Here is a 144,179-nt window from a genome sequence, read left to right as displayed (position 1 = left end):
AAAATGCATGATTCTGAAAGGTGAAGTGGTCCGAAGACCTTTAATGACTTCTAACTTCAGGGTCTGACTTAAGTGTGAGGATGGCTAGAAGAGCTCCAATACCTCTCTTAAAGACATCCAGCCGCCCCAGGGAAAACACAGCTGCTTATGGAACAGCCAGTGCTTTGCCACAGTTTAGAGGTCAGCACATGAAGGCAAGTCAGCACCAGTTTCTATTCAGTTTAAAGCTCTGTGCTGCCATGCAAAACCAGATGAGCTGCCACAGCAGCGGGATGGCATATGTGGATGGACAGCTGGAGCAGGAACTGCTCCAACCATCTCAGCGTAAATCAATGCTGTTTGCAGATTTGAGGCTTTAGGCATGTAGGAAAACTTTTCTCATCTGTTTTGGTTTGTATTAAAAAAACCCAACCAAACAAAACTTTTCTCCTTAACTGCTGTATTTCTCCCCAGTTCTGACAGGCTATGATTTGTCATATTCAGCTCTAAATATTCAAGGTAATAACAGATTTGATATCAAGCATTAACAAAGATACAAGAGCTATGAGTTTATTTCTGGTTTTCTTCTACTCTGTTAACATACTGCAGAAATGAATCAAAGCATCATGGCTACCTTAATGAAAAATGCCCTCTTCAAAACCATTTCTATGGAGAAGCCGGCCTTCCTGAAAAGTCTGTCAATGGGAAGTATACAGTCACTCATTCTTACACTGGGCAATGGCTTTGCTTTTAATCTTTGATGCTATTGTCCTCAGCTAATGAGAAGCAATATTATGTTTGGAAAGGGTGGCAAGGGTTTGTGTCATTCTACTATCTCGCAAAGCTCCATAAAGGTTTAAATCCTTATGAGGCTGAAGAGTGGTGACACGTGCTCAGAACAAGTTCTATGCCGTTTTCTGTTTTAGTGACTGGGGTTTCCATTTTCATTCTTGTACACAGCTTACTTTCAAAAGAATAAATTTGAGAGGTTTTTTTACACACAAAAAAATTTACTTTTAAGTAAATATATACATGCACAAGTGGACACATGCCAGTAGACCCAGTCATCACCATCATCTTAGGACTCATATTTTAAAACTGGCCAAGAACTCCCACTGGAAATTGGCCAGTGTGACGCCCATATATAAGAAGGGTCGGAAGGATGATCCGGGAAATTAGAGGACTGTCAGCTTGACTTTGGTGCCCGGGAAGCTGATGGAGCAGCTCAGCCTGAGCACCATCACACAACACATGAGGGACAACCAGATGCTCAGGCCTAGTCAGCATGGGTTTATGAAAGGCAGGTCCTGCCTGACAAACCTGATCTCCTTCTACGACCGGGCGACCTGCTGATTGGATGAGGGAAAGGCTGTGGATGTTGTCTACCTTGACTTTAGTAAGGTCTTTGACACCTTTTCCCACAGCATTCTCCTGGTGAAACTGGCTGCTCCTGGCTTAGATGGGCACAAGCTCTGCTGGGTAAAAAAACTGTCTGGATGGCTGGTCCCAGAGAGTTGTGGTGAATGGAGTTACATCCAGTTGGCGGCCGGTCATGAGTGGTGTCCCCTAGGGCTCAGTTTTGGGGCCACTAGCCACAGAGGCGAATATCAATGCTTTTGGTTGTAGACAACAATGTTTTGGAGCTGGAGCCAGGAAAGTTTCCTGAAGTAATATGCTTCAGAATTAACTGAGGAACTTTAAAACAATGTGCACTCTTTAGGATATTTAGATATATTGCAGCCATAATTTTCCAATGCTGTATTATTTGATATTTTATTTCAGTGCAACATCATCAGTGCGAAGTGGGATGTTAACAACAAGAAAATCCCATAAATTAAGGATTGATGGACAAATGACATGACAAATGGAAATGTTATTATTAATGTAATGTGTTATTAATGTACATAAGGTTAGTGAATAACCCTTCAATAAATGATTATACTGTAGTGAATGAAGAAAGTTTGTAAAGTTCACTGCAATTTAAGTTCTAGCTTACATAATAGCTATTCTTTTTTTTTCAGAGTTTTAAAATTCAAGTGAGATATCTAGTTGTGCCTAGAGAAGCAAAAAAAAAGAAAAAAAAAAAAGAATTAAAGTGTATAAAAGGAAATTTTGTTGGAAGAACAGGAGAAACTTTCTTAAAGAAGTCTTAGACAAAGAGTCCACTAAAGAGTGAATTAATCCATCAGCTGGTAATGATCAAATTGGTAAAAAAACCAAATAACTTTCATATGTATTGTGACTTAAGATAACCATAACACAAATAAGAATCTGTGTTCTTAAAGAGAACCTGAAATTTTTTCCTTATTAAATATTTTCCTTTAATAATGGTTTTCTTTAAAATGGTGGAAGACACACCCATTTCACCAGTTTACTAACAAGCCTCAGTAATTAAGTTCACACTTGGTATTTGCAGTTGAGCCAGGTCAAATGTTTACCCATTCTTCAGTAATTTTAATTAGAAAAGGAAAATGTGACAGAAAAAACCAGTGATGATTTCCTTAAGACAGGATAACACTTTCAGAAGACATATTGCCACGCTGACATGGGAATGACATTGAAACAAGTTTACAGAATTGCTCTCAATCCATTAGTGTCCATTCATTAGTATAAATGATGTCAAAATCTTGCTCGTTATTTTCAGTCACAAGCATATGTCTAGTTTTCACTTACAGCCATCGCTACACAGTTATATCCAGATACAAATGATAATTCACGTTCACTCATTTCATAATATAAGGTATTTCGTAACACAAAAATAAGACACACAGCTGGCCACATCTCTTTCCTCTCAGTGTCTTTATTATTACAATGGCCATTGGAGACACTGAAAATCTGCTGGTTTTGCATAAAAGAAGATAATTAGTACTGCTGGTGAGTATGGCAGGGATAAAAATTCCCTCTTTTTTTTTTTTTTTCTTTTAGTCATTCTAGTATTTCATTGACAACATATGGCTAAAGAGCAAACCAAAGACCAGAGAAACCATGCGATAAAAAAATATCTAGGGATGTGAATGTTAATATTAAATATCACTTGCACAAAGTGGATATAATAACCAGAAACAGAGCACAAAATGCTTCCCATCAATAACATACATTCAGTGGTGACTTTCCATTTGGATGTATGAATTCAACATCAGAACAAGGTACTAGGTTACTTCACCAACTTCTGCAGCACAGAAAATTATTTGGTGCTACATTGTCATCCCTTTGTTTGTGTAACAACTTCTGGTCATGGGCTGTGAACGGTGTATGAGTGTACGATGTCCTGCACAGGAGGCAGAGACCTCTACATTGGGAGGTTCAAACACAAACAAATGCCCAGCTGAAGGAAAAGCATGTGGCTGGCAGCTGATCGGGTTACCTATTGAGTGGAGGATCCTTACAGGCAGTACAGTTTATACATAAGCTTCAAAACGAGCTGCGTGAAGGGAGCTGGAAGCACTCACTGATGTCCTACATGGACATTCTTCTTCAGCACATGCCTGCAGAGCATCCCACAAAGTACATCTTGTCTTCTTTTGTGTTACCCTTCCCCACCACAGCCCCCTGCAGTCACTCCCTCCCACTCTCCACCTTTTTTTGTTGCTGAGCACAAGATTTATAAACCCTTTGAAACATGTTGTTTCCAGATGTAAGCTCCAAGTGTCCCACCAATAGCTTCCTGCCCCGCTCCAAGGGCCGAGCAGAGGGAGACACACACACTCCCCCCCCACAAACGCATGCTCCATTGCTCACTGAAACCCTCCAGAATCTGCTCTTTTCCTGGCAGAAACCCTTCTGCATCCCTTTGCTTAACACGGTGAATTACCAGCTCATTAGGTCCCTGTTTTTCCATTGATTAGGTGTCCAGGACCGGCATTTCCCCTGGTCTTTCTAACGAGCTGGTACTAGTGCTGTGTCTGCACTCCTCATCTGCACCAGCATGTAACATGAGAAAAATCTCACCAGTCCGCATGAAACATCGCATTACAATATTAATAAACTGTGTCTTGAGCACCAAAGGCTGACAAGGTAATGTTAATTATTTCTGTGGACTAGGACAACTTAAAAGCACAAATGACAGCGCCTTATGTCAAATACCTGTTAGGAGTCTTTGAAAGCATGCCCACCTCCTCACTAAGTCAGGCCAAAACAGATTAATAAAAGAAAACCAAACAATAGTTGCCTTCTGTGAGTTCAAAAGCAGAAAACTTTTTTTTTTTTTTTAAAGCCGCATTAACCTTTAGCTGGTAATTATGCCACACAAAAGGAAAAGCTTTAAAATGTGTTACTTATGTACAGAAAATGAAAACCATAAAATGTTAGTTCAACCTTTTACTCCCACTACTTCTTTTCTTTGGTGATGGAGGTAATTTAAAAATAAAAACTAAGTTAGAGGAGGGTTGGACGACGGACTAAGTTAAAGCAGGATTGGAAGTACTTTAGTGAAGAAGTTTCATCTTAGTAGGATTTCAGAACAGCTTTCTGACATCCACAGGCCAGTCACATCATGCTTATTCTGTGTATAGAGCTGAGCATCCTCATGCACACTGACCACCAACAAGGTGCACTGCGGGGTGCCTAGGGATCTTTCCAACATATAAGCTTGACAGCACAGTTGAACTGAACCTCAAATATGCATTAATTTACAGAGTTTTGCTGTCAGAGCAATGGCAGGCAGTGGGCAAAAGGGATCGGAGACCCCACACATTCCAAGCTACAGCTGACATGTGCCCTTGCGGGATTGCTCTCCCAGTCTCAAAAAGGCACTTTGCAGCTGGATTGGGAACTGGGGATCACCTTGTCCCTGCTCAGCTTCTCGCTGGCTGATGCATATGGAGGTTAGCTTCATTGCCACCTGAATCTGGACACTGGTGGGCTTTAACTCCAGGCTATCATCTGGGCTATCATCTGGGTTTCACCTCCCAGACTGGTGCCTTTTGGCACCTGGTGCTGGAGGATAGTGGGCTGGGAATATCCCTCATGATTTGCAGCCCTGCATCCAGGAAGCCACAGTTTTTGCAGGAGGACTTCATATCTCTCCTCCACCTTCCCACTGCCACTGCAGAAGCTGTTGGCCAGCACAGCAATATGGAATGCTCCATGGCACCGGAGGCAAAAACACTAACCATGCACGGTCTTTTGCTCAAACCATCTCTAACTTTTCTAACTGACTAGGGCAAACAGACTTTCTGCCTGTTCCCCACTCTGCTCTGTGGGGAAACTCTGCATGTAGGATGTGAAGGCATCATGCAGCAGTCAAAATCAAATATTAATAAAAGAACAACACCATGTGAATTAACAGTCACAAGCTGAAACCAAACAGCTTCCATCAGTACAGAGGCAAATGATTTTTCCAGTGAGCAAGGTTATTTGCTCACACAAATTGCTTCAGGAAAACAGCAAGTCACTTGTCGCTCAAAGTCTTCAGTCAAGGCTAAAGTCTTCTGTGGAAGGTGAGCAAGCTCAATCAAACCGTGCAATGATGACTGGATAAAACTCTCTCATGAATTACACAGCAAGTCTGACCAACAGATCTGAAGCACAGGGTGGAACTCCAGACCCAGTCGGGGCACCTATAACTCGTGTTCAGAAGGGTTTATATCCTCCCTGTATTCTGATGCCAGCCAGCACATTTCTGAATGAAGGAGACATCTCTAGCATATCTGCAACCACTAGCTTCTGCAGCATCCCTTAGAAAACATTGTGTGCCCATTGCAAATTTAAGAAAAAGTACATAGAGCTGTTGTAGAGTCTTTCTAATACTGGTTAATGAGGCAAAAAACTAATAGAAAGATGAAATAAAGGGTTCTTATGTAGGCAGACACAGAACTAAAATGCATGCAGATTTCCATTTTCAAAATGTTTTTTAAATGAAGGAGTAAGGACTCGACATTGCAGTTTCCCACTTCCAGACTTGCTGATCCAGAATGACTTCTTTTTATTTTCTACAAATTTATATATATATATATATATAATTTATTAATGCAATTAAAATATGTACATGAAGAGTTGAATACTCATATGTTCCAGCTGCCATGGCCACCCAGAATTTCTGTTGAACTAATCCATGTTTAGTCAATGTGGATTTCTGGGGGTGAGCCAAGGACTTTGTGGATGGCGTGAAAAAGACCCAAATAAGGTTTGGAAAACTCCAGGTAATGCACAATCAGAGCAGTAAGCAGGTATGGTGTGATGGCAGAAGCAGCCTAATCACAGAGAAAATATGGCAAAGCTATATCTGTTTTATGAAGTGGAGATTTAAGTAATCTATTTTATATGGAAAAAGGATAGTTTAGCAGAAGATTAAGGCCAGGGCTCCAGTTCAATGTTACTAAATAATGCTTACTCTCACTTTACCCTAAGACTAGCCAGAAATTTCTATGACATGTCTTTCTTAATTTAGAAATGCACCTGACCAGGGAGCAAAGCAACCAGGACAGCAGCAGCAGGTTCTGTCACACAACGTGTGCCAGAAGGCGAATGTGTTTTGTTCCCAGCTAGATGCACACATCCGCTTTCCTGTTATTAAGTAAAAAAGACTCTCATGTAATGAGATGCATAATTATGCACGCGTGTGTGTGTGTGTATATGCTTGTGGGCACAGGCAGGAGAGTGGCAGGTTTGGGAACTCAGCTCAGTTAAATTCAGTGGGACTCCATTGCAGACCCTTGCTAACTTTACATTAATATATTTTACAGGTCTGGGAATATCATCTGGATACGGGATTGTAAACCACATAGCAGTTCTGGGACAACTGCAAAAGTAAATTAAAGACAGACAGGTCAACCTACACAACCCACAGTAAAAATGACCCTGTTTGATGTCCATGCAGAGGTCTGTTTCATGGCCCTGCTATGCCACTAAGTAATGTTATAATTTTTAGAGGCTAACGGTGAACGTTTTGACAAGCTGGAGCCAAAAGAAGTGACCTTACAAAGAGGACTTTGTTCAAAAATGGATTTCTTTTCCTTGTTTTCAAGAGAAACAATAGCTATTAGCTATTATAGTAAATCACTGGTTGTTAACTTATGAAGGCTTTCAAACCCTTATGATTATCTGTGTGAGTGATGGGTCCCATTGTGCAAGCAGCAAAGCATCCTGAGCCCATTCCAGCAAATCTATTAAGCATGTGCTTCACATTAAGCATGCGAGGAAACACAGCAAGATCAATATATCTGAGTTAAGCATGTGTTTAAGTGCTTTACTGGACTAGGGTCAGAGTGCATAGCAACTTGCAGGATGGACTTCTACGGGAATTTAAGTGCTTGTGTCCAAAAGCAAGTCCATAATGGAGATCTATCTGAAACTTCAGTATATTCCCAGACATCTTAAGCTACCTTTCTATGTTCCATTTGGTGAAAAAGTTCATCTAAATTAGCAGAACTAGATCTACATACCTGCAGATGAAAACTGCTGAATGTCAGTCTCCTATTCAGCTACCCACTCTGCCTCTGAACTAGAGTACTGAATAAAGAAATTCAGTCCAACATACACCAGGATCTTCTTTTTCATTTTAGAAAGCCTTGGCATTATCCATGTATCAAACCTAGATTTAATCTGGCCTAATTGTTGTCCTGCCAGCCAGCAATCTAAATCCAGCTTCAGGAAGATGAGGAAAAAAGTGTACAATAAGAAAAGTGTTAAAAGAGTTACACTGTCACAGCCTGCTTACAATGCAAAGGAAGGGAATTGCAGCTGTTCACCCCTCCCTTCTCCCTTCCAGAAACCATGCTGACAGATTTGTCCCGTCTGGGTTTTTTGTTGTTGCTGTTGTTGCTGTTGTTTTTTTCCCTCTTTCTTTTTTAATCATTTTAACATGACATCAGCAAACATTTCTACAGGATTTTCATGACCTGTGGCAACTCACTCCCACTGATGTTGGTAGAATATGTGTCTGCAAGCTCAAGAACTGAATCAAGCTGTCTTCTCCATCAAAACTATAAACCCCTCTGAAGCCAATGAAGTTGTGCACATGCTAAGTAAGTGGAGAACTGAGCCCACAATACACATGCCAAAGAATGAATGACTGAAGGGGACAAGATAAAACTGCAGCTGGAAAAGAAAAGCAAACATATTGTAGGTGGAAAAACAGTGATGAGTGCAAGGTCCTAGCCAGCTGCCCCCTTCTTCCTGACTCAGGAAAGAAAATAGTGTTGAAGTCCTAAGGTCACAGACAGAGGAGAAGAGAGGGCAAGAGCCAGACCTGAAGCTGAAGCACTTCCACACTTCAAGGGGTGTTGTGGCAAAAAAATAACTGACAGATGATTGGGAGGGGAAATGAAGTGTCTTAAAGGGAAATTAATGAATCAAAGCAGGCAAATCTCCCCCTAATGGTATAATATTTCATAAGATTTCGTCCATACAACATGGAGTCCAAACTTTTATTTATTCTTTGTTCTAGACACCTGCAGCAACATTCCCTATTTAGTATAATACTTGCTGTGAAGCTCAAGTTCAGTTCATCTACACATTGAAATGCCTTTTTCATCATGAAGTCTTCTGCATCTGGACATCTGGCTGCAATCTTACATTCTACGAATGCAAGGAATATAATAAGATGGTATTACCTGATCATTCTTATAACTTGTGGGGCAAACCTCTTATAAGCATAAATCAGTGTAACTCCTCTGAAGTGAATGGAGCAAGGCAGAGTATCTGTCCACAAGGAATAATGAATCTCTTCTAAGGAGTATGTTCCACAGCAGAGGAATAAACAATATTTATTTTTCAGTAATGGGTAGAAGCCCTCACTAAACACTGCTTTCCCCTGTTTGCCTCTTACTTCACCAGCTGTCTCTAATGTGTGTGATGCTTTGAAAATGTTCCTGCTATTAGCCTTTGATTTCCCCCAGGCCCCTGACCCCTTGGTGAAAGAAGGCGTGGAAACTGAGATGAAGCTGTATCTCTTCAGTCCTATGCAACTTGAGGAGTTAAAGATAAAAGCTGTCACACAGCCACAAAAATGAGGAAATAAGTAGTACTGACTAGAAGGATGATCTTGTTCCTCTGATTGTCCCTCCTGGAAAAAGCAGAGAACCCCTTAAAGTTCCTCTGCTTCTGTGCAGACCAGAAAGCCTGCCTGCATCAAACGGGGTGGTCAGGGACCAAAAGATATAATCCAGGCAAACTGTTTGTTATGAATGCACAGCACCATAGCCAACTGAAACAGCAGGCTTGAACTTCTAGTTAGTTTTTGTTGACACAAGCAGAAGTGAAGCAGAAGTTACAGAACACCTTTGGGGGGGGGGGGGGGGAACATAGCAGTGTTGAGAGGAAGATGGGAGGAAACGCCACTGACATCCTACACATGAAGAAAAGAATTACCCAATGGGGAAAATACAAAGCACCAAAGTTTCATATACTGCAAAGAAATGTTAAGTGCTGCAGGACAGTCTGAGGTCTGCCGGCTGTGCCCTGCTGACAGTTGTCTCCCTGGATCATGAAATAAGGAGGCATGTCGGATGCCCCTGTTAGTTGTGCACAAAGTAACCCCTGCCTGTGTGCCTAGGAATAACGCTGCACTCTCACCTTCCTTATTCTCCTCTAAATACTGTGAGGTGTGATGCCAGATCACTCCCACAGACAGACAATGAGGGAAGATGATGAGATCAGCTCCTTGATTGTCAAACTGTCACTAGAAGAGTTCACTTTCCCATTTACTGGTCATACATATACATAACATTATGTATGCACAGACACACAGTAATAATCACTACCATGTTGTTATTCTAGAGCACATTCTATTTAGAAATGTCAGTTTTAAAATGCAATGAACGAAAACTATTCTTGCTAAGGGTTTCACTACATAGATGATGAAATGGCAGGGACCTTAACAAGTCACCTGATGTATGCAGCTGCCTCAAAGAAAGGCCAATGATTCCCATCATTCCTGATAGCCTAAGAAATTTTTAAATATTTCCAGTAGGTAGAGACAGTGTGATTTGCAGTAAGTCTCTAGTCCTTTCTCCATCCTTACCATGAGAATGCCCTTTCTCATACTGAATCTGAATCTTGCTTCCTCTTACTTCTTCTCAACATCTGTAGTAGAAGGGATCGCAGATAATTCCTCTCCTCTTTGCATCAGGCTTTCATACATTAGATTATTGCTCTATTCCCCCTTTACTATCCATCTTGCAGACTAAATAACTCCTGTTTGTGCAGCTCTCTCTCATCAGCTACATTTTCCAGTTTGTCCTCATTGGCCTGTTCCAAACTGTTTCCCAGTGACCAATATACTTTTCCAGACTCTTCCAACAACGTGACAAAGACAAGATGAAAATATGGGGTTTTGACCTTGGGGCAGGGGAGTCAGTATTATCTTTTACCTGAGAGAGTTAGGACATCAGATTTTCTCCTCTGAGCTTTCCTACTGATGTACTTTTTTCTTAAAGAAATTGCTTCTCCATTGGGCATCTACAGCTGACTGTATGTCTTATTTATGTAGACTTAACTTTCCTGGAGAGGAGCTTTGTGTCTGTACAGTGCCTTTCCGATCTTGGCTTAAGCATCTCAAAAATCATTTATAAAAAGCATTGGATGTGATACTGGCTGGCCTCTTTATTTTTCCAGCTTTCCCAGAAATGAATATCTAGGCCAGAATCTTCAACACTGTGTCTCTCATAGCAATGTAAATCATTCTTATTCATAAATAATGTTATTTTCAGGCTCTGGTAAAAATCTCTTAGATTTTGTTTTCTCAACTGAGATCTCTATCTTCAAATAAAGACAGAAAAAAATATGCAGGCACGCAGTCCCAAGTTGTTCCATTAGCCATTCAGTTTGTGATAGTAGTACTATACAGGCTGAATTTTTATGTTTTCCTTTAAGAATTTGAATTGCATTTGCATTTGTCTCCTAGACTCAAGTGCACAGATAGGCTACTGCACAAAAGTATTTTCTACAAATATGATGCGGCTCTGAGTGGGGATAAGCAACCGTGTCACTCTCACCACCTCTTTTCTTCTTCTTCCTTCAGCTGACTTCTTCAGGAAGCTCAGTGGCACAATTCTCCTTCCTGTATTGACAAACCCACTGCTCCTGTCTCCCTTGGAGCTCCCCATGGCTGTTACAGAACAGCTACTTTGATTTAGATCTGCTCTTCTCTATCCCTGAGAGCTGATATGGCCAGCACTGCATCCAGGCTCTGCTGGACTTCGAGCCTGACATGTCACCACTTAAGAGTCCAGGATGTGAAGGAGCTGACTGAAACAATCACACATACTTTCAAAAATAGTCTTGACACTGAATCCATGTGGTATATCTGTCTCATGGTTCAACATGTTCTCCACAAGTAAACTATTTTAATTATTTAACACTTAACATTTTAATTATTCTCTTCACTCTGTTGAATCCAGTAGATGAGATGTAAAGAATCAAATTGAAATGGCAAGATCTGTGATCAACTACTGGGAACTTCATCTGCTATCCCAAAAAGCAAAGGCCATGTTTCAAAATTAAATCAAGCTGTATTTCAAGACATGACTTCACTCTTGTCTCATTGAAGAGACACAAAACAGATAATCTCTTGTGTTTCATGCCATACCTACAACTGGGGTGCATTTTTGTCTACAGAGAGAACTGGAATGAGATCTATGCATCTGGTAAGACTTGACCAAATTCAGACATGGTAACATTTCTTAGATTCTGAAGTTGAATTCCATTCCCCTAAAAGAGTCAATAACATCACTAAAGAACAGGTTTTTTAAAGGGGACCCTGTCCTTTCCTCATTTTATTCTGGATTAATATTGTTCGGCATCATATGCAAACACCTAGTGGTCCTAACCCATAGCACAGGGGATTATCTATATATTAAGAGAAAGTAACTATTTGTGCATAAGACTTCTGTTTTCTTGAAAGGTTTCACACCCTTTCAACACATCTCTTCCTGGAAACGTGCATAGAATATCATACAAGGTGGGTTAATAGATGTGTAGTCCCCTTGAAAAACATACTACTTTTTACTCCTTTTCATCTTCTCTACGGAAATAAATCTGGACTGTGAGAAGGGCCAGAATGGGTCTTGGTTTGCCACAGCAACAAAGCAGGGATGAGCCTTCACATCTGATTAGTCCACACATGGAGTTGTTCTCTCACCCTCCCACTTTTCCATTTAGAAATCGCGATTTCCCCAGGAAAGAATACTGGAAAACTCTCTTCTCTTCTCTTTTCTTTTTCTTTTTCTTTTCTTTTTCTTTTCTTTTCTTTTCTTTTCTTTTCTTTTCTTTTCTTTTCTTTTCTTTTCTTTTCTTTTCTTTTCTTTTCTTTTCTTTTCTTTTCTTTTCTTTTCTTTTCTTTCCTTTCCTTTCCTTTCCTTTCCTTTCCTTTCCTTTCCTTTCCTTTCCTTTCCTTTCCTTTCCTTTCCTTTCCTTTCCTTTCCTTTCCTTTCCTTTCCTTTCCTTTCCTTTCCTTTCCTTTCCTTTCCTTTCCTTTCCTTTCCTTTCCTTTCCTTTCCTTTCCTTTCCTTTCCTTTCCTTTCCTTTCCTTTCCTTTCCTTTCCTTTCCTTTCCTTTCCTTTCCTTTCCTTTCCTTTCCTTTCCTTTCCTTTCCTTTCCTTTCCTTTCCTTTCCTTTCCTTTTTTCTCTCCTCTCCTCTCCTCTCCTCTCCTCTCCTCTCCTCTCCTCTCCTCTCCTCTCCTCTCCTCTCCTCTCCTCTCCTCTCCTCTCCTCTCCTCTCCTCTCCTCTCCTCTCCTCTCCTCTCCTCTCCTCTCCTCTCCTCTCCTCTCCTCTCCTCTCCTCTCCTCTCCTCTCCTCTCCTCTCCTCTCCTTTCCTTTCCTTCAGGATTGTACAGGGACAGTAAGGGGAAAGTTCTGGAGAAATAGCAACAGTGTGTGAGCCAATGGTCAGCTTTGCAAAAAGCATGTGTAATTCTTTCCCTCTACTATTCACATACAGTAATTCCCCAGCCACAGGGTCATATTCTCCCACATCATCATGAGGGGAATGACTGCAACAGATTTCAACAGTCTGGTAGCCAACGGAGCGACTGACAGTACTGGGGAAAATGTAAGCTGAGAAGACAGACTAGCCAAGTAATGAAAAAAAAAAAAAAAAAAAGCAAGCTGTGAGATATATTACTGGAATCCAGACAAGAAAAATGTCTGTTCTGGCACCACTACAACCAAACAACAATAACAGGTTATGACCCATGCTGTACTTGGGGAATTAGGCACACAGTCTTTGCATTCAGCCTTCTCACAGGGGTATGAGGTAAGGCCACATCGTCTTGGTTCACAACCTTCTGTAACTCGTCAAGTTATGAAATACAAATTGGCAGACGGAGAGAGAGAAAAAGGGAAAGGAACGGAAATTTTGGCAAAGGTGTTCCCATCCATCCCTCCTATGCCCTGACAAAGCTCTTCAGCCACACACTTGGACATTCCTCATCTATTTTATTTCTGTAGAGTGTACTGTATTGTTTACATGTCATGTTTCATTGAAGCTGGTGAGGGAGGGACTGGAACATCTGGAATTTTGGGCAACTGTTTTGTAATACTTGTTGTTTGAAGAGAGGGGAACACTGTTTTCAGCTATCTATGCATGGTCATGTCAGATCCCAGCCTTTTTAAAACACCTTTTCTTCTCTGTTGACTGAAAAGATGCACACTTTTCTTTCACTGTTAAACTGTACATTTATGGACACATATACAGAGAAAACATGTTGAGTTTTTAAGGTTTTAAGGAAAGCTTTACCTTCAACTGTTTTTGCAAAAGATTATATTAGAAAATTAATATAGCTGGCTTTTTTTTTTTTTTCCCCCTCACAGCAGGAAAATCAGTTGCTGGACCAGTTTTCATTAATCCAAAGCTACATCATTAATTTACTGTACAGGCACTTGATCACAGAGGCCTGTTTTTAAAGTGTGCTCCATTTTTGGGATGTAGTCTAAAACATAGTTCTGCACAGTCAGCATGAGACACAGAGAAGGTTTATATTCAGATCAAACCTGAAAACCAGGTAATGTTTAAGTAGAATACAGACATTATCCAAATCCTCGGCAAAGGATTTTTTAATTCACCTGCAAATGTGAATTTAACCTAGGAGGAATTCCAAGGTACTATATACTCTTAAACCATAATATGGACAAGATGACACAGACAAAAATATATGGTAGGAATTTCACTACAACGTGAAGATTTTTCAATATGTCTTCCTAATAAATCACAATCTGATTCTGGGTTCCCCTCTCTTCACACACACAATCATCTTTTTGAGAGTGTTAGTCATTTAGCATGGATGACTCATTTCTTTTTCTCTCTGTTTTAACTTTTTCCTAAAAATCGTAGTTTTTGGAAGCTCCTGTAATGCCACAGATTTACAAAGTCTACAGAAGGAGACTGACAGGAGGTGTAGTCTTTCATGAAACAGGCATCATGAGCAAAAAAAGAATGATGTCCCTTACAGCTCAGAAAATTATTTCCTTTATTTGGAAGCACTGGAGATGTTTGGTCCATACTGATATGATTTCTTCAGCTCCCCTAGCAGCATGAAGCCCAAGGAAGCAGAAATCTAACCACTTCTTAATGGAAACTTTCTTATTAATCCAAAAGACCAGCACCAAATACTTCCCATCTGAATGCCTGCAGGTAAGCCCTGCTAAGGTGAGTACACTGTCTATTGAAGTAGCTCTGCTGACTTTACTCCCATGCTGGGGAAATTATACCCTTGTCACAGTCCAGGCTTGAAACACAGGACAGACTGCAATACTTCCCTTCCCCTTGAACTGACCTGTATCTTCCTTTACACTTTATTTCAATGAAACTGTGAGAGCTCATCACAATAGATCAGTCCATTTTGAGGGATTAGTCACATAAATAGCTCCTTATCCACTTACATTCTCATGCACAGCAGATTGGCTTTTGACCCAACAAACCTGAAAAGTCTCAAATGCTTTAATTCATTCATCAGAATTTAACAGAATGCTGGATGAAAGGATATGTGTGTAAGGTTACAGAAATATTCACTCCAGTTTAAACTGTTCTTAATGTTTACCTATATTTCTCATTTATTGGTGCGTATTATACCAACATGGGCTCTCTCCACACTCAAATGAAAGAGCAGGTTAGCTGCAGTGCTCTCTGCTTTACTGTCGAAACGTTCTGGTACCTCAGTTATCTCATGACTGTGAAATCTTCAAATTGAAAAAACAAAAAAAAGTGAAACCCAAGCATGTGTTTTACTGATGAGTAACCACAAACATTATTTCTGAGGTATCCCAACTGATCTGATAACTTCATCTGGGTGGTCCCAAGGGCATGTGAGTGAGGAAGGTCTTTGTTTTCCTCTTTCTTCTCCATCTATCTTCTGTTGTGATTTGGTAGATGTCTCCTGCATAACTGACCTCAGGTTGCCAAAGGTCACTGGAGCATGTCTGGTAATTGGCCTAAAACTTCAACTGTGAATATGTATTATTTCTCTGAACAGTTCAATGCTTATTACTATGCTTATCTAATCAGTGGTAGGCTCAGAGTTTTTTTCTCTGCAAAGGCTAACTAGAAAGTGCCCTTAAGAAAACCGAAAATGTAGGTTGACAGAGTTGCCATCTATCTTCATGTTGGGAGTCCTCCCACTCCTCTGTGAAATAGGGCAGCTTATGTGGATTTTCTCATTTAGTGGTGTCTCTATTCAACGCATATAATAAAGATCAAGAAGGGCTTCAGCTTAGTTTAAAAGCTAACCTGCATTTTCAGTATGAGACATGATTTGAAGTCTATAAAAGATCAAGATTAATTTTTTTATGATTATGAAAAGATTCCTGTCAGTTTTGGGATCAATTTTTAAAACAGAAGATTACCTTAAAAAAGCCCAAACTAAGCCTTTTGGATCAGTAAAATGATACCAAGAAGAGCAGTAGGGATGAAGTTTAGCAACAGGTAAGTATATCATCTTTACCTGCAAAAAACACTGAAAAACATTCTCTACTCTCTTTTGAACTAATCAATTTGATTTTGAGATTACTTTCAAACCAGTAGGTATTATACACAATGTCCAGACATCACAACAATGGTGTCAAAGAAAAATAACTTGTAGTCTTTCCTCAAGAGGAAAAAAAGGAAGGGAGTAGGTTGTAATGGAAAATGAGTGACTTTTCATGAAGGAGTAGAATAGCTGTTCCAGTTTATATCAGTGGGCTCCGCATGACTTCGTCCTCCCTGATAAGGAGGGAAGATAGGGGCAGGACAGCATTATCTGAGGACTCTTGACTTGACTCTTTAGGAGGGAAAAGTAATAAAAGAAATCTTAAAGCTGAAGTAGAACTCCACTGGAGAACCCCACTAGTGAGGGAAGAATTAAAAACCTGGGACTAGTTATTTCATATAAATATATTGCCATTTTCTGCTTTAAGCCTCAGTCACTCTCCAAACCATGAGTATAACAGGACTTGGTTAAAATTCAAGTACAATGAGAGATTGTATTGCATCTCCTCCCATTTTTTTTTCCTTTTTTTCCCCTAAACTAACAGATAAATACTTGAGAAAAACAGTACTTCTGCTGTTAGTCATTGTGCAAATAGTTTTTGGTGTTTATTACTTCATCTTACATGGTTAACAAAAGATTAGAAACATAATAGTAAAATTTACACATGAAAGTAAATAAAGTGTTATATTCCCACCTGAAGTCACCCCAATTTAGGTTTTCAAATCTGTCTCAAAAGATGAACAAACTCTCTGCTATTCTTTCCTTTTATTTGCTTTTTTTGTTGGTTTGTGGTTTTTTGTTTGGCTTTGTTGTTTTGTTTTGTTTTGTTTTGTTTTTTTTCCAGCACATGTAACATTACTTTTCAACATCTTCCACTCAGATTTACTATTCTCCTGATTTTACTCTCATTTCACTGTCCTCTTTCCCCATGTTTTCTCAGTCACAACATGCCTATGTACTTGTAACCTTTTCCCAGTGCAGTGTTGAATGATTCATTTTTAATCATTAGAATAATGATAATAATTTTCATGTTGCTAATATCAGGCATGATAAGTAGCTGATATTTTAATGTGTGGAAGTGGAAGACAACAGAGGTGAAGTAACTTGCTGAAAGCCACATACAGAGAAGAAGACAGAGATGTAAGTCCAGAGGCCTCCCTTTTCTTGGCCCTGATTGTGCAAAGTGTTATTCAAGACACTTAATTTTGCAAAAGCCTCAAACTCAGTGGGACTACTTGTGTGTGATAACTGAAGTATGTATCTAAATAGGATCACTGCCATAGTCTGTCTTAAAAATGTGTTTTCTTTGGACATATATACTTGGCTTGATTGGAACAGATTTAGGAGTGACTAGAGTAAAGTGCAAATAAAGAATGATATAATGGCTTAAGAAAATATAGCATTCAAAAGAGATCAGTGTAAACTAACAAAAGCTGGGAAGGCTCAGAAGCCATCCAGGCATGGATTTCATCCCGATCTGAAAGACAGCCAAAGATTTCCTCTTCTTTGAATTTTTTTTTTTTTAACATTTGTTCTGTGGTGGACTAAAGTAAGAAAACTGTGGCTCGTAGGTTAAACAATGGAAGAGCAAACATATTTGAATCATTTTTGTTTAGCTTGGTTCTGCCTTGATTTTCAAAAGAAACAGTATGAGGGTATGGCATCCATGTAGGACGGGAGCAAACCTTATTCACTAATCAATTGTATTTAGTTCTTCTCAGAATAAAACCAAAACAAACAAACAAAGAAGGGGCAAGGTGTTCCACTGGCATCGGAAACCGAAGAATTCCTGATTTTCCAGTTTTTACATTCCTCTGAAGTCCCTTCACTCCTGGCACCCCACAGGGCATCCTTTGTAGCACTGGGACAACCGGCCTTTTGGCCGAGTTGAAGCACTTACACACTACATGACTGTCCTCTGCACATGTGCGAGGTGCCAACCCCAGCTACTGCCAAATGCTTTTTACCTGCCAGCTGATCCCCCTGGGGCATCTCTTCAGTCAGCTGTCAGTTTCTCTAAGGCTGCATGCCTCTATATCCTCTTGCAAGTTTGGCTGAAACCAGCCTCCAAATTCAAATGTTATTTGTCTGCCTTTCTCCTTTCATTCTCTTTCCAAAATAGACAGCAATGCAATTGCGTAAGTCTTATTTCCCTTGGAAGCAAAACTAAAAAAGAAGCTCTGTGCAGAGTGGCTTGTAGATACATAACCATAATGGGAAATAAGCAAGCCAGCATTTGGGACAAACCTATTATCATTTTACAGGGATGAATCTAGTGGAATTCTATATATATTAGTCACTTTCAAACCTTATCAGGTCATATTCTTATATGGTGTAAATTCAGACAGCTCAGTTAATTTTAATGTATCTGTGCTACTTACAATAACTGCTGGTCCAAATATTAGAATTTATCAACAACACTTTTCCCTTATTTTTAAAATTTGCTGTGTAAAAATACTGATCAAGGCAAGTTTCCTGATAAGTTTTTAAGGGTCTTAAAAAAGGGTTAAACTCTTCAGTCAAATTCTAAAGCTTTTCCATATGGAGGGCAAGCTGTTAAAGATCAAATAGTAAAACAGTGTCAACTTAGTTTTCAGAGGTTTCTCCTGTCTAAGCAAAAGTATAAAGCCAAGTCACAGCCCAATAGATTTTACTTTGTTTATATTGTATTTTTTTTCCTATGCCATATAACCTCGTCATTGAAATGTGCCTTAGGAAAAATGCTTTGTAATCACTTTTGTTAACTTCTTGTTGCAAAATTGCACTGTGATGTCAACAGAAATTTTAAAGCAAACCATCATTTCTGACAATGGATCTTACTTAACTCAGTGTGGTAGGAATAGCCAGTGGTGAAATTAGCTAAATCCTCCACATTATCTACAAACAAGACAGGGGTTGGACAACACTGCTTTTTTAAACTTCACCTGGCTTCTCCAGTTCTTCCAAACAACACTTTTCAGTGCACTGTGCTGGGCATGGAGGTTTTAGCAAGGGGTTAGGCTGACCAAGCTGGAAATAGGGTCTGTCTAGTGGAGCCGTTGTCTTGTTCCATCAGCTAATAGGCAGGTGATGTGGTCCACTGAAGGGTTGTTATCATGAACATCACTAATTGTCATGTTCAAATGCTAAGCAGTAACCTGGAGTGTCTTTCTCATAAATTGCATGTAGAGGTTCCACAGCAATATTCTTGCATTTATATATGCAAGTCCCTTATAAAACTAGGGCCAGTAAATGGCCACTCATGCAAAAAACAGAGCCCACTCTGTAGAAAACATTTAAACTACTTCTGATACCAATAATTAAAAGCCATCCGTTCTCAATTTTCCTATTTGTTATATTTATTCCTTAAACTCTACCATGTGTCTTTTATATACACAGTATTTTATTGGACAGGATTTAGTACTAGTTCAGGACAACTATATTTTCTTTCCGAAAACCAGGGGCTTGTTTTGTTACCATTTGAAAAATAATTAAATAAATTTTATAGAAGCATTATCAAATAACAAGTGTCTCAAACTTTTACTTTTGAAAAACACAATTTTTGAAATCTCAAACCTTTTTAGACATCTCACCTCAAAAAAAAAAAAAAAAAGTAAAAGAAAAGAAAGGGTCTCAAAATTAGACTAGATGGGCTTATTTGGCATTACTTGGAATGAGTAGTTATTTGGCTGGCATATAAATTTCTACTGTGTCCTTAGGACATGCTGTATCTTAATCAGATTTCACAGTTGAGAATTTAGGCAGGAAAAAGAAAGGGAAAACCTCGGGAAATAAAAGGAGGAGTAAATTTTTATGTAACTAATTTCTGAATCCGTTTTTTTTTTTTTTTTCAGCAAGAAAGCAACTGCAAACATATATTCCTATAAAAGTAAATGAACTGCTATTCAAGTGTACAGTGCCAGGCATAAACAAGAGCATCAGTGATAAATGATGCCAGGATGCTAATTATTGTCACAGGAGTACATGTGGGTGTAAAACTGAATCTTGGGCTTATTATGGAGGTTCAGTATATTTCCTCATTGCCTGAAACAGTGGACTAAAGCAATAATAAAAAATCTTCGGTATTCCCCTTTTATGCACGAAAGCAACATGTGTGCATATGGGCATCTCCTATCTCACAAGCACAAACTAGATAACAACCCATCTGCAGCCTGGTGGTTCAGAAAGCAAATAAGACCATTCAGGACATATTATTAATATTATTATTATTATAAGTTTTCTGATTTTAAGACAGTTTTAGATTTGTGCAGGGCATGAAACTTGATGGAGCTCGCCAAACTGCAAAGAAGGCAGTAGTGGAACTGAGGATAAACAAGGTTTACCAACTTCCAATTTAAGTAAAAAGGACTTGGTCCATGGCGTCCCTCCTAATTGAGATGCCCATCACATGAATTACCTTCATTAATTAAGTAGATATACCTCCCCACAATTTTTTGGGTTTAATTTGCCACTGAGATATAGTTTATTAAATTTCTAATGCTTCTAAAGTTCTCTCTTGATCTACCATGCACATGTATATAGCTTTTCAGTAGTGTAAAATTCATACACTTCCCAGCTCTTCTCCACATGATCTTTAATGAGAACAGGATCCACTATTCATTATGAAAAACAATGCAAACTTTTCCTTTTTTTTTTTTTTTTATTTGTCAGCACCAGTTAGCCTAACTATACACTAATATCAATTCCCACAACAAAATCCCTTTTAGCTCACAGACCGTGAAATTCACGCCATTCAGAAAAGCCAACTAAAGATCTAGGAATCATTTAACCCTCAGAGGGATGGTTGAAGCTACACTTGAGTAGTACCTAGCTAACCTCTGCCAACAGGTACTATTGTCCACTCTCCATGCCCATTGCACAGAGGTATGAGCTGGACAGAGAGAAACTTAGATACAACTGTGAGCAGCTCATGTCTGTCTTTCCAAAGATCTCCAGTCCCCAGAAGTCCATCAGCACCATCAGACTCAAGTCTGCTCTGGCAGCTCTGCACAGAAGTTTCTCCCTAAACACCCTGTGATATGTAGGACATTTCTTCAGCTTTCACTTTTCTCCTCCTATTTTTTCTCTGAAAACTCATTGTTATCTTCTTCCCCAGGTTTCAAAGGTCTCCACTACCTACTGAACATTTCCCTATCTCTACACTCTTGAAGATGCATTGTATGCTGGTGGGATGCGTTTTCTGCTTACCTCCCTCTACAACAACCAGCTTTTTGGAGTTCATGCAGCTCTCCATTTCCTCATAGGTGCTCTCAGCATGTGATTGAAATTATTAAGGAAGAGGACATTGGGTTGTGCTTTTGGGGTATCTACAGGATTAATTGTTAAAATGGCAGTTGTGGTGCTAGTGGGAACACTGAAGACAGAAGGCAATTTCCATCACACTTCATTTCAGTGCTGGAACATGCACGATTAAGTGGACTCTTTCGAGTGGTGGCACATGAGCCAAGTGAAAATGGTGTTTTACTGAACAGACAGGCTACATCTCCTGTCACCTGCTGGAAGATGCCCACAGCTGCCAACTTTTAAGAGAAATTTAAAAAAACCCAACCCTAAAGCAAACTAAAATCCTCTAATAACCTACTATCTGTAGGTGTCTTGCTGTCACATGCTGACTTTTTAATGAGACAAATCTCTCTGACAGTTACTTTCCCTCCCTGATCGCGGGCTGTGGTTTAGGGGGCCACAAGCACAATTAGAAAGTGATATCATTTTCTAGGGCCTGCCATTCTCCCCTGTACTCTGATATGAAACAAGCAAAGCCCTTCTGCTTTACATCTGACCTTGACAAGGGTGTTTCTCATTTCCTCTTCACTTTTCCCCTCCTAATCCTTCCTGAAAACATGTGCCTGCTGAATAAATTGGATCCAGTGTTTTTAATTGGCATCCTCCTGGTGTTTTTTGCCTGTGGTTAAATTTTACATGCCTAAGGTCCTTTTAAAGGGATGGGGGAGACGATTTCTCCTTTGACAACACACCAGCCCTGATCTTTCCTCCTGTTACCATTCCTCATCTCTATATTTGCCTTGACTGTAGCTGCTCTGCCTGCTGGGATGGTGTGGTTTGATGAATGCCATGCTTCACAAACATGTCAGCATATCAAGGTGCTTAAAAGCAGGGGCAAGAGCATCAGTCTGTTTACACAGGTATTTAACAAAGCCTCTTTTTTTTCCTCTCTAGGTGGGTCATCTTGGCTTGAAAGTGAGATAGGAATGATCATTTATTCATAGAAGTCTTATATCTCAGAATAGGCAAATGGCAAATGAAAATGGGCACAGCTACAAGGAGAACTCAGGTCATTTGAACAATCACACATATCAGTTTTAGGACTGGAATAATGTCCTTGCAGTCTCCAGTAGTGCTGTATTATTCCATGCTGAAAATATAAATATCTTCCAAGTCTAGCAGACTGAAAGTGACATAATTTTCTGACCACTTTCCCTCTCATTAATCAAACTAATTTTCCACAATGACTGAAAGCAGAGGATAAAATATTTGTCTTGCCAGACAAAACTAGTTCTAAATTTCAGAACTGCAGCCGTCCTCAATAAAAAATAAGGGCTTTTTGCTTCATTTTCCCTTTATCTATATGACTGACACAAATTAACTTGTACTGAGGTCTCTGCAGAAATGACTTACTGACAAAAACTATCACAATATGGAAGTGTACTCATTTTTTAAATTATAACTGTGTGTTCACTTCCTGATTCTTTTTAAACTGCTCTCTTTATGAGAACTCCACCAATAACATGTCACTTTTCAGTAATGTGCACTGTTAAATGTCACATTAGCATCCCTTGACCTTCTTCTGTTTTCAGGATGTGGCTGAGTGCCTGCTGTTACAGGCAGTCTGCAGTGGGACACACACAGGGCACAAGTAAAAGACCACTTAAGCAATGAAGACATTAAATGGTTCATAGAGGTTCACTTATGGTTTGAGAAGAAAAGGGAGACCAGGATGATTGTAATACAGATGGAGTAGACTGCTCACTTCCATAGAGGCACACTCTGGCACCAAGACCTCAGCTGCCACCCAAGAAAGTCAAGTCCTGCAAGATTAATACAGGGGAATAAAACATCATTTTGCCAAAAGATCAAGGAGACATTCACAGTCATTACTCTCACTTAAAATATTTCCTTAAAATGTTTTGATCACACTTGTTTTCCTTTGTAAAAGGTTTGTTCCAGAAAGTTTTCAATCATGGTGGGAGGGGGGAATAATCAGGCTCTTCTGTCAACAAAGTGAATTTTTCTGAGAAAGACTACAGGGAAAGTAAGCATCACAGATTTTCTTCACTTGAGCTGTAGACAAAACTGGGGAAAAAAAAAAAAAAAAAAAAAGCAAAACCAGGTCCATCCCTCTATCAGGAAATCCGATGACTTTATGAAAGGATAAAAAACCTGACAGAATTCAACAGGCTAATTTAATAAAAGGCTGTTAGAGGGAATTCTTTAGACTGGCTTAATAGTTGGTTTCCTAAGACTGTTGAAATTCCATTCTGTCACAGTAATTTCCATACATAGAAGAAACCTTTATTCATATGCAGTCTTATCAATTTCACTGTTTTTTCATTCTTTATTAAAAGAATGCTAAATGAAAACAACACAGCAAAACTGCTTGAGGAAAACATCAGTTTCTAATCATTCCTGCTCCTTGTACCTTGTCATATCACACAGAGAGGAAAGCAGCTTTCAGACAAATATTCCACATTAAAGACCAAACATGCGGTTTTAAGATACTCAGAGGCTAGGTTTTTAGGGATATGGGGTTGCTGGGGTGTGGGCTAAGGAGGGCAGAGAGAGGTTGTTTTCCAGTAAATGTCTCATAATCATATGAAAAAGGTGGGACTGGACAAAAAGTTCCAAGAATCCGAAATTTTCCTGCTGACTCCCCAGATCCTGCTAATGCACTGAAATTTGCATTGGCAGGGTCATATAAGTGAACAAAAGTTTTGGGATGCAATCTGTGTATATCAGTCCCTTAAATGTCAAATATTCATATTCAGTATAGGCTACTCAGGACAGGGGCTGACTGCCACAGAGCTCCCACCTCAGTTAGCACCTGAGGCATGTACTTCTATCTGCTGTTAACAACCAAGCTTCCAGAACAGCTGAACTTCTGTATGCCCACTTCATGCACTTGACGAAATTAGGCTTGTATTTCCGCATGGCTCCCAGGGGATCTGATTTCAGGACAATAGGGACTCTGAACAGTGCCAGCTGGCTCTCCAGCGCCACCACACAAGGACTCAAGGCTTTGCCCAGTGAACTGACAGAATCACCCCTAAGGTTGCATGTCTGGAAACACTTGGTCAGAGTCTTCCAGAAACTAAGGAAAAAAAGAAAATCCAAAAAATTAAGAACCTGAATTATATCTGGAAAAAGTGACTCAGTAATTGGGTCTTCATCATGCTCTTATGCTTTTTTCTTATTCTTACACCATTTTTATTCTACTGCTGTGAGCCAACAACAATAAATGTCAAGGATGTCATAACTAGATTTTAGGTATGTATCTGTCCATTGACAAGTTCATAGAGCAAAGCCAGAATGAAACAGCTGCAGCACTTCTCAGCCTAGAAAGCCTGTTTCTAGGAATGTATTCTCTTTTAGAAATACATTATCTCAGCTGCATCTTAGGAACAAATCTGCAGATTTTATTCTGTAAAGAACCAGTACTCAGCTTTCATGTTCCAGAAATTTGGGGCCAGAAGTGATTACCACGCATGTTGTGAAACACAGGCTGTAGACTCTTATTTTAACTTGGGGAAGAATGGTCTTTAAATGTCAATATTCAAAAAGCAACAGGGATAAGAATCATCCCTAGGAGGACAACTAGCATAAAATTAATCAATTTGCCACAGACAATTGACATCCATAATGCTAATCCCAACACTGACCCTAGATATCTTAACGCCTCTGAGTTTGGATTCTAATTCTGCTAAATTAGCTTGTTTGCTGGCTACCAAGAAAAAAAAAAAAAAAAAACAAAACCAAGCAAAAAAACCCCAAACAACAAAAACCCACAAACTCACATAACAGTACCTTGATGTATGACCAGAACCTTCAAATATGAGGAGGAAGTCACCAGTCTGTCCCTGATGAGAACAAGGGAGTTAACTGTGGTATCCTCTGGATGAATCTATGAAAAAATGGAACAGACTTCTCCACTTTGTACTGGGAAGTAGAAGGAAAAAGTAATTCCAAAAAGGCAAAGCAACAATCACAAACTTTCTTCTGCCTGCACAGTATCACACATAATTCAATAAAGCAAGAACTGGAGGGAGGAGTCAGCTATTACACCTGAACATCAGGCGTGAGATCTCATGTCCACCATGGAGCTGACTTTCTGCAGAGATATGGAGGAGTTATTGACTATTACATTGCATACAGTCTGGTTCTATTTTAACTGCACACATTTATTCTTCTTGATTTGAGTAACTTTCTTTGTTTCAAGAATTTACCTGACAGAGTAAGACTTTAATAATTAAAAAAAAAAGGCAGAAAATAAAGTTGGATTTTAGGGCCTTCAGGAACATAAGCTTCAGGCACCAAAGCCCTGCGAGCAGAGCCAGTGCAGCACACTGGCTGTTGTGCTCCAAATGAGATCACCACCTCTCATCCTGGAATGGAACACAAGTGGGTGAGGTGAGCCAGAGGGCGCACAGATGTGAGTCTGCAGGGGGGAGGGGAAAGAGGAGGGAAAGATGGAATAGGCAAATGTGAAACACGCACAGAAGACTGAAGCACCGAAAATTATGCTCTTCAGCACTTTTTCTTCACCCCTGACATCCCAGTACCTTCCGACAGGATGGGCCAAGACTCATTACAATGTTGGCAAATGCACCTTTATTTTTTAAATAAATTACTTTTTAAAAAAAGTAAAAAGCAAATCTAAAGCCTCTGGATTTCAACACAGGCTTGAATGTGATATTCACAAGGAATAAATGCCATGCTGTCACAACCAGTGAGTCAAACCTGCCATGGCTGACTTAACTGATGAATGCAGTCTGAGCTTCAGGACAGAATAAAGTCCTCCATTCAGGTGAGATCCTGTTTTTTGAAAGAAGAAATGTCGCTGTAGAAATTAGCTCTTGAGATTCCCAAGGAGCTCAGAAAGCATGGCTTACCACAGACTCAATCACTTGTCCAGCTCATATACACAGTATCAGGAGACTGTAAGATTGGGTAAGCAATAAAATCAGACCTTTTGGGCAATAACAAAGCCAGTGTAGGACTCTTGGAGTCCTACAAAGTATTCCTTTCATCTGGGACCTTTTACCGTCTCTACCAGACATTCCCAAGGGGCACAATTCTTGTAACACTGTGAGATGCCTTGTCCCCAGTGGCAGTTTTCTTAACCTATGCCACACCTAGGAATTTGCACTCCCAGGTATGAACACTGCCATCATGGAACTTTTATCATATTTTGCATGATGATGGACGGTTCCTTTCTTCATGTTAATATTAGACTCTTAAATCTGCAATGCTTGTATACACACTGATGCTTGTAGCAGTGACACTCAACTTTGAATACTGTTTCAAACTGAGTTTATATAATTTTCATGGTTTTTTCTACCCTTCAATTTAACTGACCCACCATTATGAGATTATTTAAATAGGACAACAGAATGACCTACTTTGCCATGTTCATTTTTTCTTCTTCAACGCCCACTTTTCTCTCCCTCTGACCTAAGAAGTTCATTCTTTTTCATCTTTTCATAAGGAACAGCTTGTTAACTTCAAAAATAACCACTGACTGTCAATACAAGATGTAGGGGCAGGGTAATAACATTCCGCAAGGATTAATGATATAATTACAATTACCTTCATCTCCATTTTCTGCCCTGTTCTCTATGTTCCTATCCCAAATATTTTAATAAGATGCATTGAGAAGATATTTTCATCATAGCTCTGTCTTTCTGACAACATGGAAAAAGTCATGATTGTATTTACTCAACTGCAGTATAAACACTGCATGGATTTGAGAGTAAAAATCGTGTCTTTAAACACCAGAATGTAGATAAAGCTACACTGTAGGACAGAACATTTTTGGTGGTGTGTTAGAGTGTTCATCTCTGCAAATCCTCTATTTCCGCCACACACTTAGAGCTGTCCCTCACAGAGATGAAAGCACAACAGACATCTTTCAGGACACCTCTCTGGCAACAGATTCCAACCTCTGGCATAACATCATACCAAGGCAACCAATTAACCTGCAGATCCAGAGGCTAGCACATCTGGATGACCTTGTAGGCCACCTAAGTTGAAAATATTTCCTAGAGGATATGGCTAAGGTGCTGCTGAACATGCTGGTAATGTCAAAGTCTTGACAACCCTTTTCATACAGTCACCCAGAGTCTTTTCTCATTTTCCACCTTTGCTCACTTAAAAGAATCTCTGCATACATATGTTGCTCAGAGGCAGTAGCAAAGGATTTCTCAGGATTTAGGGAAGTGGCCCCAGAGGAGCAGGGTCATGACAAAACCTCAAAGTGTCCCTGAAGATAGTTGCTTCTCCTGGAGCTGGTGGAGCAAACAGCCTTATGAGGCACAGTCAAGGCTGACCCACCAGTGGTGTGGTATTGACACCCTGCCTGACAGTGCTCTGTAAAACCCTAATGACCAATGACATGAGGGAAGAAAGACGTCCCAAGCACTGGATACCACAAACAAAGATGGGCACAGACTTTGTCACAGTCCAGTGTGATCCCAGTGGTACTGTGTGGGTTGCTTGAAATTTCATGTGCCTGCCTGTGGCTACAAATAATTTATTTTAATGCAAATGTCACAGTGGCTCCACTGACAACAAATGACCATCCTGGATTTGCAGTAAGGAGACCAAGGACAGAATTTGTGAATTTTCCAGGTTTTAGTTGAAAATCTGGTTACAGAACTAACTTACAAAATGTTCCTTGCTGAGCTGTAAAATACCATAGCAAAAAGTTGTCGTTTTCTCTTTTTGCATTATGCCATCACTTGTAATTTTATTTGTAGGTTTTTTGTTTTTTTTTTTTTTAAAAAAAAAACTTTTTGCCCTGCAAACACCTGATGTAACAAAGCCTGCAACACAGGGAACAAATATCTTCATTACTGCCATAGCTAGCTAAACACTGCTCACTTGCTCTCGTGCCATAAAGAAAACACAGTTATATTCATTCCCAGAGAATGACCGCATTCATGGCACTTGGTATGTTGGTATTTTTACTTCAACCCTATAGTTAGATTCTATATTTTCAACAGTAGAAAGAGGAGAAACTTTCTCAATGGAATCTGTTTCCTATTTGTTGGGACCACATAAAATTAAGGACACTGTCCAGCAATGGTTTGAGAGAAATAGAAAATCCCAGGTTTAGAAATACAGCTTGTATTTCACAAAAGGCTATTTGGTGCACTACAGATAGACTATTTAAGCCAGCTAATTCTTTTTTATTAACTTGTTTTCTACAAAATGGACAACTCCATGTACTAGATTAATGCATTCTCAGACATTAATTAATACCCACTGCATGAGTGATCCAGTATGACTGCTAACACTGGGATACTTACCTTTTGAAATTAGATGGACCATGATGTACCAGGGCTGCCCTAATTTCATCTTCAACAAAGACAGACCTGAGTTAGAAGTGCAAGCCTCATAAAGATAAAGGAAACAAATTACACAGTCCTATTTCACTATTTTTTTCTACAGTGGCTCCAGAAGGAATTAGGCTCATAACCTCAGGGTTCGGCTCACAACCTCAGGGTTCCCTTATGATTTCATTATGTTATTTAGTTGTTTTCTTATAACAAGCAGTTGCTGTGCAATGAATGAATGACAAAACATCAATAGCTCCAAAGTCACACTCAAATTATACTGATATAAATCTCTTTGTATAGCGTTTCTTATCCAAGATGACAAAATAGCAGGCCTTCACCCTTTGGATAGGACTGCATGAAAGCTGCGGTATGGTTCATGATGTTTTCAGTATGATAGCCACATTGGGCAACCACCTAACTCCAGTGGCACAAGTGTTTCCATAGAAGTACATAGGACTTCTAGAAAATACCTATTTATGTTTCAACATGAAGTACAGAAATGAAGGAATCACAGATCTTGGTCACCAAGTCATCTGTTATATCAGCTCTGAATAAAACAGAGCAACAAACCTTTGAAGAACTTGAAAGTGTTTTCAACCATTTGATGAGAACAAAACCAATTTTAAAAGAGTGTCATTTTCATATATATTACATAAAGTAGCATAGTTCAGTGATGTATTTCTTAAACACATTTTGATACTTCAAAGATAAACTGTTATTTAGAGAAACTAATTACAGATTTTAAAAGTAATCTTTCTGTAATTTGAAAAAAATCTATTAATATTTGTTCAAACACACAGGGTTTTGAATTGCATAATGTACACTTGCCCTGTGTTTTTTTTTTTCTAATAGCACTAGTTATTATAAATATGCTATATCTTTACATGCATGGTGGCAAATCAGCTAGAACCTGTTGTTGCCATGGTGTTACAAAGAGAATATTTATTTGATTTTGTAAGGTATCTGGAGAAAAGCAGCAGTAAGGGTGCAGGGTGGAAATTGAAAATCTTTAGAAAAGAAATGGCAATCCACTGGAACATGAAGAATATCTTGGGTACATACCATTTGTTATGGTGTATTATATTGTATGTATTATATGGTATATTGTCTATGGGTGTAGATCACTGCAGGCTGATGTGAGCTAGGTGGTCTAGGGCTAAGAGAAAAGGTTCTTGCAAATTTAGGAAGTATTCTCAGTCAAGCAATAAATGGTCTTTTAATAGTCACAAACCCAGAACTATTTCTTCGGTTTTACTCACCCCTAATAAATGAAAACTCTGATTCCACTGAAATTAGAGAGGAGCTAAGATTTCACCAACTATCCCTACCAAGTTCAAAGGACTAGGAAGTTTCGAATCCCCTGGGTTTTTTGTCTTTGAACACAGAAACATAAAAAAGTAAGCACTAGACTTGCTGCTTGCTTCCCAGACAGTTGATGACCCCAGCAGTCTTCTGGCAACCTCACCCACTCACCCTGACCCCAGCTGCTTTCATGTCTGCTGTATGGAGCAGAGGAGACTGTTCTCCTACCTGGAAGAACCTTGTATGGCAGTGCTGGTTTGTTCAGGCCTATCCAGTGAAAGAAGCTCCAAGGGATGAATTGAGAGGCATGAACCCACTTGCTGTGGCTGCATTGCATCCCTCCTCCCTCCCCCTTCCTCTCCAAGCAAGAGGTTCCAAAAGTTATGAAAATATTGAATCCTAGTGCTTTTTACTTTTAAACAAGGGGAAAGGAGATGTGGGGGGAAGGGGAGTTTTAGCAGTTGGCAAAGCACCACACCATGCTCTGACGGGAAGGACTCATCCAGCAAGCAAGGACAATAGCTCGCTTGTGCTGGGCCCTACCACATCACTGTCACACAGGAAGGGTATCCGAAGGTCATAAGGAGCAGGCTACTGCCCAACTAGATTTTCACAGGAGGAGATGTAAACCTGATGGATTGAAGGCACATTACACACTGGACCTTGCTGGGAGGCTGGTCATATACAATAACAAATTTGCAGTTAAAGAGCACAGGAGTTTAATGAGCTTCCCTTATTTCAAAGAAACCCCTTCCCCTAACCCAAATTTATTTTTTTCCTTTCTGTCTCAGTGATAGAATACTACAGCACCTCAGTTATAATCCTAATTGAGCTTCACAACTAGCATGACAAATAATTATTCTGTTGGACAATTATGAAATCCAATTAATTGGATTTCAGAGGGGGGGAAAATCACCCAAACACTCGCTGTTCCAGCCTACAGAATAATCTGAATTCATGTTCACTGAGTATTTTATAGGTCTCTGGAACAGAATTGACACCTTTGTGAGTTTTTTCTCCCCCCCCCCCCAAGATTCCAGTTGCAGGACATGCCATTTGCAATTACACAGCCTTGTGGATAGAACCACCTTCTCAAAATCTTTGTTTTCATCAAAGTGATCTGCAGAAGTAATAAGGAGATAAATAAATCATTCTTTAGGTTTCACATGCATTTCAGAATATATATTAGGCGGAGATTTCTATTGATACACACAGTCAGCAGTATAGACATATTGGCATGAAAGGACTTGCCTGCTTGGACAAGTTTAATTTCAGTGCAGCCAACAAGGAACTGTGTGATAGATGTTCCTTCTGGAAGGAGTCACAAGAGAAGTTCCCCATGCTTCCTTTGTACTAACAAGTGACAAATTACATTATCTCAAAATAGATGTAAGACAGTAATACAGAATCAATAGCCTCAAATATTATAGTGATATCATACGAGAACTGGAGCAAGACCAAAACCTTGGAACCCTGAAGGAACACCTAGGAAGTGATCTGAAGGCCACACTGAAGAGGAAGGCAATTATTCCTCCCCCCTTACCTCTGAAACAACTGTCATTGCTGTTTTGAACTTGGGGAATATTTTTTTCTGACTAAACCTGACAAATGGAGTAAGACCAAGAAGAAGCAGACCATTCAGATGCCTGACAAACTTAGTATTGGCAGCAGCAGTAGCAAATCTCAGAAGCACCAGTGTCCCATCAGGCATACACACATATTGTGACAGTACCTCTGTCAGACTTCTGATCCAGCATGTACAGTATGCAACTGCAGGACAAATCAGCCAAATGGTCTAAAGACAAAAACCAGCCCTCTCTTGACTAATTTATGTAGCTTCCTCCCAAAATGCAATACTGTGTGTCTTTCATAGTGGCTACCAAGCACTTCAAGAACTGGCAACTTCTGCCTTCAACCATTCACTTAACCAAGGAAACCACTTTAGCAGAACCTGTACTTTTCAGTCTTGAAAATGCAAAAGCTGACACAACTTAAGTGACAGGCTGTGGACAAATGTACACCTCTGCAACATGACTAATACGGTACATGAGCAAAATAGAATGGATGATAAACTCCCTAATAGTTTTTTGGGAATATACGTGTGAAAATTCATGGCAAACTCAGGAGAGAAAACAAACCCAGAATTTTGTCATATAGCTCTTGCTTGATATCTTCCAGTGAAACTCTAGGCAGCGGAGGTATCCTTTGTCTAGGACAGACCATTGCCAAGCTTCTGTTGTGCATGCAGAATGAAGCCTGGTTATGTCTGGCTGGTGACAGACATTATACCTTCCTTTGCTTCTCAATATGAGGTCATCTCTTCCAGTGATGAGCCCACGCTCAATGGCAATTTTGGAAGAAGGCTTCTTTCTCTTGTAGTTTGTCTGAATAATCTCAGACAGTGATCATTTTTGCCTTTCTCATCCTTCTAATTATTTTCACGTAATCCCAGAGAAGAGGGGAACAAAGCCCATCTTTTCATGACACATTGTTCTCCTCCTGGAATTTGACTAAAATCAAGAGGGGTCTCACAAGGCTTGGCCAAGGTACAGAGGGGGGCCTAGCACTTCTCTAGTCTCACTTTCTTGGGGTAGCTCAGTAATACACACAATATCATATTTACTTCACCCAGACCCCTACACTTGTTAAAGGGAGAGGTTATCTGATTGTTCCAGGTCCCCATGGGATTCTCTTTACCCTACAAAAGCCATCCCACAGCTCTCCTATTAGCTTTAGGGCCCTCTGCACCACCTGAATGGCAGCATCAATGGAAGAGAGACTCTGCCTCTGACCAGCAACAGGCTGGTAAACAGTGTGATTTTTATCATTAAATGAAACTATGAGCATGCCTACAGTTCTTCAGGCTGTTCCTTATGTCCCCTCCCACCTCCCTTTGTAGAGGAATGAATTTTGTTATAGGGGCATGTAGTTTGTGGTATTCTCACTTGTGAGCTAAATCTGATGCACAATATTTCAAGTGACTATCCTTTCAAGCTTCTAGATCTACATACAGGCATGTCAAAAAGTGACTTAATATTTTTAGGTGTTTCAGACATCTAGAACTCATTCTGGCTTACTTTCCATTCTTTTTTTTTCCCTCCCCACAGGTTTATAACTATAATGAGTACAGGAGATCTTTCGAAACAAACATTTAAATAAATAGAGAAATGCAGACAGTGTGGAAACAACCATCTGGCTTAGAACAGTCCCCTAAACATCTACAGAAAAATATCAACCTGTGCTTTTTTTGTGTTCCAGATTTCTTTGATAAACAGTCATTACTATCCAGTCATTACTATTCCTTCAGTGGAATGAGGCTTGGCCTCTAGCTTTGAATTTCTATGAAATGGCAGTAGTACACATGAGTTATTAAGAGTAAAGATCATTTTAACAAATAAATTATAATTATCTCAGCAAAAACTTCTATATCAAGGATTGGAGGAGGAAAGGATGGATCATAATACAAGAGGAAAAGTTTACGTTTAACTTTGAAAGAAAATGCTCAACTGCCATGCGAAATAATTTCACTATTAATAGCTGTCATCTTAAACTAGACCTGAGAAAGTTACAGAAAATCTGAAGGCCTCAAAAGCAACTCCTGACAGAACACTATAGTATTACTAAGACCCTACAACTACATTATTACTGTCTTCTCTTTTTTTTGACTCTATACTTGTGATACCATTTGTTTGAATATTTCAACCTATGGTACTTGGTTTATCGCTGTCAAAAAAATCTTCCTTTCCAGGTGTATTCAAATGAAAAGAAATCATAGAATCACAGAATGGTTTGGGTTGGAAGGGACCTTAAAGATCATCTAGCTCCATTCCCCCTGCCAATGGCAGGGACACCTTCCACTAGCCCAGGTTGCTCAAAGCCCCGTCCAGCCTGGCCTTGAAATTTCATAGGGTTTGCACAGGCCCACCCCTCTAGCCTGTCCAGGTCCCTCTGCACGGCACATCCCTTCCCTCCAGCATGTTGTCCACACCACACAGCTTAGTGTCATCATCAAACTTGCTGAGGGTGCATTTGGTCCCACTGTCCATGTCACCAACAAACATGTTAAACAGTGCTGGTCCCAACACCGACCCCTGAGGAACGTCACTCATCATTGCTCTCCGCTTCGACATGGAGCCGTTGACCACAACTATTTGAGTGCGACCATCCAGCCAATTTCTTATCCACTGAGTGGTCCATCCATCAAATCCACATCTCTCCAATTTAGAGACAAGGATGTCATGCAGAAGAGTGTCAAAAGCTTTGCACAAGTCCAGACAGATGATGATGTCAGTTGCTCTTCCCTTATCGACCAACACTGTAACTCCATCACAGAAGGCCATCAGATTTGTCAAGCACTATTTACCCTTCGTGAAGCCATATTGGCTGTGACCAATCGCCTACTTATTTTTCATGTGCCTTAGCATATTTTCCAGGAGGATCTGCTCCATGATCTTACCAGGCATAGAGGTGAGAATGACTGGCCTGTAGTTCCTCACATAGACAGACAACTGTATTTTATTTATTTAGTGAAGAAAGTAAACTGGGAAGCAAAAGCAAGCACCACTATCTTAGAAGAGCTCTAGAGTATGATTAACACCATGTAGTTTTACATAGGGTAGTACGCCACTGAACAAGAACCTCTTCAAAAGCCTTTCACACTTATTTTACTTAACTTGAAGAGAATAAAGAGAAGACCTATTTCTACTAAGTTCTCAAGGAATTATTTCTCCATCTATTTTTTGTGTAGAAATTCAGAGAGGTAGAAAATTTCAAGGAAACTTTTCCAGATAAAAACATGGCAGGTGAGGAAACACTAGTGCTGTTTCGACATAATGGACTTTCTGTGAGGTTTTAAGTTACAGAGGAGAAAACTGATCTTACTTGCTTAGCTTTTGGGGAACTTTAACAGCATATTTAAAAATTTGTAGATACAAATTAAAGAAAGCTTGAACAGCACAGAAATCAAGTCCTCAGTAAAAAAAATGCAAGATTTGGAAGAATGAAATTCTAGTATTTAAATTTATTAATTATTAATGTTTCTGTATCACTCTACAATCATAGCCTTCAACTATTCTGTATCTATATCTACAGTTTTCTTAAACTTCCCCTAAAGCATCTGCTGAGACAGGATGGCCCACTAGTCTGAACGATTTCTATGAACCAATGTCAATGTCTAATCCCAGCCAGCAACTAAGCACCACACGGCCACTTGCTCACTCCTCACCTGGTGTCATGGGGAAGAGAATTGAAGGGTAAAAGTAAGAAAACTCATGGGCTGAGATAAGATTAGTTTATTAATTGAAATAAACTAATATGGTAATGAAAAGGAAAATAACAAAAAGAGAAAGAAATAAAACCCAAGAAAAACAAGTGATGCCAATGAAAGACAATTGCTTACCACCAACTGACCAATGCCCAGCCTATTCTTGAGCAGTGGCTCCCCCAGCCAGATTTCACCCTAGTTTATATGCTGAGCATGATGTCATATGGTATATCCCTTTGGCCAGTTTAGGTCAGCTGTACTGGCTGTGTTCCCTCCCAGCTTCTTGTGTATCCCCAGATTATTCACTGGCAGAGCAGCATGAGAAGTTGGAAAGTCATAGTGCAAGCTCTGCTCAGCAACAATTATATCAAAAACCAGTTAAATGAAACAATTTTTTAAAAGTGTGCTGCCAACACTATTCTCATCCTAAATCCAAAACACAGCACTATACCAGCTATTAGGAAGAAAACTAACTCTATCCGAGCCAGAACCAGTACAGCCAGTTACACAAGAAATGCTAGCCATTATAATGATAAAGTTTTTAATTTACAATGAATTTTGTTATCCTCATGTAGCTTTGTGGACTTAACTGTGGAAGCAACAAACTGTTGTCAGGGACAAACACCCTCTGAAATAGGGTGCTTAGACTAAGAATAAAATTGGGCCATACTATTTAGAAGCTATAATTCACTTTTCAGCTGACTGGAATATTCCTTTGAAGTTTACTCTACCATTAAAGTTCTGAGGAGGAGATGATAAATAATCAGAATTGCATTGCAGTGAGATTACTGCATAATTTCCTTGGATGGCAACGTGAAGCGCAAGGCCAGCAAGAGTAAACTTCATCTAGGAAGTTTAGAAGTTGGCACATCTTCACAGTTAGGAAAACCAAAGAAAAGAGCAATAGCATAATGGTTTATCTACAGGGACATGGTATCAGCAAATGAATCACTAAGTATCCAGTGTTGCACTTTATGATAGTCTCCATATGCTCAGCTGAATTACACAGGCTTTGTAGGTATGCACTGCTTGAGACAGAAGGAAATGGGGTATTTTATTGCTTTGGGGTTAAACATTCTATAATCCCTGCAGGTCATGGTTAACATTTAAAGTCTAAATCAAACCACTGAAGAAAACAAAGCAATTCACTCTGAGGCTGACAGTTTGCTCATCAGACTGCAGAATTCCAGGTCAAATTACTTGAACATGCTTAACTTTGAACACTGAGACTTCATGCAAGAGTACTCTGTCTGAGCAAAAGGATGGACTCAGAATTTTTTTGATAGATTATTATCATAGAATGTTTAGGATTGGAAAGGAACTTAAAGGTCATCTAGTAACACCTCTGCACTGGCAGGGACACCTTTCACTTATTTCTTTAGATGACATATTATTGCCACAGGAGACAGAGTTTGGTGCAGGGGTATCTAGCTGTAAGCAATAGCAACTGCAGGCTAGCTGGAAATAACATGGTTCAGAAATACAGTACTGGTGAAGCATGACAACAGCATTTTTAAACCAAAATATTATTGCCTGGGGACATCTGTACTCCTCAAAAAAATAAAAAAGAGGTTTCCTCATACAACAGTGATGACTTCCATTTTACCAAAGCTATGATTTTGTATAAAGACACATTTTGAAAGAAAAGTTTCAAGCACTGTAATCAGTGATAATGAAGGACATACACAAGCACTGGGTTCAGAGACTAAATGAGACTTCCATTCAATTCTTTTATTATGTAATATTACACATCAATACTAATGGTATATATTAGTCTGATATGAATCAAAGTATGATTTGGTTTACTGAAGGATCTTCTGTCCAAAAAGAAAATCCATCACACACTGTTTATATTACTTAACTTTAAAGCCCAAGTATGAGGACTTCTGGTTTAATAATTATTGGAATTAGCTCAAAATGGAAAAAACCTTCACAAGAACTTGAGCATATTTTTTTCTCCTACTCAGGTTAATTGTCTATTTTTAGAAAGCATCCAGAAAGTGTTCAAAACACAGCTCAAAGTACAGGAGTGTACATTTTTAGAGGGAAGACCCAGAGTTGCTGCTGGTATCCCGAGGCCAACATGAAGCAGATGCCATGTAAAACTCTGTGAATCTGGGTGTTCAGGTTATACAGCTTTCTCAGGGTCAGTCTCCTGAGGGAGAAAGAGGCCTAAAACCAGAGCACCTCATCTGCCTGTCCCAACATTTCTTTATGAGAAAAAAAAAGTATAAAAGAAAGGAAATGTTAACTTGTGGGCCTGTAACTGTAAGAAGCAGTGTTCCATCCCTTAACTAGACTTGTGAAAACAAGTAATACAGGTATATTTTGCTGTCTCTTCCTAGAATAAGGCATTATTTGCATATCATAAAATTTGTGCTCTAACTACTTAGTGATAGACCTGATTTAAATTATAGCTTCTCAACTATATTTCATTACCTTTAGCATTGAATATGGGCACCTATGAGTAAGGCACCTTTTTTTCTGAGCAGGTGATTGGGGACAGAATGACATACGGGTTCCTGGGAAGCTGAGCTAGTGCAGGGTATGTATCTGTATAGGTCAACAGAAAACGAATTCTCAGAGCAGAGGAAGAATAGTGATGAAGTGGTCAGCCCTTCTTGGGATGGTGTTGCTCGCCCTGTTGTTCAAAGGCTTCAGATCTCCCCAGCTTTTGTGTAGTCTAACCCTTGATTAAAAAAAAAAAAAAAAAAAAAAGACAGGGAGGAAGATGTTAACCATATTGTGGAGGAGCGAGGATGCAACTCATTATACCTACAGTGAAAATTCCCACCCTCACCATGGTATGGGTAAACTGAGCAGGCAGCTCTTATCCTTTCTTCCTCCTCCATGCCTTCCAGGTTTCCTAAAACACCTCACCTGAAACACTGAGCAGTGCCAAGTTCATGGCCATGCAGCACTGCAAGTGTTAGTATAGGGTCACCAAGAGAGATGCAGGCAAACAGCAGGACATTGAGAGCTAGTTTCCAGCATTCCTGGAAAAATACACTGGCTGCATTGTGTGTTCCCTGGTAGAACACAGCCAGCCTTGCCCAAATTGCTCTGCTTTCCAAGAAATTGCATTTAGAATCTAATTTGTTTATACACCTTCTTTGACTCACTCTACTAAGTACATTGGCATGCAGAGGCTGAAACGTCTCTCCTGACTGTCGCCAAGGCAGAAGGACAGAACTTTACACTGTTATTTCACATGCTAAACCTACTTTGCTCTTTTGCTGGTTTCTCATTTACTTGTAAGGTTGTAGGTTCATACACAACATATCCAAGATCAGATTAATGGGCACGGTACCAAAGGATGGGAAATTGTATACTTGAAGTATCTTTGAATGCATTAGGGAAACATTTGGGTCAATGACAGAAAGCAGAACTCCATCAAAAGTGATGGTACAGAGACTTAGTGTCTTTGATACAGCAATGCTGCCAGTTTAAAGGGTGGATGGGACAGGGCCAGGACACAGACTGCATGTGTATCTCTACCTTTCACTTCAGCAATAGCTAATGAGTGCTACTCTTTTCCAGGACTTGAAGAGCTCTTGAAGGTAACTTTGATATAACCTTGCATTATGCTCTCAAAGTAAAGTTTATTAGTAAAGCAGCTTAAAATATAAATGGGAAGTTAAAAATGAGAGCACCTACCTCTGCTGTTCTTTCTATATTGTTTAGATTTTTCCAACCTGTAGCTGTCAACACTGCCACAGTACTTTTCTGTTTTAGACACTTTTTTCCCTCTTTTGGTTAGATCAATCTGTTGGGAACCTGAAGTGTGTATGAAGAGAGAGCTGGAGCAGACTGGGGACAGTAAATTCAGGTAGATTAAGAAGCAGATGGTGCTAGGGGTAGAAAGAACTGGCACAGATGGCTACCCAATTTGTTGCAGAACCAGCATTGGATTAAACTTTTTCCAGTCAAGTTCATGTTCAGCTGCTTACTTGGAATAGGTCTTAGTTTAAAAAAAAAAAAAATCCACAAAAGATACATGGCAAGAGGAAGACCCCTCAAAAACTGGACTGTTGAAAAAAAGGCCAATTATCAACATGCACACATGGATGTGGCCTGCAATCTGACAGCTTGTCCCTGCCTAAGAGACCACCATTGTATTTGCATGAACATTGTTTGTGGCCATTCTGCAGGGACATCCAGCAGACCCAACTTCATTTAGCAGACATCAGCATTGACCTGAATCAGTAGCTGAAGCTCTTGGAGGAAGAGGTTTCATGTGCAACTGTTTCAGTGTGTGCATCTGTGTGGCTTGGATAGGGTGCAAGTCAACTATTCTGCTCTGGAGCATACTTGCTTGTCTTTGTGTAGCAGCACTGGAAAGTCCTAGGAGGAGCTGTCTCTTGCAATCTGAAGCCGTGCTCACGCAGTAATCTCCTCGTGGGTGGTCTAGTACATATGCAGAGAGTCTGCTGAATATTTTGTGGCTCCACTCACACAGCAGTCATTGCTGTATTCAGCCTTAGGCTGGAGAGCAGATCAGGTTGTCTGGTGTCAAAGGGTCTTAAAACTGGGAATAAATTTATTTTGGCTCTGTAATAAAGAATACTTCATATGCAATCAGAAATGGAGGCTAGGGGAAAGAAAAAATCATCTCATTGCAGATAGCTAGAGCTTCTTAGCATGAAAGGAAAATAACTGAGTTACTTCCAGAAAAACAAATGGTTTCTCATTATGTGATTTTGGGAATATCTACAACCCACAGTTCTGCTGAAGAGTAGCTCACCTCTTGCCTTTCAGAAATCAGGTTTTCCTCAGAAGGCCCCTGACACCAAGCCCCAGTGCTTAAAGGGAGGGTTTATGTGTGCACAGAAAGCTTTATGGTAATTTTATATATTAAAATTGTCACCTATGCAGCTATGAGCTAGAGTTTGCAATTATTTTTTTATGCCTTCTAAGCAGATAACATTTGCTCAAATTCACAAGACTGCCATGTGGTCACTAACAAGTTTAACAGCTTGGTTACATTACAGAAACAAATCACATCTAAAATATTGAAGGTAGTTTCCTCTGACAGGTTAATTAGAGAGGGAATTTCTATACCCAGCTACTAAAATGTTTTCTCAAATACTGGAATCTTATTTCCTGACCCCCAAAAGCAGATCATATAAAGCCTATAAATGGGAATTTTAAGTACAAATTTACTTATTTTTAGTTATAGAGGCTAAAGGTTTCATGCTTTGTTTGATGGCAAAAAATCAGGAGCAGCTGAACGGACTACCTGAAACAAAATGTAAGGGAGTAATGAGAACAGAGATAAGCAACATCAACAACAGCTTGCTCTTCAGCTCAGCCCCAGACTGATTTGCCTTCCAAGCACCTCCTGTAACCTCAAGGAAGGTTACAAGAGGGCAGTCTTGCCTGAAATTGTTTTATGTGCTAAATAGCAGTGGTCACTGTACTCCCACAAAGATGAAGGGAACCAGAAGGAAGAGAAAACCTCAGAAGGGAGAACTTTAATTTGTCACTGATAAAAACTACAATGGTAAAAGACTTGAAAGTTCACACAGATACAGTTGTTTGCTGATTGCTTCAGTTAGGCTTCATATGTAAAGCATTTGATTTCTATCAGCTGTCTAAAAGCCACCAATGGCTGTAAATTAAGGAAAGTGAGAGGCTAATTATTAAAAGCAAAAGGACTTTTAATAAATCACATAAACTGAAAGATGGAAGAGACCATCCCAGCAAGTCCAGAGCTCATCCTGACAGTACATTTCCAGAGCTGTGACCAGTCCAGTTTTAAATGATCAGACAATGGGATTGTCTCTGTTCTACAAGTCACACCAGAATACGCAGATGTAACACCAACAACCATATAGGTGCTGTGGCAGCACAACGCCAAGCATGCAGACAAGTGTCAGTATCAGAGAGAGAGTTGGGGCCCTTCTCAGGAGTCAGGTGAACTGGAAGAAAGAGCCATTTTTCCGGCCTCTGTGCAGTCTTCCACATTTGGGAAAATACATTCTCACCCAGTTCCTACCCCATTAATACAGATAGCACTTAGAAAGTGATTAGAAATCAAGACGACTCACACACAGTAGAGTATTTCACTCCCTGATTTTTCAACCCTTCAGAATTTTTTTGTTATCTGCACAGTGCACAGCTTTGCCAACCAGCAATATAAGAGCTGTGGCTGATCTTAGGACATAAAGCCCAAGCTGAAAAAGAATCAAAGGTGGAATTTGCTTGTCACCTTGTGTGGTGTGTAACAGTGCGGCGTGGGTCAAACTGCATTGCTATTCCTTCCCAGGAACAATATGGCTGTCATCTTACCAGTAAAAGGAAATTGTGGAAAGGCACTAGAGAAGTAAGAATTTAAATGCTTTTATCTACATCTAGATGGGCAAGTTGCCATTAGAGACAGCTTAGCTTTACCGTAAAACCCCAAGAAGTTGGCTAAGTCAGTCCAAAAGTAGCAACTAGACAAAAGGCAGCTTTCCATGTGGTTGGAAACAGTCTCAAGGAGAATATCTAGAGCCTGCACTTTCTTCGAAATGTAGACAAAGAGGATTGCTGCCTGCCTTTGTAGTTTCCTCCCAGGGCACCCACTGGGTGATGTATACTCCAGAACAACCCAATCTAAAGGGTTTATTCCAGCAGCTGAGGATCCCTTCATTTTACACTTACCAGCATTTACTTTTCTGATATTTCTAGTGCACTCTCCCCACTTTTACCTCTTTTTTCTTCTGCACTGAGGTTGATTGCTGCTTGACCTGTATCATAGCATCAGCTAAAGCTATAAGGTTCCTTTACCCAGGAGCTCTGGAGCATACTGTTTGGAAAGGGGTTTTGCCCTCATTTCATGCTAACTCTATTCATACTAATACTTTGAACTTGGGGGAGCTGGAGGGGAAGGGAAGAAAGGGGAGTGTTTTTGTCAATTCAATTAGGGGTGCACATTGTAACCAGGACACAGCACAGTGCTGCTCTGCATTACTGCCACATGGATTTAATTTGATATTAAACATAGAATCAGAGCTTCTCATGTCATTTCCAAATGAAAACCGGGTGTTTCCAACCCAGAAGTGCCATGGAAACAGTATGTCATATTTTGTCTGAAAAGGTTAAAAAACTACAAACAAGAAAATTGTCTTGCTGACCAGTCTTTGAAACAAAGAAAGTGAAGAAATAAGGACTCTCTTTTTTATTCTTTGTAAAGTAGCATCTGGGAGGAGTCTCTGCTTAAGAAACTGACCTACTCTCTCCTCAGTGTCATCCCTCTCTGTGAAGTTTGTCTCAAAGCTGATTTAAAGAAATAAATGGTTATAAAGCTCTGCAGAACTAGGAGTTTTGCAAGATGTTGCCTTGTACATGTAGATATGCTGAACACCTACGCAACTGAGAGTAGTGTAAGCAAATGCTCACGCAGAGTAGGAAGGACACCAGCACAGAGCAAAGAAAGTCTAGGCTGTTGTGCCTGTTTCTCGAAATAAGGGAGACGAAATGGACTTAAAACACTGTTGCTTCACTCTCTGAATAATATGGAAAAGTGATTTTATTTTACATCACTTGATATCAGGCCTTTTTAACCATGTCCACGGAAACAGTTAAATAGCCACAGTCCTTGCATGAGAATATGGGTATGGAACATGAAAACTGAGTTCTGGTTGAGAAATTGGGTTCTTAAGAGTACACAGTGTCTCCTAAACATTGCAGCATGAAAACACAACAAAATAGCTGTTTCCTCAATATTAAAGTGATATTGCTAGAGGCAACTATCTTGAAAGGCAGTAAACACTGATAAGAGCTTATTATTAAAGCAGTGTAAAGCAAAACAGAGTTTAATGTCTTTAATAGACATGCATTTATGATCAGTTACTTGGAGGACCAGACTTCTATGACATTCTACATAGTGCTGATGTTTCAGTGTCCTAGATGACATACTTTGTCTGACACACTAGAGAGTGTAAACTTGGATCCTTATAATTCATCTAAGAAACTTAACAGCAACAGAATACAGAAAATTCACCTAAAGCTGCATGTATGTAAGTCCTTGAACATGAAATGGAAGAACAGGAACAATTGCTGAATAAAAGTTTCACCTGAGTACTTTCAGTCCTTCAGGTTACTGGCTACACTGTCCTTCGAATATCAGTATTTTTGGGGTAGTGGTGTTCTTCTGGTTTTGTAGTTTGAAATCAGCATTAAGTTACAGTGTATCATCCTCCCCTGTTTTCTGGATTATAATTTCCTTTATAGAACTCTTGTATAGAATTAAACCATTTTAAAGGAAGTGAAAATTAAGCTGATTAGCAAGAGAACATGATCTTCAGCAGTGAAAAACTTATCCTCACTTTTCATCAATTTTGATTTATTCCCATTGCTATTTTCTACTGGAGGTTTGCAGATACAGTTATACAAGTACTGGACACTACTATTCACATCCCAATCAGCTTTATTTAAAGGTGCACGGGCAATTGGCTAGATGGCTGAGGGATATTTACTATCACAGCATTCCTCAAATAGCATTTCAAATGAAGACAAAAGGCACCCCTTCAAAGAGGTATTCAGAACAAAGCAGAAGGAGTGATTCAGTGTGCAGCAAGAACTGCTAATCAGTAAGTACACTCCTATGCAATGCCACCATAAATGTATTTATCTTTGAATCTTCAAAATAACTCTGATTCACTTAGGAAGCTGCCACATGACTTTCTAGAAATATTTTATTCTACAGAGACTTGGAAGTTAAGGCAACTAGCCTATTTTTCTGAGTAATCAGGACACACTTTCAGAAAAAAGTTAATATTCCTCCTAAAATAAAGTAATATTTTAATACCAAGGAACAAAGGCACTATACAAATGTTGGCCCATTCTAGCAAAAATGCCTGCCTTTGCCTACACTAAATCTGGTATTTTTAAGGTCAGATCAATATTTTCACACTGAAGAAAAGCAAGCACTTTTCATAATAAATAATGTTTGCTACCTCAGCACTATGAATGGTATTAAAACCATTTGCACTCATAAGTACTCCTAAAGGAGAAAAAAAATAACCGAAAAACTAAAGCATATGCATTTCTCTTATGAAAGATTGCTGTTGAATGCTATTCAGCATCCAGAAAGGGACCTAGCTGTACACCGTCACTATATAAACATTAAGAACTGCTCTAGAGTTTTCTAGCCTTCTTCTCAGTGGCATGATGAAAAATATGGAAGAAGACAGGAAAGCACAGAAGTGTTCGGATTGATCCTTCTCCCAAAGAGGTAAAGACACTCCATATTTGTCCCTATATTGTTCCCCTTCCTTCCCCCCATTTCAATTATTTCTTCTCTCTTTGAATAGTCCCAGGCTCCTCCGTCAGATAAGATTAGATCCAATACTTCCTAAAAATTCTGCTTTGCTTTACAAACAGCTAATTTATGAGCAAACACGTTGGACAATTCTCTATAGCCATGTATGAATCTTCTCTAGCCACATCCATGAAGAGAAGCACAATGAAGAATGCAATTTCTGCAAACCTCAAATTCATAACAAGTAATTTTTATAAGAGAGCTTAGGCTGGTTTCTGAATGAGTCAGCAGAAAACAGATTATGAGGTAAAGCAAAAGACTTTCAAATCTGCCTCAGTACTGGAAACAGATTGAAGAAATTAAGTACCTTGAGTAAAGGAATGCAGTATCACCCCCAAACTAGATTGCAAGTGCATTATCAATTAAGCTATGGAGCACTTTATGAGCCACACTTGAAAGATACTTACTTCAGTTACTGGAAGCACTGCTTAAACTATCTTGGCTGTTCGTTGTGTTGGGTGGTTCAGAAGCATTTCTAGAAGAGTACAGTCTGCTTCTTGTAACAACTGTGACTCATTTGGAAAATTCTGCTTGTTTCTGCTCATCTCCATGAAGGTCTGACCTACAACACCTAATGATATCAACAGGAAAACACCTCTGACTTTAACAGTAAGGATTGTAGTGTTTCCTTTTTGCAACCACAGTACTGCCTCCAGTCTATTTCTATTGTTGGCAAAAGTTATTTTTATTTGTTCATCAAGGGTCAAGCATTAGTCTATAACCATGTTACTGCAGGTATCAATAAACAATTATTCTTCATGCCACAGGATAAATGCCTAGCTTTTATGAGCACTCTCATGACTTGAAATTCTGCAGCAAAGCCAAACAATAGTTTTTATGCAGATTTTAACAGATCTAGCACTACCAGAGGAAATCCAGAGCTGTCATCTTTTAGGCAATCTTAAATTTCAAGGTTAACATTGTATGTCATGAAATAAATGTCCTGGGCTCAGCTAGGATGGGATTAATTTCACAAGAAGCTGGGAGAATGCACAGCCAGGACAGGTGAGGGGCTATTCCATACCATCCTGATGTCATGCCCAGTATCTAACTGGGAGAGCTGGCCAGGGGTGAGGGGGGGTAATGGCTTGGAAAGGGGCTGAGCATGAGGTCCTGGGTGGTGATACAGTTCAGTAATTGAACTGTGCATCATTCACTTTATATATTCGTTTTACTATCATTATTGTTGTTACTGTTTTCTTCTCTTCTTGTGTTGTTCTATTAAACTGTTCTTATCTCAACCCCTGAAGTTTTACTTTTTTTTTTTCCTTCCTATTCTCCTTCCCACTCCACCAGTAGGGAGGAGTTTTGTTTCTGACTGGGCCTAAACCTCAACAATGACATAATATATATTGGGCCCAAATCCATACACATGGAGCCAGATATTCACCTAGGGTAAACTATGGTAGCAGTACTGATTTCAAAAGAGTGTTTTACTTTCATCATCTACTGAGCTGGTCCAAACAATGGTAGTTTTAAACATAGGCATAGCAAGGTTCAGATTAAGACTGCTGGAAAATTCAGAGGCCATGGCTCTACTGTCTGATTTGCTGATATCAGAGACCTGAGCTAAGGCATTTTTGCTTACTGGCATTTGTCGCAGACCCTAAAACCTAAAAAAGTGGTAAGCTTTACCCTCCAGACATCTGCCCTGCTTTCTGTTTATGTCCTGACTTTTCTCACCCTTCTGGTTTATCCCTGAGGCAAAGTAGTCCTGTTGCTCATCTTTGGTTAGTGAAGCTTTGCTCCCAAGTCTGAAAAGTCTTCAGCTGGCTCTGTTTAAGAATGAATCCATCAGGGGAAGGCTTTCTCACTTGTACAATCCCTCAGAATAACCTTGCTGAGAAGAATATCCTGGTTATACTAAGCAATGAGAATTTTATTGTTTTTATTAGGACAAAGATTCAGTAATACGTGTCTGTTCTCCATGTTTAACCCTTAACTGAAAATTAATTTTCCGTAAGCAGCAAAATTGATGTTTCCTTCCACAGAAGGAAAAAAATCCATCCTATTTAAAATTGCATAAGATCTCATTGTTTGGATAATAAGAACAGCAGTGTTTGCTGGTATTTTCAAGCATTTGTGCTCAAAGAGTATCTACATCTGAGTGGTAGGGAAAAGTTCAGTACAAAAATCTCTGTATTCCAGTAGCCAGAGTAGACTCAGAAGACTCACTAATCAAGTTACACTTCCACAACAGCCAAAACCATGTTAATCTAGCAGCCATTGAGAACTACAGAAGGATCAGTTTGAAGCTTTGCAAGGCTAATTTTCAAAATGTATTAAAATATTTACACTAGGGAGAATAGTCAGAATTCTAATAGTAAATACATAAAAATTAAGTAAAATGTAGAGAACTTTGGAAATGCCAGATTTCTGTAAATAGGACAATTGCTAAATACAATGGTCAGGAAGAACTTACTGCGGAGGAAGTAATTCCATTTTAAAAAAATTCTTTCTGATATTCCTTTTCATATTGATCAGTTTTTAGAATTGTTTACTGCAGTGCATTAACCACAGTACAACTGTTATTGTTCTACAGTGAATCAGTAGGAAATTTGCCATCAGCCTCAAGGGATGAGAAACACTGAAGTTCATAGCCGTATCAAAAAGAGATATCAAAAAAAGCAATTACATTATTTTTAGCAAAATACTAGTATAAAATAGAACAGTTTCAGTTGCAAGGGACATACTGAAGTCATCTAGCTCAACTGCCTGACCACTTCAAGGCTGACCAAAAGTTGAACCATGCTACCAAGGGCATTGTCCAAATGTCTCTTAAGCACTGACAGGCCTGAGGCATTGATCACCTCTCTAGGAAGCCTGTTCCAGTGTCTGAGGACCCTCTCAGTAAAAAATCGCTTCCTAATATCAAGTCTAAACCTCCCCTGGCACAGCTCTGAACCACTTCCATGTGTCCTGTTGCTTGGTACCAAGGAGGAAGAGTTTAGCACCTCCCTCTCCACTTCCCCTCCTCAGGAATCTGTAGAGAGCAATGAGGTTGTCTCTCACCCTCCTTTTCTCCACACTAGACAAACCCAGAGTCCTTAGCTGCTCCTCATATGACATGTAATATTATCACAGAATCACAGAATCATCTAGGTTGGAAAAGACCTTGAAGATCACCTAGTCCAACCATCAACCCAACATTAACAGTTCCCACCTACACCATACCCAGCAGCCCATTCCAATGCCTAACAACTCATTCTGTAAAGAAATGCTTCCTAATATCCAGTCTAAACCTTCCCTGGTGCAACTTGAGGCCATTACATCTTGTCCTACCATTTATTACGTGGTTAAAGAGACTCATTAATTTGCATTTAGAGAAAAATAGCTTAAAATCAAATCCTTTTCCTAGAAAAGGAATAGATGTTTTACAGACTAAAGTTAATTCTAAATTCAGATTAGTCACTTGCTAAGAGTTCCTCACTGCTGTCCCTAAACCATAGAATAAACAGTTTCAGCTAAAAATGGTTTCCACTGAAGTCTTTAATGAAAAAAAATTTTTCAATGAATTTGACTTCAGCCTTTTGAGTTAGTCAGTCACCACTGTGTCATGTTTTCAAACTTCAGGAAGAGTATCTTGCCAAGGAATCAAATGACAGATTTGGGAGCTTTTAACTTTAGGATGACAGTGATACAAATTACTAAGACTTGTCTTTTCTGTAGACTTCGCTTCCTCAGGACTGCTAACCTGTCTCAAACATGCCAATACATACAGCATGGAAAACACAACACATCTTTAAGGATTTAATTTCTGATAGGTGAAGAATCCTCTCCCGGCCAGACAACATGCAAGCATTCAGATGCTCCAGCAGCCCTGCTCATTTGTACTCTGTCGACATCAACATCAACAGAGAGGTTTACAACCACACAGGAGCAAATTTGGAACATCGTGTCCTCCAAAATTCAACAGGAACTGCTCTAAACTCTCTTAGACTTGAAACAGCACTTCTGCTTCATCTTTTTCAAGAACACTAACACAAGAGAGATGACAAGGTTTTTTGCAGCCTAACATTACCCTACTGTGCAATGGCTGTGCCTGCTAAGAAATCAAGATCCTGCAGGTTAAACTTTGATCTCATTATCTCAGCAGCACAGGATCATTCCAACCACCATTATCTAAAGAAAAACCTTTAAGACTTTTTGGGTCACTTGTGATCGGAGGCTGCAACAGGGTGTATGTAAGCCATTAGTACAACTGGTAAAGAGTCTGAAGAGCCAGCAATTTCAGCCCTTCCCTGATAGCACCCACAGGATACAGCATGAAGCCTCCCTCTCCACTTTAAAGGCAGGATGGTGCTGATCCATCTGCCTTACATGCAGAGAAACAGCTCAGGCTCCACATACCCTCAGGAGGACATGGATGGACCAGGCCTGTACTACACTATTTCAGACAGTTGCTTAAAGTATGTCAGATTATTACAGTTTTTTCCACTGAGTAAGGGTATTAATTTATACATCCCTCCCCTGCTAATCTCCAGGGAACACTGAGTCCAGTTTTACCACCCATTCAACTCCTTCATGTTCCAAGCATGGAATAATGAGGGAAGGAAAGACAAGGCAGTTTTTCAGTCAGCCAAAAAATTGTACCTGTAGGAAAATAAGAAATACCACTTAGCTTTTCTAGTGGAACTTCCAGCCTATGGTGTCTTAAGAGAGAAAAATAATTTTAAGAATCAGAGAAACTCTTCAGAAATTTAAAATTAAGCTACATCTTAAACAGTTGGCTGAACCATGACCACATGGATTGGTGAACAGACTGAAAATTATTAGTTCAATGCAAGTTACTGTGAGCTCCTTGTTACCTCTGATCCTTTAACTCAAAATTGCATCACTGCTTATTGTCCATTTATAAGCCTGCCTGCTTTTTTCACATTTCTCACAAAGGGTTATTTCCTTCCAGCCTCACTGCACATTGGTGCAAGACAGAAAAACTAAGCAGACAATGGAACAATGGAAAAATGTCTTTGTCATCCTGTGCTCCATCACCCCCCAGCTGAGCTAGAAGAAAGCCTGCATTCTCACATGCATGCGAGTTAAATACATTTTGCCTCTCATGTTCAGAAAGCAGGAAGGCAAAAAGCAGGTGAGAAGATGACAAAGGTCAAGAAGTGACATTCAAAAATTACTTGTTATGGGGAGAAACACCTACAGGGGATTCCATCATATATTCAGTCGGACATAATAATACAGGATAAAAGAAAATCAGCTGATAAGCGCTGTGGCAGCAGAGTAAGTGTCCAGACAGTAAGTTTTAATAAAAACAAACAGGATAATTCTCTCAATCTCACCTGACAAGCCTTTGTTGTATTCTTTTGAACTCATCTTGCATGGTGTTCATGGGAAGTATTTCTCTCAGTAATCATCAGCACAAGTAACAAAACCCACTGCATCATATTTGCCTCCCATTCAACACAAAATTATGAAGCAGAATGATTTCTGGTTAATAAGTGTATATTTGAGCCTGTGGTTTCTCCAGCACATTGCTCTAGGCCATCAGCTCTAAGAAAATTCTTTACTTGTTCTCTAGTCTCTATTTTCCCTAAAAAGAGACCAGGTTTTCATATGATTGCCAAAGATATAAAGTGCTAGCAGTTCATTCAAAATAGGATGCATATGTCCCATACTCTAAGAGGTGGGAAGGTCTTCATGACTCCAGGATAAACTGATGACAGGTCTATTGGTTGCAAATGTAATGTACTGTTTCATCCATCCAAGCCTTCTTCCACACATTTATCAGTACTTTTCATGCCTTAAGGAAAATGGACCACAAAGAAGTAATGTCTTATCCAGTAAAAGTTATCCTGGTGGTGTCATCCATCCAAACCCAGATCATCACAAGGAACAAAGACATTTTCATGTGCAAAGGCATTTTCAGTGCAAGCCCTGTCTCTGGCTCTAGTATCTTCACTCCAAAATACAGAATATTAATTTTGCCTCTCTCGTATTTGTGATCTGAGTCTTTGTTCATTGTAAGCTACCTGACTTATGTTAGTTTAGAAGTTAATCCACTGGATAAAAGAACATTTTTGTCAGTAGAATTAACTAGCAGCATTTGAGTGAGTGATAGGTCTAATGATCACTGAGAGTTGTCTATGTCTCTGGTACCCCTTTATCCATAAATGATTTATGCACCTGATCCAGCATGATCTTCTAGGAACATTCAATGTTTTTTCCTGTGCATAATGCTGGGCATTTAGTCTGTTATGAAAGATTCTGTCTAATGCTGTCAACTAGTTGTTGGCTTACCTGATGAGCCATAACATTTGATAATCACATTTAAAATGTATGTTATGGAGCTAATTCACTTCAGTTTCATAAATATGTAGTGGTTTTCTGAACCTGCTGAACTGCTGGTCCACATGCTACTTTGTTGGAGGGAGTTACACAATCTTATTTTGCTTGATTTTTTTTTTTTTTTTTAAAGGTGTTACTATCATAATGAGATTTTAAATATTTTAAATATTATTTACCAACAATCCCTCTCACTCTGGGCATCTAGTCCTAAGCAGTCTCCATACACACAGATGTTCAGCTGCTACAGCCTTGGTATTCAAAGCATCTTCTCTTCCTGTCAACAACCTGGTCTCAGCAGCAAAATCAGGGGGAGCCAAGAGAAACTCCCTCAATGTATCTTCCACAGCTCCATTTACAGTTGCAGTTGTTAGTCTGTTGAGGACAGAAAAATTCCGTTTGTCTAAAGGAATAGTATTAGAGCCTGAACAAACCCACCATACTTTCAGTAAGAAGGCTTACCTTAGCACTAAGGCCTCCATTCTATAAAAATTAAATGCCAAGGAGACAACGTAGCATATGGATTTCTGATTTTTAACATAGATAGGACTTAGTATTTTCTCCTTTTGTCTGGTTCTCAAACTATTGCTATGCTATGGCTGGAGGCCTGCTGGAGCAAGTCCAGAGGCCATGAAGATGATCAGGGGGCTGGAGCACCTCCCTTATGAGGACAGGCTGAGAGAGTTGGGGTCGTTCAGCCTGGAGAGGAGAAGGCTCGAGGGGGACCTTATAGAGGCTTTCCAGTGCTTAAAGGGGGCTACAGGAAAGCCAGAAGGGACATTTTACAAGGGCATGTAGTGACAGAACAAAGGGTAACGGCTTTAAACTGAAAGAGGGTAGATTTAGATTAGATGTCAGGAAGATGTTCTTCACTCTGAGGGTAGTGAGACACTGGCACAGGTTGCCCAGAGAAGCTGTGGCTGCCCCCTCCCTGGCAGTGTTCAAGGCCAGGCTGGACGGGACTCTGAGCAACCTGGGCTGGTGGAAGGTGTCCCTGCCCATGGCAGGGGGGTTGGACTAGATGATCTTTAAGGTTCCTTCCAACCCAATGCATTTTATGACTCAATGATTCTAAAGGCACTTCCCTCTCGAAACGGGTTTAGCTCTTCTGTCTTCTCCAACATCCTGAACTGGGCTTCCTAACTCCACCTTGTTCCCTAAACAAAGTTTAAGCTTGGATTTTATCTCATAGCATTGCACCGATATACCAGTTAGAGCAGTCTTCCAAATCTGTGGTCTACCAAGGAAGAACACAGAGGAAACTTAATCAAAGCTCAAGTCACATAAATTGTGCCATGGGTATAACGATGGAACAATTTCCTTCCCAACATATTAGCCCAAATATGCTGTAAACTATGAATATTTTTCAGTGTCTCGATTCACTGCAAATGCAGGGATTACTGAGAAAGAGGTAACAAGGCAAGCCAAGAGTTTTTCCATACGGTTTCCCAATGAAGTCCTGTTGCTCTTTGGCCTTTAGGTGCCAGAAAGCAAATTAACTGCAAGTTTCTAAGTCTGAATTTCTTACTTTTTTATCATTTGGAGGCAAACCTCAAGGATGTATTTTGGAACTACCAGGAAAACAGGAAATTATAAACCATAAATTGCAGAGAAGAAAAGAAATTAAAGTTTGTGTAACTATGAGACATTCCCAGAGCCTGTGGATTACTGACAGAATAACTCATACAGCCTGTATGAGCTGTTGTCAGTGGAAGCAGACATTTGCAGAAAATGAAGCAGCCTGAAGAACAAATAGGTTTTAGCAAGAACAACTTTGATTCTGCAATCATAACAGTCTGTGAGTTTTATGATACAAAAGGAAAATCCTTAAGACACTCTTTTCACATCTGAAAGTGCAAACAGCTCAGTTTTGAGTAATTTGGGATTAGTAAATTATCCAGACAGTTCAGTGTGGAATACTTGCAGTGTTGAATAGCCAGAGGCCCAAAGAACCAAAGATGCTGCTTAACACAGACTCCAGAAGACACAGAGAGGAATATGTATGTAAACACATACCTAAAACATATGGCATGTGTCTCACAGTAGCTCCTCCATATCTGATGAGAGGAATTAAAGTGGCATAAAGCACGTTTTATGCCTTGGAAAATAATTTCTTTTCTAAGGGGACAGCAGAAACCAATTTGGTTTCCTTCTGAAGACCAAGACTGGTGTAAGAGTCAAACTGCAGAGGTCAAGGCAGAAGTCAACCACAGCATACACTGCTGTGCAGATCCAGGAGATGAATTTTTAATCCTCGTCATCATGTACCTAGAATCACAGAATATCTCAAGTTGGAAGGGACCCATAAGGATCATCAAGTCCAACTCCCTGCCCCTTGTAGGGCTACCTAGAACTAAATCATATGACAAAGAGCATCATCCAGACACTTCTCAAACTCTGACAAGCTTGTTACCGTGACCACTTCCCTGGAGACTCTGTTCCAGTGACTGACCACCCTCTCATTGAAGAACATTTTCTTTTTCCAACGTCCTATCTGAACTTCCCCTGACGCAGCTTCATCCATTTCCTCATGTCCTATCACTAGTCACCAGAGAGAGGAGACCATCAGGTCCCCCTCTGCTGCCCCCTTGAGGAAGTTGTACACTGTGATGAGGTCACCCCTCAGCCTTCTCTTCTCCAAGCTGAACAAACCAAGTGACCTGAGCTGCTCCTCGTAAATCTTGCCTTTGAGGCCTTGGCTGCCCTCCTCTGGACACAGTCTAATAGTTTGACATCCTTATGATATTGAGGCAACCAAAACTGCACACAGGACTTGAGGTGGAGCCACACCAGTGCAATATAGAGTGGGAAGAATCACCTCCCTCAAACAGCTACTTGTGCTGTGCTTCCAGCACCCCTGGACATGCTTGGTCCTTTTGGCTGCCAGGGTGCACTGCTGACTCATATTCAATTTGCCACCAACCCAGACCCCCAGATCTCTTTCCACAGGGCTGCTCTCCAGCCTCTCCTCCCTCAATTTGCATGTACAACCATGATTTCTCTGTCCCAGGTGGGGAATCTGGCACTGGCTCTTCTTAAATTTCATACGGCTGGTGATAATCCAGCTCTCTATCCAGATGTCTCTGCAAGGCCTCTCTACCCTCAAAGGAGTCCACAGCTCATCCTAGTTTATATCGCTGGCAAACTTACTTAATGTACATTTGATTCCTGTGTCCAGACCATTTATAAAAACATTCAGGAGCATTGACAATAAAATTGAGTGCTGGAGAACCCCACTGGTGACTGACTGCCAGCCTGATGCAACCCCATTTACTTTATATCTTTGCATCCGACCCGTCAGCCAATTGTTCACCCAACATATTATGGACTTGTCTAGCTTGTGCTGGATGTTTTATCCAGAAGGATACTGTGAGAGACAGTATGAAAAGCTTTCTTACAATCCCAAAACATCAAATCTACTGGCTTCCTTTGGTCAACTAGATGGTTGACCTTGTCATAAAAGGAAATTAAATTAGTTAAGCAGGACTTTGCCCTCATGAACCCATGCTGGCTATGACCAATGACTGCGCTGTCTCTCAGGTGTTTTACATTAATTCCCAGAAAAACCTTCTCTGTAATTTTACCAAGCTCTGAAGTGAGACTGACAGGCCTGTAATTACCACAGTCTTCCTTCTTTCCTTTTCCAAAAATTGGGACAACATTTGTCAGCTTCCAGTAGACTTGGACCTCTCCAGACTCACAAGACCATTAAAAAGTAAATAGAGAGAGGTCCTGGGATGACATCAGCCAGCTCTTTCAGTACCCTGGGATGAATCCCATTGGGCCACATATTTATGTGCATCCAGCTGGAGCAGCAAGTCTAGAATTAGTTGGAAGTTTATCATCTCCCTGGTCACAGTCTTAAAACACAGGGCTCTGTGGGTCCCACGGCCCATCACTAGTGTTGAAGACAGAGGCAAAGAAGGCATTAAATGTCTCCACTTTGTCTATGTTCTTATTGGTGAGGTGACAAACCTCATCAAACAATGGACAAATGTTATCTCCAATTCTCCTTTTTCCATTAACATATTTTAAAAAGCTCTAGTACTCTTTTGTATTGTCCATTAGGGTCTTTATCCATCAGAAAATCCTAACATAAAAGTTGAACATGCTTGCCATATGAGATAATAAAAGGAATCGTTCTTCTCCTTCTTTCAGTTAACACACTTCTATAAAGCAAATTAGCAAATAAAATGATACTAAAACCTGAATTGCATGATCTTTGCACTAGCTAGAATGAATGTGTCTTCCAGGGGAAAAAAAATAGTTTAGGTCACCAGCAACAATAATACATAAAGGATCAACATTTGCATCAGTGCTCACTTTACATGAGATCACATTGTTTACCTAATTTGTTCCCGTTACCAACCTTACCAGCTTGGAAACAGAACACTGAATTTCTGTATGAATCGTAATGGATTTCCTTCCTCTGCCACTCATGTTGCTGCTGTCTTCTCACCTGATGGTCATAGGATTGCTATTTCAGACCTCAGGGTATTCTCTGGTCAGAATGCATTTGCATAATCTCCAAAGGAATTTTAGTATGGTTAAGACTTGTGAAAATATATATTTTTGGGCTGCTACTCTTCCATTTACATAGGAGGGGAAAAAAAAGTCTTAATCTTTGTTTCCTGCCTCACTGACCCTGTTTCACAACTCCTCATGCGTTTTCATTTGGACAACTGCCACTGCAGCTAGATCTAAAGATTACCATCAGTGTCTGTGGACAGGAGATTAGGCTCTTTAAGGTCATCTCCAAAGCTGGTCTCCGGTTCTTTGCTGAGCCAGTATTACTTTCTTGCTTTTAATGTCACCCATAAGTTCAATTTTAAATGTTCTCTGGATACACTTCAGCATGAGCCAATAACTGGGGAATCAGAGATCACTGTTCTCTAACAACTCAACACTGCTGCCTCTTTCCTGGCGACTCTGTGACACAAGCTGAAAATTAAATCAGAGACTCCCCTCTTCATCCCACCCAGCACGGGGCAGCAGCAGCTGGGTGAGTTATCCGTCAATGCCTCTGACATAACACCCCAGCCTGTGCCATGGCTGCAGCATGCCAGAGTGGGAAGCAGGTGGCACATTTCTACAGGAAGTGCTGGTGCCTTGGCAAGAGTATCGCAGCCAGCAAGTCTGAACATCCCAAGCATGCAGCCACATTTCCAGGCCCCCTCACCATCACTTAAAGAAGCTGTCTATTCCTGCAGGTGCTCCTGGGACACAGCTTGGAAAGCAAGTGTTCTGCCATATGGGGCCCTGGGCAGGGAGCCACTGCTGAAGATACATTTGGCACATAGGCCTGCTCTTAGGAAGGAGATTAAAGCAAACTGCTATGAATGGTGAGGGAAGATGAGACTCCCACGTGACATGCCACTAACAACAGATCACAGGCAAGTGGTGAGATGGCTTCAAATGTGATTTCCAAGATGAGGGCAGCAAGGCTGCTACAACACTAGAGTCTGAATTATCATGAAAGTGAGTCTGACAATGTTACACCTGAGAAATGGCTAAAGGAGAGGGAAGTGATTCAGTACAAACACTCAGACATATGTGGTTCACCTTCCTTGCAGGAATACCCACCTTCTGTCCTTTCAGCTGTCTACAGGAGAATACCAATGTGGATGAGCGGGAAAATCTCTAACACAGCCATAGCAGAAGATTCATTTGAATAAAGAATTTCAGGAGGAAAAAAAGAATCAGAAAATATAGTAATGAATATACACTCTGTCCACAAATTTAAAAAATGCAATAGATTTCTTCATTAACTCCTTTAAGTAACAGTGCACACTGTTACTCAGATGTATCCTTAAGTGTGCTTGAGTTACATTTGTGTCTCTGCTCACTGTACACTAATTTTATTTCAAATATAGGAACTTTCTTCTGTAATGGCATAACTTAAGAATTGGCTTCTTAAATTTTATCCAGAAATAAGATTATAACTGCATACCAAATAGCAAACAGTCACAAGTGGAAAGTTTATGACTAAAAATTCTACATAGGAATGAGACTGCAAATATTTGTGAAACAGAGGAATTCAACAGAAGAGGGGGCTAAATTAATTATTTACACTTTCAGTCAGAAAAGCTGTGGTTCTAAAATAAAATTTTCTTGCAAAATTAAGCTCCACACTGTGTATTGCATTGCATTGCATGATGCTCCAGGAAAATACCTATCTTAATTAAACACCATGTTTTTAGGGTGTTCTAGATCTATTTACAGCCTACATACTAAACTGCCCTTCAGAAAAGATCTGGCACCTTAGAGCTTTGGCAAGAAGGGAGATTTTAGTCAGGTCTAGACACAGACTGATTTGAGCTTTTGAATATTAATAAATAACTTTCCCACATTCCTGGAGTCACCAAGTGTGTAAGTTCTGCTTGCTGTCTATAAGTAAAAAACTTGTCATTGATCCCTTAAATCTGCTGCCACTAATTAAATCAATTACCAACTAAAAATGAAGTTCCAGTAGGACTTATTACCTAGCTCAGCTGTTTTCACTAAAACTTCAGTGTGCTCAACATTAACAACATAGTTAGGCAAAAATTCGATGACACGGCATCCAAAAGAATGACACATAGACCAGCTAAACGGTGAGACAACAGAGCGATCTCATTGAATCCACTCCCCACATTGATGGACTTGCAGAGTTCTTTCCTGGCAAGACTGACAGCATTTGGAAAAATACAACACTGAATACAAACACTGCAACCTTTAAACAGCATTCTCAAGTCAGAGCCAAAGAGATGTTACCAACTTCACATCACAGGAACTTCAGTCGTCGTACCATTTTACAGTCACTGACATGTCTAAAAAAATCACTTCGATGTTTAACTGTAAGAAGGTTTAGTAACATTGTATAGTACAAGCACTGAATCTGAAAGCTGTGGTAGATGAGGAAGAGAACAAACAGGAGGCAACAGCAAGTAATGTAAGGCTGCCTCTCAAGTACCTCATGGCAGCCTGGGTGCAGCCAGTACTTTGACTTGAAAACTGGCTGCTGAGGTGGCAGGACAACACCCCACACTCTGGCCACCCTGCTCTACCTGGCTGCAGGAATCCTCGCAGCCAAGTGGGAGCATTGCTTTCAGGGTGTACAGCATGGGGAAGCAGTGCCTGAGGCATTAGCATTTATTAGCAGTCCTTTTGGATGCCAGTTATTAAGAAGACATCATAGAAACAGCAGGGTTAAAAAGGGGACCTAACAGCATTATCCAACTTTTTCAGATGCAAGGGACAAACCACTACTTGGAAAGACTTGTGTCATTGCTAAGGGCAAACTGCAACAATTCATATAGGAGAGAAATGCAGTGAAATGATACCACCATAATAAAACAATACTGGCACCCAGTGGTTTTTAGAAGAGGTCAGGCTTGGGTTTTTTGTGAGTTTTTTGGTTGGTTTGATTTGGTTCATTTGCTGGTTGCGTGATTTTTTTTTTTTAATTTGTTTTTTTCTGTAAGGGTTTCCTTTTAAAACAGATTTTTGATGCATGACCCACATTTTGTCAACTAAGATCAGAGTAAAGACTGTGATTTATTCCTAAATGAGAATGCAGAAAGTTTTGATTCAACTCTTCTTGATTCAATTTTGGCACTCAGTAATGTAATTTGTTGCAGCAAGAAATAAGAAGATGCAGGAACATTTCAGTCCAATAGAGCTTATGCTCTACCAAAAGCTAGGCAGAGCAGAGACCTTCAGTCTCCTCTGATTCTGTCCAGGTTCCCATAATAGGGTATCAGGTTTTCTACACTAATCTCCTTCTGAAGTTAGAGGAACTGCTGTGCTGGTAGTCCTGTCCTTAACTCACACTTATGCCATGTACCATTTCATTGTCTAAGAAAGAATTCAACACCAGACAACATAGTTCCTTAAATTTTTTCTTGGTGCTACCCTAAGAGGAGTGGGTTATCGTTGATCTACATTTATGTTCTATTAATATTCTAAGGAAAGCCCTGGAGTAGGAGTGAAAATACAAAAAATGCTTTTTGTCACAGAACAAATACTGTTGCTGCAAAGCAATTTTTCTTAATCTGCAGTGGCTGACATGCAAACACCACCTGCACAGTCACAGAAAACCAATTAAGCAGTGAAATAAACTGAAAAAGAGATCTACATAGCAAGAGCAAAGCACAGAAATAAAGACAGCTGCCATTCTCCACTCTTCTCAAAAAAATCTGAGGACTCAGGAACTACCACCTGCACAGCTGTACTTGGGAGGTGTTTAGAGAAGACTGCAGGAGAAGGTTCTACACATCCACCCCTTTTGTTGATGTGGTGATAAAAAGTCCAAGATTTTTTCTACTTCTTTGAAGGCCACTGAGCCTGTAGATGCCACTTGAAAAACCTGCACTTACAGAGACTCAAGGGAAGAGTCAAGAAAATGCTTGACATATAATAGCTCCTTTGCATTGCAAGAAGCAATCCAAAGCCTACCTCACCTCAGAGAAAGAAGCAGTCAAAAGGACAGGGAAAATAGATCTTGTGAGGGGAAAGGAACAGGCACAGCCTTGTTTATGCAGGACTTAAACAATAGCAAAGAGTTGCAATGTTAAGCAGGGAACACTGTGACTTTGCAGTGGAAATCCAGGAGTCAGTATAATAATGTATAGATTGAACACAGGAAAGGGCTATTGGAGAAATATGCTAGCAACAGCAACTCTGAAAAGAAGTTTCCTTTGGTCCACACCAAATATAGGTAGAAGGATCTTGGGCACGTACATACACACTCCACAGAAGACTCTTCTCTGTGCCGCCACTCTGACCTAGGACTGGGAAATCAGTTCATTCAAGGTTATGCTTTTGCCCTCTGGGGTATAGTGGGCAACTGAAGTGGCAGATTCATGGGTTTGTGATAGGGACTTCTCCATCCAACCATAGGATCATCTTTTGTTAGCTACAGAGCTAGCCAGGCTTTACCTATCACCAACATGACTGCAAGAGCTTCTGCAGACCATTACCAGCATAATCGGCTTATTTCTTTGTTTTAGTTTTAACAATTTTTCCACAAATTCTGGTTTTTTAGATGTCTATCTTGATGTAAACCTCCTACAACATATTGGTTTAAATTTTTTTAACATATTAGTTTAAATTTAAGGCTGAGGGGGCTGAGGGGAGACCATATCACCCTCTACAGCTCCCTGAAAGGAAGCTGCAGAGAGCTGGGTTTGAGCCTCTTTAGCCTAGTAGAAAGCAATAGGACAAGAATGAATGGCCTCAAGTTGCACCAGGGAAAGTTCAGACTAGATATTAGGAAGCATTTCTTTACAGAACAGGTTGTTAGGCGTTGGAATGGGTTGCCCCGAGCAATGGTGGAGTCCCCATCCCTGGAGGTGTTCAAGAGTAGGGTCGATTTGGAGCTTAAGGATATGCTGTAGGTGGGAACTGTGCTAGGCGAACGGTTGGACTAGGGTCCTTTCCAGCCTAGATGATTCTGTGATTCTGTAATGCATTGAACCTTATTTACAAATGTAAACACATACGTTGCTCAACTAGAACATTTACGGAAGCAGCAATGCAAATAAAATTATACAACTCACAAAAAGAAACAATGTAAACTTCACGGATGTTTCTGTCTTTATAACAGCTGTCAAATCCTAAAATACCTGGAAATACCAGATATATAATTATCACTTTATTCTGCTTGGCAAAACAGTGTAAAACTAGATGGTTCTGTTGAGTTAAAGAATGATGGAAAAGCACAGTTTACAAGATGAAACTTGTTCGAGCTTGAAACATCCCCCTCTATCTATCTATTCTATCTATCCTTTTTTAGGAAATACTTGCACACTGGCTCACATTTGACTCAGCTCAGGCAAACACAGTGTTCCAATTTATTTCCATAAGAAAAGAAAGAATAAAATAACCACCAGGTACATTGCAGGAAAATGGCTTAGACACAGACCTGCATTATAGAAGATAACACAGCTGCCACTCGGCATAAAATTATAAGGCACACTTCATCAAGGTGTGTTTTATCCCTTCCTCTTTTTTGCTCAAGCAGTCACACCTCCTTGGACAGAGATGAGTTTTTTATTTAACTGGAAAAGCAATGGAAGAAATGAATTTATTTATTTTTTCATATTTGATGAGTTGTCATTATTATAAATTCCACTGTATTAAATATCTTTCGAACATGAGACCAGATGTCTTCATGTTTACAACACATTCTTTTGGCACAGCTTGTCAAAATATAGTCTGTCTTGGAAAATCTGAATAAGCATTTGTTACACCAGTTTTCGTAGTTGCTGGTCATAATGTTGATTTATTTGCTCTCAGAGTTGTTGTGCTTGTTCTCCAACTTGCGTTATGTAACACCTGACTTGCTGTACATGTTCCCTGTTGTGATGTTTATCACCTCTGGGGGCTGGGTTAAGGTTATGATTTTGCTGTACTGTGTCACACTGGCTTATGATGAGATAAAATTACTGATCATGAGACTAATCTGGTATTTGTATTCAGCACTGCCATCATCTCCATATTTTGTGAACCATCTCTTGGAAACTAATAATAATCATATCTTTCACCTTTTCTCTTTGGAGAGACAATCTATGAGGGAGATAGCTTCCTCCATCTTCTTCTGGACAAGCAACATAAGGGTGAATCATTTATGGCTTTGTGGGCTCACAACACCCCAGCCAATCCAGGAAGAGCTGTAACATATAGATGGCTTTGTGATTGAGGGGTGGATTTAACCATGGACAGGTTACCCATGAATGTGAAACATGCACTACAATCAAGCAACCCAAGTAGTTAAAGCATCTCTGGCATGGAGGACGATGGCTGGGCCTTGAAAGAGAAGTCGGTGACATGGCACCCCAGAAAAAATTGAGTCAGACAATGGGACTCATTTTTGAAACAACCTTGTAGACACCTGGGACAACCATGGCATTGAGTGGGTATATCACATCCCCGACCATGCACCAGCCTCCAGGAAAACTGAACAATACAATGAATTAAAGACTACGCTGAGAACAGTGAGGGCTGGGACCTTCAAACACCAGCATACACATTTAGCAAAAGCCACCTGGCAACACTAAGGAATCTGCCAGTCAAGCTGGTCCTGCCCAGTCAAAACTTTTACATACTGTAGAAGGGGATAAAGACCCTGTATAACACATAAAAAAATATGCTGGGGAAGACAGTTGGGTTATTCCTGCCTCAGCAAAGGCAAAACCACCCATGGGACTGGTTTTGCTCAAGGAACTGGGTGCACTTGGTGGGTAATGCGGCAGGATGGGGAAGTCTGATGTCTACCTCAAGGGGGTTTGGTTTTGGGTGAGAACAGCCAATGATTTTAGCTGTATGATGTTAAACACTATGTAATACTCTATGACATCACTATTATGGTTGCTATGTGCCATATCAATGGTATTACAATAAAAATTACCCAGATTAATGAAGAATTAATTTTGATGAAACTAGGCAAACTGCAGTGATGATGGAACCAGCATGCAAAAATCCCAACACCACACACCATCTCTCCTGCCCTGGAGGACTACGACAACAGATGGAGCCCAAAGTCATGGACTAAATGAACTCAACAGACATTTCAGATGGATGGCCCATAGACTATGGGAATGGTATCTGTGTGTATATATCAAAGGTCAGGAAAGTGTATATTGGAAAATGTGGGACCTGGACATGACATAAATGGTAGAGAATAAGAGGTGGATATTTTCCTAGTTTCAGCTGGAATAGAGTTAATTTTCTTCCTAGTAGCTGGTATAGTGTTGTGCTTTGGATTTAGGATGAGGATAATGTTGATAACACATTGATGTTTTAGTTATTACTGAGCAGTGCTTACACTAAGCCAATAACTTTTCAGCTCCTCACCCCACTCCACCAGCAACTAGGCTAGGGTGCACAAGAAGTTGGGAGGAGACACAGCCAGAACAGCTGACCCAAACTGGCCAAAGGGATATTCCACACTATAGGATTTCATGCTCAGCATATAAACTGGGGGGAAAGCTGGCCAGGGTTCACTGCTTGGGAACTGGCTGGGCAGCAGTTGGCAGTGGATGAGCAGTTGCATTGTGCTTCACTTGGCTTGTATATTCTAATTCTTTTACCATTATTATTTTTATTACTATTATTATTTGCCCTTCCCTTTGTGTCCCATTAAACTGTGTTTATCTCAACCCGTGATTTTTACCTTTTTTTTTTCCTAATTCTCTCCCCCATCCAACTGGAGGGAGGGGGGTGAGAAAGTGGCTGTGTGGTGCTTAGCTACCTGTTGGGTTAAACCAGGGAAATGGCCACAAGTGTCTTTGTTAGCCTAGGCAGTTTAAAACCTCATAATTTCAGATTAAGTACTCAAGGGTCCATTCTGATCACAATATCCTAACATTCTCTTTAACTCAGATGCTAGTTTAGCTTCTATCTCTCACTCCTTTTATACCCAGGAAAACCTAATTGTGCTAGTTTAAGCACATGCTTAATGAATTGGTTTAACTGATGTGCTGTTTTCACTTTTGTAGGGAGACAGGGCTGACACAGTGGCACGTGAAGGACAATGGTATCTTCATTCAGGTAAGGGAAGACACATCTAAAAACCTTTCCAATTCCTGAAGTCAGACGGGGTGCAGTTCTGTGTGACAAGTGCATACACCACCATAGCTTGTCCCTCACTAAATGCTTCATTTCAGCCTTCACAGGTGAGAAGGAACCTCAGTTCATGCCACCCTGGCCTTTACTAAAGCCCTCAGTGTCCTGCAGAGAAAGCTCGAGGACTGTTACCTCATCGACTGATTGAGCAGGCACCTATGCAGTTTTCATATCTTATTATGATGGCACAGGTTCACTATCCCTCCTTACTCCCTCCAGATGAGTTTTTCAATAAATTAAAAATGATGTAACATGGACAGGGAAAGAAAAATTCCTTAGCCTAGAAGGGAAAAGAAACACAAATGGGGCTGGGAAAAATAGATTTTAACAGGATGTTCTTAGTGGATTGAGTGGGTGTGATAATTGTAAATGTAGGATTTTTTTTCTTAGATTCAAACATTCAAATATGGATTTGTCTTCTATACTTGTATATTTGTTGTAAAAGCCCTTTCTGATATTTTTTTGTTAGAAAGATGCAGGTCAACACAAGGATTCAAGAAACCACTGTTTTCATCAGAACACTTGTCTTACTCTTGCCTCAGGAGGTGGCCATTAATAGCTAAAATGCCAGTACCTGAGGTAAATTTGCAAGGATTAACAGAATGGAGAGCTGTTCACACCTGCATTTAACAAACTGTAATCTTACTGGTGCATTTACACTTCTACATAAAGCAAGCAATTAAACAGATGCCATGAATTTAAATCTCTATTATTCATGCAGTCAGTTTAACTTTTTTTTCTGAGAAATCACTTTAATATATATGTCCAGTTGTAGCCACGGCAGTTACCAATACAGAAAGAATCAGCCCTGCTCTTGTGGCAAAACTCCTTGTGCTATAGAGGTCCAGAACTTCTACACTGAATTCACGAGGAGGGAATAGAATTGTTGCTGAGAGCAAAGCAAGGTACTGTTTTATATTCCTGGGGTTTTTTTCTTTGTTATTCCCTTAGCTCTGACTCTTGATACAGAAAAGCATAGCTTTGCTTCATATTGTCTAGACTCTTACTTAAAATCAAAAGCAAATAAAAACCTATATTAAATCCTGTGACGTATTCTTTTAGGCCTGAGGAACCTATTTTGGGACTTAGGAAGTCCTTAAGTAAGAAGTCAGTAAAGGTTGTTTGTTTGTTTGTTTTTCCTTGAGACTGTAAATTCAAGACAGCAAATCGAAGACCTTGTCTTTTTTAGCCAATATTTTACAAATTTCTCATGGCTTTTTTTTATGCATGGTGACTTCTTTAATACAGATTTCCACAAATGCTGCTAATTTTGTAATGCATGGGTTGCTTTTGTTGCTCATTTTATGATAAAGGAAGGTTCTCCCTGTTCACTCTTTGAAACTTGGCTTTTTTACTGAAGCTTGTAAGGACACAATTCAGAAGGCTGCTGTTTAGTAAACCACGGCAGTTTCAGGGGCTCACTGTGAAATGAGTACTGAATGTGCTATCAGCAATAAGTGATGCAGCAGACAAACTGAGTTGGAGAATTAAGTTTTACATGCTGACAAAAAGTCATCGAAGGAAACCTGCTTTCACAGACACCATTATGACAGCAGGGAACAGGACTCAATGACATGACAGTGATGACCGTGCCAGGACTCTCAGTGGTCGCAACCTTGCTTCTACCTGTCTTTTGTCCCCTTCATGCCCTAACTCCAAAGTGAATCCTTCTGAAATCAAGTCCATTTTTCTTGGAAACAATTTAACACACTGAATACAAGTACTGCCTTAGTTAGATAGGGTCATAATGTAGGTAGTCAGCACTCTCCAATCGGTGAGAAAGTGACAGCCCACAGGAGGTGCAGATGGGACACTCAAGAGAAGAGCTCAGCGGTCTGGTGCTTCCACAACATCTTCTCCACGGGGCATAGCTGCATGGCACTGAGTCAGGTGCAGAGAATGAGGGCATCACACAACTAGCCAGAAACAAGAAGCTCCTCACTTTTCTAAGTTGAACAGTGGCCAGATCTGAGGGCAGGGATGGTTGAAACTGTCTTGCAGTAAGTGGTCTAGCACAAACCTGTAGATCACAGCCCACCTTCTGGCCCTTCTCATCTTTCTAGCTGTCTTTCTTCACCTCGACTGTCTCTTGGAGCCCTGATGTTTTGCAGCCTATGTTTCCTGCAAGCCATGGGCACACAGGAGGGAACCAAATCTATACTGGGAGTCAAACTTGTGCTCTTCAATGCAACTCAACAGGAAAGGAAACAGGCTCACAATTATTTGAGCCTTGCAACACTGGAGTTATCTCAGCCAAGCACTGTGCCATAGATTTGAATTAAAGTTACATGGTTCAGTCAAATGTACTAACATGATGAAATAAAAAACTGACTGCATTTTAAAATTTAAAATCAAGATTTGAGAGATTCCAAGGCTGCCACATCCTGTAAAGAAACAGAATTCAGATCATGTGCAAGACAGAGCAAACGGTTAAGCACTACTGAAATAATTTACTATACCAGTTTTATAATATTCATTCTGTAAAGAACACCTCTGAACACTCTAATCCCTCATTAAAAATAAACCATGAATCTCTGTATTCAGAATGAATGTAGCTGATACTGGTAGCTGATGCTCAGTGCAAAGCTCACCAGAACTGAGTATATCTTTTTCTTCCAGAAGTGTTAAACACAGCAGCCAAGAGAAAATCAAAAACCTTTGTTCTATCTATCATTTACTCGTGTCTGCTACTTCAGATGCCCTTCAAAGGCATATGACCCAGCATGGATAGATGTGTATCAGTTCAAGATATTTCTTCTCTCCTGCTCTTCCTGGTAAAGGGTAGGAAAAGGAAGAACAAGTAATGGACCTGCTACAGAAGGGAAGAGGATGCACCTATAAATTTCTATGTATACATATAAAACACATGACTATGTATGATTTCCCTTTGATGTCTGTAACTGCTCTGCCTGCAGAAGCTCACAATATCAACTCCATGCCCCTGTTTAGTGTTACAAAATTGTCAAAATGCTCGCACCCAAGAAACTCATTATATTGACCAAGTATAGTTGTGTGGGTTTTTTTTAACTACACTTGGATGTATAAATCAAACAACTGCTGAAATATACAGCTGCATGGAGACATGCAGGTCTAATGCATGTAGGGAGTGCAAACATTTTCTAGACATAATTAACAGGCCAACTGGATATGAAGTCTTAACTTTCTGAAAAGGTTTTATGAACAGATTCAAAGCAGCATTTTAAGTGGCATTACATTTGCCCTGTGATTTCTAAAGTGACAGGCTGCATTCAGCCTAGCTCAGCAGGAACTGAAAGCTGCCATTATCTAACAGCTTCTTACTGGCCCATATGAAATGAACTGACACAGTTAACTTGACCCACACAGGCCTAGAGTCAAGAAAATTGGAACACCTTTTACCCTTAAATAGGGAACAAGGATAGGTGACCAGCAAATACTCTTAATTCCATTCTGGAGTGCAGTCATAGGTCAGTATCTATCCAACAAAGGCATTTTAAGTGTTCCACTGAAAGATTTCTGGAATATTTTGTCCAGTACCAATTTTCACATTTTGAAGTGAGAAATCACAAACTATTGACAAATTTAGCTGAAATTCACACATTTCTGAATGACATCATAGGAAGCTGTTGTCACATACTTGATTCTACCAAATGGTACAATGAGATCTTTTGTACAAAGTTTAGCCACACTTAGAACTTTCACTTTACCTCAAGAGCATCTGTTATGATACAGAAATTATCTATTTCTCAATTATTTCTTTCTGTTTTCACTAGTCAGGCTGACAGCAGGTTCTCTATAATCCACCCATATTAGCTGACTTTCAAGGAGGAGCCCAGTAACATATGCATAATCCTATGCAGCATGCAGTTCTTTATATTTTACATTCTTCTTACATCTCCAGTGATCAGAGTCTGGCAAAATAGAAAGCAGGTTACAAGACAGACAATGAAATATTTGCTTTAACCTGGCATAGAAAATTTCTTTGTTCTCCTGGGATTAATACTGTTAATTGTGAAAGTGCAATACAAGGAGAAATACATGCTTCTGAATTTACCATTACTCATATTAGTCACATCTCTGAAGTTATGTAACAACAGAGACTGTGTTACAATAAAATTTGAGCAATGCTGAAGGACTAAAGTCAGAAACCATTTGCTGTGCAGATGACTAACACAAATGTCAGTATGGCAACTGTGATTCCATAGTTGCTTAGGTCTGTCTCTTCTTTGATAATCTGCTTCTCCAAAAGATGTATAGGGATTTTATACCAGTTACCAGCAAATAAGGAAAAGACAGTTTTCTTAGCACTTCCCTAATCATTAATCCATACTTTTCAGTGCACATATAATCAGCACATAACTTAGAAATTCCTATGAGTTTAATAAGTATATATATAGTATTGAAAACACAGAGTATGTAAATGTGAAGATTGCACATTCAGAACAGAATATTAAACTTAAGTCTAGTTAAGTATTCTCCAGTTGCTAGAAAAGCTCTGCAGTTTAATGTTGACCTTCAGGACTTCCAAGAAGTTGCTTTCTGTGAGTTTTACTTATATCACACAATCAGCAGGGGACATGCAGCCATGATTTACAGACTCCCACTAGTTCTGCATAGCTGTGAAACCCCAATTTACCATATGCACTTCTTCACCCTGTACCACAGACTACAGCCCTGCCTCAAGAACATCAAAGTTACTATGGAACAGAAATGAGAGTGAGTAGAAGCATCTAAAGACAGTTAGATGGCTGCTGCCTTTAACAATCCTGAGCAATCACCGTTACTGACTAGTAAAGTGACAGATCACTGCTGCTAATTAAAGACCATTCATTTTAATAACATTTTTCTGAATTTCCCAAAGCAATATATTCACACCACTTCAGGGTGGTAAGGTTTTTTACATGCGAAACCCAGTTTAGCAATCTGTCTTCACACCACCAACACAGGAAAACACCAGCCCTAGTTTAAGGACACCGTGTCCTCAGCGCATCCTGGCTCAGCCAGGGGACAGCCGTGGGACATCAAAGCATGGCATAACCAGGAAGGTTTAAAAATTGTCCTTGAGAGCAATTCTTGCTCTTTTGGACATTTCTCTGGAAAAAGGACAGAAAATAGAGGGCCAAAGGACTCTCTAATGGGTGTGCTAGTAAAAAAAATTATTTATAAAGAAACTAGATAGAAGACGCTGATGTTTTTGTCATGTTGTGTTACTTCAGTTAAGCAGTGTCATCTAGGATAAATTACTGTATGTTCAGCACTGGATCTGTATCTGTCTCCCATTAATTGTATGCTCCTGATTTAGTATTTTTTCCCATTTGGTTTAGTCCACTGAAACTTATGCAGCTGGTAATGCTCAAGAAATTCTAGGAAAAAGAGAACTTCTGAACCTATGGCCTTTGTTTTTTTCTGAGAAAGCTCTTGCAAATTAGACCACACCACACAGTATACTTTTTTTGTACGAGGAAACTTTACTGCATGACAATAACCATTTGGCTTATGTAAGCTCTATCAGTTTGTCTTTCAACAGAGAGAGCAAACAAAGAAACCAAAGCTGTTTTTTTCACTTTTCTGTCAGATATGGCCACACAGCCTATAGAGCTACCTAATCTGAGTACAAACCATGTTCTCATATCGCAAATTATGTTGCAAAGAACCAAAAAACCTGGGGAAATCAAATCTGAGTTTCAGGGTTTCTGCAGCTAGCCTTGATCCCCTACTCAGACCTTGAACAGCTCTGGCTGGTGAGGACAGTGTGGCCATTTCCACAGCGAGTGCGGGACTGGTAACCTCAGGCACATCACTGAGCATCAGTCTTCAACAGAAGGAGAAGCTGTCAAGCACTGAGCATCCACAATGCCTGGGATTGCTTTGCTTTGCTCTGTTTTTTTCTGCAGCTTATCCAGCCCTTTATAAACCCAGACAATTAGCACTTCTCTGCTGTACATGGTAGGTAGGTAAGAGGCAGGAGCAGCTGTCAGGACACTGCAGATAAGGATGGGAAGGGAGAGCTGGTGGAAGACAGCTGCAGGGGAGGTTGCCTGACAACTGAAACTCCCCATAAAAGTAAGCGCTGCCATCAGGAAGGCGAAGAGCTTGTAGCAGCTACAATGCGAGCCCAGCCCAGCCCAGCCCGAAGGATGTCCCACACCGCCCAGCTAGGCAAACCCCTGAGGGGCTGCCCGGTGCCCAGCCTCAGCCCCCACACGTCTTCCTTCCCTGCGCTGCTGCGGGCCGCTGTCCCCCGACCCGGGCTGCTCGCCATCGCCTGCCGTCCCGCTGGCTGGAGACGGCTCATGCCGCACAGCCTGCCTGCCTGAACCCCCCTCAGGCAGCCCGCCGCCATCTTCCCGGGTCACCACGGGCCGCCATCTTCCTTCGGGCCTCAGGAAGCCCGGGCGGTCGGTACGTTATGCAAATCTGCCATCTGCTGGGCAATACGGGGTAAAGGGAGGCTTTACAAAGCCGTGCTGCTTGCGCAAATTCCGAATGAGTAGTAAATACGAAAATACGGGCGCTTTTTTTGTTTGTCTTTTAGCTTTTGCATGTAGCACACCGTGATTTCTCCTACGCGCATCTTACAAATCCATGGGATTTGGCTTTATTGGCAAAAGGAGTACACCACAGCTGCCGGGTTCCCTTTGGCAGCACAGCATTCCATGGTTTCCCACTTCCTGCTTGGCTGGGAAACTCAGAAACTCTGCAAGGGACTGTCTTTGGGAAAAAAAGTGCAGCAGCAGGGCCCACAGTGTGGGGCAGGCCCGGCAGAGGCCCCAGGTGGCCAGACCCAAAGACCGGAGCATGGCCAGTAGAAAGTGTAAAGTCCCTGGAGCCCCGCAGGGATTTTGTGGTCTCACAAAGCTACCCCCTCCACACTCACCCCCTTGGTACCTTGGTCTCTGCCCCACAAGGCTGCAGGCCCTGGTGTTGCCTGGAGGCTTTTGCCTGCCCCCAAGCACCAGGACTTCCACCACCCATATTATCTTGTCTGGCTGCCACCATGCTGTCAACATTGAGAAACATGAAAGCCAAGAGCAAGCCCTGGGAATCTGGGCAAGATTCTATCCCTTGATCACAGGGCAGCTTCTTAAAACTGAAGGTGCAGTGATTTGCAATGAAGGTCCATCAAAACAGTTTGAAAAATGCTGTCTGTTACTCTCACCCTTCTTTGCAGGAGGTTGCAAAGTTGAGATCCTATCTCCTCAGCTTAATGGAAGCCTTTTTGACAAGCCATTCATTTTTAACCTGAAGAAATGCCGTAGTTCTCAGCCTATCTGCTGGAGCTCCCCTCTGCTGACCTTTAGCTCCGGGTATGCTGATTGTTGCTCATGCTGACATTTCTGTAATAAAAGCAAAACTGATTTAATCAGTAATAAATAAATTTTGTTATTTCAATTACATACTAATTTGTACTGAACTAAATTCAAAAGGTGAACAAGGAAACATCACCTATGATTATAGATAACTTCAAATTAAATGTTTTATGACAAACTGGTGGATTTTAGTTTGTGACAGGCAGATGGACATTACAGATTGTTACCGCTACTTTTTAGTAGGGAAGTAACTACAAGTTCTGATTCTCATATAAGATGTAGATTCCATTGTTTACATTTGAGTATTTTAGCTATCATTCAGTCAGCAAAAAATGCTGCCAAGGAAACAAAGAAACCAGTCCTGGAAACTCCTTGATTGTTGCATGACTGGTAAATTCTTGACAGGTGTTTCTAGATTTTCAAATATAGTCCTTAGTAATTCCTTGGAAAGTCTGACTGGTGCCAAGTAACTAGTTCAATGACTTACCTGTTTTTGAGTATTTTTCTTTGCTGATGTTTGTCCTCTAAGAAATAAGGAAATATGAAGCTTTGAACTAGTTTGCAATTAACTAGTTTGCCAGGAATTTTGTGCGGCATTTTGGAAGTTGGTCTGATTTGTTTGGCTTTGTTTTGTTTAGACAAATCATTTGCCTTCTTCATTCTTAATACCTAATTTTTGGTGTTGACATCTCCTAATTTTGTTGGCCTGTAACTGAAAGCCAACATTGTAACTGAAAGACAAAAAGGCTATATGACATGCATTTCCTTCCCCCCTAATTCAACTTTAATTCAGCTTCCGCATCTCTGAGAAGCTCAGTGTTCTTAAGAGCTTACAGGCATTGTATGAATGGGATATTTTCACCACAGGTACTTCAAGGTGTTCCTACTGTCAAATCTCATAGGAATCATACTGATTAAAGAAATAGTGAATTATACAAATTGCACTTTTGATGGACCACAAAGCCTGTGTGATATTTGCTAGCTTTTTCTCATGATAGTTTACAAGAGCTGCATTTAATGGAAAGAACTGCATTTGTATTTGTGTTTGTGAGGGGATGGTATCGTTTCACATGTTTTAATGGGTATGTGGAATCCTGAGATGTTTGGTGTCACCAAAATATGTTTCTTATGCTTACTCTCACTTTTTCAGTATTCTATATTTCACAGTTCCCACAGAAGAAGGTGTTTGTTTCTTAGTGGTGTGTTCTGGTTATGTGTAAAAAAAATGCAATGCATCTGCTTCTATATCCACTTTTACACATGTTCAATAGAACTGACTAAAATTTACTTCATGACTCCATGTTTACCTTTTTAAATGAAATAATTTTTATGTGACAATCTGCAATGGCTTGGCTGATAGCTGCTCTTACTACCCTCTACGTATAAATTTTAACTCCTTCCACTCTCCCTAATGAGTCAGTCAAAGTGTCAAGGGACTAGAATAAGGTATTCAAATGTTAAACATATCAGTGAGAGGTGAAAGTGTGCTGGTCAGAAATACCATATACCTTTTTTATGTGATTCTCCATTGTGTCAGTTACTATTGGAAAAAAAAAATGAAGATGGAAAGTGAAGCTTTGATAGATAGAATCCCAGGGAATGCCAAGAAAGCCAGTGGATTTCTGTTGACTAGATCAAAAGACTAAACTTCTAGGTCTTTTGGCTTTCAAGTGCTCAAGCTATGCAGAATTCCAGTCTGTTTCAGCATGAGTAAGTGACTTGCTCACCAAGGACTGAATTGTGGCACTTACCACATATCCTCAGCCTTCACTGTGATCTCCAGCAAGTCACTGAACTTTTCATGCCTTGATTTCCCATCTTTTAGCCCAGACACTGAAAAGGGGCAAATTTTATTAAGCGTTGCCCTTTAATACATTATTTTGAATCATATCCCACGAGTAGTTTTCAAGATGTTCTCAAAATGTTTCCTCATGTACAGACATGCCTAACATTAATAAAAGTCTTAGAGTGGCCACAGACATCACTCAGGTACTACAGTGGCTGAGCAGTGGTTAGCAGCTTAGTGTAGTGTTATTGCCTTATAAAGCAGAAAGTATCCTGTATGGAGGACAAATTCTATCTTGTGCACTGCTAAGTTAACTGTATACTCTAGAGACTTATGATCTGGAGCCACCTGATTTAAAATAGAAGGCATTATCAAAGCTGTCACACCAGCCAAGTATTTGAAAGGTGTGGTCAGTTGTGCTTAACTGATATTGTCAGTTGTTTATGAAGGAATTTCTACTTTCTTCCAGAATAGATAACCGGGGCCTTGCTATTTAATATCTTTAAAGGAGACATTAGACAGATGAAAAACATTACAAGTGAAGCTCTATAAAATGCAAGGAAGAGAGTTTGTTCTTAATTCGACACTGCTCACAATGTATAATTTATTCTTAAAAATCAAGAACCAGAACTGATCTGAAATTACTAAGATAATACAACATCCTGAGGAAAGTAGATTTTTAAATGGGGCTGTTGGAAAATGTCTAGGGCTTCAGCTTGACTCCTTGTGGGGAAAAAAAAGGGTGTTTCCCAGGCACTAAAAATTGGCCTCTAAGAAGTAGTGAAAATAGATGAGAACAAACACTTGGTGTCTATGTTAATTGTAGCCTAGTTGGAAGCAGGAACATCTGAATTAAAAACAATGTTAGGATCCTGGAAATTGGAAATTGTGTTCAGAATCTCTGGCATTTGAGTTCATTTTTAGGAAAGAGGCCAAGAGGCTATACTGGATACTGAATTTTATTAAATGTCAGCTTGCAACCACTGTTTATAAACACACATACACACACCTGTAAGGAATCCTATTTATTCTTACTCTTGATTTATAGCATTATTAATTCATAAAGTATTATTAAAATAGTTTCTGGAGAGCCAATCAAGAATGAAATACATAGCCATTTTTGCAATTTATGAGGATTTCTTACCTGAACATTTTCCTGTAGGACCTATGTTGAATACTAAAGTTTTCATCGGTATTTTCCAGTGTGCAAATATAGTTATATGCTATATCTCACCTTAGTTCATAACTGAGAAGCCAATACAGCTCAGCAGCAATTAACCTTTTGCCTTTGTTACTTAGTCAGTTACTTGCAGCCTGTTTCAAAAATAGGAAAGATGAAGATGAGCAAACTACAACAAATTACATTAACACGGAGCAGGTGAGTGGCAGAGCTGGAGCTGTTCCTCATGTCTGCTGGCCCATAATGTTATATTAGCACAATGGCATCTACATTTTTGAGCTAGGTAAAGTCACGGAAGTAGCCCACCAGACCATTCAAAATCTGTTCACATAAGGATATCAATCTCCTTTAGGTTTTCCCCAGCAATGGCATCCTTAGAGCATTTTAGCTTCAATCACCTGACTTAGTAATGGCATGTGGACTGACTTGGCCATTCCTCACCTCTGTTGCTTTCCTCTAAGGAGTTTTGGTCTGTCCACCATTAAAGACTTCCCTTAGTTATAAACTCTGACGGGCCCCTTGGCTGAAACTAGGATATGACATTTGATATGAAAATGTTAAGACTTGATCTTTTGAAATAGCAGCTCTAGAGATCAAAACACCTGGGTCTTTTAGTTAGAAAGAAAAAGTCAAGCATGTATACACAGATTTAAAAAACCAGCTTGCTTTGCAAGAGCTTTGAGTAGGTCTCCTACTTTCTGTAAATCAGGATCCATTAATTATGAGGCACTTGAGAGTCCTACTTTAAGCAACCATTGTGAGTAGGTTTATGTTAAATGTCTGCATGAGTGTTGTAAACTGCCTCCTTGGCATTGTCTCAGGAGGCATTCAGTAAAACTGTGATACTATCACTCCACTGTGCTTATAGAGAGGTGGAACATGCCATCACAGTTTCAATAGCAGCCAAATTATTAAGTCCTCAAAGTGCTGTTATTTTCTGTAATTAAATGTGATGACCCCGGGTTTGTTTTTTCCTCTGTGAGAAAGAGTTTTTTCTATTTGTTTTCGCTCTGGTGCCCTAGGAGCTTCAAAGCAGATAATACAGGCTCACCACCTTTCTGCCTCTTCTAGTTGCTCACAGTGCCCTCAGTTTTTGAGGTATCACAGCACTTCCTAGGTCCTCTGTAAATTCATTTTCCATTAAAAAGGAAGTCAAACAAGTATGTCCCTTCCACTGTTCCCCATGTCCTAGAACTAATTTTCCTCTTTTCTGCAGAAAATAGCTCTTGGAGTAAGTGCTGCTGCTGATCTTTTAAGCAGGTTAAAAATATATCTCTATCTATCTACCTATCTCTCTCTCTTAGCTTTAAATGACACAGTTAAACAAGATGTAAGTGAAATTCATAAGACCTGAGCTGAAGACTGAGGTCTTTTAAAAATATATGACATCCTCCAAAGAAAAGGCATTGTCGCTAGAGATAGAACAATACTGACAAAAATGAAATTTACAAGGTTTTTTTTTACCAAATATTAAATGAAGGTGGAAAAAATGATGAGAAGAAAATTCAGTTAGTCCTAGCAATTGAGATAGGCTGTCTTTTCCCCATAATTTATCAGAGTCATAAAGTCCAACTGCTAATAAAAAAAAGTTGGAAAGTCCTGAAATAATTATAGTGGCACAGTGATGCATTCTGGAACAGTTTGACCAAACTGATTAGCTCATGGAGTAGGAAACAATTCCAGAGGAAATTGCTTGAAATACTTTTTCATGTGCTCAGATGCCTAATGCAGTCTGAGGAGGGAGAAATTCAGGTTACAGTTCTGCAGTCAACACTAACTCAATGTTTGTGAACCCAATAGAAAGACAAAAAACCTTAGAATTTTCTCCATTCTGATTTATCCAAATCTTACAGATCTACTGCTGTAATACAAATTTGTTCCTTACATCTATTTCCTTTCATTAAACACTGTGACAAAGCCAGAATAATAAACTTGTTTCTAAAGAATTTACCTTCTTGGTGTTGTTTCTTTGTATGGTCCTAACCATCAGTATTGTTACCTCTAACAAGTGAGACAGGTTTCATCACTGAGGCAGAACCAAGATCCTCCAGTAACAGTAAATGAATGTCACATAAACAGAATTATGTTTGTGATTCCTGCTGTCCTAGGACTAAAGAAGTTAAATATATGTATTCTTGAACTATTTAAAAGTAAGCATTAATAGAAGAGCAACATCTTGGTTAATGAAAACACCACAAAAAAATGAATGTTAAGAATAGTAGCATTTACCCTGGCTAAATCCATGTTAATGGGCTTTCAAAATATTATTATAGAAAACTGATTAAGATTACAAAAATCTTGCATTACCAGAGTTTTCCCACTGTGACACATTAATCATGCATAGTCATTATCATCTTTATTTACAGTTTTGATTTTTCTTTATAGATGAGGTGGAAACTTGCATTGCCCTCTTGTTGTTGTGTCTAAATGTCCTTGCTGTGGATCTGGATCTTTTTCTTCTATTCTAAAGCCAAATTCCTTTGTAAGAATACAAGGTGCAGACAGAGCCAGGGATTTATATTCACAGGTGAAGAATGTGTATTAAGTATGTCACTAAAATTTCATTTACCCATAAGAAAACATAATTTGCATGGCATTGCTTAAAACATTTAAATAATACAAACTGCTAGCTTGGATTCTGGCAGTTCACCCTGAGAGCTGAGACCCCTGTTTTATCAACAAGTGGTTTTTTCAATATTTATTGTAGATTTTAGACAAGCCAATTCTTTCAGCACACCCTAAATTAAAATGGAGATTCTGCATTCATTACAGAAGGCAGCAGTAACAAATGTTGATGACAGTTCTCATGTGAGATGGAGAAAATGCCCTCATCGGCATCACAAAGTCCAGACATACTTGGCTCTTGTAATTGTTCATTTCATACATCTAATGAAGAGTAAATGCATATCTCACAATTCTGAATAGCACTTCCCCATTCCTCCCTAGCAACTGAGACTCATTCTTCCTTTAAGGTCCTTCGTCCCTCAACTAAATCAGACCAAACTGGTTACTGACACCCTTCGTCAGGGAGGGCCAGTAAACCCTGCTCCTCTCCTTACTTCCTTGCTTGCCTGTCAGGTGTCATTCTGCACAAATTCTCATTGCTGTCTCCCACTACTTATGAAATCACAAGGTCATCTTGTAGTCTCTTCTGTGCCAGTGGCCAGCCTTCATCAGATCTATTGCCTCTCAGCTACTTTTGCCTGGCAATCAGGATTTCCAGTCAGGAAAAAGGGGACATCATAACAGAGCAACTGGAGTATGTCTGCATCACATCAAGGCCACTTTCAGCCCTGAAATCCAGTGAAACACATTTGTTCAACACAGAGGTACAAGCACTTCCTCCCTGTGTGATGCCAGGCACATGTAAACCTTTGTCCTCATAGCTCTGGTCTTTGATCCTGCCTGCTACTCTTTACATTGCTTGCTGTCCTGGGTATTCCTTGCTCTGCTCCTTGCTCCTTTAACCACAAACATTTTGGCTATTTAAATTCTTGTAGAATGCATGTAGCCTGTAGGACTCCCCACAGTCCTGTTGGCCATACAAGCCCAGGCAACTTGGAAATAAATTTTCTTTCTCTCTTTCTTCTTCCCAGGCTTTAACATTTATACCCTAAAACTTTTACTTGGGCATACTTACCAAAACTGGTTAGCTGTACACAGTTACAATACATACATTGCAGTACTCCATGTACTATGTGGGTATATTACATGATTCTCTTACATATCATGACTTCTTTTTTAAACAAAAGTCTTTCCCAAGCACACAAAAGTGGGCTGTTTCTTCTTGAGAAAGTCAGAGTCTGACCCACTGACTACATGCTGTGAACACAGAGTAATGCCGTGGAATGGTGCTGCGAATGATAGGTCATGTTCATTACATGGTTGGAAGTGAAAGTGATCTCCTACTGCTTTTAAGAGAGAAGAGAATCCTCTCTGTGGGACCAGAAGGATCAGATTTTAGATATATCCTAGTCATAATACACAGAGATGCAGCTTTTTCACAAAAGCTCAGTAACTCAGATTTGGGGGGAGTTTTGAAGTAGAACAAGGTGTAAGTTGGTTTAAGAGTCAAACTTGTGTGCTGGATATTTATTGAACCAGTGGTACATCAGAGGGAACAAAAATAACCACTGAGTTATTTAAGAGAATGATCCATTTGTGTTTAACCAAAGCCACATAAGTAATCTTTTCTTCAGCTTTATGCTAGCCACAGTTTCCCAGTGGAATTTCAATTTATATCTCTTACATAATCAGAGCACACTTTCAGGAGACAATCTGACCCCGAGGGAGACAGGAGGAGTGGAGAGACTTGCTAATAGTCATGTGGTAAAAATAGCCTTTTCATAAGCCCTGCATGAAGCATGGAGAATGCCTTGAAACATGCCCTAGCTAGTATCAGAAATAGCTGAGCCAGAGATGAAAAGCATCCTTCTGCTTAAATGTAAAGGGAAAAAAACCCGTAAGATATTCTATAATAGTACTTCATGAGTCACTCCAATGTGCTAATGAGTTTGTCACAATCCACCATTTAAAATGGCATGCCTTTCTCACCAGCACAGAAGCACACCAGTTCCCTGGACATTCAGGTTCTCATGTACCCCTTCTCTCCTTAAATGTGGAATATAGTAACATCAGTCTCATTTAAGGGTCTGTAGAAATCAGTCCTCACATCCCAGGTGTTTATTTGTAAAATAAAACGTGAATAAGCGTCATGATCCCTGGGAAGCAGCACCTTCTCCAGGAGTTGGGAGAAGAGCAATTTCTTTCCTGGTTTTGCCTGTTTTTTTTGTAGGGAAATGACATAGCTAGTTTCCCTACCCGTTCTGCAGGTAGCCTGGCTATCCCCTGTTGTCTGACAGTGGGAGGAGATTTGTCCTACTTCATATTTGGAAGGCTAAGGATTTTGTGTATTGTTCTTCCAAATGAATTATTTGCATCTCTAAACTTTCCTATCAAGTAAGCTTATCCAGCTTCCATGAGATATAAAGAAGGCAGGTGGTTTTTTTCTTCCCGATGAAGTACAGAGGGCAAAATATATGCAATTTAAAGTAATCTATTAATGGGATAAGCACCTGGGATATGAGTAGAGGACATGCCTAGTCTTTTTTATGACTAGGGAAAGAGCCATACTGTGAATGAATGCAATAATTGGTAGTGGTCAAGCATTAACAAAAAGTTATCATTGTTAAGAAACTAAAGTGCTGTATAAATTTTATAAAAATCTCTAAAACCACAGCCAGTCTGAAGAAGGTATTTTGAAGTAGGAATGTGCCTCGAAATGAGGTTAAATTAGTGATAATTACTATAGAATACCAAGATACTGGTAACATCCGTGGTTGAAATCAACTATGCATAGAATTCCGTCCTGATAATTACCTACTTACTATAAAACAATTTCTTGTTTGTTCATAGAGAGTAACTGCTTTATAATAATCCACACTTGCAATGAGAAACAGTTTAGCAAAAGATACTGTAGAGAGGTAGCTCTACAAGTTTTTGACCAAAGCATTTATATTTTCCTTTCTGGGTAGACTTTTGCTTTATTTACTCCTAAACTTTTGTTTTATTTCACTGCAGCATTACACCTGAGGTGTCCTTGTCAGTGAGCAGCAAGGGCAGAATGCTTCACAAGGGAGAGTTATCAAGGGTGACAGCAAGACAGGCAGGGTAGTGTCACCCCAAACAGAGCTCAGGCCTACAGTGCCTGAAGAGGGCAAGCATGGCAGGCCTGGAGATAGTAAACAGAGTCAGCTGAAAGTGGAGATTGACAGACAAGTCCGTGGTGATGAAACAAGGCTGAGGTCAAGCCACGAAGTCAAATCCATGTGTCAGGGTCAGGATTCAGATCAACAGGGTGCCTGCCCAGGTATGGGCATTAGGTGCATCGTAGCTCTGGCAGAAAACAAGTGGGAGACCCCAATCGAAAAGTAGCTCCTAGAGAAAGGTGGAGAGCCCTGCAAAGGCTTCTCAGGCAGCTCCCCTCCATGGTTTCAAGGCTGGAGAGCTGCACAATCGGTGCTGGCCCTGAGACCAGGCAGTATAGCTTCCAAGGACAGAGTGTTATGCTCAGGGCTGTGACAGCCTGTGTCTGGATTGTGAGTGTTCCCTTTAATTACTCACTGTACACATACTTACACAAAAAATAGAGGAAATTTTTCCAAGAAGTGGCAATAAACCATGGGGACATTCAGTGGGCAAGGAATTAAATAAAAATTTCATTAAAAACCAAGGAATTATTATATAGGAATTAAATTATAAGGGAAGTTAGGGATCTGAGGAAAGTGTAAGATAAGAAGACACAGCTCAACTCCTAGCAAATATTTGTCAGAGCAGAGCAATGAAATACTTCATGGCAGAATCATACTGACACCCCATGCCTCTTTTTAACAAAACTTCACTAGAAACCATTAAGGATAGCACTCTGGAGTATGCTCTCTGAAGGGAGAGAGATCAGAAGACAAGAAAAAGCTAATTAGTCAATAGCTCCAGGCAATATAAAAGTGAAATAATGGAAAATAAATATCCTAGTTATAAATACTGACTTACTATGACTACATTTCTCCTTTCATTGTGTTCTCAAATTATCCATTCTGAGATTAGCATATAACTGGAAAAATCTAAGACACGTGCCAGGGATTTCAGTCAAAGTGAGGTTGAGCCCCAAATTGGATGAGTTGTATGTGGCTACAGAATGATACCTTATTTTATTCCAACAGGTAAGTCACATCAGGCATTTGGGTTTCAAATTGAAAATAGTTTTCTGTCTCTTTGACAGCATTTGAGCCACCATTCCTTGTGTCAAAGCTACAGTGCAAGTGGTAGATCGATCTCTGGGTGCTAAACATAAGAGGAGAAGTTGCTGGCTCCCCAGTGCTTTTGACAGAAGGAAGGCGTGTCTGACTTCAGAGAAAGCAATGTACCCAAAGAACCAGAGAATCCTGATTAGCAGAGAAATCTTTTCAGGTTCAGTAGAATCTGAAAATCCTCAGCTTCTCCCACTAGACTAGTTCTGACAACTAGTCAATCACAAAACACTCTAAAAAATGGCATTATGCCAGACTGGACATCTACCAAGTTCACTCCACTTGAGGCACGGATTTTAAAAGCTCATTGAGACATTGAGACAAAGTCCCCATCGGCAGACAGCCTGGATGTTTAACAAAGACTGGTTTTTACTTCTTTCTCAAAATGTGACATTTATTTTAATTCCAGTACGAGAGTGGTCTTTTGATTATGATCCTGGGCTGCATTTGGGATCATTTGTTTCCATCCAAAGATCCAAGGAGAAAGTGTTCATTCCTACCATTGAAATATCTTAATGCTTAATACCTAATATTGAAATGCTTAGACTTATGCATTTTCTTTAATCACTCTTTGTTTCTGTATTATATTGCTGTCACTAGGATAAACCTTTTTCCCTGTGAAGAAATGTGAGAACACGTTTATGTAAGGCATCTTGATACATAGTAACTGGCAGAAGCCAGAATGGTGAAGATTTAAAAGCATGTAAAAAGTATACAGAACATGCTAACTGTACTCTGTGTAGCTGGGATAAGTACTGAGCTGAAATTATAGTGAGATAGAAGCAGTGGGACCATAAAGAAAACTTTCTAACAAGAAAGGGTAATGAAGCCTTGAACTACACTACAAAGGGGGGGATAGATGCTCTGCTCATGAAGGTCATTGAAAACAGGTTAGGTAAACATCTCTCTGGCCTGACATATGCGGAAATGATCATGACTTGAGGAAGGGCAATAGTTTGTTTCATTCTGAGGCTGCTCCGAAGAGATGAGGCTAAATGATCAGTTACAAAAGGCCAACAGACCCCCTGTTTCAGTGACCTCTCAGTGTCTCTTAGGAATTCCTGATTGCATGAGACCCTAGAAATGTGGAAGGAATTGTGGCTTCTAAGGGTGTCTTTTGGGGGAAAAGAAAGGGTGTGTGCAATGTCAAAAATGTGTAGTGCTAGTGGGCAGAAAGTCATTCAAGAATTCTGAAAACAGAAATTAATCATGCAGCGAGAATTGAAGAGGAAAGGAAAAACACATTAAGGCAAAATGTAGATTTGAATTGAATGCTGATGCAACCAGTGGAGTGACCAGTGGATTGTAGGAACATGATGCAGGTAAGAAAAGAAATGTCCCTCAGCTGCCATCTGTCACAGGCACCCAGATCCTCCACAGTAGATCTTAAGAGCAGCCAAGTTTGCTGTTCTTAAGCACTGCAGACATCTATAAAATTTCTGCCTGTGTGGGAGGACTGAAAGATAGGAGGCATTTGAGAACATCAGTGATGTTCTGCTCAGTGTCTTCCCAAACAGAAAACTCAAAGTATTCTGTGCTGAACTGGGACCAACTCTTCTTAAGCCTCTCAGGCAGTCATCCTATCAAGTCGAAAGTCATTCTCACATTCTCAGACTTGCTGAATGCCCTTTGAACAACTACAGCATTGACATGCTGCATTATAGTAATAGAAACCCAGTGATTTATTCAAGCAAATGCCTTGATGCAGAAATCTCTTTTAAGTTATGCACTTAAACTAGGATTTTCTAAAGGTTAACCTGGATCACTTTAAAAGTGAAGTTCCTGTTGGCTTCTCTGAGAATGGTGAGTTCAATTTTTCTTATCCTTATATCCTCTATCCTTAGAGGTTTTCGGTCATATGTTGCATCAAATTATTAAGACCAACAGTATTGTTAGCTAGAGAGATAATCACTGTTACCTGTTAGTTTTCTAGCTGTGAGTATTCTTGCAGTATTCCAGATGTCCTCATTCTGTCCACCTTGTCTTTAGAAGAAGAAAAATTACAGATTGCTTTACATGATGAAAATCCTGGAACGTTGCTTTCCTTCCACAACAGCTCATTTACTGGTCAATCCTCCAGAGAATAGCGCATATTCTTAAATAAAAATATTTCTTCTTCAAGTCTGTGACGTATCCCAGAGAACAGTCTTCATAAAAACTGCAGGGAATATACGTGATACTTCTTGTTTCAATTTTTGATATATTTTGTACCATATTTGAAATTAATTAAATATTTAAGCTCCTTTATTTAGTGCTGCAGATCAAACCCAAAGTGCAGCAACAGAACAAGCCTTCCCATGTTTGCCCCATGAACTAAAGTGAACCTGAGGAATGCATCTATAAAAGCATAAATTTGTTCAGCATTCCCAGTAACCTGAGAGTCCAGCAAAGACTACCTGTTGCCTTACCAATGAATACCATTTGCATTTTTGTGGTTTCTGTGAGTTTGTGAGGTATGTAGGTGGTAGTCAGAAGAAGCAGTTTCTTAGCTCTAGTTTTCATTATCCCCAATTACCTTTTTGAAAAACTCTTCCTGTTTTGTCATGCTTTCATGCTGCCTCCCAGCTCTGTTCCTTTGTGTAAACAACTTTTGCTCCTCTTGCTGCAGTTGAGTTAAACTGCCATCAAAGATTAATAATCTAACATTAACCTTTCAGATCTTTGGTAACAAATTGGTCATTACTTCTTTTTTATTTTATGATCACCATTCTTTTAGCCCAAGGCTTCTTTCTTTGTAATTCTCTCAAACTTCCAATATTTGGGAGAGTGTGTGAGAGAAATGGAGCGATACTTACTCTGTGTGCAAGGCTCAAAAGTTTGCTTACAGCTCTCCAGGATTTCACCACACCCGTTGCCTGTTCAGCAGTACCAGCAAACTGAGGGCACTTAGTACTTCTGAAGCTACTGATCTACTGCAGCACTTATGACAATGTTTAGTTTTTAAATTAAATTACTAGGAATTCTGGAGAAAATCAGGTGTTGTTATTTTAATCTTGTTAATCTTGTTAAGTCAGTCGAGGTCTGAGTCTTACTGAATACATGAACACACATGTGTGTTAGTTGACCAAGTGTTTGCACCCAGAACAGATGAGAAAAGAGAAGGGGTGGGAGGAAAAACCACCGACACAGTTAAAACTAATGCATCACAACAAAACAACAACAACAACAATAATAATAATAATAATAATAATAATAATGTGCAGTTATCAGATCAGACTTTTGATCCAACTGTCTAGTTCATCTTCATAAGCAGCAGAACCAGCATCACAAGGAGAGCACACAAGAAACTCATGCTGGAAGGCCTTTTTGATGTATATACTTATTTGTGTCCACGTGGAATTACAAGACAAGATTAACACCCTTTGTCTTTGGGGCTGCATGATGTAGAACAGCAAAGTGCTTTCTGCAGGCTGAAAATGGGTAAACACATGGTTATTGTGACTCAGAAGAGGTGTGATCACTTGCTGTGCTGTGGTAACATGGCAATATGCCATAGCCCTGGGAATTTCTTGTGGGTGTCAGTTCATCACTCTGCTTTTGGGAAGGCGAGGGGTAGGAGGCCATCATCTGCTGGCACCAAACTCCCATGTGAGCCTGAGATCAGGCTGGTTCTCAGCTACACTGCTCCTGAGTACACCATTTGTGGCAGCTTGTGCATCAAGAGGAGGCCGTCCTTTAACCAAACTGCGCACAGAGGGGATCTGTCTGCTGCTGTTCTGCAGTGAAGCCACTAGAGGGAAGTGTCAGAGTGCTCTCGCCATGCCTGCTCACCGCTTCTGAAAACACGGTGATTATCAGAGCTTTGCTGCTCTATTACGACACCTGTAAGAAAGGCACTCAGGCTGTGTCATTTAAAATGTTTTTTATTAGAGCTAACACTATAAAATGAGAATAGGATAGATAATCTTAAATTCCTTTAGATGCTAGGAGCCCGGAGCGCTGTAGCATTGAGCAGGATGCCAACCCATGTGCAGGATGGACACACTGCATAGTGAAATTTTGTATTTCAGGAATTTAAGTTTTAACTACCAATTTCACAAATGACAGCACAGTTCTGATAAATGTTATATTCAGAATTCCATCATTTTGAAATTTTAAATGAGTCCTGGTAGTGATTTTTGAGATTGTTTTTTGTTGAAAATAAGTGTCTTGCTAGAAAATTTGATCTAAATAAAAATGAAGTTGTTTACTCATCTCTGTCTGAACTTCAGCTCGTTATCAAGACAAGAACCATCTGGAAAGTTTGAATGCCAGAATAAATAAATAATTTCAAGGATATTTGAAGTGTTCATCAGAGTAATTTTTGGGTTGGTATATTGCTGGAAATTGCTTTCCTAAAATACTTGAAAACACATAATTAGCAAGTTTTATTCAGCAATATTTTAACCACTGTTAGTATTTTCTACAAATATTGCATATTTGTGTATTTAAATTATTATTATTTTCAAAACATTAATGAAAATGCTTGTATTTACCAATATCTACAGTGATCTTGCTCATAAAACTTTGAAATATCTTTATTTTCCCTCTTTGGCAGTAGAAGTTATTACTGAGTTAACAAATGAAATGGAAACATGTAGCTTAAGGGACCATCTGAGCACAGCCAACACAACAAATAAATCTGTAAACATAAAGTTACTTAATAAATTTCATTTCAATCAGTAGAAATTACCTATTTTTTTCAGAGTAAGAGATCCTTCTAAGAGAAGAAGCCAATGAACTGTGTTATTGCACTAAGCCAGTCAAGTGACAGTAGGCAAAATTCTGTTTATCTATGCTAGACTGAGTCTGTCTATATTAATAAACTTACTGTTTATTACGAGTTTATAATAAACTCATTATGCATTGTTAAGATGCAATGTTAAGATGTTAATGCAAATTATGTGACTGCATATAACTTACAAACAGAAAAAGGAGCAAATGTAAAGCAAAGATTATTAGATTTGAGATGACCATCTGACTTTATTTAAATCTGGTTTTGATTTTCTTTATATACAGAGAGTTGCAGATAGATGTGGAATATGTATTACTCAAAAAACTGGCAATCCTTTCTCTTTACCATGGTTCATACATTTATATTGATAAACAGTCCTCAGTGGTTGGCTTTTTAAATTTTCCAGTGCTTAAATGCAGAGGTGGTAATGTGCTTCTCAAATAGCTGGGATAGATTGTTGAATCAGTTAATAACCAGCCGTTCCAATCTGTCCATCTTTAATTCAGGATTCTCAGACCAGCTTCTTGTACTTGACTACTGTCCAGGAATTCTTTCTTAACTTGGTGATAGACAAGTAGCTATAAAAATAATATGTGATCTTTACAGTCCTTGAATCATGATATTAATGTCATGTGAATATTTGACAGTCCTATTAAAGAAAATAGGATCAGTCTGGTAATCTTTCGGCTGCTGTAAGGTCTAACAAGTTGTAATCCTTAGCTTCCCTGCCAGGAAATTCCTCATTAAGCACAAGATATCCTAAAACAAATCAACAGTAAAACCAAGATGTTAATATATGTAAAGTTCTTTGAAGCAGATAATTCTAGCCAAAAAAGGCTTTTTTTTTTTTTCTCTTTGTTCTACTATGTAGCCAAGCTGAAATACTCTAAAGACTTCCATATATTGAAACTTATGATTTCAGTGAAATGATTATAGTGAAGTACAGGAAGACAACACAAATGAGGTTTAGAATTTCACTGCAAGCATAAAATTCCAACCTAAAACGTTTGTATTATTTTATACAAATATCTCTTTTATTAGTGAATCCAAAGAGATTTTTAAATTGATCTACAACCCCTTTCAAAATGACATGGGCACACGGTGAATTTTTTTAAATGCAATTTTGATGCAATAAATAGTGAAGTCCAAGCATTTTGACTAAGATTCTTAATGTCAGTTTGGGCTGAGAGCCAGAATTTCAGAGAAAATACAGGGAAATATTCAGGAGAGCTGAATCATAACTGAAGTTCTGTGTTGGCTGTGACTTTAGCAAACAGAAATAGACATGAACACATCTATGTCTTTATTGTACCAGCATGGCTAGGCAGAGGTCTTGTTTCACCCATATATGTAGCAGGACGCTTCTCAGGTAGAAGTTGTCCTATACCTCCAGGGACTGAGAAATTGAGTCATAGGATCTAATACAATTCAGGTTGGAAGGAACCGCAGGAGATCACCTAGTCCAACCTCTCATTTTACAGTTTATCTTACATAGGTGACCTTTTCTTGCCTTGGAGTTTATACACCTCTCCTCCCCCTAGACCCAGCTACATCTCTGTGTTTATTTCCACAGTATTGATTCATCTGCCTAAGGGTCAGATGCTGCCCAGACTCGACAAGGCAGTGAAATGAAATCCTCCCATTGCTTTTCCAGCTTTGAGCTGACAGGGGCACAAACTTCAGTGGTCTGGGAGCGGGGCTGCCCCTAAAACAAGCGATGACTTTTCAGAGAGGTTCAGCAGAGGTGCAGAGGGCTGTGTCCACCCTGCACTGAGAAGTGGGGTAGGAGAGAAAAGGGGAGGAGGAGGCAGAACAGCTGCAGCAGCTGGAGTTGCCAGGATCAGTTTGCCTAGCAACCCCCCTTCTTAGGCAAGGGCATTTATTCAGTAGCAATAGCAATATCAGAAGCAGCCCTGACACTTGGTGAGCTGGGTGTGTGTTAGGGAGCATGAGAGCTGTCAAAACACCAGCCTTAGGGCTCCGAAGCCTCCTCAGTTTCTTGGTAGGTAAACTACATAGATCTGCTTACCAGAACTTATTCCTGTGGTCTGTGCATATGGAAAGAACTGTATATGGCTTATTGTAGTGAGACAGCTATTTATACCAAACAATTGTTGAATGTTATTTTAGTAATGTAGAAAACAGTAATAGAAGAGTATATTGAAAAAAAGTTGTGTAATTCTATTGTATGCCATGAATACTGTTGTAATTGTATAAGCCAGTAAATGATTATCCTCCAAAAATATATAGAAAAACAATAGCAGATTATATGAATAGAAGCTATTACCTTTTACTAGAAGTGGAGTAAGACCAGGGTGCACTATCATAACATACTCTGTTCATATATACCCTAGAGTGTGTATTTTAATACATATTAATATATCTCTCATAATGTATAATATATGTACAGATATAATATTCTGCTACTCTTGCAGTTCGATCTGTATGCTATTATGATACAGTATTCTACCTGTAAAAGGCTTATGCAATATTAATATATCTATAATTATATATTTTAACATTTATATAATTAACAGTTTTATTGTCTTATAACAAAAAATGACTCATTCAATGAGTTTAGATGTAAAAGATTAAAAGAAACTGAGCCGTTTGGAGGAGGGGGGTTATGTCATTTTAAAAGTAAACAAAAAAACCTCTTTAAATCAAATGTCTCTCTACATGTGATCCTAGAAACACCTGCTCTTTGCAGAGACTTTTTCCAAGAGAAGGATTAGCTAAATCCCCTCATTGTTTCATGGGTAATTTCTGACTAGATCAAAATAATATACTAATATAGTTTGTATACCCCTAGGAAACTGTCATTTTTTTTTCTCCATAAATTGAAGAGAGCAAAATATGCCAGGCTATGTTTCTGTATTTGTTCTGCTTTCTTTAGAAGAAATACAAACTTTGAAGATGGAACTGATCCTTCCCCTGTTCCTATACTGTCTTCCAGAGTCTATTCATACGCTTTTTTTCTTGCAGGTGATATTAGTGGAGGGGTGGCATGATTTAGATAACAAAGACTATGACTGTTGGCCCCTGGAAAAACCAGATGAGTATAACATGCTGGACTGTGGAGGTGAGTGAAAGCTGCTCAGGATAAATCATCTCTTGCTTGGGGAATGGTTGAAAACCCAAAATTGAAGTACTCAGCACCTAATTTATGATGAATCTTATGCATGGTGGAAAGCATCTGAATCACTAACAACTTCTTTTTCTAGAGAAATAAGTGAAAGAAAACAACCAAAAGGTACTTCAGAGCAATTATTTGTCCAGCATTCATTGATTCCAGAAGAAAAAGTAATAGCAACAGCTGAATCCCTTCCCTCAGACAGAAATATTTTATTTCTCATTAGAAAACCAAATGCAACTTAATCTAAACAAAGCAGGCAGGCAGCTCTGCATTGCAGCAAATTCTATTGAGTCATTGCTGAAAATTTGTAGTGTCAGTTCGAAAGTGGACTATGATTAAACCCTCCAGTCAGTAAGCAAAATCGTTGATTCTAAGCATCATGCTTTTCCACCTTGCTCAAAACTGTGTTCCATGGGTACTTAAAAAAATCTGAGCTCTTTAACCAATTATTCCAGTCAGTTTAAAAAAAAAAATCAATTAACATTATGAGATAATAAAAAATAAAATCATTCTTTATGTTAGAAATCTGTTGTTTGAGATTGAAAAATAATTAAACAGCAACTGAAATATGGCAAGTTCAATTTATATGTAAGAAAAATCTTATAAGGTTTATCATACAGTAGAACAGGTTGCCCAGAAACCAGTTATGGTTTCTCCATCCTTGGAGATTTTCAGAACCCAACTAGACAAATTCTAGACCAACCTGCTTTAGGTGACTCTGCTTTGAGCAACACAAGTTTGGACCAAATGATTTCCAGAGGTGCCTTCCAGTTTCAACCATTCTGTGATTTTGTGGCTCTGTAACCAATAAACAACTGACATAAAGGTACACTTTTTTTATGCTGTAAAAGAGAAGACCAGAAACAATGTGTTTCAATAGAGTTTTTAGAAAAAACAAGAACACCTGAGTAACAAATATTGATAAAACCCTCCAGGAAATACACTGCTGGGTTGCACTCTGAGCTCATTACAGTTCAACGTTTTCGAAACAGTTCCCTTGAAACAGTGAAATTCCAAGTCTATCTAGATGATTGTCCATTAAGACTTTTATCCCTGTATGAATTTACTATTGCTTTAATATTGAAACAACTATTTATCAGAACAGATGACTGGTTTAAAGATATTCTTACTAATAATCAACGTGTGAACTGAGTACAAGGGAAACTAATATGAGTGGGTTGTTTAATTAACATATACCCTTTACAACCAGTTTTAGAATGAACTCCAAACTCTATCCTGAATTTCTCTGTGGTTCATCCTTGTCCTCTTCTGGACATTGCTAAAAGCAAAGCAGGAGGCATATACTGTAGCCCTATAGCTGTGGATTTAACACAAGCTCTTCAGAGAATTTAGATGTGGAATTATTTATTGCTGAAAGTTTTGTTTATCTTTGTGAAACCTTTAAAGAGAAGTAGAAAGTAATTTAACTGAAATTTATGCTGACCTTTTGCCTTCATTCTCACAGATTGTCTGAAGCTCAGCTCTCTTACTTTTTAGTGCAAATCACACTAGTGTTTTTTTGTAAATCTTTGCATTGTAGTTTCTCTCATAGTGTTAGCATTAATAATGTGCTTATTTTTCAAGGGAGATGTGAAATCAAGAGGTTATTTTACAATTTGCTTCTTTATAACTGAAAGGGAATTATGTTTAGGGGAGAAAATAGCAGCTTCACTAACAGTGCAAGTGAAGAATACACCTGTAAAAACAACTCCAGAGTAATAAAAGAGTTTATTATTGAAAAAAAAAAAAAAAAAAAAAAAAAAGGTGACAACCCCTTGAAGGGCAGGTTTACCTATCCCCTGCAGAAGAGATTTAAAACTTCCTAACAAACTGAAAGCTACACACTTGCATGATGTAAGTAATCTGATGGGTTGTGAATTAAAACCTTCATCCAACAATGTGGAAAGATCTGTTCTAGATGTGATATGGTTTATGAAACGAGAATGCTTTCTTAAATATATAATTATTAGTGTATGTAATTTATGTCTCATTACGTTAAGGGTTTTGACTAAATTTCATGTTTGCTGCAGTTATCTGTTCTTCTTCCATAATGAGGTCTCTCTCAGCGAAAGCAGACAAAAATGAAGGGAAATGTTTGTTGCCTGATCAAAGAGGAAAGCAAATATACCAGGACAAGCAGCACTGCATTGTACTGGGAGCAAAGTTAGTCTAGATAAAATGACCAGATTCTTTGTCATATTTCTCCAATTGCTTGATCTTTTCTAACTGAGTGTCAGAGTTGTTCAGTTAATTTGGATTTGTGTTTACCTATATAGCTACTGAAATGGATGACTGTTTTGGGCTCATAAAAAGTGGTAGGAACAATAGATGAAAATCACTAGAGAGAAAGTTTTACATTTGTATGCATCAGTAAAGCATAAAATTATAGCAAAAGTATAGCCCATGATTGTGTTGGTTTTAGGCCTGGAGATGGCATGGGTGCAAAGGCCTCCAGAAAAGGCTGTGAGTGGAGAATTCTTCAATGTGACCTATGCAGTCTTTGCTTCAGACGGCTTTTATCAATATGCAGTGCAAAATGGAATCCTTCCTCACAGGTATTACCTCCTATAAAAATGCTTTCATGATCATGAGTATATGGGGACTCTGTGTGTACATTTTCAGTGACATAACAGGAACACATACTCTGGGGCTCCTTGCTAATTCCTGCATCTCTTGAGGTCTCTTATAGCTCTGCTTGCAGTGATATTTTCCCTCATGCAATGGCTCTGTTCTCAGAGCAGCCATCATGACATGCTTGTCCACATGGCCAAGGTTAGGGCAATGTCATCCCGTGTCTGCCTTACTGTCTCAGTGCAGCTCTGATCACCACAAGGAATCTACAAATGAAGTTTAAGCATGATTCCCAAACTAACTGTGCCTTACAGTCATTTTAATCATAAGAGTATTTGAAGTACACACCATGGATATGAAAAAGAGGCTGGCCCAACCCTGAATCCACTGAATTCAGTGATGAACTTTTTTTGAATTTTGTGGGATTTAAATCAGTCCAAAAGCTTACATATATATCAACTCAGAGACTGTGTTGGTAACTGTAGACAACAGAGGTTAAATACAGAATGATTATATGTACAACTCCACATCACTAAAAGGCTAATACACCCTGATTTTACACTTTTGTCTATACATAGAAATTCTCCATCCCCATACAGTGATGTTTGGGACAGAAGTTGCAGCTGTATTTTTGTGCTGTACTTGGGTAGTGTAAGAGACATGTTTATGGAAAAACTCACATTTTCTTCTGCCAGTCTGAGTGTTCACATTGCAAAGGTCAGATTGTAAAAGCTGTTATCCAGAGATTTTTTTTTTTTTTATATTTAAATACCTATAATCCCATGGCAAGAATTTGATACTGTATTTTGATAATATCTGTACTATGGTTGCAGTTTTGCAAAATTTGTTTATCACATTTTCTGAAATATTCTGAAATATTCTGAAATTGCTAGTAATAGTTCCAAGAACTTAAACATAAAGCAGATTTTTTCACTGCTTGGAAGTGAATCTGTTTTTCTAGTCTTTCCAGGGACCCAATCCCTTAAAACAGTAAGGAATTTAGAAAATTCTGCTCTTTGTGTCCTTATACATATCTTGCACATAGAGACAGATGGAAAATATTTTAAAAGAGAGAAATCTCTGCTGCAATTTTTCAAAGGGGTCAAATTTGCGCCTCATTGTAACTAGAACACTAACTGGTTGACTCTTAAACTTACAGTGTCTGACCCAAATATGGATGAGGCTGGCAAGACAATATATGGATGTCAGCATAATTAGGTGAAGCCATGATGAAGATATTGAATAAAAAAGATAGAATACAGGATAAATTGTAAAAGCAGACATAAACATGTGATGGAATTAGGCACCAACTTGCTTAAGTACTTTTTTTAACTCCCAGCATGAGCTCAAAGGCCAAGAGATTTTAATATTTTATCTGTTTAGATGTCTTGGGAATTGACAAATTTGCTTAGCTCAGGTTTCACATATGTCTATGCATTTGTAAATCTGGTCATGAATACAATCGATGTCAACCTGATCCTCTATGTTTTTATTTATTTCTTATAATACAGTTTTCTGTCTTAAATCTATAATACTCATTACTGACTAGTTCTTCTTTCATTAAAAACAAACTGAAAAATAAACTCTGGTGTTCCGGCATTGCTTCATAGAGATCCATCACAAGTGCATAATATTGATGAGGAGATCGAGTGCACCCTCAGTCAGTTTGCAGGTGACACCCAGTTGGGTGGGAGTGTTGATCTGCTCGAGGGTAGGGAGGCTCTGCAGAGAGACCTGGACAGGCTGGAGCCATGGGCTGAGCCCAACTGGGGGAGTTTCACTGAGGGCAAATGCCGGGGGCTGCCCTTGGGCCACAACAACCCCCAGCAGCGCTACAGGCTTGGGGAGGAGTGGCTGGAGAGCTGCCAGTCAGAGAGGGACCTGGGGGGGTTGATTGACAGCCAGCTGAACAGGAGCCAGCAGTGTGCCCAGGGGGCCAAGAAGGCCAATGGCATCCTGGCTTGTGTCAGCACTAGCGTGGCCAGCAGGGACAGGGAAGGGATCTGACCCCTGTACTCGGCACTGGTGAGGCCGCACCTCGATGTCTGGGTTCAGTTTTGGGCCCCTCACTCCAAAAAGGACATTGAATGACTCGAGCGTGTCCAGAGAAGGGCAACAGAGCTGGTGCAGGGTCTGGAGCACAGGTCGTACGAGGAGCGGCTGAGGGAACTGGGGGTGTTTAGTGTGGAGAGGAGGAGGCTGAGGGGAGACCTCATCACCCTCTACAGCTCCCTGAAAGGAGGGTGCAGAGAGCTGGGGACGAGTCTCTTTAACCACGTAACAAGCAATAGGACAAGAGGGAATGGCCTCAAGTTGCACCAGGGAAGGTTTAGACTGGATATTAGGAAGCATTTCTTTACAGAAGGGGTTGTTAGGTGTTGGAATGGGCTGCCCAGGGAGGTGGCGGAGTCCCCATCCCTGGAGGTGTTTATCAGTTGGATCAACATAGTGCTGAGGGATCTGGTGTAGTTGAGAACTGTCAGTGTTAGGTCAATGGTTGGATTGGATGATCTTCAAGGTCTTTTCCAACCTTGATGATTCTGTGATTCTGTGATTTAAAGTAAACCCTACAGCTAAGTCTGGCTATATCTACCAAGTTCCACATGTTTGTGGAAAATTATTTTGAAGCCAGATTTATTAGAGTGGTAACCAATTGAAAGTGTAACTGAGGAAACAGTTGGAAAAAGTGTTACATCAGACATTTCCAGATAACTACATTCATCTTTCGGGGATGAACTTTCAAAAGGCCCACCTTCTTTTGCAGAACAGTCTATTTGTAAAGTCCACATTTCACTCTAAAATTTTGGTTTGAAATATTGAAGTATCTGATACTGTTGTCCAATATAGTTATTTTCCTTCACTGTTTGGGTTGTGAAGTGAAACATGGAGTTGAATGATATATATGTATGTATCACATACATAGATGAAGGTACATAATTGAAAACACTGAGAATGAAAATAGCCAGGGACACATATTTCTGATAGTGGAAGTAGAGTAATGCTATCTTCTGTGCTAAATGCAGCAGTGCTGAGTAATCCCATCTGATCATGAATGGGGAGAGAAGTGGAGGTTGGTGCCAGCTTGCAGCATGGTATCTGTCAGAAGTCCCTGCTGGATAGCAGGAGACAGTGGTCCAGCTGACAGCAATCTTGATTGCTCTAGGAGCACTTCAACCAGAAGCAAGACAAAACAGAAAGAAATGGTGTAACTGTTTATTTCACTGCATAGGTTTTTGCTGCCAATTTTTCTGTGCAGGATAAAGACAGGCTTTCCTGTGCTTGTTGCAATTTGGGCGAATCAGGAATGAATATAAAAGATTCTCTCTCTCTCTCTCTGCTGCTTAACTAGCAATGCTACTGCTGCAAAGAAATTCTGCGAGGAGCATGAATGCCCTGCCAGCTGGAAAGATGCGAATGGGGAGAACTGCTGTGTCTACCATGCCAACATTCACTCCTGTCCTTTAGCCTTCATGGTTAGTATAAAGGTGCAAGCATCATGTGCTCTGTTCTTGCTACTGAATTATAATGAAGTTTATGAACTCTTTCTGTGCTTACAATTAGACCAAATCTATAGTTCACTAAAACCACTGTGGGAATATCTGTCAGGTTTAGATTTGTTTTGCACTGGATGCTGAGGCTGCAAAGCACATTGCTGGATTTTTTGACATCAGAATTCAGAATCTCTCATGATTAGTGGGGCCAGTTTCATCTCTTTGAGATTACTTGACTCAGAGCTATGTATACTCAGTAGAGACAGATCATTTCATTCTAAAGCAAGCAGGGCAAATTGTCTGTTGAAGGTGTTACTGTCTTTGCAGCTTATAGGGGGACCCTGAGCGATTTTATTGAATTACGGCAGTCAAGTGGGGTGAGTATCAGTGGCTTTGACTTGTAGAACAAGCCTGTATACACATGTTCTGAGATGGAATGATTTTTCTGTATTAGATCAGAGCAAAACAAGGAATCCAAATACAGGATAACAAAATTTGTTCATTCATTGTAGGCAGGATCCATTCTTAACTTGCTTCCTTGGCTCATTGTAAGAGCCTGTACCTCTTTGAATGACCATCTAAAATTCTGACTCTAACAGTACAGTTTGGGTCACATTTTAAAATTTTTTTAATCTGTGAGGTAAGACTTGCCCTGCATAATAACCTTCATGTATTTCCCCTGTCTTTCCAGTTGATCTCCCTTCTGGCAATCTGACACATTCTTCGTGATCAAAGATGGTGTAATAGAAAATCTAATCTACATGTCTTGTGGCTATTTCATGTACCCTTCTGTGTGAAGGCTTACTGTCTCCACAAGAGCTCTAGCTTACTTCTTGGCAGTCTCTTCTTAAGGAGCTGTTTTACTAATGACTCCCTGGGGGCCCTAGCTAATACTGGGACTTTGATTTAAAAGAGAAATCCCCAGTGGAACCATCACATCAAAACTTTTGTTTAGAACCATAGTAAAGAACCTCTGCATTCCATCACTGTGGTGACCTCTCCATTATTTCTTACTCTCACAATTAGTTCTGCTTGGAAAAGGTGAAAGCATGTAGCCAACATGCATCATCTGGCTTCCTTGTAGTACTGTAAGTATTTCAGTTCCTGCTTAGAAATCTAAGCAGGTTGCCTGTCAAGCAGAAATAAGGCCATGAATATCACTGTATAAGATTGAAGAAACATTTCAAAACAAGCTTTTTCCATTACTCAAGAGGAGGTTTTGCTGGTGGTGGGTTTTTTTCAGTCATGACTTTTAAAACATTTTATCTTGGTTAACGTGAACTCCATTTCATTTTATTTGGTCTGTGTCTTACAGTGCATTGAAAGAAATGTGCAAAGAAACATCTGGAGTCAGGAGACAATCTTTTCAAACAAACAAAAAAATGCAAGATCTTAAGACAGTCAAAATAATCCTCTGTGGTTGCAGTTTCTGGAAGGTTTACATCTTAACAGTTTTACTGATAAATGCTCTGCAAATATGCACAGAAGAGATGCCTTCTTTCCTCATTAAAGAAAAAAAACCCAACTGTCATATCAAAAAGGAAACTGCCATAAAATCCCTTTAGAAAAAGTATAAAAAGTGGGATATGATTCTGATTCTGGTTCTAGTACAGCAAATCTTGAAAAAATGTATTAACTTCGTAGAATTACTGCAGTTCAAATTTGGGACCACATTTTGACTCATGTCTTAAAATACAACAATTGTGAGTTTTTAACTCAGTATAGGAACAATTACTTCTCTCTTATTTTATCACAAAACAGTGTTGCTTGTGGTTTGCCATTTTTATAGATTTGGTTACGAAATATCACTTTATTTGCTGGTAGAGAACATGAGTCATTTTAAGAAAGTAAAAGAGGAGTATCTAGGATTTTAATTGTGTCGTGGTTTACTGACATAACCAATATGTCTGATAAAGGGTAGAGGAGGAATATGTGGTCCATGGATCCCAGATGATGGCCAGATATTTACTCATACTTTGTCTACAGCTGGAAAAATGAGCCAAAGAAACTGGACTGCCAAGGTAAGGTGTATTTATTTCATATAGGATTTCACCTAGTTGGCTCTTTTCGGAGCTTACTAGCTACTAGTTTAGTGCAGTTCATGTACATGTTCCCTATCTCATTTATTTGTCAGTTATGTGTGTTAATGATACAGCTGAGTAATATCAATTCCCAGCTGACTTGACTTGGAAGTAACAGTTTTTGACACTACTCCTTAGGAAGTTAGTAGATGTAATGGGGTGGGAGGGAAGACAATAGCCTAATCTGTCAAAGGGACAGATAGCCTACACTAACAATATATTCCACTATTGACTGGACTGTGTGGCAGGTTAATATGGTCATTAGGGGGCTTCTACCCAGGAGAAGTAACAGGGAAGCAAACCTGGCAGAACGCATAGGCTGATAGCCCTGCCTGGTGAAAAAATTACATACCAAGAGGGGAATCAGACCTGCCTTTCCCACGAGAGTTGTCTTCTCTGCTTCTGTTTGTTTCCCCAGTCAATACTTGGGGAACTTGTCCTTCCTGATTCTGAAAAAAATGCACATATTCTTTTGCAAGACACCATAATGGGACAATGGTTGATATAACAGCCTACTGTATGTGAGTGAAGTTTTGATATTTGCTGCTTTGTTCACTTGTTTGGCAGGTGGTTTTAGTTCATGTGGGTGTGACTTCTCTCATTGCACACATCAGAGTTGGAAGAATGCAAGTTGCTCTGGAGGCAAAAACCACAGTCCTTCCTGCAGTAGGTATGACACAAAATGAAGATGTGAGGGAATTGCTTATTGACTGCAAATCTCAATGCTTTTAACACTCATGCAGGGTTACCAAGAGCAAAAGGGATTCCTAGCCCCCCTTATCATTGAAAATACACAAAAGTAATCCTAAAATTCTTTTTCACATAACACTGAACATCTGAAAAAGTGTTTGAGCTTCTAACCTGTGAATCTAGAACAGTAGGAAGCCACTCTTGTCAAATAGGTAGAGTCAAATACTGTGACCAATGGCTTTGGGTACTACAAGGCTTGTCTGCAGTTGATGGGGATGTGAAAATATTCTTCCAGTTAGTATGTTATGAGGATTTGGACACTCTTCATCTGAAGGGGAACAGACTATTCTAAGCATATTGGAAATGTAGAAACCCATCTTGGTTTCCTTGTTCCCATTTAAAGTCAATTGCTCCCAGAGGCATCCGTCTTTCATTCACTTTAATATAGCTGCATGCAGAGAAGCAGAAATAACTAACAATTCTCTTAGCGACCTAAAATTTTAACAGTGGACTTTATTTAATAAATTAAACACACAACCTGAAGAAAAATATTGGGAAAACAGTATTGTTATCACAGTACTCGTTAGCTACTCTTTTGGGCATTTGAGAATGTGTTTCCCAAGGTTATGAAAAAAAAAAAAAGGACCAAAGCAACTCCAATGTGGATGCAAGCGTTTATCCATAGAATTTGCTATTCAAGAGAGCTGCAGCTGACTTTTCCAGGAAACTTGCAATTTATCAGAAAATAATTTTTTTAAATGCAGGTTATCCCCTAAGGCAGGAAGTGATGTCTGTGATTATCCTGGTATTATACTGGAATTAAATGTACTGAGGCAGAATTATTACTGAGCAGTGGATTTTGTTTTGTTGAGACTTTTTAAAAAAAATATATTACATAGTGACAGAATAATACCTTCAGCCCATCTCAGAAGGCTGAAGTACAGCATGGTACTAGTTTAGTCACAGAGGTAAAATTGAAACACCATTCAGGACACGTGAGAAGGAGTTTTGTCCTTTAGGGCTTTTGTTTTAAGTCACATCTGATACTGCTGATAATTTATATAAGTCCTTGGAGAAAACAAAGTCCTTGAAGTATGGGTTGCAAGGTTTGATTCTGCAGTACCCAGTGTCTTCTGCTAGTGCTGAGGAAGGGTCCCTGGCTTCTGGGGATCTTAAGGGCTGGATTAAGTACAAAGAATACAAAAGACAATGTCTGCCTTGAGGAACTTTAAGTATCAGAAAAAAACAGATGGACAATGAGAAACATAGTGATGAAGAGATATATACACAAAACATATCAAAGGCTCTGATGCCATAAACAATTTAATCTGATCAGAGAGATTCTGTATCACTTCAAAAATTCAGATTATTCTTTCAGCTGCTGGGATGCTGCCTAGATTCTTCAGAATTTATTCTTTCTGGTACTTTCAAGTTTCCCAGCTCAAGAACCATGTGTTTAAATCTGACTACAACCTCATGGATGTATGAAACAGCCTTAAAATATTCCGGTTTGTGTTTTCTTTTCTAATCAGTCTGTGGAGATGGCTTTTGTGAGGAGGAAGAAGGCTGCTCTATCTGTCCGGCAGATTGTGGGGAATGCCCACTGTCTGCTGATGCTAGGATAGCAATTGCCTTACCAATATGTTTAGTCTGCACTGGCTTCATTTTGACAGTCATAGTAAGTATCGTTTCTCTACTCTTCTATTTCCTTTCTCTTACTTCCATGATTTGGTTAGTTAGAGTGGAGCTCTCTTTTAGCAGAGGGATAGATTTTCTTCTGCATCCAGACCTATGTGCTGTGGAAGAAAGCAGAAGGAAGGGAAACAACTTTTGGCTTCCTTATGAGGGGAGGCTTATTGGTCTAGGAATTTCCATCCTGTAAGAGAGAAGACTGAAGAGGAATGCAACAGAAGAATGGATATACAATGCTAAAGGAAAAAGAGGTTTTTCACAACATGGGAACTAGGGCATGCCAGTAAAGTAAGAGTACTTTTTACTTGGAAGGAAACTCTGCTGTGAAATAAACTGCTTCAAAACCCTATGGAGGCCAGAAGTATAAATGATTTAAAAAACAAAATAGGTGAATTCATAAAGGGATTAGCTCCACTAGAGGATATTAAATCTCAGAGTCCAAATATGATGGAAAACATTCAACTTAGGATATTCTCAAAAGAAAAAAGAAATAATGAGAAGAGGATGATTTTTTTTTTAATTTTATTTTTTTTTTTTTAATAAGCCCATTTTCTTAGTGTAACTGAACCAGTTTGGTTCAGTTCAAGGTGATTAATTCTGCATAATAGATATAAATTATTACAGACTTATGAAGGAAAAACAAAAAGAGAACGAGGAGAGAGGAGTGTATGAATATGGAAGAAGTAATTTTGGATACCTTTAAATGAAAATGTCTGTATAAAGAGAAGACAGCATGCTATTATGGCTTATTACTTCACAGTGCTTCTGGGACACATTCCTCATGTGTCTGCATCCTGAATAAAAATCCTTTTCTGAATTTTGTAACAAGGATTTCGCAGGTGAATATGGCAGCTATAGTCATTATATTGACTATTTACATAACATAATTTCTTTGGGTTTGGCTTATAAAGGCTGCAAATCAGTAGGCTCCTCTTTCCTCAGGGATTCCTTCTCTTTTCATCTTGTACTGCAGCTGCGGTGAGCATCTGAAGTGTGCAAGTGCACTGAGAGGGAATGAGCAGGAAAAGGCTGATGGCCTACCAAGTAAGGTACTGCAGGAGGCCTGAATCACAAATAGGCTTTTTCTCTGTTTCGTGACATTTTGTGTGGCTTTGTGAGTTGGGAATGGAAGCAGTGTTGATTGAAAACTATTTGAGCATTTATAATGCACGGGGCAGCTGTGACAATGTGTTTATAGTAACTGTCTTGTAAAACAATATGATCTCATAGAAATGTGTAATCGGACAGATGAGAAGTTCAGACAGTTTTAAACAACTGGCATTTTAGAAAGAGCAATGGAGTTTCTTGGCCTTGCATATGTTTATCTAAAGACCTTGTAGCAAAATTTTTGTTTCTGATATCTTTCTGTAGGTCTTGAGGTTTATTTTTTTCTTCTTGCATTTATGTATACTTATTCCTTATTCCTTCTAACTTCTGCTGTATCTTCTTTTTTTTTTTTTTTTTAAATGTTTTACTTAGGTGATAAGTAAACAAGATAGGAAGGATCCTTTTATCCAGTTCAGTAATTAATATAATGTAAAAAGAACCACCTGGGAAATTAAGGCCATCTTTAATCATTCAAGTAGAGAGGATTCCTTTGATATTAGTGTCTGTAGCAAGCCTAGTGGTCACTTCTAGCTAATATGTCTTTGTTAAATCATACCTTTGCAAGATAAAATGTAGAGATCTTTTCTCAAAAACCTTTTGAAATAAATGAGATGATGCAATTTTGTTTCAGTGAGGTCTATATTTGTAATAAATTTCTATCAAAATATCAACACCCTGTTCCTTGCATATTATCTGGGTGTGTTACCTCTTTCAGTGTGTGTGTGTTATTCCCAATATTAAAATCCACACTATAAAAAATGGTATAATGATGCTAAAATGCTGCTTTAGTCTGACATTTTGGTGTTCACTGCAGCTATAACAAATGTATAGAAACAGCTGCTCCTCTTTTGAAAGCATGTGTTTACACTTTCTATGTTAGTTTTGCATGTCAGCTCTACAGAAAATCAGCCATTGGCTTGATTCCTTTTTCATAAAGTAGTCACAGAATCCCTACCTAATATTCTTCATGCCAGAGTATTTGACATAAGATAACCTCGTTTATGGATCAGGGGCTAATTCCATTACAGATGTACTGCTCCTTATCTTGGGGTTGGGATGTAGTGTGTTGTCATGCTCTTATAGCATAGGACATTCCATTACACGAGGTCATGTAAACTACTCATCTGATGTCCAGGCTGAGATGTAGATGTAGTGCATAAGATGTATTGATAATAATGGAGAATTTGTAGCCAATGCAAAATATGACATGTAATCAGATTCTAAAATATAGAATGTACATTTTTTAAGATATTTATTAGATGCTGTCTTCTTCTAAGCCTGTTATTAATACTCTTGGGTCTAATGTTACTTAAAAGATACATGTTGGATGCCTAAACATCAGATTTTCTTTGAATACTTACAAACTTTCATATTTGAAAAAAATAATCTCAGTTCTATTCCTTCAAAGACAGTAGGGCTACATCAGGAATTAATTTGATTTATTTTTGTAGTGGTTTCAATATCAGAAACAAAAGATGTTTTGGGATGAAAGCTGGATTATAGACTTCACCTGCATCAAACAAGGTTAGTAATTTGCCATTTTAATACTATGACATCGTCGTAATGACGTCTGATAATATGATGAGATTTGGAAACAGACAGTATGCCTCATATGGACAGAGCTGTCCAGAGATACCCATAGTAGCCTGAAATGTAGAGTTATCTAAATAGAAACACTTCAGCTGTGCTGTACACAGGGTATGTAGCCTGTACTGTGAAAAATTATTTTTTCAAGTTAACTTTTTTTTTTTTTTTTGGTGCATTGCACCATATATATGTATATATACACTCTTATTCTCAAGTTACCTCAGGGATCTCTATTGGAAATCTGTGTGGAATGCTGTAGAAAGGGTCCCAATGTCAATGCAACTTTGAACTGTGTATAGATAATACTATGGTGTGGGAACATGGCAGTCCTGATGCAAGGTAAGATGCTGAACTTCCTCAGCAACACTTTATTGGATACTAATACCAGGGAGAGTTGAGAGGTTTCAGCAAGGCTGAGACTAATTGGCTAAATCTGGTTTTTAATTTGAAATGGTGAATTGATACGTAATTCACTGAATTTATTTTGAAATCCATTTTGTTACCTTGAGCTGGTTAAAAAACATACATTGAGATCACTGATTTTTTTTTTTTTTTTCACCTGACTGTATTGTTGCTCTTAACTGACTTCCCTCTGGTGTCAGAATCACTTGCCACATCCCTGTACTTTACAGTCTTCTAAGAGCTCCAAGTAGACTCATTAAAGTATGGCACAGGGCTTGCTCTGCTTCCCTGGGTTCTGTCCTTGGCATCTAAGTAACAGCAAGGGCTAATCACCCCAAGAGCAGAAAAACAAAACTTGCATCAAATCCTGGGGGCTAGTGGGCAGGTTCTCTAGCAATGAATCACCTCTGGAACTTCTTTTTATGCAGCAGTCACATTCCAAGCAATAGCTTTCTGTCTTAAGTGTTAACAAGACCAGCCAAGATGCAAAGATTTGGAGAATTCCCTGTGTTTATCTGCCTCTTGAATCTCTACCTTGGCAATATGCATCTTCAGGTGTCTTTTCTCATCCCCTACCCAATTTAGATCGCATAGTATGGACAGCAACAGGAAGTATGATGAGTGCTCCCCCAGCACCCAGTGACTCCAATGCCAGCTGCATCACTGCTCTGAGCTCCTGCACAGCAGCTGCTAACGTGTCCAGGAAACAGCACTTCACCCAGACTGGGAGATAGTAAGTCAATATATTACTCATTTACTGCAGTACCTATTATACTATGGTTTCACCTTGCTTCTAGGGCAAATCCAGTAAATATCATCATCTAACTTCTGTATCACATACTAGCTGTGGAATGTCTTATATGCCAGGCTTCTGTTTTGGTAGACATTTCTCCTCTTCTCTTGAGGACTTGTTAAAAGGCTGTGGCTACGTAACATGTCTTGCATCCGTTAATGAATGGCCCTTACTGTTGAAATATATTTGGAACCAAGCCTTTTATGCAGCCCTTTTTCAAAAATGCAGGTAGAGCACATCTAGGTAATTTGCACTAAAGAGTGGCATCCTATACAGTAGCACATTAGAAATCTTGTCTTTAAACCAGCTGACATGACTGAAGATATAGAGCATTTTATCTCTAGATCACATTATAAAGGTGCATTACATAACTATATGGGGAAACAGTATAGCCATATCCTACTATCTGGAAAGCAATTCTTCCCATAAAAATACTATAATTAGGGGAAAGGGGTGGCATATGCGCAAAGTTGGAAGTAATACCTACCATTTGAATACACAGGGCAGGATCTGTGCTTTGCAGATACAGGAGCTTAGGATCATCAGCTGGGGAAGCAGCTGCCTTTTCAGCATAGATCACTGTTCTGGAAAATCAAAGCCACTTCATTGATGAGACCATGTGTCCAGCATAGATCTTTTACTGTGAGCAATTTTGCTACTTCTTTCTGAATTATAACACTTTTAATATCATAATTTTCCTCAGATGAATCAAGGTCAAACATGTTCATCAAGGGTGAAAGATGTATGAAGGGGGTATTCAGTCTCATTGGCAAAGCACCCACACTTACTACACTACAGACCCCATACTTTGTATTTATATGGTGGGTATCACTTAAATTCCTGCATGTATCTCCAATGGATTCCTTTATTATTCCAAGGAAAACTGCTTTGCTGTCTATCACACTCAGCTGCTTCATTGCTGAGAATGCTTCAACCCATGAGAACAAAAGGATGTTAAATATCAGTGGTGGATCTCCAAAACAGTAGACAGAAGCAATGGATAACAGGGATGTTGCTCTATGTGTTTCAGTAGTTCTGACATTCCTTTTGCTGCTACTCCATCATCCAACTACCTCAACTGACTCTAACAGTCTCACATTCCAAATGTAATCCACAGACCAAGGATGCTTTAATAAAATCACTAATGCTTCCCTTACCATAGAAACAGGGCCCTGTCACCTGTCGTGTACTCAGATTCAGAATTACACCCACATATGGACATGCTTAACTTCTGTGCCTTGTCTCTAAAGATGTAGAAGAAATATCGAGTACATTTTTGTAGTCTGTCTGTCTTATGAAGCTGGCCTAAAACTCTGTGAACAGCATTTCATTCTGTTTCAGCGATGGTAGAACAGTGGCCATAAAGAAAATAATGAAGAAGGCATTCACGCTGTCCAAATCTATACGTAAAGAAGTAAAGCAAGTAAGGTAAGAAGCGAAGCATGAGAAGGGTATGTTGTTCCATTTTTACACTGGTTCTTTAGGGGTTAAAATCTGTCCAAATCTCTAAATTCATATTCCTCTTTCTTTCAAACTTTGACACCAGATCAAAATCTCATACCTGTTTTACTTTTCTCTCTACATCATGAGGCAAGGCACTTGGATTCACAGTTACTCTACAAACAGCAGGAGGGACAACCATGAAAATTGCTGGTGTGATGTGATTTCTGTTGATTTTCACAGGGAACTTGACCATCCCAATCTCTGCAAATTCATTGGAGGTTGTATAGAGGTTCCAAATGTTGCCATTGTGACAGAGTACTGCCCCAAAGGCAGCCTGTGTGATGTTCTGCTCAATGAAGACATTCCTCTGAACTGGGGCTTCAGGTAGAAAAACACTTTTGAAAAGCTAAATGACACAAATTGTGCTATGTGTTGTTTAAGACAAGATGTTAATTTTAGTTAAAGTCCCTGGGTAGACAGGCCAACACTGTGATATGGAGAGAATGAAGAAGAAAGAAAGTGAATTCCAATATCCAGCCCAACTTATCTTGCGGATTTTTGAGCAATCATATATTTAGTACTGGTCATGCTGAGCCAACCCACCTCTAGTTATACTGCAAAACTGGTTTTAAACCTTTTTTCCCATGTAACTTCATTTTGTTCCCAAATATTTGGGGCATCTCCATTTAATTAAAAATCGCTGTCATCTCTGTTTGTGAAGACATATTTGTGAAATGATTAGCATACCTACAAACACTTTATTATATTTACCAATACAGAAAATGAGCTCACATTGTCAATGAAACTTCCACAGAGGCAATGACATTGTTCTATGAAAAAAAATCTCCTTGGAACACTCTACTTCTGCCTTCAGCAAAGAAAAAGATTGTAAGGGAGGAAACTCTGCAAATAGAGTGAGAAAGTTAATAAAAAAAATTGTTTCTCTTGTAAGTATTTGAAAGCACTCTCAAGGATACAAAGATGCTGAGAATTTTTAGAAGAAACTCAACTGTCTTGAAAGAGGCTAAAGGCCTTTGGACTTAAGACAACTGAGAGGGAGTTAAGGGCTTTCAACAAACCACCTAAAGTTTTTTTGAAAAACGAGCATGGGGACACAAATTGAAAGCTATTGCCGTCATAGGAAAACTTTCTGTCAACTTCAGTAGGCTTTGGAGCCACTCTTGAGTGAAGGTTTAGTGGAAATACTTGCTCACTGATTATTGTCTTTCAGGTTTTCATTTGCTACTGATACTGCACAAGGAATGGCCTATCTTCACCACCACAAAATGTATCATGGACGGTTGAAGTCTAGTAACTGTGTGATAGATGACCGATGGGTTTGTAAAATTGCAGGTAAAGAGAAAATAAGAAACAAAATTTCAAAACTGTCCAGCTAACACACTAATGTATATGGATTTCATACTCAAAATTCTGACTGTACCAGCCTTCACCAGAAGTGTCCAATGCTGAAGCAAGTTTCATGTTACATTATCATGTCAATTCATTTAATGTGTGTCACTGATGCACACATCATATCTCACAAATGATAGAGTCCATCAACATCAGTCTGAGCAGAAACTCTGTCTCATTTTCAGTTTTGATACAGAGAGAAAACCTGGTTTACAATTCTGTAAAGACATGGAATAATGCTGGCTGGTAAACACCGGGTAGTTTAATGGAGAAAAGCAGACTCTTCTAAGAGCTTTTCAGTCCTGTACACAAAACTGAATTGTATTCTCCCAGAGACAGAGCTACACATCTAGTCTGCTCCTGGGACAAGAAGACAGCCTGTGGGGACAGGAAAACCACCCGAGAGTCTAGTTTAGTTTGCAGCTGCCAAAGGGAGTGAAAGCAATGATCATCTCTTCTACTTCCCCCACAAAGTAGTTATAACACTCTATAACCCACAGCGATCTTAAAAAACAGCAGCAACAGATCTGTCTTTCAGTGGTTCATCCTATGACTAAGGATCCTACACAGGGCCATGCCGGCATCTCCAACTCATTTAGTATCCTGCTGCCTTCAGAACAGCCTACTTCGCTTAGGGCCTGTTTTGGAGAAAAGCATAAAAAATTGAGATAGTTGGATTACATCAACTGCATCACTTTACCACAGCTCCTCTGAATTAAACGGGGTACCTGTGAAATTGTTCAGAAGTTAACTGCTAGCAATGTAGAGACTGCAAATATTCATGGTTTATCTGGATGTGATAATGTTAAACACACCTCACAAATAACCAGTGGGGAAGCTATCTAAAAAACTACAATGATCTCCAACATAAAGAATGAATCTCTAGGACCATCTTAATTAGAGGTCACTCCAGGCAAAACCAGACATCTGCATTCTGCTTTCCCATACACTCAGCAGAGTGCTGTTCCTATGAGAAAGAAAACTGCAGTCAGTTGGCTTTTTCTCCTCTCTGATACTGTCACATGCTGAGAATCAGTTCTATGTTAGGCTAAAAGTATAGCTGCAAAGATGTTTCACACTTACGCCTTTGTTCTGAACCTACTGGTGTGCAGGTAAAGCCCACCATTTGATTTTCAGTAGTTCTAGCCTGTCTAACTTGTAATTACTCTAGCAACATAACACCACAGATAAGGATCAGGGGATGTGTAGAACAGAAGCCTGCATTTGCATGCTAACTCTTGCACTGAAGATAGCCTATTGTCTGAATATAATTTTATAAAATCATAAAATTATTCTGTTTGGAAGGGTTCAACTTCCCTGCTGTCATGCGGTCTCACCCAAATACTCAGTTTCCAGATCCTGTATTTGCAATTGGTTTAGAGGAACGAGACCACAAGACACACACTCTTTTTAGACTAAGATTTGTATTTCATATAGGGAAGATTAATTCCTTCAGACTGGTTGTGTTACTGTCTAGTAATGCACATGTTTCAGAGAAGTACCCACGGAATAGTTTGCTTCCTGTTTTCTTCCATGTTAGATTATGGTTTGCAGTCATACAGAAGAGAAGATTCTCTTGAAGGATCAAGCTCTTACCAGCAGAATTTGAAACAGATTTACACATCTCCTGAAGTCGATTCCCTTTCAGACTTTGAACCCAATTCTACAACAGACATCTACAGGTAGTTAACTCTTCCTCTTTCTTGCACTGAATAATCTCATTTTAAATTGAATATTCTTTATTAACAATGAGGATCAGCATATTTCTGTGGTCACATAAGGTATGTTTGACTGTATTTTTTAAAGGATTGATCCTGGAATACAGAACAGCATAGATATTACAGGATCTTTTCTTTCAAGGTAGATAACCAAATACAGAATTCACTGATACTGTATAAATGCAGAGTTGGTCTAATGATTTATAAGGAGTTACTCTGCACTGGTAGACAAAAAGGTATAAAGATCTGCTATTATCTAGTAATCTTTTATTGTTGCTGTTTCTTTTGAAAAACTAGATTATTTTCAATAATGGCAATACATTAAAAGTTAGGAGCATCAATTTTCCAGGATGTCATAATGCACATATTCATCCCATAATTCTATAACTAATGTCAATGCATTATTCTGCTGCATATACACAGTGACAGTATGGGGTTTGCCGAGAAAAATTAGAGTTAGGAAAAGGAAATAGATGCACTAGTGAATAGCTCCATCCCTTTCCTTTCAAAAGTTCTTATAAGAGATCACTTTGCTTATTTGGCTATCCGGTTTAGCCTTGCCAGTGATAGATAGCTTCTATCCAACCACTTTTCAGATAAACGGGATTACAACTGAATTTTCTGAGAATAATAATCCCGTGAAAAAGACACTGAACTACTTTATTTTAAAAATTACTTATATTTCTTGATTCTCACATGAGTTATTAAGTAGAGAAATGACTGTGTTCTTGTTGTATTCTATTTCATAACAATGATACTTCCTCTGTCTGCTTATTTCCAGTAGTTTGCTGAAAGCATTTGAAAGGGGAAAATGCAGAATGATACTACAAGATGTTTTGTGGCTCTTCTCTCTTACTTTTTCTTGCCACATTCCCAGCCCAGCAGAAGTCTTCTATTTCTTGGTGACTTTGGTAGCTGGCAGAATGCAAAGAACTGGAGTTCAGTTAGAGATTAAAATGCTGATATTGCAAAACAATTGATCAGAAGAAGGCACAGTTATTAACACTGTTTGAGTAGCTATTACTGCCTTTTATCAAAAGCTTTGAATTTTACTCTGGACTGCAGTAGGCCACAACAAATGCTTACTGCCCTAAGTGACTGTTATAGGACTTTTATTGAAAAATTAGTTGCAGAAACAGAAAATATTGTTTAAATCTTGCTCTTTTTTCAATTAGGATTAATTAAAAATTATATGGACTGAATCATGAAGACATGATTTTATATATAAGATTAACTAGATTAATACACATTATTCTCTTGTAAAGAAATGTATGCATATAAAATGTGCTAGAACATTATTAATTGTAATCCATTCTACCAGATTATTGTAATCCATTCTACCAGTAAGCAAGAACTTGAGGACTCAATAGTATTTATGTCTACAGGCTTAAACATGCCCTTAGAATTTGCTTCAGAATAGCTCAGCTAAAGGCAATTTGTCACAGTGTTGGTATTTCTGGCTACTGTCATTTGTCCTGTGTTGGTCTTCACTTTTTCAACATGGACTGGTCTTAGAAAATACTGTGCTCCAATTAATCAGTAATTTTAGAATTGTCTTACAAATTACAGTTTATCATTGCCTCACAGCCAAAATGCATTGCAGAAAATGTTTCCTTGGTGCTTGTCTGGCTCACAGATTGCCCCTGTTCAGGTTAGATATCATTACTTGATTTCGCAGGACACTTGGTCTCCTGAAGCTGTTGCTTGCCAAGGACTCCCCTTAAAATAGTACTAAGAGCTGATCTGCTCATATCATAGATGACTACAATGAACTTTTGACAGATTCCGTGAATGCTTGCTAAATCTGTCAAAACCTTGTCTTCTTCTGTTGTACTGCAGTTAATCCTTTCTTGGTAGAAAAAGAAAAAACAGTTAAGAGATGAAATCACAAAAGGAAGAAGAGCAATGTGCAGTCAGGAAAGAAAGGTAGAGATGTACCCTGTAGCATAAAAGGGTTGTCTTTTTAACTGTGCTATTCTTCAGAACCTGCATTTTAACAAAGTTTGTGTTTGATTATGTGAGCAGGTGCTAAACCTTCCTGATACATGTATGTGGGCTCACTGGGGAGGGAGCAGTGTCCCAGTCTTGAAATCCTCAGTTTTTTTCTGTGCAAAAATTCCATTTATGTTTCTGAAGGTATGGCCCAAATAAAAAATGAGTAGAAACTGCAGGAGTGGGACTTGTAATTTTGTGTGCTCTTACAGATTAATCATTTGCTTTTAAAGTTCTCCAGGGAATGTGTTTGTCAGATGGGAAAGCTAAAATGGAAATGAGAACAGGAACACGAAAGCAGCTCCTGTTTGAGCTGAAGAGGCTGTTTCCAGTCACAGTTTTTCCTAGATTGGCTCCTCTTTATTTGTAATTCCTATGTGAATTTCACTATCCACTGTGTTAGGACTTTTTTGAGCTGTGCTGCTGAAGCTGAATGAAATCGATACTGCTTTATCGGAATATCATCATCTAACTACTCTCCTTGAAAATCTATTTCAGCTTTGCTGTGTCACCAGGACTGGTATTCCTTTCTTCTACCAAATCACACCAAAATTAAGATAAAAATCTCATCAGATTAATTTCTACATTATTCAGCATGGTTTATATGCATTCTTTTATTAGGCAGTGGTGATCCTCTGAAAGATAGACATACCCCTTTATACAGCTAGAATGCCTCATGGAACAGAGCAACCATTAGCAATACAACAGATGGAAGATCAATATTCCCCATACAAATAAAATTTATCAAGTAGATGCATGTGGGGAGTTAATTATTACACAGTATCAATACATAAATTGGCAGAAGCATCTTTATCGCTATTGCTGGCTGGAGGGGGTGCTGGCTTCTTAGAAATCACTGTTCTAAAAGATCTCTAGTGAGTTCAATAAGGAGACTGAACACCCAGTTGTTACCCCATTTCTTCCATTCTTCACCCCTGATGAATGTGTTTGACACATTCATTTGTTCATCTGAGGAAGATGATGACGATAATAAAAATGTAATTCAGAAAGAATGAACAAAAATGTTTACTGTAAAAGATACTGTAAAAAATACTCTGGACACAATGTCTCATCATTGACTTTATGGAGATTTTTCAGAACCGTGATCTATGCTGGAAGAAAGTCAGTCACTACTCCAGCTGATGATCCTGATGAACCTGCTCCTGCCCCTTGATTACAGCACAAACCTATCCTGTGTGTTCAATTGGTAGATATCATGTAAGTCCCTCCACATATCCCCTCTGGATTCCATTAATTCTTCCAGAGAAAATTGCTTTCCTGTCCATCAAACTCAAATGCTTCATCTCTGAGGCTGATAACTGTGAGGAGAGCCTGCTATGAAATGATCAGTGACAGATCTCTGAAAACGTAGTAACAGATAACAGCCTGTTGCTGTTACTCCCCATTTTGGGATACTGGTCTGTCAGTCATAAAATGGGGAAGAATAAGAAAACATGGAAGGAACAAATCACTAACTCCATTAGCTGTTACTTCATTAAGGATTCGGTTTGCTTTTATTCTGCAGTTATGGCATCATTTTACTAGAAATTGCCACAAGAAGTGACCCTATGCCAGTAAGTAAAGATGAACTTTTTGAACTTTGCATGACAACTTTGATTCTGTTTCTGCTGAAGATACAAACCAAATTCTGAGTAACTGTACATTTGATTTATTTTTTGAGCATGCATTTTCCTCTGGATTTGGTGGGTGCAAGTTCAGTTCCAATGGAACATTCAATCAGGGCTTCCTAATGCATCTGCTAGTCTTCCCTTCAGGACTTTGAAGAAGAGTGTATGACAAAAGTAATGTACTCCAAAATGGCCTTTTGGTTAGCTCTGTGAGACTTAATGGCAGAGGGGTGGAGAGGAAGGTATGCCATAACATTTTCCTTTTTCTCCTGTTGTTCCTTCCCTCTCCTGCTACGCACAGGCCTCTTCAGTGGAGTCTTGCAGTGTTCAGAATATGATAGAAGATCAAATGAGCTGCTTTTCATAAGGAAAATGTGTTTGCATGTGTCTTCTGATCGGTGCTAAATGGCAAACACAATAAATGCACCTTGAAATTGAAACCAGATGTTCTGGATATGTACCCATGTTCTGTCTGAAATAATCTGCTTAACAAGAATTGTAACAATGAAGACCTGAAACTGCCATTCTTACATTTCTGACAGTTTGTGATAATAGACCAATGTAGGCCTTGTGTTTTCTCCAACTTTTTCCAATATCTTGCCAGGTATTAATTTGTTTCAGAAGTTGTTTACCTCATATAAACACTGACACTCAAGTCTTTCAGCCATGAAAACGATTTTAGACAAGGTCACCCAGTTTAGACCGTTGTTTGGTTTTGGTTGGGGTTTTTTGGTTGTTTTTGTTGTTGTTGTTGTTTGGTTGGTTTTTTTCCCCTGTACTGTCATATAAGAAAGCTGATCTGGAAGTTATAGGGAAAACATTACAGAAGTAATGATGATCACAGTAATATATTTTAAATGGATGGTATGAAAAATACACCACTTGTTTCAACATTGTTTAATCCCCTTTTCTCTAGAATGATGATGTGCATTCAGCTGAATGTTCCTGGTGCCCACCTTTAGCAGAATTAATTTCAGGGAAGGCTGAGAATTCTTGCCCATGTCCCACAGAATACATAGAGGTAAGATAACAATATTGTTTACAAGAATTATTTATTGAAGTGACTTTAAGAAATGTCACAGAAGTTTTATGGCAATACTACCTTTGATAAATGTAAACAACCCAGAAGTCATGAAGTACATCTCAAACAAGGCACAATGAAATGCTTTCATAGCCTTAATAAAAACCCTGTTATTCTGACAAATTGAAAGTTTCAGTTGTCCCCTCAAATTGTAAGTGTAATAAATGATGTTTTTAATATTCAATCATTGATTTTTGTGCATTTATTATAAAGTGTTGAACTCCGTGCATATTTTGTATTAGCAATGTCTATTTAGCTTACTGGCAAAGGACTTTCAAAGTACGAATTTGGTTTGATTCTCATGAAGAGGGTCTATGTATTCATGTACCTCAATAAAACATAATAAAGTACACCCTCTCCCAGTTCAATTAAATTGGAACAAGATTGTGGCATCTTTGTTTCAATTAAGAGTTATCTAATTCACCTTTGGTGGTTTGTAGCAACCTAAATGTGACAAACTTCTCATAAACAGCACTGGATTTTAGTAGGGAGTTAACATTCTTAAGAAGTAGTTGAGTTTTTAATCTTTTGTGAATTTTGTGTACAGACAAGTCCTCTGAAAACAGTATGTGACTCCAACAGTGTAACACTGTCTTAAAGCACAAGAGCTTAAGCAGTATTTGGCAGAAGGAATGTGTGCATCTAATTATTTCCCACAGCATACTAATGTCCTTCATTCAGCATAAATCTGTAGAACTTCAGAGACCTCAGTATAGCTCTGCCACTTTTCACCAGTTGCAGATAGGGCTTCACATGCACACTTCGCACAGAGAAAATAGTGGTATTAATTAGAAACACTGCTTGCACTTGGAATACAGAAGGCTGTTTGCTTTTCCCTCTCTCTTTCCCTGCTGCAGTTAATCAGAAGGTGCAGAAAAAGTAATCCAGCCCAAAGACCTACATTTGAACAAGTCAAGAAAATGTTGTACAAGATGAATCCTAATAAAGTTAGCCCTGTCGACATGATGATGACTCTGGTAAATTTAGTGTTTTAATCCAATCCAAGTCAATCTGCTTACTTGCAATAACTTTCACCTCTATCCTTCAGGTTTGTGTTTTGATCTCATGCCTCTTCTTTGATGAGAAAAGCCGCATTTTTCCTTTCACCTCTAGTGGGCTGATTGTAGCTACAGTTCTGCTAGAGACCCAGCTTTCCTTCTCATTCCATTTCTGTCAGTTTTTCTTGACTTTCTCAACTTCTTTGGGGCTGAACACTTTTGTTTCTTTCTTCAAATGTTGTTTGTTTTTTAATGACTTACAAGAAACAATATTTCCCTTTACCAATGTCTTGGTGGTGATCTTACAATACTAAGGATATAGAATCCCTCCATGCACAAATAGCATGTTTACAGAGGCATTTTGAGCATCTTAAGCTCAGCAGCAGAGAAAAGAGGCTCCTGCCTTCAGATCCTGTTGCCTCACACGGAGCAAGGATGCGAAAAGCACAGCATAGCATAGCAGGATAGTTTATGAAACAGCATTTTAAGATTTTGATAAAAGATTGAGACTTAGATTCCATCAGTTTTGGTAACATATTTTAATACAAATCTGCAGCTTGGTCTCTGCATTGGATTTGACCCCAAATGTTTACATGGACTTTGAAGAGTCTGGAATTGGCTTCTGGCAATCTCTAAACCTAGAATCATAAATTTACATAGGAAGAAATCTGGTTTTAGATTTCATAAGAACAAATTAGGTATCTCAGACCTGAGCCTTTGCTTATCTTGTTTTCAAAGCAGAATCATTCAAATGCTTAAATCCTATTCAACTATTACCCTGTTTCAGTAAAAGGACTATTATATGTAATTCTCTATGTTATTTAGATGGAGAAATATAGCAAACATCTGGAGATAATGGTTTCTGAGAGAACCCAGGATTTAATGCATGAAAAACAGAAGACTGATCGTCTGTTGTATAGTAAGTTATATAGTAAAAATACTGGATATTCTTCTCAATAATAATTTGATTTTAACTGTCTAATTACAAACAGAAACCCTTTGATAGATAGTTGATTATTTAATAGATAACATGTATTTGTCAATGAATTAACATAATTGTTCCTTGCAAAGCTGGAAGGGTATTTATCTACTTTTTATAGTTTCCCCCTAAAAATCAGTGCACTCATCTGAGAGCTATGACTCCAGAATCTATAGTGCTCTCAGTTTAATATTGCTTGGCAGTCCTTCTATATAGTTATAAATATTGGGGAATTGCTTTTAGGCTAAGGTTGGTTTTGATGGCAGTGTATCTTCTGGAATTCTGCAGGAAAAAAGGGTTAAAGGGACAGGTATAACACATAGGAGAGAAAAAGGAAAAGACTGTGGAAGAGCAAGATAGCAGAGATAAAGAAGATCAAAGATATCAGAGAAGAGATAGTAAACAAACCTAACACAGGAAGAAAACACTAGCAAAGGCTTGAAAAGAAGTTAGTAATATCTAACCTTACTCTGACTTGAAATGTATAGATATTGGTTTGTTTGAACTAAAATTTATGGGTCATCTGAAAAATCTGGTCTTGTTATCAGTGAGATTTACTGTGAATTTTCACATTACAGCAGAGCAGATTTTGATGCTAAAGAGTGCTTTCACCTTCAGAGTATTTCACATTTACAAACATTGCCTTCATACCTTTAAACAAACATGTTCTGCTTATTGTGTGCTTTTGTGCATGTCAAAAGAGTAACAACACTCAACTTTCTACAACAGGTATGTTGCCGAAGCAAGTAGCAGATGATCTCAGGCAGGGAAAACATGCACAAGCTCAAAGTTACTTAAGTGCCACCATCTTTTTCAGGTAAACAAAAATGAATGATAAGACTAGAACTGACTCCTACTGAAGAAACTTCTAGGCTCCTACTGGAGGTGAATCTCCTGAATACAGAATTTCTATATAAACTGCCGTTTATCATACCAGGTGTCAACATTCGACTCTGCAAATGAGTGTCTTTCAAAATTCTCACACCTCTCCTTTTTTATAAAATAAGAGATTACTGTGGAGTTCTAACACACAGCAGCATGTCGCTTTATGTATGTTACACGCACATGCATGTATGTTTCATAAAACAGGTCTAAGTAAAGGTTCCAGCATTTAGCTGTGTAAAGGAAACTTGTCTATCCTTAGAGTCCATGTAGATTTACAGTCTTTGACTTGTTATGTGTGCTTGAGGCAACATATAAATTGCATGTTTTCACTGGTCATAAATGGACAGATACCAAGTTATCTTTTTTTCATTTGTACATAACCCAAAATTGAAGACTACTTAGTCTGTCACAGGTAAAAGTCTAGCTGTAAAAAATGGTTTAGTGAATTGGTAAAAGTCAGTCTTTTTAAATGGAAGAAGTCTGTTTTCAGTTTAAATAGATGTTTGAAGACAAAACTATTCTGTAAAATTCTTAGCAAAATAAATACTGAAAAAAAAAGAAGGTTGATGTAGTTCCACTGAGAAATTATTACTGTGTGTTTAGGATTAGCCATCTGAAATGTTTAACAGTGGATGAATATGTTGTTTTTGTTGTGTTTTAACAGTGACATTGTTGGCTTCACTCAGCTGTCCAGCAGCAGCACACCTTACCAAGTGGTAGATCTCTTGAACAAGCTTTATACCACTTTTGATGAAATCATAGATAACTATGATGTCTATAAAGTGGAGACAATAGGAGATGCCTGTAAGTTCCTAAAGCTGTGGACAATGATGGAGCATGGGTATTTCATCAAGATAGAGACTGATCTGATGGCAAGCAACAACAGATAAAGGAGATTTGGAAAGCTTATTATCACTGGGAATACCACACAAAACAATTAGGGGAGAAGTCCTAGCAAAGCCCTAGCACACTTTAGGATCATTTTCCTGCATACCTATCATCATTTCTACAACTGATGAATGTTGTGGATGGGACAAATGAGTTGAATAAACTACCACTGTTGTTTATTGGTTTCTATGACCTGCAAGGTCAAACTTTAAACCTTGGCATAGATTAATCCCAGCTGGCAACTTCTATTTCACAGGAATACAGCTGAAAAATTTACCTTCTGCATGGCAGCAGAGATTCCATTTCATTAGCTTTATTATCTCCCTCTTTTTCAAAGACCATGACAACATTCTGTTCCCTAATACTCTGTAGGGACTTGGCTGCCTCTTCTTTTTGGATTTTTAGGAAAACAGCTTTCTATTTACTACCATGGGAATCTGCTGGGATTGACTATGATTAAAACTGAGTTACATCAAAAACCTAGCAAAATCTACCAGGATTTCCTGATAAGACAGAGAGAAAATACTGTAACAGATGTGGGAAAAAACCCCACTCTTTTCTCTGTGGTATAGTTGGGCACATTCTGGAGCATAAAATTCCTGAACAAATGCACCTAAGGGATCCTGGAAGGACCTGTCTCTTGTCCTACACCGTAAGAGCCAGTGCGGGAAGCATGGGATAATGCCTAGTGGGAATCATTCGTCTCTCTTTATAATATCTGTCCAAAGACAAAAGGAATTCAACAGCCACTTTCCCACTACCTGCCTGCTTCAAGTATCCTCAATGGAGGGAGGGAGGAAGGGAAGAAATAGATCTTATGGAAAAGTAAGAAGGAAATCTGACATTTTTTGGAGCTAGGGTAGTCACACACATTATCTGTTTCCCTAGCCTTCATTTGATTCTGGCTTCCTCTGCCCAGCAGGCACAACTGTGCTGCAGGCTATGAAGGAATAGGGCTTTATTTTTTTCTAACTTGGGCAACATCCTTTTGTAAATCTCTGTGTAATGCCAAAGGCTAATGCAGTCGCATTGTTGTGTTAAGATATGGTGGTGTCGGGAGTACCCAAAGAGAATGGGATCCTTCATGCCAGTGAGATCGCAAGCATGGCTTTAGACCTTCTGGATGTCTGCAAGACTTTTAAAATCCCACACAAGCCCAACACTCTCCTAAAGATAAGAGCAGGAATCCACTCAGGTATGTTGAGAGAGCTGCAAAAGATTCCTCCTCTGGTTTAACGTTTATGTAGTGGCATTTCTTCTCAATTAAAAAGGAGGTTTGGCATGGGATAGAACACCTCATAGAAGTCATCCCAACAGAATAAATAATTGGACACCTGAAATGTTGGGGACATAATGTGGAAACACTACACGGCCCCAGTGCCTTTGCTGATGTGAGTGAGAACTGCCATCCTGTGTCTGTTCCTTGTCCTTTCCAGCTGTTCTTTTCTCAAAACAGTGAGGTGCTTCTTGACTCTTTGATCTAGCCTTCAATTTCAGACTCCCAGCTCCCTGATCTAAGCTGATGTGTGATTGCAACTCCATCTTAATAGACAGCCAGAGTTGGACATGTGCTGTGCAGCCCATCATCTGTGAATTATGTGGCTTAGATTGTCTCATCAAGAGATCATATCTTCTATACTTTAAATGCCCTAAGGCTGACATGAAGGAAGCAAAATGCTCATTTTCTGCCTTCAGCAGAAGCAGGTTACTTCCTGTTCCTGCCTTTCCATGTGACTAGTGAGTGTTGTGTGCACAACTCCTACGGGCAGCATTCCTATCTCACTGCCCCTCAGAATATTCTGTTGTTGTGTTGAAACATGATTCTTCAGGTGCTTTCATTCATACACACTACCTCCATCCCATCATCACTTCCCCCACTGTTCTCTTTTGAGGCCATTTTGCAGTTCCCTCCATGGATCTAGAAGCCATCTGTACGTCAGATGTATAACCCATATAAGACAATACTGACACTCAGTCTACCTTGTTAATGAGTGAGATATCAGGTAATGTAGGAAGCAGTCATGGGGCTGTACGACTTACTACGTGATTTAAAACCACAAAACATCTTTTTCTCTTTTCTTTAATAGGGGCAGTTGTAGCTGGAGTTGTTGGGACCAAAATGCCACGGTATTGTTTATTTGGAGATACTGTGAACACAGCTTCCAGGATGGAATCTACCAGTGAAGGTAACAAGGAACAAAACACAGATGTGGTTTTGACCATACCTTAATGAGTTCTGGAAAAATGTTATGCTGAGTTTTGAGTCCTGCCTTGTTTAAATAGCTGCAAATCCTGTAAGGAAGATATTGATTTCTGGGTCCAATCTGCCTATGGGTAAAATTATGCCAGTGATATTCTCTGCAACATCTGTAATATAATCTGCTCATTCCCAAAGTCTCAGAGAGGGATTTTCATGGCTTTGAAGTTTTCTACAATAAAAAAGGGTAAAAAACAGATAAAATGAGAGGTAAGTGGATGTGTTCAGTGTTTCTATTCCTTTCTGTCACCCAGATGATTTTATAGTAAAAATACTTTCATGACTTCTCTTTTTCACTGATATCTTTCTCTAATGGAGAATGCAAAAGATTGCAGGACACCATGGGAGCAATTCCTCTAATGGAGAATGCCAGAGGTGGTAGGACAGCATGGGAGCTGTGTCTGCCTTTAACCTGTATAGAAGGTTATGTATGTGTTCTCCAGTAAAGAGATCAAATCATGGATATATCCTCACTTTCGTTTCTTCCCGGGAGATAACAGAGCCCCATGCATAGTTAACAAGTTTCCTCTTTAGCCTGTATGAGCATTTCAACTTCAGAAATATTTTAGCTTTATCTACAAGAACTGGGGGAAAAAAAAAAAAAAAAAAAAAAAAAAGAGTGATTTAATATCAACGATGATGGCTTGGCTTTGTTTCTTTCATTCATGAAATGAAGCTGAATAATTTAATGGCTCACATTGCAATGCTTTCTAAATGGATTTGAATTCGGCAAAATCCAAGGTGTTTTCAAGCTTAATTTCATGATAAAGTGATGCTTTCAACATCTATCATGATCCACTGAAAACGAGGCAAAAAGGCAGAGAAGCAGTGTTACATGATGGCTTTGAAAGTTTAGCCTGGGAATTTGAGAATCAAGCAGGATTCATTCTATGTCACCATTTGGTACATTTTTCCAAAGCAAATGCTAGCCTGACTGGAACAAATATAACTTAATTTTCCTTCTGTCAGTCTCCCAGATAACTCCTTTTCTTTTCCTCCTTTCAGGCTCCTTGTATCATCTCATCTAAAGTGCTTTAAAACTAATGCCTTCAAAATCTGCTTCCATCATTCTTTGTATTGCATCTTTCGTTCTGCATGCCTATTTCTTATATGGCCCATCAACACTATAAACTTCGGTATAAAGACAGAGCTTCTTATCTTTTAATCCTTTCTTTTATCTCCCTCCTTCTCTGCACATAAATCTGAGGGTCTCAAATTACATTAACATGTTTTAACCCTAAAACTTTAAAATAGATTAATTAATTACTGATAATGTAAACTAAAATAGCTATCAGCTGGAATCTGAGTGCTAGTGTCATGTTCTCAAACAGGATGACCAGGTAAAATATCGTGTATCTACTGGAAAGAATATTTCTGAAATACATATCTGTGTATGTTGAAACACGTATTTCCTGGTCTACGGGGAGTGTCTTGAGACTTTCAATTAAAAACATTTAAACAAACAAAAAACAAAAAAATGGATATTACAAACCCATGATTTTCTGATATAAGAAAAATCAGTAAGATAATCTTCATCAGTCCCACTATCATTTGGAATCTTTTTAAAAGAAAAAAGCATAATGATTTACTTTGTGTCACAGAATGTTAATGGCAAAAACCCCTAGGGGTTTTTTTGGCAATTTTTCAAATTTTGGAAAAATTTCACTTTCTGGCAAAAGTAGGAATATTCAGAATTTTTTCTATCTGCCCTCCTTCTTGGTCCTTCCTCCTACATTTGCAAAAGGACAAGACATCCAAGGTTTACATAAAGATAAATTCTTAACTAAGGAAAAATCACAGTTAAGAAAAACGCCACCTGGAATTATGGTAATATTTTCTCTTTCCCCTGTTGTTATTTACAGGTTTAGAGGCAGAGCAAGGATGGCAGTTGGCAGTTTCTTTAATGTTTAGACTTTGCCGAAAACTGCTGAAAACTGAAAGTGCTGACTCTTTATTGACCAGGATGGTCAATGGTTTTCTTTGAAAAATGAAACAGGTGCTCGTCAGTAACTCCAGCCAGGCAGATATAAAGAGTAGACAAATAATACTAGATGCAAGATGTGAAGAGTAGTGTTTGCTGCAGCCATTTATTTGTCCTGACATGCTCTCACAAAGAGTCCGGGATACTGGAGCTTGTGTGCAAACATTTCAAATAACAGAGGAATGACAGCAAAGATATGAAAAAAGCAAGAGGGAGTCTTGAAGTCTTTGGCACACAGAGGGGGGATGCATCTGACTTAGATGTTTAAATTGTTACAATAATATGACAATTGTCTCTCTTTCCAGCTCTTAAAATACAGTGCAGTTCAAGTGCATACCAGCTGTTGGAGCAGATCGGAGAGTATGTGTTAGTATGCCGTGGGAATTTACAAGTCAAGGTGTGTATGCAACATTTATACTCAGTTTTTCAGAGAGGAGAGTGTGAAAGTGCTCTGGAGTCCCAGAATTTTTACCCATGCCATTTTCTATGTCTCAGAGTCCTTGGGTCAGACTATTTCCTGTCCCTGAAGACAGAAGGCTCAGATTTTAAAATAGGCCCAATTTCATGGGCTTGTTCATGTGACAGCCCTGATAATTCAGACATGAAGGACTTAGCCAAACTTGGAAGTACTGCATGGCATGTCACTTTGTCATTAACTGCTTGAAATCAAAAAAGGAGATTCAGAGACATCATACATCATTGTAAGAGTTCCATAGGAGGACTAACATACTTCTAGATCCAGTTTTGAATGGGACTTCAAAGAATTGTTTTTATTGGTAGCGCTGCCACTATCTTTTAAGGAAAAGTTTTATGCCTCAAATTTCCTGTATGTAAAATAGCTGACAGGCACATCAGTCTCCTTTCGGGACTTGTTTTGAGTTGGAATATTATTACACAAATGGTGGGTAGTATTATAACCCCATGACTCATTTTTTTCCTTAGGGGAAAGGAGACATGGTAACATACTGGCTTGAAGGTAAGAAAGCCTCTGCCACCCAGAAGGCAGTCACCAGCACTTCTGTGACTCTTCAAGACCCCAGCAGAGCCTCACTTAGTTTGATTCCAGGTGTCCTCCCCAGTGATCTTCCCTCAAGTACTGCTTACTAGCCACTCACTAACTCCAGCATCCATCCTGCTCTCAGTCTGTTAGGTCATCCTGCTGAGTTAGAAATTAAGATATAGTAAGACCCCTTTGGCCTTGTGGATGTATTAGCTCAGACTTTATTCACAGGTATCTCTCTCCCACCAGTGGCAGGAAAAATACAAAAAAGCAAAAACTCATCTGAGGAAAGATACATAATACTAGCCCACCAGCTAATAGGGCAGAAGGTAGCTCCCGGTGCTACTTGCTGATTTGGTTTTGCTGGGTAATCCCCTGCCAGCAGCCTCCATCACTTCAAAACCAGCTGGCTGGGCATTCCAGCCTGCAAACTGCTCTTACAGGAAAGAAGGAGACAGTGTAGTGTTGCTATTTCGTGGTACGATAAACCTTGTGGGTGTAATTGGTTTTGTGCTGTGAAAGGGAAAAATGAGATGTATATTGTGTTAGAAAGCAAGGTTCATTGAAAGAGGAGGGTGAAGCTGTGCAATCATAATGGATACAAATCAAAATGACAATTTGTGCTCCTGCTTCTATTTCATCTCCATTGCCTGGAGCATAGAAAGAAGAATTAAGAAGAAAGTCCAAGGTATTTCCACAGAGACAACACTTAGTGATACTGTCATCTTGGTACAGAGATCTAAAAATCTTGGGAGAGAAGTGAAAGACACTGCATGATGTTGTTAAACAGAAGAGAGTCTGTTACAGCTGCTCTTGTCTTTGGCTGCTTTGGGATTTCTCTGACAAACTGCTCTTACCATTATATTATGGAGTTGCTTTGACTAAAGTGGCGGTGAACCTACTATTGCCGGCTAGCTGTTTGACTGTGAAATCAGGCAGCGGTCTGAGTCACTGTGTAATTTAGGACGCAATTTAGAGAAGGTCATTCCTGACCAAGCATTTCCTGTAAAGAGAGACCCTTTGTTACCAATGGAGTAATCTGTTGATGAGCATGGTTCAGTAAGCATTGCTGGTGTTGACTTTCTTTAAAGACAAAGCATATGTGTGGTTGACCCTGTTTATACTTTTTAGGGTTTTATTTTTGGCAATAAATTACCTTTAAGGACTAATCTATTTTGAAGAGTTCAGCCAGTTCCAGTTGAACAGATTAACAAACAGTCTAACAGAAATAGATATGTGAAATAGAGGAAGTATGGCAAGAGTCACAGCAGTTCCACTATAATGTGAACTGGACTGGCCAAAGCTAACTCGGAGGAGGTGGAAAGGAATGATTATGAGTGACGTAGCACCATTTACTCCTCCTTACTCTGCTCCCTTACCCTCCAGTCTGTCCTTGGCCCTAGGTATTAAGTACAAAAAGATACATGTCAATTCAATTATTCTGTTATAAATTTGTATAGCTTAAGTGGCTGACTAGTTGTCCGTGTTCGCATGCAGCTAGCATACTTCTAGTGCTGAATATGTGCTGTGTGATAGTAGAAGGAGAATCACACTACAGTCCTTCTTCAGCTTCTGTGGGAGTAAATGCAGTGGTAACATCAGGTTTTTCAGAGATGCCTAATAGAGGCAGAAAGCTAAATCCTTCTGAATTATGGAAGACTTATTTCTGAGTGAAATTCTCTCTTAGAAGTCTGTGAGAATACTGCTACTTGAATGGGACCAGAATCTCAGCAATGGAGATATACATAGCTGATCTTGTCATGTGAGATCCCAACATAAAGTCCAGTGAAATTTTTAAAAACTAAAATTTTTGTTTTCCCATATTTTTCTAAATTCCTTTATCTATTTTTGAAATTCATATTAGTACATGATATAGTACAGTTACCTTATTTGTAAACTTAGCAAAATAAACCTTTCTGTGGGCTAGAACCCAGAGATGTTCTTCAATATTAACCATTTTCTTGATCCAAATGCTTCCTAGATATTGTGAAACTCCCTGCTCTATTATAGTGCTGCATGATGTATTATACAGTTAATATTTTTCATTTAATGAGTTAGCATTTTTTACATTTTTATTAGAATGGTGCATATCACAGGGCTTTTTATCAAATGTGTGAAAGCATGTGCTTTATTATATGTTCATCTGTAGCAGTACTTCAGTTTTAACTCTTGTGCTTTATTTTAGTGTTGGTTTTAGAATTAAAAGCTTTAAAACGAGTGTCTGCTGAGTTTGAAGTCTTCTAAATAGAAATGAATGATGAGTGACCATTAGCAAGCTTGTTGGATTGACAGCCTTCACCATTAACATGCTCTTGGGTAGTATTCAACTTCTGACTTCAAGAGGCTTATAGTCTGGAGATTATCTACAGGATACCAGCCTGAAGAACACCAGTGTCAGCCTACCTCTCCATTTTGTTGTTATCTCTTGATGCTATACTCAAAAAGAGCATGTCCAGAATGAGAACTACATTATTTTCTAAGGACTGTTGAATCTGTGGTATCTCTCCTGAGACTTCAGGCAGTAGTCCTTATTAATGTCAGTTTGTCTGAAGGCTGTGATATGACTGTTCTTACTCCAGAAGATAAAAGTAAAGAGTAATGAATGTTACAGATGCAAATGGAAGTGTCCTCAGTCAACTGAAGTAAGATTTATCATCTCAGGCATTTTGAAAGATGTAGTCAATGACTACAGCCATATTTAATTGTCAACTACCAAAGCAGCAGGCAGGTTTCAGAAACATGAGCTCTATTTGGTTACACAGATTTTTGGTAGAAGTTAGATACAATTCAATAATCATGAGATTGTATGACCCAGCAAATTCAGCAAAAGTGGTTGCAGCATAAAGCTTGTGAGATGCGCTTTGCATTTACCTCCTGGGGATGGCATAGCAGCAGAGATTGGATCATTTTTTGTCTGTATTGTTGTGGCCACATAGGCATATGTATGTATAATATATCTATATATGTAATATAGAGACAATTACATATTCTTATATATGTAAATCATGTCTGGCTATAAGTGTACAGGGAGAAGTTAGTGCAAATCAATGCCCAGTATAAGGACACAAAATTGTTGACATTTTTTGCCTCGGGTTTGAACTCTGCAAGCATCTCAGTTTTTGAACCCACTGAGGGACCAGAGTGGTGCTCCACACAGAACTTCACATACAAGGGCAGGTGGTCTTTATAGCACTTGCAAACCAAAACGCTGTCCCATTTCACCACTCTAAATATATATCCTTGTGTGGGATGGCACTTGTGGCTGATGTTACTCCAAATTCAAATCTCCAGAGTCCTGTTACAGCTCCTGGTATCTCTCACTGCCCAGGAAATGTAGCTATGAAACTTGTGGCTAACACTGTAGCTGCTGACTACAGTCCTGATAACTTTGCCAATGCAGGAAAGCATTTACCAGCTGGTAAAGCTGAAGTATGATAGCCAGCATAGTGCTCATCTGTGAGATGCTTTAAATCCACAGAGATTCACATTCCAGATGTGGAGTTAGTCAGCTAATCTAGCAAGTATTCTTTTCTAGAATGGCACTCTATACAGATAAATACATGATGTGTTCCCCCTTTCCTAGGAGATTATATCCCTACCAGAAAATGGGAAAGCAATTGTAATAGTAGGGCTGAAGATCTGATGGTGATATGTACTTGACAGAGCCCTTCAGTTCTTAGTGGCCATTCACTGTCTACAGTCATGCAAAATAAAGAGGAGGATGCTAATACTGTACTGATGTGGTGATTTTATGGAAACATTGTGTATCTTGATTATTGTTTGTGGCAGCTCGATCTACATACAGGTGAGGACGCAGACAGGTACATTAAATAAATCACACAATGCAAAAACTGACTTATGAAAGTCTTTAATTAGATTGATAAACCTTCACTATATTGATTCAGTTTGAATGTTGAGGAATAGATTGAATAACCACAATATCTAAAAAAATCCCAACAAGTAAAAAACAATGGTTAATGTATTTCCAGGTGTAAAACTTCTTGGATTTTATTCAAACCATTGGCACTGGAAAAAGACTGTTTTGCCACCGAAAAATTAGTCTATCCCCTCAATTAGGTAGCAAACATCTTTTATGTAGCTTGTTATCGATATGTGCAGAGGGTCTCCGGTTCTTTTTGTGTAAACAGAAAAGTTATCTGCTCTTCCTACAGCTAATTAGTCAAACCAGAAAAATTAATATATTTAAAGAAAAGTGGAATGAGATCAGGTGTTCTTTGCAAGCAGTGCAAGGGCATAGCATGAGTGTTGAGCCTGACTGTGCAGTCAGAGGATGCAGTCTCTCTTGAAGATCTGTGTCTGAAGAAATTAGTATGAGTTTCTCCAGCATGTAGAATATCTCTCTGTGCCACCCCATGCAGACCCCCAAAAACCTATTAACAGCCCTTCCATTTGAATTTACCTCAACAGTAAGAGTCTTTGGTTTTTTAAAAGTGTCTTTCTGGTGCTGTCCTTTCAGACCAGCAAAAAGACAAGGCTATGCAAGATTATTCTGATTATTCTCCAGCTGGCTACCATCTGCCTTTCAGCTAATGAGTACTCTCTCCTCCTAATTCCTGTCTGAATTTTCCCCTACTTCACACCAGTCAGTGTAAAACATTGAATTGTACTTTATTACATTATACATTGGAATTCAAAGATAAAATCCTTTGCAACCCATCCTCCAAAGAAAATAAGGAAAAATTCCCTCTCCTAATTTAAAATCTGCTAAAATGCATGTTCTGATATAGAGATATGGAACAACCAGTTTGAAATGTAAGAGAGTGGGGTTTGTGGAATTTGAGTGGGAACCCTAATGACTGAAACCTTCCACTTTCCACGCTACCCCATATTCTGTATTTGTACCTCACCTTTCCACTGCACTACGTCTTAAGCTCATATGCATCCTTTTTGGAACTAATTTCTAGTGTCAGATCTAACAGTTTCCATACAGCACTAAGTTTGACCTTCAAGCTCCACATGAAATTTTTACTGCTACGCCTCTGTGAATTTCATCTTGGATTTCAATGTCAATAGAATAGGTACTTCCTAGCCAGTTAATGCCAAATACGAAGTTACTGTAGTAGCATTCTTATGTTCATGAGTGCACGTGAGTATCACTGTAATGATTATCACTACATTTCATAGAAAATACAGTGGTGTGCAAATAAGTATTTTGATGTGATCTGAAAACAAATCAGCATTCCTGGCATCAGATTCCTACTACATACCAGTTTTTTTCTGTAGCTTTTTCATTCTGCCTCCAGGCAGAAAAACCCTCTCTGTCCCTACCTGAGGAGCCTGTTGAGGGTAAGCTACCAAGGAGAAGCTACACATATGGGAGAATGCACTAAACATATTGCCTGTGTGACCAGAATATAGCATAGTTCATCTAACAAAGTAATGAAATACTGTCTGTGAAGCCTTTCTGGTCTCTTGCTTTCATGAATCATACCTATTTTTTTGTTCTGCCTCACTAGAACAAAGTACAGAGTCAGATTTTCACAGTATTTAATACTTTTCCACTCCCTAAGTAATGAAACTGTAGGATGAAGAAAAACTAGTACTGAATATGTCAGAATTGACCAAGGGTTCAAGGCTTTTACCAACTGTTTGGGGAAATTCTGAATACAAAGCACTGGAAAATTTCTATTTGCAATTGGTAAAGGAGCCAGGATTTCACAGGGGTTATAATGAAACAGTGCTGGAACATTTAAATTCTTTGTATCCTGTTGGAAGAACTGTGTGTCCTTAAAGAGCCACAACAGAGTTCTTAGAAAAATTCTCTTTTCCTAAAGGACAGAAAGACTTTTAAATTGCAACAGTAGGCTTGAGGCAGAAAATTTGGACAAGGTGTTGGAAAGACAGAGGGGTTCTCTGAGAAGATCTCAAATTTATATATTGCTATGCTCGTGCATTTGGTTACCTGTTCTTGCAAACAAATATGTAATGTATATACATCTATGCATGGTGCAGCATTTGTAAGTGAAAACATTACACATAAACACTTCTGCATGCATCTGACAATAGGATAGTCAGGGATAATCTGTGCAATTGTTCTGACCAGAAAATAAACTGTCATTTAAAAAACAGTGATAGCTGGATCTCTTTTCCTGCTAAAGACATACAGGGTCTGGAATTCCTCTACTGGGAGGACTGATAAATTAAAGGTAATATTTACTGATGAAAGTTCGCCAGAGAGCATTCAAAGTGAATTCTAGATCTGCTCTCTGTGTTGTTTCTAAAGACCAGACATAAAATAGCACATAGCAGCAGAAGTAACAAACCTGCTGACAGTCATCCCAGTAGGGATTGCATGGTCAGACAGGCTGCAGAGTAGAAATGGGCTCAGCGTGAGCTGCTTTGCAGCTGGTGCTCCATGCTGTGTGTTAAGAATGTGCCAAGAAAACTCCTCTGTTCTACATATTAAGAAACTCCTCTGCAAGTTTTAATATAATTGATATAAGAAACTTACACAGAAACCTTTCAATACTCAGAAAATGTCCCATGTCAGAACTGTATCCTCTAGCAATAAGGTCTTACTGGCAATGTGTTGAGATTCAAGTTTCTGAGTGCAGATTATGCTCTGCATCTAAATAGATCAGTTCTTAAATGCTCATGAAAATCAGGCTGGAAGTGCCTTTGAGGCCTGATAGTCACCCATCTCTAACCTATCTCTCCAGCACCTTTAGTGTGAAGGGTATTACATAGAGATGCAAAATCCCAGGCCTGTGCTGCAAGAACTGACAATTTAGTTGGATGTCTCAACATTTTACATAGGATGGATGATGTAGGGTCAGATTCTACCACTGCAGACAAGAGCAGGAGCTTACCCTGCAAACAGTCTGGTAGGTACCAGGAAAAATGCTGAGAGGAAGTCATAGTGGCTGTTACTCTGCTAAATACAATATAATAAATAGTTACTGGAGCCAGGACTATGGATTGGACGGATTGGATGAGGAGGAACTGCCTGTGGAAGAGCACCACGTTTTTGCAGAACGAAGATCAAGAGTACCATACCTGTCCCAAGGGACACACACTGTGAGCACACTCACCTCCAAGTGATTCGGTTCCAGGCAGAGAAGCCCAGCTATTGTTTAGGGCTCGAGGAGGAAAAACTGCACAGATTAAAACTCCTAGTTTTCTGTTAAAGATGTTACAAGGATCAGCTTATATAATTGTAAAAATGCTGTTTATGACAACGGAAATTTAAACAAAACAACACAAAATTGCCCTGTGTATCATGTTGTTTCTTAAAAGAAGCTAAACTCCACTGTAGCAATGTGACATGCTATTCTAAAACCAGATTTTTATATACATTAGGAACATCCTCTGAAAGTCAAAATCACTGGTTTTCTTCAAATGCTAATATATGTCCTGCTGTCCATACTGAGGACCAAGCAATATCTAGCAACTGACTTCAATGAGACCAGGCATTAACCCCACAAACAGAGCTCCACTACAACTGCATGCATTGTTTGGAGGACAGCATTGAGGAGAGAATTGGGATGTTGATCCAGACGTGTTTTAAAGGTAGCAAGGACAGAAAGAAACTCTTATCTCTGGGTCATGACTTGGAATCACACCCTCAGCTATAGTATTCTGAAGCCAAATTCAGACCCAGAACTAGAAGGTCCCTCTGAAAAGCAACATGATTATTGCTGCTTATTCCAAGATCAGCACTGGTCCTACAAGTTCTAGTAACCATCAGAAGAGACCACAGGAGAGGATGAAAACAAAGCCCAAATAATTCCCTGGCCAGGGCACAGTATCTGCATAAAAACCTTGAAGCTGCTGCATGCCATCTTTGATCAAATAAGCAGTAGATTTCTACTGGCAAAACTACAGTGTATAAAGATGTTCACCTTATTTAAAAAAGAAAAAACCCTTTCATTTTTAGATGGACAAATTCCTATTTTTAAAATGGTCACATGAATCCATTTCCATTTCATTCTCAGCTTAACTAGCAGAAAAGACAGGAAAAATCATAAAGATTTCAGAGACAGTACTAATATATTTCTTTAACTTCAATTTCCCACATGTTGAATAAAAAACTTTAGTGGATTATGGTGGACTGGACTAGAAATATTGCTTAAACTTGCATTTTGTTATGAAATTTTACCTCAGCTGAATGAACGGAGGAAAGATGTTGCCTGTAAGTATCACGTTTTAAACACACACTTTTTATATCTCTTTCCATGTTGTAGGAAATTTTTACTCCCATTAAACTTTGATTTAATACAAACATTCTCTTGCTTTTACACTGAGGATGGAATAAAGCACATGACTCAGATCTGCATGGCTGTGTCTCAAGTTATATATTTACCATTCCATTTCTCGCTAGAGTTTGCTGTCTTGACTTGTAAAACCCCATATAACTTTTGACAGAGTACATCTAATCCTAGACAAAATGGAAAAACTTGACCTCTTCCAATATATATTTGCAGAACTGTACAAATCTAGGTTCCCAGCGGACTGACGCTTTCCTCTCTTACGTGAGGCAGGCGATCACTCACAACCCTAGCAAAGGCAGTATGCAGCTACCTGGGAGCCCGTTTTCTCATGGTCAGTCTGATCTTCAGGGATGCTGCGCACCCACAGGCACACACTGAGAGCATCACCTGCTTCCCTTGGGAACACGAGGCAGTGACAGACCCTATTCCTCATCATGTTCATCAATAGTATTTTAGCTGTTGGCTTCAGAAGTCATGAAATAGGACTTCCCAGAGCCATCAAAAAGCTGCTTCCGTACATTGCAGAATAAGGTCCTGCAGTGACTAAGCCTGCAGGAGACAATCTGCCTGACAACGACAGAGTGCTTTTATGTGGAAGTGGGAGTTGAATATGTCAGGGAGAGGATCTGTTTTTGTGGAATTCCTTTGCTCAGTGGATAGAACTTGGGCTGTACAGAGTATAAATGTTATTTATTCCCACAGTACTGTTGCTGCATGCCAGAGCAGCAAAGCTGCCTGTAACCACTTATTGAGAGGCTTTACCTGATTCAGAGTAGCCAGTATTTTTTAAATTTATCCTAATAGCATCCTGATGCCCCACCAAAGCCTGGCCAAAGCATTAACATCTTGTTTGGTCTAAAAGAAACCAAACTATTTTATGTAAAAAACTGTATTTCCTCCTCCTGGAAACCTCTTCAGAGATTGGTTGTCTGTAAAGATTTGACGTAACTTCCCAAACAAACTAGTGGATGCATAAAATTTCCATTCACTTTCCAAACAGTTCCATGGGTAGCAAAGAATGATTTGTTTCAATGGAAAATTCCTTCCCACTTTCAACACAACATCTCAGGTTCCTACAAAAGAAAGGCTGGTTTTCTTCTTTCCTACCCAGGTAATTCAAGATACTTGTTTGGTACAACTTGACAAAAACATCTAAGTAAGAACAGTTATTAAGACTTCCATCACAGACAAACTTCTTGGAGTTGTGAGAGTTTAGTTACAGGAACTGTGACTTTGTCAGATGCTAGCAAATTATTCTATGCTTTAGTAACCATTTCCCTAAGAGCTTAACTCTTAGAGTAGCTGCTTAGCATGCACATCTTATTATACCACATCTCTATTACCTACATAGTAAAGGCCACATAAGCTTTTTATACACAGCATGGATCATGCAATCTACTGTTGGATGGAATAGCTAGGATTTGCGTTTCTATATGTAAGCTGCAACTCAGATTTTGAATGGTTAATCCTCATTACTCACTTCATATTTCTTATGCTATGTATCCATAAACTGTGACCAAAACCACGTCAGTCAGGTCCTCTTTTCCCTCACCCAGCAAAGCATGGCTTTGAGAGGACTGTTACCATTCATCACCCATAAAGAAACATCTGGGATTTTAGAAAAGGCACATGAAAATAACATTTTCAGAAAAGTCAGATTCAACTCTGAACACAACCCACAGAAGTCTATTCCTTAAGTGACTTGAGAGGTACTGGAATATATTTTAAGACCCTGAGTCCACTGACATGTGCTCCTAGTCTCTGCAAGAACTGTGTCATGATCATGTAATCTCCTTGTGAAGTAAGTTTATAAAATCCGTCAGAAACATTTCAGTGAACTCAATAGCAGTGGGGAATTAAGCTAAAACCTGTACCTTGCATGCTATTGGTGATGGATTAACTTTTGAAAACTCCCTTGAGCCTATCTTGCTCCTAGGAGACTTTTTCAGAAGAGTCCACAGGGTCACTCGATTCCTTAAAGCAGAGGAAAATAACATCCTGCCAGGAAGAAGGAAAATCTACACTCCCTAACATCGGCCAGCTATTGGAGTGCATGCTGACTTCTCTCAATCCCTCCCTAAGTGAAGTGACACTGTTGTAAAGACCCATTCAGCCATAGAGCACCACATTCTTTCCTACTGAAAGCTGAGGGTTTTGATTCAGCTCTTGATCTCACCTGAGAGCCACTACTGCCCTCGTGTCAGTGTGTCTATGGGCATGGGTGCAATAGGCAGCAAGAAAACAACAGGGAGGGAAAAAGAGGGAAAAAGAGAAAATGCAATTAAAATGTCATTTCTTTTTTCCAAAACGAAGAATTGAATTCTTTAACCTTTAAACATGCTTGTTTACTTACAGAAGGTATTTTCAGGCACAAAAGGTTTGAGTATCAGTCACATACCAGATTAAATTGTAATAGTATCAGGATTGTCCCATGCAGTGCAGACATCTATATTATCCCCTGTCAAGAAGTTCAAGTTGTAGGTTTTGTATACATACATATATATAAAGTATGCATCTTTCACACTATGGTCTCCTGGTCTGAGTTGACTCCAGCAGGGTTTATGTAACAACAGTATCTGTCATAAGGGCTGTTCTCCTTGTAAGAGCAGACAATGATACTATCTTTAGGAGCAACAAAAATGTTGTCTTCAATGTCAGGGCAAGCAGCATTGTCCCTGGTGGGAGAAGAGTTCTTCTTCTCCAAGGCACTGTATGTGGAGCCATCTCTTACGAACACATTCTCCGGCATCTCTGGGTAACAGGTCTCCAGGTATCTCAGCATCTCCTCTTGCTCCACCTTTCTAATGAGGCTCTTGCACTCTCCCATGGTGGTGGTGGTGGTGGTGGTGCAGATGGACACAGAGTCGTCGCCCTGCAGCACCCTCCTGTCCTTCTGGAATGCTTTCTTGGCCAGCTCGTCGCAACTGCCTCTACCAGTCTCCAGGTCCGAGGGGGTCCTCAGCAGCTCCATGACATCCCTGTCTGTGACTTGCTTGCAGCACGGACACTTGTTCTTGGGCCATTTGGTGCAGCCGTCGGTCTTTCTGGTGAGGGCGATGGCAGCGATGCCGGGCAGGCAGATGGCCGGCCCGATGGCCAGCAATGGGATGTCTCCCAGGGTCTCTCCCTTGATGCCGGACACGGTGAACATGAAGCCGAACACCAGGAAGACGCTGACCAGAGCCACCACCAGCCCTGTCCGGGGGTTGATGTCGTCGGGTCTCATGGTCCGCCCCATGCTGCCGCCGTGCACAAACCTCTTTCGTTGCCCGAAGCAGCCCCTCGGGGCAGGGGGTGGATGCTCCCCGGCAAGTGGCTGAAGTTTCACGGACAGCGAAGCGCCGAGATCCCCGACGGCCAACACCGCTCGGCTTCCCCTCGGCGGAGCCAGAGCCGCGGCCGCAGCGCGGGACAAGGGTGGAGACGGGCAGGAGACGGGGACCGGGACGGAGCGGCGGTCGGGAGCCGTCCTGCCGCCGCCCTCGCCGGCGCCGCTCTGAGCCGCGCTCCGCCGGCCGCTCCTCTAAGGCAGCGGCGGCCCCCCCGCGCCGGCGGCCCCGCCGCGCCCTCCCACGCGTGACGGCGGGTACGCGCGGCCGCGGCGGTGGGGGGCTCAGCCCCGCCAAAGGGCGGGCGGGGGGAGGGAAGGAGACACCCAGGCGGTTTCCAGCGGGCGGGGAGCAAGCGGCCGCAAGGGACACCTGCCCTTCATCCCCCTCCTCCTCCTCGCCCAGCCCCGCCGGAGCCCCGCAGCAGCCGTGAGTACGTGCACCGCCCGCGGGTGCGCGGCGCGGGGGGCTGCGCGGGGGGCGGGCGGGAGCTTCAGGAGGGTGGTCGCGGGGGGTTCGGGAGGGTTCCCCCCCACGACGGCCACCGCAGCTTCGCTGGCCGCTGCCGCAGACCCGGGCCGGGCAGCCCCCGCCGGACCCCGCCGCGGGCGTCCGTCCTTCCCCGGGGTGTACCGGCACCCCCGCTGCGGGGAGCCGGGACTGCGCGCCCTCTGCACGGGGCCCCGCGCCCCGCAAAGCCCCTGACTTTGCGGAGCTGGGATTTGCGGAGTAAATCCTCTTTCGGACGGAGAGCGGTCCTGCCCCAAACGCTCCTCTCCCGAGTTAGGTGCAAGCGGAGAACAAGCGTTTGGGAGATGTTGTGCTGCCGCTGAATTCCATCCCGGAGGAGATAAAGCCTCTCCCCGTGCTATCCCCTCCGCAAGACCCCAAGAATGAATGGAGCTCTTGGGATGCACCTGGCGGTGTTGCCCGTGACGTCTGAGGCCCGACATAAATCAGCTGTGATGGTGATGCTCAGCCTCTGTGTTTTGATGCATATGGGTGATGGTAATTCAAAGTAAGCCCCACCGTCTGAACGAATACAGGAAAGTATCTGAAAGGCAGGAGTAGCCTTATGAGCAGCAGCATGTTCAGGCAGGTTGCTTCAACATTTCATCAGCCAGTGACATAAAGGAGTAAGTGCTTTCACCTTGGGGCAGAGATACCTGGAGATAAGGAGTGATACCAGAAGGTGTCCAAGGGAATGAATAAAAAGCGGCATTCTGATCGAAATCGTGGAACTGTGCTTTCTGTAAGTTTTCCCATTAACATGATTCCTTTTCTTCATGCTAGAAATTTGGAAAGCTCAGAGAAGCCATTTTAGGAAACACTCAAACACCCCTCATCTTTCAGCCATGAAAAGGCCTTGTTTTAATTAATCCTCTCTGTAGTACAATGTGAACAAAGCACCTCTGTGTTGTAGATTTCCAGGTTGCCTTACAGAGAGCAAGCCCAAGAACATCTTCTCATTAATGGACACAATTCCTGCCTTTACAGGACACTTTGTTCATAAACAGGGTGTCACATGGTAGCCTTTGCTGTCTTAATTTGAAGGAAGAGTACATACTCTGTGTAGAAGCAGAAGCACACATATTGTGAAGAGGTGTTTTAGGTCAGTGGCAATGGCCCAGTTTTGAGATTAAAAAGTTTGTAATGGACCATGATTATTGTTTGAACTTGTCCTCCAGAAAGTTGTCCAGTAAAATCCACACTGAACCTTCCACCTATTGTTGACTGGGCTGAAACAGGAATAATTTGGACTCAGTTAGGAAGACCCTCCACCTTGACTGAAAGACTTAAAAATCAAAACCTTCCAGTTAGATTTCAGCACAAGGTAACTTCTTTTGTCACTGTGCAGGATTTAGTAGGGTGAGAAACTACTGTAGCGTCTCAGCTCATATTTTCTGGAGAGTTTGCTGCTTGTTTCCTTCTGCTGTCATTAGGATATACAGCTTTTATATCCTCACGTTAGAATGAATAACGCCTTTTTTACACGTCTGCTAAACTCAATGACAGGAAGTGATTAACCTTCATCCAGTCTGGCCCACACAGCTAAAATGTTGTAAAGGTTATGTGATGAGCAGGGTTGTGCTGGTAACTAATGCTATGAAACTCACCATTCTCTCTCCCTGACCTTCCTTCACCACCCCTCATACATTTGAACAGTTTAAGATTTCCTGTTGGGTTGAAAATCGGTCTTTTGCTGAAAAACAAGCAATGTTGCTTGGGAATAGTAATTAGCTGTAGCTGTATTCAGCAGTCCTTCAGAGAAGGGAAAACTGCATCAGTAGATGTCACAGAAATGTAAATATCGTTAGTGGCATCAGTGGAGGGGAAAAAATACTTTAAGAACTGTAGTACATGTCAGAAAACCTAACAGGAACAAAAATTGGCCCTTCAAATTTAAGCGACAGGGTTACTGAGATGGAAGAGAGAACATCTACTTCAGAACGGAAAGCTGTTAGTGGGCAGAAAAATGTAGAAAATGTCAGTACAAAGGTGGAATAAATGCCTGCAATTTGTCCCTTTGTGAGTGGTTTCCAAGACTAACAGTATGAAGATTGTATGCTTCCTGGTGGGATAGAAAAGGGAAACCAACCACCCTGTTCCAGGAAGGCGTGCTACAATTGTTAAACTTGTCTTTCCAAGCTAGAAATCAAGAGATAAGCAACTATCCATTTACACAATTGAGCGACAATGTAAATGGTTGAATTTTCTATCTTGTTCATAACTAGAGAAAAAAAATTACTCCTTTGAGGTGATGCATGATTCTGTTGTGGTGCCTTACATGAAAGGTTTGGATTAGCTAGTGCAGTGACTGGAAATCCAAATTATTTGTTGAACAGATAATGATGGTGATTAATGATCTTTTATTGCTACTACCCATAACTTAGACAAAGCAAAATTAGAGCTGAATTTAGGGAAAAACATGTGTTCTTATTCTACACTGTAATTGTCAACTCTTTTAGGACTGGTCTAACTGGATTAATCTCTGGAAGAGACTTTTGGGAAGATCTAGAATTTGTTAAGAAAAGGCTGTGAACAGACATCCCTTACCAGGGCAGGCAGAATGCTGATACTGGGCACAGGTCATGTGTCATGCGTAAATAGGAATGGTAAGCTGGTATGTTCTGGACTGGGACACAATTTCAGCTTGCTCACCGTGCATTTCCCCTATATGCTCAGTTAGATACAAACCCCTTTTCCTGTCCCATGTAACAGTTTAGTGTAACTGGTAATCAGGTAGTGTATGTCATTCTCTCACTGTTCAAAATTCATAACTGAAAGTAGTGACCACTGTTGGTAAAATATGTAAGCATTATTCAGGTGGAAAGCTGCTACAGAGGTGTCACTTACACAGCTCTTTGTGACTGTGATGTGGAAGCTGGAAAACTGCAAATTAGAACTGACTTCAAACTAAAAATAAAGATTTAAAATAAAGAGCTAAATAAATGTACAGTGACTATTGTAGCGTTAGTCATGTTAAATATTGTGGGTGCTCAAAAGTTCTCAACTCTTTTTTTTTTTTTAATCATCTTGACCTATCAAATGTAAAATATATACATTTGAGCAGCCCCAAATGAGTAAAACACTGTTCAGCTCTAGCTAGGAAGGTGGGAACTTTAACATGCCAAAGATCTGAGAGTCTTCAGCAGCCCTGATCTCATGCAGTGGTCTGAGCCCAGTGCATCTATACAGGAATAACTCATCCTTCCAAAAGCGTTGGATCCCTCAGATAGGGATGACCCCATCTTCTTTCTTATCTCCACTAGTTTTAGCACTTGCCACCACAACAGTGCAAATGTCCTCTAACCTGTGTTTGCTGACCAGTTGTATTGATGTTAAAGTATCAAGAATCAGCCAATCAGGTTGTTACTGTTTAACTTGACGTAATGTTCTAGCTCAATGGCAGGCTCTTCCATAGAATCATAGAATGGTTTGGGTTGGAATCTACCTTCTTTTTGTTTAAAACCAATACCCCTTGTCCTGTTGCTACAGGCCCTGCTAAAAAGTTTGTCCCCATCTTTCTTATAAGCCCCTTTTAAGTATTGAAAGGCTGCAATAAGGTATCCCTGAAGCCTTCTCTTCTGCAGGCTGAATGACCCCAAATCTCTCAGCCTTTCCTCATAGGAGAGGTGTTTCACCCTGATTGTGTTTGTGGCCTTCCTCTGGAGCCACTCCAACAGGTCCATGACTGTTGGAGTCATGTGCTGAGGACTCCAGAGCTGGACACCACTCTGGGTGGGGGCTCATGAGAGCAGAGTAGAGGGAGAGAATCACCTCCTTTGACCTGCTGGCCACACTTCTTTTGATACAACCCGGTAAACAGCTGGCTCTCTGGGCTGCGAGCATACATTGATGGCTCATGTCCAGTTTTTCATCCCCTAGTACCCCCAAGTCCTTCTCCCCAGGGCTTCTCTCAATCCTTTCATCCTTCATCCTGTATTGATACTGGGGATTGCCCTGACCCATGTGTGAGACCTTGCACTTGGCCTTGCTGAACCTTATGAGGTTCACCTGGGCCCACTTCTTGAGCTTGTCCGGGTGCCTCTGGATGGCATCCCGTCCCTCAGGTGTGTCAACCGCCCCACTCATCTTGGTGTCATCTGCAAACTTGCTGGGGGTGCACTCGATCCCACTGTCTGTGTCACTGGTGAAGATACTGAACAGCTCTGGCCCCAGTACAGACCCCTGAGGGATACCACTCGTCACTGATCTCCATCCAGACACTGAGCCATTGACCACTACCCTCTGGATGTCACCATCCAACCAATTCCTCATCCACAGAACAGTCCATCCATCAAATCCATATTAGAGAGAAGGATGCTGTGGGGGACCATGCCAAAGGCTTTACAGAAGTCCAGATAGATAACATCTGTAGCTCTTCCCTTGTCCACTGATGCAGTTGCTCCATCATAGGAGGCCACCAGGTTGGTCAGGCAGGACTTGCCCTTGGTGAAGCCATGCTGGCTGTCTCAAATCACCTCCCTGTCTTCCATGGGATTTAACATAGCTTCTAGGAGGATCTGTTCCGTGATCTTCCCAGGGACAGAGGTGAGGCTGACAGGTCTGTAGTTCCAGGGTCCTCCTTTCCACCCTTTTTGAAAATTAGTTCAATGTTTTCCTTCTTTCAGTCACCAGGGACTTCACCTGACTGCTGTGACTTTTCAAATATGGAGAGTGGCGTGGCAGCTACATCAGCCCATTCCCTCAGGAATCTCAAGACTTTGTATGTTCAGGTGCCTCAGGTGATCACGAACCTGGTCTTCTCTTACAGTGGGAGGGACTTTGCTCCCCCACTCCCCATCTTGCAGTCCATCCACTCAGGAGGTGTGGGAAGAGAGGTTGTCCATGAAGACTGAGGCAAAAAGGTTGTTGAGTACCTCAGCCTTCTCCTTGTCTGTTGTTACCAGTTTGCCAGTCATGTTCATGGAGGAGGGGTTACGCCTTCTTCTACCTTAATTACCTTGGACCAACCAAAATAGCTCTCTAGATAAAAAACTTTAGATGTGCTACATCATTTCTGATTTTATGTAGGTTTAATAGTACAGATCAGTTGAGTGACACTTAGATAAATTTCCCTGGCATCTCTTTCTTAAACCCTTCATTGAATCTTTTGTTTTACAGATCTGATTGCTTCAGACACAAATGTGGCTTTGTGTAAAAGCAAAGCCTTTCTTGGACCAGACACTACTGTAAAACCCATGGAAAAGTTTGTGTAGCATATTTTTTAGCATCCTAAGGTGAAGTAGATCTGGGAGGTGGAGTTTTGAATTAATACATCTCAGCCATACCATATGAAGGCTCCACAAGTCCCTAGTAACATCACAGGTAAAATTAGACTCTCCTTTTCACCTTCAAGCTCTATGGCAATGCTAAAACTTGACACAACTTTATACTGCTTCTGAGTATGGGAACATGTACATCCTATGTATAATTTTAATATGAAATGCAAGACTTGTTCTCTGTGGATTGAGATGCACAAGTTTCAAGCTTTTACAGCAGTGCTCTTGTGCTAGCCAATTAGCCTCAGTACACTATGTCATGCTGCTGAGGTCACTGGCACTTCAAACTAGCTCAAGAGCTGCTTCACAGAGTCCTTCCAGTTTGCTATCTATAGCAAATACTCCTTGCTGAAGGTGGGAGCTGAATGCCACATCCGTCTCCAAGCCTTCTTTAACATGATGTTTTCTTGGCCACATCCGCAAAAGGAAATACTTGCTAATTTCTTTGTGCTGTGCAAATGTGTGCTGTGATCATCATATGCCTCAATTTACAGATTATTTTTTTCCCATTTGAAAAAGCTCGTTGTTTGCTGATCTCCACATAACAAAATTACCTTATTTATATTTCTTAGGGGATCTGTCTAGCCTGACCCTATGGCTCTTCCATCCCTCCTAACCCCTCTCAAATCCCTGGGCAGTTCTCTGTCTCTTAATTTCCTCAAGCAGAAGAAGTCCACCTGAGGGAGGATTTTTGGACTCTGTCTGTTCACTGTTACCCCTGGGTCTTGATCTTTGCAGGCAATCATTTGTGCTTCACTGCTGCTTGCTGGCTGATTTGCCATAGGTCAGATGTGGAAGGACTCGGCTGATGAGAGAGTATGATCGAGAAACAAGTGGCAAAAGGGAAGTAGCAATGCCTGAAGCACTTGTGCTTTGCCACCGAGCCATCACACCAGGAGTGGGATTCAAAAACCCTGATAATGAGTCATACATCAGTCTTGAGGTGACCTCAGGGACTTTGGTAAGCTTGCTGTGGAAGGGGTACAGGCTGTTGTGTGAGTCACAGCATCAGACAGTAAATTTGCACCATAGGAGCAAAACCCTGCCCATAAAATTCAGTGGAACCTTGCTTACCTGCATTATTCTGCCTGGTGTGCTTTTACCCTTTAGTATACTTCTGATTAAATATACTTTATTTCATCTATCTAGAAGTACTCAGACAAAAGATGCAATAATGCCAGGGGAGTCACCCACAAGTACTGTGTGTTATGCATAATGGTAAATAATAGATATCTTGCTTTGTCCCAAAGAACACAGCAAACTGAAGCCCACACTTCTTAAAAGGGGTCTCTAATTGGAGTCTCTTGTCTGTGGAGAGAGAGGGAGGGAAAATAACCCATGTCAGGTTGTCTTCACCTAACTGTACAGAAGCAGCTAGTGATTTCAGATGTGCTGAAACACCTTTAAAATACTTTTAAGCATAATCACGTAGAAATAACCACATATTAGGGCATTTGAAGTGACTAATTCTCTCTGGAAAGCTTTCTGGCACCCTTCCTGTCTGCTTAGGAAAAGTTAGTAAAAAACTAAGGGAACTGGTCAAAAGAGTACCAGCAATTCATGTTACTTGCAGGCTCTGGAAGACTGGAGCTTCCCAAGCCAATTAAACTTGAAGCAAATGAAGATGGGGTGAGTATCATCAAATCCCCAGTCTATAGCTCATTTAAACAATGCAAATATCTCTTGTTAAGAAATCATCTCATGCTGTGGATGTGAAAGAAACAGTGAAATCTTTATCATAACAGTCCTGATTGCCTTCCCTCTGATTACTTTGTGCCACATCGGCATCTTTGCCAAGATGTAGCAGCTAATCCTGTAAATCATTTCTAGGCATGTGAATGACAATAAAATAGTCAGGAGCAGTCAGTTTGGATTCACAAGGGGGAAGTCATGCCTGACCAACCTGAAAAACTTCTACTGTGAAATGACTGGCCTGGTAGGTGAAGGGAGAGGAGTGGATATTTAATACCTGAACTTCAGTAAGGCCTTTGACACTGTCCGTGTAAGATCCTCATAGACAACCTGTTGATGTATAGGTTGGATGAGCAGACAGTGAGGTGCATTGAAAACTGACTAAATAGGCAGACCCAAAGAGAAGTAGTCAGTGGCATAACATCTAGTTGGATGCCAGTGACTAGCAGTGTACCCCAGGGGGTCAATACTAGGTCCTTCAGTATCTTCATTAATGATCTGGATGATGAGGCAGAGCATACCCTCAGGAATTGTGCAGAAAACACAAAACTGGGAGGAGTGGCTGATAACAGAGGGCCATGCTACCATCCAGAGGGACCTCGACAGGACAGAGAAATGGGCTGAGAAGAACCCGATGAAATTAATCAAGGGGAAATGCAAAGTCCTGCACCTAGGGAGGAACAAACTCAGGCACAAGTTATGTATGCTGGGGCCTGCCCATCTGGAAAGTATCTTGGCAGAATAGGACCTGGGGGTCCTGGTGGACATCAGATTGAACACAAACTAGCAGTGTGCACTTGTGGCAAAAAAGGTGAAGGGTATCACCTAGGCTGCATTAGGAGGAGTGTTGCCAGTAGGTTGAGGGAGGTGGTCCTTCCCCTCTACTCGGAGTTGGTGATACCAGGAGTATTGTGTCCAGTTCTGGGCTCCTCAGTACAGTAGAGATGTGGACGTACTAGAGAAAGTCCATTGAAGGGTCATTAAGATGATTCAGGAACTGGAGCACCTCTCCTGTGAGAGGTTGAGAGAGCTGGGACTGTTCAGACTGAAAAAAAGGCTCAGGGGGATCTCATCAATGTATATAAATATCTGCAGAGGGAGCGTGCAAAGAGGACAAAGCAAAGCTCTTTCCAGTGGTACCCAGGGACAGGGCCAAAGGCAGTGAGCACAGATTGAAACACAGGAGGTTCCCTCTGACCATCAGGGAACACTTTTTCACTGTGAGGGTGAGCAAGCACCAGCACAGGTTGCTCAGAGAGGTGGTGGAGTCTCCATCCTCAGAGATATTCAAGATATTACCGTCTGGGCACGGTCCTGGGCAACCTGCTGTAGATGACCCTACTTGAGCAGGGGGTTTGGACCAGATGATCTCCAGAGGTCACTTTCAGCATGCATCACTCTGTGATTCTGTAATGGCAGAGAAGATGATAGATGAGTTGAGCATGTGTGCATGCATGGGCTGAGCAGCCCTTCATCACAGTGAGCAGGGGTACTGGATGGAGGAGAAGAGCAAGGCATATCTTACTGGAGAAGGGGATGCAAGCAGCTCTCTTTGAAGGAGGTGAAACCTTCTTAGTGCCTCAGGAGTTGTCTGGGGGGAGGAGTGCAATATGACACAAGGGACAGGGCAGCTGTGTCCCTGAATAACATGAAATCTGTTCTTTTCAGGAGGCAGCCTGTCTGATCCCTGTCAGATGCTGATGGCTTCCCTCCCACGTCTGCTTCACAGGGACCGTCTGCTGTCACATGATTGCTGCAGTCCCATGGTGGCTGCCCATCTCTCAGGCACCTCCCTGCCAACTCTCCTTCCCTCTGCCTTTGGGAGATACCTGTTGCTTTGCCTGCTGCATCCCCACCAGCCAAGTATCTGAGAGGTTTCCTCTGGCCATGCCCTCCAGCAGCTGCAGGGCCGCAGAGGCTCCTCAGCAGACATGTCTCACCTCAGCCCCGGTAGTTGCTGGTGGTGGCCACTGTGAAGAGCTTTCAGGCCTTCTCTGAAGTCCCGGGGGAGAGCGATGTGCTATGAGACAGGTATCTGTCAGCTTCGCTGTCCCAGTGTGCAATACCCAGAGCTGGCAGACAGGGCAGCCGGCGATCAAACCAACAGCGTGTACAGACTGTGCAATTCCCCTTCTTGTGTTTGGCCTTCAGGTGCAACAGAAGTCTGACCAGGCTTCCCTCTCATACTGTGAACTGCTGGAGACTGCCAGCAGAGGAAACACTGTTCAAGTTTGTACCCACAGGTACCAGCTCTGAGGATTTTTGAGGGAAGGATGGGAGAAAATAGTCGTTAGGAAGATGTTGCTGTTTTCCTCCATGGATAAGGCATCAGAGGGGTGGGAATGGTAACAGCCATAAGGTCTCTGTATTGGAGTGGGGAAAAATCTGTTGTCCAAAGGAAAATGCCTGCGCATCATCGTGGCCCTTGCATGCCACCAGTTGTCTAAAAATCAAGTGCTGACTTGTACAGGCACCATTCATAAGAGCTCTCGTTGCCTCAGTAGTAGCTAAATGTGTACCTGATTGACCCTAGTGCCCTATGGACTAATTAAACAGGGGCAGCTTCACAGGTTTTTATATTTCCTTTCTATGGACTCTGCCTTTTCCTGAAGCCACACCACAGTATCCATTACCTAACTAAGCCATTGCAGATGATGAGATAATGATGACCATAAGCCAGTCACAGTACTGCCTTGTGTCAGGGAGCAGTATTTAAAGGTAGGCTTATGTGTTCATTGTGCTGGCAGTGCAGCTGTGTGAATGCTTTAGGCATAAAATACATTATAGTGTTTACTAGATGAGTAGATGTGTAACCACAACCAGTGAAGGCTGGTGATGGGGGAGGACTTTGCTAGTGTTACACACCTTTCAGTGTAATAGGCTGTTCTTGTATTTCAAAGGCATTCGGTGCAGGGAGCGGGTGTTAAAGTTTTTGTTGCTGTACACTTGGACTGATTGCAACACTTAGAAATGGTAAAAACCTTGGATGCTAATATCAGGGGATATCAAATGGCTCCTGATTGCAAGCGTGGGTGTAAATGCACTGCTAATTCCCTTTCTGTAGAACAGACCTGTGTCTCAGAAGAGACAGGGAAGGATGCTGTAAAAACAGCTACATATGTTGTGGAGGAGGAGCAGAGCACGGGAAGGTCTCCAGCCAGCCCCTGCGAGCGAGAGGTTGGTGCAAACCAAGCCTCTGAGCACAGGCTCAAAATGGCCAAACCTGGCCCTATGCCCACCTTTGCCTCCCCTGCACTCTGCCTGATGTAGAAGCAGCTCGGCCCACCCGAGGCAGCTCCCTTTGGACAAGGATGCTGCTTACCATCTCCCACAGATGGGCTTAACCTTGCCACTGGGTTTAGAGGGCACCAGTGAATATTCACCCAGTGCATTTGCTATTGCTGACCCTTCTCAGCTCATCGCGAGCCACCTGCTGGTAAGGCCCCTTCTCCACATCCAGTATCAGGTGTGATGTGCCCTCTGTCCTGGGTCAAGGGATCTCCAGCCTAGATGGAGGTGCTTGGGCCACATGTCAGGCTCCTTTCTTGCTCTGCAGGCTGCTGCGAGGTATTGTGCAATGCATGAGTGCAAAATTTTTTAATTCACTTCTGCCAAAAAATACATCTTTCACTTGTGTGGTGGAAGGGAGGGCACAGTAGCAGAAGTTTTATAACAAGCTTTTCAGTCCTTCCTACAAAGCACAGGCCTTTTCCACAGATTCTGGCTGTGTTTTGAGTCCCTGGCGTACCACATGCGAGGGCACTCCCAGAAGCCCTGGTACAGCAGGACAGCTATCAGAGGTTCAGCCACAAGACCTGCAGGTGAAGAGGCTGCTAAAGGGGGAACCAGTGTGCTACCCGCTCCCCCAACTGCCACACACAAGCAGATGGAGCAGCCTGTGCTGCGTCACTCTGACCCAGAGTAAGGACCCTTAGGTAAGCACATCCCTGGTCCTCCAGGTGATCCCAAATGCCCACTTCCCAAGACTACGTTTCATTTTCCACTCAGGAAGAAACCTTCAGTTGAAGCCCCAACATATGGGCAGCAAAGACTCCTTGTCTAGACAGCAGCTCATCTCAGGCAGAGACACTTGGCTTGGACACCCACTCGACTCACCTCTCTGTGGAGAGCGAGTGCAGGTCAGTCTGGGACCCTTGTCTGCTGTTCTTATGGTCTCTGAAAAGAAGGAACCAGTCATTGGTGTACGCTAAGAAGTACCATGTGCTTTGACAGGAAGCTGCAATGTGGCAAGATGAGTAATTAACTAGCCTTGTGCTGCCACAAGCATTTCCAGTCCCAGCTGACAACGGACTAATTAAGAACCTCC

At 40.0% G+C, this 144,179-nt stretch overlaps 2 protein-coding genes across 2 annotated transcripts; one reads left to right on the top strand and one right to left on the bottom strand.

The window, feature by feature from the left end:
* The first annotated feature begins 86,952 nt into the window (after positions 1–86,952).
* LOC141973812 (atrial natriuretic peptide receptor 1-like) lies at positions 86,953–120,921 on the top strand. The gene is made up of 24 exons (XM_074932724.1): positions 86,953–87,006; positions 87,990–88,086; positions 90,563–90,695; positions 91,921–91,929; positions 94,061–94,184; positions 96,119–96,223; positions 96,851–96,953; positions 98,506–98,651; positions 101,224–101,296; positions 102,347–102,494; positions 103,896–103,982; positions 104,238–104,381; positions 105,229–105,350; positions 106,948–107,089; positions 110,643–110,691; positions 111,662–111,766; positions 112,684–112,803; positions 113,650–113,743; positions 114,533–114,620; positions 115,353–115,492; positions 116,619–116,771; positions 117,664–117,762; positions 120,120–120,211; positions 120,757–120,921. Exons 1-24 carry the CDS (start codon positions 86,953–86,955, stop codon positions 120,919–120,921), a joined length of 2,592 nt encoding a protein of 863 aa, XP_074788825.1.
* Positions 120,922–130,367: 9,446 nt separating this feature from the next.
* Positions 130,368–132,452, bottom strand: TMEM215 (transmembrane protein 215). The gene has a single exon (XM_074932276.1). The coding sequence runs from the start codon at positions 132,281–132,283 to the stop codon at positions 131,564–131,566; it is 720 nt and encodes a 239-aa protein (XP_074788377.1). The 5' UTR covers positions 132,284–132,452; the 3' UTR covers positions 130,368–131,563.
* Positions 132,453–144,179: the final 11,727 nt, after the last annotated feature.

Source organism: Athene noctua, chromosome Z (genome assembly GCF_965140245.1).
Source record: "Athene noctua chromosome Z, bAthNoc1.hap1.1, whole genome shotgun sequence".
Classification (NCBI taxonomy): domain Eukaryota; kingdom Metazoa; phylum Chordata; class Aves; order Strigiformes; family Strigidae; genus Athene; species Athene noctua.
This window is presented reverse-complemented; position numbering and strand designations above follow the sequence as displayed.

Bases quoted from the DNA above. Each gene is read 5' to 3' on its own strand.
- TMEM215 (XM_074932276.1), bottom strand. From the start codon at position 132,283: ATGGGGCGGACCATGAGACCCGACGACATCAACCCCCGGACAGGGCTG.
- LOC141973812 (XM_074932724.1), top strand. From the start codon at position 86,953: ATGAGAGCTGTCAAAACACCAGCCTTAGGGCTCCGAAGCCTCCTCAGT. The intron at 87,007-87,989 runs GTAGGTAAACTA...TTTTTCTTGCAG, and splicing joins GAAGCCTCCTCAGTTTCTTG to GTGATATTAGTGGAGGGGTG. The intron at 120,212-120,756 runs GTGTGTATGCAA...TTTTTTCCTTAG, and splicing joins GTGGGAATTTACAAGTCAAG to GGGAAAGGAGACATGGTAAC.